Consider the following 144,179-nt stretch of genomic DNA (forward strand, 5'->3'; position numbering starts at 1 on the left):
AACTTTGGACAGGTTTCATATAAGTGTCCCCCAATGCAACAGTGGACCTACTGGGACATACACAAGTTTTTGAAAAATGACAAGTTTTGTAGTTTTACCTCTGTGCACCACCGTGATGCATTCCAAATCAAATGTATAGGATTGAAGCGCAGACTTTCAGCTTTAATTCAAGGCATTTAATAAGTAACCATACTTTCTTGCATAGTCCCCCATTTTTATAGGCTCAAAGGGAATTGGACATATAATTGACAAACAGGCCAGGTGAAGCCTGCTCCCCATTATTTCAGATAAAAGATCTGTGAAGTCAATCAACTGAAAATGAGTTTTGTGCTTTTGCTTGATTTTATTGTGTAAATCTGTCCCACGAGGTTGAAATCTGGTGAATTAACATAGCTTATCTATGCCAAAGTATTTAAATAAGCCTAAATGCATGTGGAGTCAACTTGATCTTTCTAATTGATTTTCTACACAAATCTATATTTTATTGTAACAAAATTCAAAGGTATTGTGTACTAAGTACACAAATACAATGATAAAAGATCTGTCGGTGATTCCAAGTGCTGAACTTGTATTTGGTATCAATATGAGACCCAAGGAGATGCCATCATTAGGCTGAAAAACCGAAATAAAATCAGGTAGCAAGAACTTTAGTTACATAATTAAAAAAAAGGAATGCACTGACCAGCTTACCAAAAGGTCTGAAAGACCACAGAATAAAACTAAAGCAAATGATAATAATATTACATCCATGGTTAAGAGAAAAACAAATTCATATCATCCAAACCATGTCCAGAACACACTGCAGGAGGCATGTCGCTGTCTACAACCAAGAGATGGCTTCAGGAACTGAAATCTGGAGTGTGCACAGTTCAGTCTTAGAAACACAAATACAAAATCGGAGGCAGAGACTCATCATCATCATCATCATCATCGTTTATTTGTATAGCACTTTAAGAACACACCAGGCAGACCAAAGTGCTGAACAACACAGATCAAAAACAACTAGCGAAATTAAAAATACAATAAAAATATTAAAAATACAATAAAATTAATAAGAAATGTGTCAGTTTCCTACAGAGTTTAAAGCCAGGGAATAAAAATAGGTTTTCAATCTGGACTTAAAGACCTGCACTGATGACGCTTGTCTAATATGGAGGGGAAGGTCTAGAGGACTCAAACCAAACAAGCAACTACTGAAGCTTCAGTAAAGGCCTGACAGAGCATCTCAAGACAGGAAACAGCATTTGGTGATGAAGGTAATAGCAAAAAAAAAAAGAAAAAAGAAAAAGTCACTGTTCAAAAATGAACTAGAAATGACAGAGAACCATAATGAGCCAGACATTTTTCCTCTATTGCAAAATGGAAACGTACAGTTTGTAGGTTAAATCTCATTTAATAACAACGGTAGACTCTTCTTACAGTCTGTTCTACAGTGGCACCAGCAGGCTCTCTTTTTTTCCTCACCTCTGTTTTATTTGTCAGCTAACTAAGCCCAGAAATCCTTGTACTTTGGTTTGACAGATTCCTTCGGCATCCAGCACCATGTTATTGGGTTGTCAGACACGAACGCTGGCAGCAACTTTGACTCAGAGCAACTCCAGCCCTGGTGGGAGTTTGACTCCAGAAAGAGAGCCGTGCTTAGACGTAGTCTTAACTATATCCAGTTGGTAATGCTCGGCTCTCTAAACACACCACCTGCTGCTATAGTAATAAGGAGTTTGAACACCCCAAAATATAAATAAATAAAAAAAATATTAAGTTAATACAGTGTCTATCTTGCAAGAAGCAATACACCCGAGCTGTCCACTAGTACATATTCAGTGGCTACTACTCGTTACCTCTTTGGTTGAGCTCGCACATTTATAGACACTGTTCAGTAGAGACTAATTTACATGTAATCAGCATTCAGAAAGAAACAAAACACACACACAAAACAAAAATGTGTTTCTTCAATTATCCATGACAAAAAACGTGATCCAGGAAGTGCAGTTTGGGTAACAGTTCCATTAGTGTGAAGGCTTATTAAACACCAAAACACTTCAGAGTGCTTTATAATAACACAAGGATGGATCCCCCCCCACCACCTCTCCTTCCTAACTCTGGAAAGGAGCAGAGCGGCTGTTGCTGCTCCACTGACATGCTGCTCACACTACACCTTCTGTGTAGCCAATCTGTCAATCTGGACATAGTCTGAGGCAAATTAGACCCATGGGTGCGAGCCCGGACACCAGTCATTTGAGTGCTAGCTCCACATCCAAGTGTCTCCTAATGCCTCCGGTCTGGGTGGCGCTCCTCCTTCGCGAAGTATTTATTAACGCAGTGACTCATTAAATCTCACTCGATCAACAGTCCAATGTGTTTTATTAACATTTTCATTTCAAATTTAAGACAAAAACAACAAAAGGTACAGCAGATCGCAGCGTGCTGCACGGCTTATGCGAAACCCTCAAACACATGACCTCATCGGGGCGGCGGGTGTGCAGGAGATGTGCTGCGCTGTGAAACAGAATGTGTGTAAAATAACAGAAACAAAACAAGGACAGTATGTGGCATGTACTGTGCAGAATATGTTGTCTCATGAGACATATGGCTGCGCCAGCTGGAGTCCTTATATCGTTGCTGTGATAAGTGGCTTTATCCTCAGTTTGCTTCCTTTTGTTTCTGCGTTTTATTGGACGGCTTCCTCGTTTCCCCTCTTCAGCGTGTTTATTTCTGCCATTTTCACTTTATTGTTACCAAGAAATTCCACTCGTGTTGTGTTCACACTCAGACAAAGATGCAATCGTTAACTGAAGCCATAAAGGGGATAAATCGCAATTCATCAAACTCAAATTCATGGACAATGACTGTGTTACAGGCACTGCAAACATTACAGCTTCCCTGCACATGGCACACCACACACTGCAGTTCTTCTGTAAAGCTGGTGCACAGGAAAACGTAAGAGAGAGCAAATACATAATTTCGCAATTGAAATTCAGATAGAGTCCTAAACTAATATTATACTGTATGACACTGTTCCTTTCATTCGCGCCTGCTCCGTTTCTCCTGGGTGACAGGCTGATAGGTGACACAAATTTTTAAATTACCCTTATCCATGATTTTTCCATCTATTACATCTAAAATGACTGCGCACGGTTACTCCTTCAGTGTTTCAGCGTCAGTCAAGCTTAGTGATCCTGCTGACAGTGGAAACGCACAAATACGCCCCGTGTGATTACCCTGCACCGCCTCCTGAATTCCAACCTTTAAAAATCTTGTGAGGGGAAAAACAAATCTGAATTACAAACTGAACTAAGCAGGATTCAGCGACTGCTTTGACACCGGCTCAGATTGGCTCGGACAGGCTGGAACTACAACTGCTTCTTTTCTCTTGTATAGGGCCCCTAGAGAAAGGAACAAACTTACAGGAAGTGCGTTTCCAACATCCAGTATTTTTTTTTTTTTAAAGAACGCTCTAAATACAAATATAAGTGATTTTTATGGATCATTTTCATGATGACTAGAAAAAAAATGGTTTCCTCGAGACTTTATTGATGAAATATTCATTGTACAAATAGGCGCACCAAACTGCTTTTCAATGAAAGATGGAGACATTCTATCAAAGCAGGTGCTCATCCACCACAAAAACAGCACTCGCTGATCTATTCATACAACAGAGCTGCTGAAACATACCGGGACAATCAAAACAATTTATGAATATTGTATGAGGCGAGGGGAAAAGTGAAGTATATAGGGGGAGTCAAAATAAAACTTAAGCTCATCTCGAATTTTTACACGAGCGTGTGAGATGGTGTGCAGTTCTGTCAGACTGTGGTCTGTCGGCTGAAGAGGTCGAGGGTCACGGCGGAGAGGAACGCTGGGATGCTCTTCTGGTGATGCAGATGAAGAGCCACCATCTCTCCCAGAGTTTTGGAGAACTCTGTTTCCATAAGCTGCATGCTTCCGTTGGAGCCCTGAACCAAAACACAACACACAATAACAAGCAATCAGACCCACTGCATTTGTTTCCACACACACAAAAAAACTTTCAAAGTGAAGCAAGCTCACTTAAAAGTTGTTATTCTCTACTAGGAATTAGTGCGTGTGTGTGCATTCACAGCAGGGTGAAGGTGTCTAAATCTGTGTGGATTAATTAAAAGGAATGAGGAGCAGCTCGGGGCGATGAAGTGAAGGAGAAAGGGATGAGTGAAACAAGGGATAAAGTAATTAAAGCATCGCAGGGAGGGGGAAAGCAGTGAGCAGCAGAGTCCCATGACATACAGAGAAGATATTGAGACATCTTAGAAATGCCCCGTGTCAATGTGTGTCAGACACACAAATCTCTGATTTGACAAGTGTCACGAGAAGGCTCATAAAACGAAGGGCAAAGGGAAAATACTGAAGAGTGGCATTTAATCAGAAACATAAGTCCAGGAGTCGAGAAAAGAATAAATCAAAGAGTATTAACAGACAAAGATTTAATCCCGCGCTAAATCATTTCCAACAGGAACACTTTTATTGAAGGAGCAGCTCTGTAAATGTCCTCTCACTGTGTGAGACCTGGAGTTAAAAAAACATTAGGAAAAAAACAGATAATTAATGATTTGACAAACGGATCCTGTTTGAGCATCATTATTTCTAAGACTGAACAAAACAGCTGGAAATTGCAAGGTAGTGCATGACTGTGTTGTAAAAAGTATTATTTGATAAACTAATTAGTGCGCTTCCTCTCACACAACAACCTGAAGTGAACTGTTCATTTCTGTGTGAAGAGTCACAAATCTCTAATGGCTGAGAGGAGTGGATACCTGAACTAATGGCATTTGCTAGCTGACTGCACAATGCCTAAGTGAGGCTAAACGCAGTATGGAGCGTGCTCAGGAAACGCAGATATACTGACCTGCTGTTTCAATGTCATTCTTTGGAAATATGAATGAAAAGTTTATTAGAGCCGCAAAGTCTATTAGAGACGTTCTGCTTCAAAAGACAAGCCAAACTAAATCAAGTCATAGGTGTGTTTCTGTTTTTTCAAAGACACTTGCAACATATATGTAATAAGTCCAATTCTAATGTAAGAGTAATTTTATTCCCACCATGTCATTAGGATTGGGTGGTGGTGGTGTAACTTTTATTTTGTTTAATTTTTTTGGTGATTTAGTCTCTGTACAGCACCAGAGTGGATATTAAATCAAACAGTCACAAAGTGCAGATTGCATCAATTGTTTAAAAATTACAGCCAATTATATATGTATGTATGTATGTATGTATGTATGTATGTATGTATGTATGTGTGTGGGCCATTGGCAGGTCGTTTGAAACTAAGATGAGTATTGCTATCATTCATTTGACGAGAAGGAGGGGTAGGATGCTTATACTCCTTAATTCTTTTCAAACATAAAATCGGAATTTCTTACATGCAGATGATTGATTTTTGGGGTATTTTGTTTTTTTAAATGTCGATGTATATCAGTTGTAATTTATTCTTTGAAATATTTGAAGTAAACTTATCTATAACCATCTTGTGCTAAATGCCTGCAGAGCCTGTGCTGATACTGAGTGATGTCATTTTTCTGGTACATCTGCACTAATCTGCCATTTCAAGTGAAATTGAGCTAATTGCTACTAAATAACAATTTTACTTCCACTTTCACTAAAATACAGGACGGAGAAAGGATGCTTCAGGAATGATTAGGACTCTACTTGAACTGACTCAATAGGATGTAGACGGGAATGAAAGAAAAGGAAAGGTGACATGAAACAAGAGCCTCCTGTCAGATGTTGTGCTAATATAAGCACATCATGGCAGCCAGACCACTGGGACATCTTTACTGTGGGATTTTTCAAGATGTCCTGTCTTTGTGTTATACAAACATATATCAAACATAAAACATTTTTTTTGTTAAGATGACAAATTGTTTCATCTTAGTTATGTGTATGAATATATATAGCTAAGATTTCATTGATACCTTTGCCATTACTGATTCTCTTTGTAGTGTTGAATTTTTACCAACTGTCTTATTAATTATCTAAAAAAAAAGCATGCTTCCACAGATTTGCAGCATCAATACAACTGTTTTTATTTTTTTATTTTCGAGTCTCAGTGTAGACACCGAGTACAGTTTAGACTTAGCACACCTGAGCCACATGCAAAACTCCACAGTCATGAGTCTGACTCAATGCTTTGCAATGCACAACTGTCAGGAAGTCACTGCAAGGAAGGAAATGTTAAGCTTAAAGGAATCTCGAGTTTATAATTGGGAACCAGTTCTCAAATGGAAGCAGTTCTCACTTTCTAGTCACAGTTAGTTACAGACGATGGAACAACTTCGCCTAAATATTCACCCCAGCAGGGTTGAATCACAGGACACCCCATGACACGATATCAATCCACTCAGGAAAAGATATTCAATGATTTTTTGTTTTTTTTTTACACTATCATTTTTTTAAGACAAAAATGATCCAAAAATGCCCTCAAAGTTTTAACCATTTTAACCAATAAGATAAAGTTGTGTCTCTCTATTGCTTTTTGCTTCAAAGAGAGACTGTCACCAAAACCCGACACAAATCTTGCCATAAGAGAGTCTGCCTGCAATCAGTCTGCAACTGAATGGAGTCAAGTTGGCAATTACATGTAATCTGTTTTGGATAACACAGAAATTAAGTGTGATTAAAAAAATGACATATCTGTTGCTGACAGAACAAAAAAATTGAAAATTCTGTCAGACACTGCTAGCACGGGGCGCCCACAGAAACGCAACGGGTAAGGTAAGCGACCGACGGGTAAGGTAAGCGACCCATGTAGTAGGTGACGTCAGACGCCGGAGATTTGGCGGAAAAAGAACGAATGGTAGTGTAGAATTTAACAAAGTTTCTTTAGCTTCACTATTACCAAATATACTAATCAAATTGTCTTGAGGTTTGGAGTCTTCCTACACCCCCGTTCTCTGCGGCCTGCTGGAGCAGGGGGGCTAGGAGGAGGAGTTGGCCGTCCGACTGGGGTCTGGTGTATGGGGCCTCCCTGCTGCTGCTGAGTCGGGGCGGTCTGCTTCTCCCCACCGCAGGGAAAAGGGTTACACCACCTGAGTCTGGGTGCAGTTTCCCCCTCCAGGGGCAAAGGTACCTAGACTCGGGGCTTAGAGTACGCTTGGGGAGTGTGATTGTGTGTACAGCGTCTCTCTATGTCTGTCTCCACGTTGGGTGAGTGTTGAGCAATTGTATATGAGAGCATGAGGGTGGGAATAGATGTTTGTATCTGTGTGTGCCTGTTTGTCTGTGTCTATATGTCAGGTTGGGTATCAGACGCCACCTCTCTGAGGACATCTCAGGCCCTCCAAGGTTTGGAGGCCCATCTCCCCCCACCACTTCCCCTGCCGGTGGCGGACGCCCTCAGACATCGGTGCGTTGGTGGTTCTCTGTCTCCGGGGGTGGGCGCCCAGGTACCCACCGGCTCACTCCTTGGCGGCTGCTTATTGGGGCCTGGAGCCTGGGGCTCGCTCGGGCCACTTTGGGGATGGGGTGCCCTCGGCCTCACGGCCCGGGGCTCGGCCACTCAGGCACAGCTGGCTGCCGGCGGAGCTCACGGGCACGTCACTGCAACCCCCCCTGGCTTCTGCTCCGCGGCTGCTGAGTGACCCCTCATCTGGGACTCTCCTCAGCTCTTTCTGGGATAGTGGCGCGGCTGCCCCTCTGTTGGTCTTCCTTGGTCTCTTGTGTTCTGGGGGCCTCTGGATGTCTGGAGTCTTGATCTCCTCCATACCTGCTTCATGCCCTGGAGGTCGGGGCAGTGGCCCCCCACACCCTCTAGCAGATCATTACATGAAGGAACCTTTTAAAAACAAGCGCGTTCATGCTCACAGGTGTACACACGGGTGATCACACACACAAATTACACCCTTTTTGGCTCCTACCTCAAAGCACACTGTGCGCTGTCGATCTCACGTGCTGCACAATAATGTTTAATATTTAGTATTTACTGTCATATTCTCATATATCATTGTGATCTTGTTTATTACTCTCGTTTTCTTCTGCTTGCTTTCTTTTTTCTTTCTCAACAGGTGATCCAGGTGATCGATATATGTATTTTTTGTCTGCTTATTCTGTTGGTTTTTGTTTTTTGCCCTTTTTCCCCGTCCCTCTTCTCAGGTTTTTTTCTTTCCCTCTTTCTTTCTCCACATTCTCTCCTCCAGTCAAGTCTGTCCCGTATTCAGCAAGTGAAAAAAAAAAAAAAAAAAAAAAAAAAAAAAAAAAAAAAAATCAAATTGTCATATAACTAACCACTTCTGTCCTATCATCTCTAACACCCTGGAGGACAACGGGGAGAGTTTAGACGCTCTCCAAGATTACATCGACCGCTGTTTCCAAGATATAGTAATGAAGAAGGCCCAGAGTGCATCTTCCCCGGCCAAAAGTGAGACGCCGTCATCGAAGAGATGTCGCCCGGCAGACTCCCCCGGAACAACATCGCCTGCCGGCAAAGACATTGCAGACATCCTGGAGTCAATCGACAGGCGATTGTCCAGTTTCGATGCGAGGCTGTCCCTGGTGGAGATTTTACACCGGGAATTTAAATCTCTGAGAGAATCCCTGGAATTCAGCCAGCAGCAGGTGGAAACGCTTGCCGCTGAAAATGCCACGCTACGGGAGTCGGTCAAATCTCTCACTGATAACGTGACCCAGCTAAACATAGAAAACAAAAAAATAAAAGAATCCGTTATCGATCTACAAGCCCGTAGCATGAGAGATAATCTTGTGTTTTCTGGTATTCCAGAATCTCCCGGAGAGGACGCGGAGGCAACGGTGAAAAGCTTCATTAAAATCCACCTGAAGCTGCCGGAGGACACCGTAAAAAACATCGACTTCGATAGAGTGCATCGCTTGGGGGGCGTGAGGTCGCGGACCGGGAGACCACGTCCCATTGTGGCCAAATTCGGCCAATTCAAACAGAAGGAGCAGGTGAAGAGTCGCGGCAGGGAGCTGAAAGGAACGGACTTCAGCGTGAACGACCAGTTCCCCAAAGAGATCCTGGAATGACGCAGGGTCCTGTTCCCAGTCCGACGTAGTTTTATTCAGAAAGGCTCCCGGGCTGTCATCGCCGTGGACTGGCTCTACGTGGACGGACAGCTCTACCGCGACCCCAGCACCACTCCGTGGTTATATTGACTGCACTCCAGATAAGAACCCGCTACACTCTTTTCTTATTCACTCACACGCTCTCCTTTGACATGTGTTTGACCTAGTAATATCAATATGATGTCATAGCAGATATAACACCGTCACCCTCCGTTATTGTGTTAATTAGAATGTTTCCGTTTCTTTTCTTTTTTTTGTTGTCACTCACAGTTAATGTGGTTTCTTTCTTTCTCTTTTCTTCCTCTGCTGTGATCACCTACCTCCCCACTCACCTACAAACAACACCCTCTATTTCTGCATATTCACACACCACGAACGGCAGCACATCTACAACAACCTCACACAGCGCACAGACTTACAGGACACATAAGCAAGCCACGGGTCTTCATATTAGTGAATATTCACACACATAGTCAGACTTATGGATTCTCTCACCACAATTTTTTCCTCTCTTTCTATTCACAAACAAGTGATGTTTCCACATTCTCTTCACCTGTCTAAAGGAAACACCCAGCATATATCGTTAGACATACACACACAATTATGGGCACACTGAGGTTTGTCACATGGAATATAAATGGAGCCGGCACCAGAGGAAAGAGGTTAAAGATATTTAACCAGCTTAAAAAACTACAGGCAGATGTTGTTTTATTACAAGAAACTCACAGACCTGTCACAGGTTTAAATGAACTTAAAACACCTGAGTTTCCTACTGTGTTAGCAGCCTGTTATAACTCTAGACAAAGGGGAGTAGCAATTTTAATACATAAAAATGTTAATTTTACAGTACTCGATACAGTTATAGATCCAGAGGGTAGATTTCTAATTATTAAACTATCAATATTGAACAAAAAGCTATGCATTGTAAGTATATACGGTCCAAATGTTGATGATCCCTCATTCTTCCACGGTTTTTTTAGTGCACTCTCTGAACACCTTGATTGCACACTCATTCTTGGGGGAGACCTCAACCTGGGACTAAATGAAGAAATGGATAGGCTCAACACAACAGGAACTCAGCGTAATTGGCAGTCCACAAATATAATCAAACAGTATATGAGCGACTATGGCCTTTGCGATGCATGGCGCTCCCTCCACCCCAACAGTAAGGAATATTCTTTCTTCTCACATGTTCATCACTCCTATTCTTGTCTGGATTATTTTTTGGTCAGCAGCTCACTGCTGAGTGACATTTCAGACACTGAGATTCACCCTATAGCTGTCAGCGATCATGCTCCTGTATCTTTAACATTGATGCACAAGAATAATACTACACCAAGTAAAAACTGGAGATTTAACACATCACTGCTCAAAGATGAAGACTTTATTAAATATTTTAAAGAAGAATGGACTTCATATTTAGACTTTAACGACACTCCCGGAACATCTGCTTCTGTTCTATGGGAAGCAGGGAAAGCTGTGATGAGAGGTAAAATAATTTCTTTCTCATCACATAAAAAGAAAGAAGAAAACAAAAATATTCAGGAATTAGAAAAAAACATCAAATCCTTAGAAGAAGCCTACGCGTCCCACCAAGATCGAGAAATAATGAACAAAATATGCAAAACAAAACTAGAATTAAATGAAATTATTAATAAAAAAACAGAATTCCTAGTACAAAGACTCCGCTTGCAGAATTTTGAACACAGTACAGGGCTCTAGAGTGCGACCAATTTGGTCGCAAATGCGACCAAATTTTTCCGTGGTGCGACTAAAAAAAAACATTTGGTCGCACCGGTGCGACCAACTGTTACCAACATTTGGTCGCACCTGTTTGGGTAACAAAAAAAAATCTCTGCAACTCTCCATGTGGTCAACAACAGACACACATTATGCCCCTATCGTGGACTAAACCAATCAGAGATAGTCAGGGGCGGGACCTCTCTGATTGGCCGTGGTCCAGTGGAAAGTGCAGGTAGAAGAGGGAGGTGAGTAGCTTTAATAAGGCGATATCAATTCATTAACGGATTCCACACAAAGACGTAAACACAGAGCGACCCGACGCATCAGAATCAGCTTTCTCTTTCTCGGCTTTCTCACCGGACGGCCCGCAGACGGACACGCTGTCGGAGCTTAGCGATTCTGATGCGTCGGGTCCGCGCTGTGTTTCCGTCTTTTTGCGCTGATTCTGAGCTGCAGGTTTTGTCTCTCCAACCAAAATTCGCCGAGCCAAAAAGAAGCAGCAAACTGCACTTCACATTTGATCAATGTCGTCATGAATTCCCTCTGACTTTTGCTGTTTTGCTTCCACCACGATAAAAATTACACTTCCTACACAGCTCCCTGTGTGTACTTCAAGAACAGTTTCCCGTCTCAAATCTCTGTTTTCTGGATTATTCATTCGCTTATTACCCACCAGTCTGCCGTTGTTTACAGCGCTGTCTTTTCTTTTTTCATGTAAATGACGTCCGACAAGAAAGCCTAATTTCTGCTGTTCAATACTGAAGAAATTTAAACTCCTTAAAATTATGCAAAATTGCAGAATATTGCAGAATATTTTTAAGGTTATCTGCTATAAAAAACCAGACCAGGAAAATCTCCTTCATGTTTTTCTGTGTTTTATTCTCAGTTACTATGACACAAAGGCATCTGCTGTGATGTTCACAATTCTGATGAAGTCTCACAAGTGTCAGTACTGATAAATGATCAGAATTATAATATTTCTGACTGTCTGAGGCTAAACTGAATCGAATCAGGACTTTGAGAACCGGAATCGAATGGATTATAGAAATCAGTGATGATATCCAGCCCTAGTGAGCAGCCTAGGCCTGAGAGAAGTGGATGTAGGTGTGGGTAATAAGAAAAGATCAAAAGAACTGTTGATAACTTTTGTGTTAAGGCCTGATCCGTCTGAAATTCATAGCCAGCTCTGACATGGTGCCATCAATCTTTGAATGCTGAAAAAGCAGCAGTGTATCCAGAAAACACACTTTATGCTGCAATAAATGCACTGCCCAAGTGTCCCCTCTCCCCACTGCCTTTCAGCAGCATGCAACAGCAAACAGGTCGTCAGAGGAGCCAAGATGATGATTAAGTTTAACATTTTCTACAATATTGACAAAGCACTTTAAGCACACGATTGTTAGTTAATAATTTAGAAATGAATATTGTCTGTATGGACTTCCCCCCAAAGAAGGTGCACATGTAAAACTGCGGTGTTAAGCGAAGCGGTTGAAAAATTTGAGTGCGCCTAACTTTTGTGCCGGTACGCCTAACCTTTGTGCCGGTACGCCTAAATTTTTTAAGTTAGGCGTACCGGTGCGCCCATGTCAAAAAGTTAGTCTAGAGCCCTGCAGTAACAAATCCGGTCGATTTCTAGCTAACCAGTTAAAAATAAATAAAGAAAAAACAACTATATGTGCTGTTAAAGATCTATCGGGGAACACAATATATGACCCTGGAAGAATAAACAACATTTTTAGGGATTTCTATGAAACTTTATATTCACCACAAATAAACCCATCTAATAATGAAATTGATCAGTTTCTTGACAACGTAAATCTTCCGAAATTACTAGACAGTCAAGCAATGGCACTGGATTCGCCACTGACGCCAGGTGAACTCCAGGAAGCCCTGATAAGTATGCCCAATAATAAGGCTCCAGGTCCCGACGGCTTTCCTGCAGAATTCTACAAAGAATTCTGGACAATTTTGGCACCAGTATTCCGCGGAATGTTGCAGGAAATCAAGGAAAATGGCAGACTTCCATCAAATATGAATTCTGCCAACATTAGTCTCCTACTAAAACCAGGCAAGGACCCTTTATTTCCCTCAAGCTATCGTCCAATATCTCTTATAAATGTAGACCTCAAAATAATCTGCAAAGCTCTCTCAAAGAGACTAGAGAAAATAACCCCCCTTTTAATTCATCCTGACCAAACTGGTTTCATAAAAGGTAGACACTCATCAACAAACACTCGTAGATTACTTAATTTAATAGACTACTCATGCAGTAAAAACATTGAAACCATAATATTATCTCTAGATGCAGAAAAAGCGTTTGACAGAGTAAACTGGAAATTTCTATTTGCAACTTTACACAAATTTGGTTTTGGAACCTCTTTCATAAACTGGATAAGAATATTATACAATTCTCCAACAGCTTGTATCAGGACAAATGACCAGACATCCTCCAGCTTCTGTCTCCTGAGGGGCACCAGGCAGGGATGCCCACTCTCCCCTTCACTGTTTGCAATTTTTATCGAACCACTAGCGGCAGCATTTAGACAGGCCACAACAATTAAGGGCATAAAATGTAAGAACGTAGAACATAAAATCAGTCTCTATGCAGATGATGTGTTGCTTTTTCTGCAAAACTCACAAACCAACCTTTCTGAGGTAATTACTCTAATAAACTGGTTTTCAAGAGTTTCAGATTATTCAATTAACTGGTCAAAATCTACAGTTCTTCCCATTAACTGCTCCTTCCATAAGTCTTCTTCTGCCCCACTACAATCTGGAAACATTAAATATTTGGGTATTAATGTTTCTCCTAAGCTTTCAGACTTAACTAAATTAAACCACATCCCACTTCTTAAGAAAGTAGAAGGTGATCTGACTAGATGGAAATCTTTACCCATATCACTCATGGGAAGGGTCGCCACTATAAAAATGATGATCTTGCCAAAAATAAATTACTTATTTTTAATGATCCCTAACAAACCATCACAAGATTGGTTCAGATCTCTGGATTCATATATTTCTAAATTCCTTTGGAAAGAGAAAACCCCCGCGTATCAGCTTAAAAACGCTACAAAGAACTAAGGATAAAGGAGGATTAGATCTGCCTAATTTTCAACAATACTTTTTAGCCAACAGGCTTCAGTTCATTTCAGAATGGTTAAAACATACCCTCTTAGATGAGCCCTGGCTAGATGTTGAACAGGCACTATGCAATGATCTAGAGATTTCAGACCTACCATTTATCAGCTCAAACATCAAAAGATATGAATGCTTCAAAAGTGTTAACATCAGCTCTTCTCTGACAGCATGGTGGGAGTTTCTAAAAATAACGGAGTCTTCATTAATCCCATGCAAACGTACACCTATCTGGAATAACCCTGACATATTACAAAACAATAATATGATTAATTTTCCAGAATGGAGTTGTAAAGGAATTAAATACTTAGAACATATATTAGAGGGAACAGAATTTATTTCATTTGACAGACTAGTTGCACAATATGGGATCAACAAGAAAAGGTTTTTAGAATATCAACAAATTAAATCCATAGTAAAAAAGAAATTTTACCCCAGTCAAGCTGAATTACAAACACCACCAAGTGTGGTACATTTTCTTACTCTTAAATCCCCCAAATTATTATCTAAAATATACAGAACACTTTCTAAAATAGATGAATCAGTATCCCTTCCTATTGCAAAGTGGGAAGCAGATTTATCAGTAAGCTTAGACCAAAACTTCTGGTCTCAGGTATGCTTAAAAACCTTTAAATTGATTAAAAATCCCAGTCTGCAATTAATACAATACAAAATACTACATAGAGTGCACTATACTGGTCATCGGATGTTCAAGATGGGCTTTACATCTTCCAACAACTGCTCACACTGTCAAGGCAATACACCAGACAATTACATCCACGCTCTTTGGTTCTGTTCACCAGTTCAGAAGTTTTGGCGTGAGATATGTGAAGACTTATCAAAGTGTCTGAAATGTAAAATTCCAGCCTCCCCTTTAGTGTGCTTGTTGGGAAAATTGGATGATGTCACTACAGAAACTAATACAGTCCACATGGTTTTTACTGCCCTATGCATCGCCAAGAAAACGATCCTCATGAACTGGAAAAATAAAAATAATCTTAATTCTAGCCAATATAGAAACCATCTAATAGATCACATTAGTCTTGATACAGCCTCTGCCACCACATTAGATCAATCCCTCTGGGCTCCTTTGATCGGCTCCGTCACCTAGAGGGGGTGGGGGGTCGTGGTTTGGTCCCGTCTTAGCTATTGTGGTTGATGTGGAGGTTGGAACGGGCTTAGGGCGCCTGGAGGACCCCTAGAGACGTTATCCCGGGAGGGCTCAACCTGGGGGGCTGTGGTCATAACCTGGTCAGTGGCTCTGGTCGCTCTTAGAGGGTGTTCTCCTCGTGGCTGCGTGCAGCGGGGGTTGGGGGATGGTCTGTGCTGGCGGACGTAGGTTACTGGCCTGGTGGCCTGGCTGCCCCTGAGTGGATCCGGGGCAGGCGAGGGGGCTTGGGGTTCGGGGGTGCTTCGTCTCCGTGATGGGGCTCTGGCTGGGCCTTGGGGCTTCGGTCCTAGTCGGTGTGTCGCCGAGGTTGTGGGCGGGTGGGTGCACGGGGGCTCAGCCCTGGCGCAGGGGGCCTCTGGTGCATCGGCCTAACTGGGGGGCTCTTTAACTGGCGGGGAGGTTGTTCCATCCTTGCAGAAGTCCACTCTGCAGGTGGGGGAGAGACATAGGAGAGGTGGAGAACAAACCTAACCTGGGTGTCTGTTGTCTTGTGTAGTCTGGGAGATGATTGAATGTTAGGGTGGGTACAGTTTCCTCTGCGGTGGGGTAGGGTGGGCTTCCCTGGGTCCTGTGGGGCTTGGCGGTGCTGCTGCCGTAGGCCCCGGTCTGGATGGGCCTGGACTCCCTTGCCTTGGTGGGTGCCAGAGGACGGGGGTGCCTACTGGGGTCAGCGGGGGAGCTGGCCCTAGGGAGGAGCATCTTGCCCCTCCTTTCTTTTCCTCCCCATCCCCGGCTGCCTCCCTCTTCCCGCTCCACCACACCCACCCACACAGGTAGGGCCTTGGGGTGTGGGTGTGTCACCAGGGTGCAGGGGAGACATCCCCCCCCTCTGTCCCCTTCTGGCCACCTGTGCCTCAATTTTATTCCACAACTTAGACATCCACATTATTCACACTGTCATAACACACACATATATATATAGGGCCTTGAGGGTGACCACGCCAACGGCGTCCAGTGAATGGTCTGAGTATTCAACCCTACCTCTGGCGCCGGTGCCCACCTCTCAATTTTAAATCCATGTAGACATTGAGGGTTCTCGGGAGGGGCCGTCCTAACACCTGCTGCTCTCCGGCAGCAGCACCATGCCCTCCCCTGTTTTAAATGCACTTTAGAACAACACGCAGCAACACTATACATGAGCTGGAGGAGGGAGGTATGGGGTCTTCACACACCCCCGTTCTCTGCCAGCCATCGGGGCGGGGGGCTGGGAGGAGGTGTTGGCTGACAGATTGGCCTCCCTGCTTCCGCGAGGCCTCGGGCGGTCTGCTTGCCTCCACCCCGGGGGGAAAGGGTCACATCTCTTGGGTCTGGGTGCCGTTTCCCCCTCTGGGGGCGAGGGTACCTGGACCCGGGGTATAGAGTATGTTTGGGGAGTGCGATTGTGTGTACATGTGCATATATGTCTATTCCTACGTTGGATGAGTGCTGAGTGTTTGTATATGTGTGCATGAGGGTGGGAATGCATGTTTGTGTCTGTGTGTGCCTGTTTGTCTGTGTTTATATGTCAGGTCAGGTCTTAGACTCCACCTCCCTGGGAACACCCAGGCCCTCCAAAGTGTGGAGGCCTATCTCCCCTCACCACACTCCCTGCCGGTAACTGATGCACTCAGGGGTCGGTGCATTGGTGGTTCTTGGTGTCCGGGGCTGGGCGCTCAGGTATACACCAGCTCACTCCCGGTGGCTACTTGGCGGGGCCTGGTGCCTGTCGCTCGGTCAGGCCTCTTCCGGGGCAAAGGGGGCCCTCGAACCTCCGGCCTCGGGGCCTGCAGCTCGGTTCACTCTGGCACAGCTGGCTGCCGGCAGAGCCGGCGGGCGCGCCAGTGCAGCCCCCTCTGGCTTCTGCTCCGTGGCTACTGGGTGACCCCTCGTCTGGGGATCTCCTCAGCCCTTCCCAGGAGGGTGGCACGGATGCCCCTCCGGTGGTACTCCTTGGGCTCTCGCACTCTGGGGTCCCTGGATGTCTGGAGCCTGGATCTCCTCCATGCCTGCTTCATGCCCTGGGGGACGGGGCTATGGCCCTCCACACCCTCTAGCAGACCGTTACATGGGGAAACCTTCTGTATACAAGCGCGCTGATCCACACGGGTGTGCACATGGGTGTTCACTGTTCGTAGACATAAACTACACCTTTCTTAGCTGCTACTTCAAAGCACATTGTGCGCTGTCTGTGCTGCACAACAACATTCAATATTTAGTATTTATTGCTGTTTACACTTAGCTAGATTAACATGATGGTGTTGTGTTTAGTATGTTGCTTTGTTTTTTTTTTGCTTGTTTTCTATTCTTTTTCTCTCAACAGGTGATCCAGGAGATTTTTTTTTTCTCTTTGTCTTTGTAAGTGCCCTTTCTCACTGTCCCTCTTCCCTTCTGTTTTTCTTTTCCTTCCTCTCTTTCTTTCTCCCTTTCCTATCCCCCAATCATGTCTGTCTCATCTGTAACTACTGAAAATAAAATAAATAATAACAACAAAAGTTGATCAAATGGACCAATACGGCAATGCCATGATGATCCATTTGGCAAAATAAATCCATTTGGTATCCTTGTTGGTCTTCAGACAACAATTCTGACGGCTAAAGAACCAAATGGGACAGACAAAAAAAAAAAGAAAAAAAAAAAAAAGAAAAAAAAAGAAATTCACATTTAACTATTACTTTTATACTCAGCAACCTTCCTGTTCTATAGAAAAACACTATAGACACTATAGAATACAACCTGCTGGCAGCCAGGTGAGTCAGGTCCCCTCGATGCTCATTGAGACTCATTGAGACTCATTCAGACTGATGGCAACATGTTGGCTATCTGTCTGTGTTTATAAATTACACAGCAATTATTTGTAAACCTTCTCAACAACTTCTCCATTCCAACTTCCATTAGACTGGATGTAGACTGGTGTGTTGGTATACAGCTTTAGAAAACATGACTATTAGATACGACATAACTGTCTCAGACCATATATCTTTTGGTTTTACTGTGAATGTGGAACAAATGCCAGCAATAACTGGAAATAATATTGCTAATATTGCTACCAGTGTAAAATTAGACTGGTCAGCATTTATTGAAGATGACTTCTTAGCTTATTATAGTAATACTGATAAACATCTGAACAACGTTTTTTTGCCCAAAGAAGATATTTTTTTTTATGCAAGGATGTCAACTGTAAGAACGTTGAGCATAAAAATAAACTCTACTCCATGTATGACGATATAGTGACTGCTCTGTATGAAAGTGGTACACTGCTTGATAAACAATATAAGCATAAGAAGCCTAACATCAGACCCGGCTGGAAAGAACATGTCGCCATGTACCACCATGAAGCTCATGTAGCTTATCAATGTTGGGCCATGGCTGGAAGACCATAAGCAATAATTGTAAACCATCTCTACCATTAACTGTTGAAGCTGTTTCTGGGGCAGATAACATTGCAGCATTTTGAAGACCGCATTACAGTGCATAGTTTAACTGTATAAAAAGTGAACCATATGAGGATGATTCTGACATGAGTGATGAAACAATAGTTGTAAGAACACATATAGTATATAAAGCCATTCATAGGTTATCTGATAGTAAAGCTTGTGGTTTGGATCACATCACTGCAGAACATTTAAAACATGCCAGTTTAAGGCTAGCTCCTCTTCTAGTGCTCTGCTTTACTGGGCTTATGATTCATGGCATACTACCAGACTCAGTGCTGTGTATTTCACTTGTACCAGTTATGAAGGATAAAGCTGCAGGTGAGCTGTCTGGATAATTATAGGCCGATTGAACTAGCCAGTATTTTATCTAAGGTGCTATAAAGAATCTTGTTTGACAGAGTTAGCGTGGTCATTTCTTCCCTGGATAATCGGTTTAGCTTCAAACGAAAGCACGGCATTGACATATGCATATATGCACTCAGGGAAATTGTCAGTTTGTATAGGGCCAAAAATTCATCTGTCCTCATGTGTTTCATTGATGCCTCTAAAGCTTTTGATCGAGTGAACCACAGAAAACTTTTTGATAAATTGAAGCAATGCAGACTTCCTGGATACACTGTGAGGATTCTCTCTTACTCGCTCATCAGAAGATGCAGGTTAAATGGGGAAGCAGCATTTTGCCCCCGTTGGTGTTAGCAATGGTGTCAAACAGGGTGGGATTTTGTCTCCAATTTAATTTAATTTATATGTTGATGATTTGTCCATACAGCTGAGAGTCTGTAACACTGGGTATATATTAGGTAAAACATTGATAAATCATCTCATGTATGAGGTTGACCTGGTTGTTTTTAGTCCAAGCAGCGCTGGATTACAGGAGCTTCCTAATGTTGTGTAATACAATATAAAGTACAATGCTGTTAAAAGTGCAATCTTGATATGTAGAATCAAGCAGGATGAACAGCTAAATTTTAAATTTTGTTTAAACTGTCCCAAAATACTCTTGAGGTTCATAAAAAGGTGAAATACCTCGAGCACGTTATTACTGATCAAATAAACGATGATGACGACATATACAGACAACGATGTAAGCTCTATGTGCAGGCAAATACTATTGCATGCAAATTCAGCTTTTGTTCACTTCCAGTTACAGTGGCTTTATTTAAAGTGTATCGCACAGTGCTATACACTGCCCCCTTGTGGTCATCTTACAAATAATGTAGCACGCAGAAGCTGCATGTTGCATATAATGATGCAATGAGAATCCTTCATAGGATACCTATGCCCAGTCAGATGTTTGTAGCTGTGGGTGTTTAAACTTTTAAAGCACTTTTAAGAAAGTACTCACTGATCCGACAGTGAGTGTTCCCGTTACTCATCCAGTCTGAGGAAGCACTGGCTGAAGTGTTTGTGTATTCATTGATTTCTTCTAAGTAATTTTGTATTTTATGTATATTATGGTTTTATATTTCTACAAATATTTAACATTTTTTATTGAGGTTTATATGTTGTGTTTTGTCTTGTTTCTTTTTTGTTCATTGAATACAATATGGCCATGCAAAGATATTTTGATACTACGCTGCACTGATCCTCTCTTCCCACTCTATTAAATAGCGATGCCAGCAGGATATACTACTTTACAAGTAGTGAACAAATTTAACTCTGAAAACCAGCTTAGCTGATCCTGATCATAGTTGTGTGTAATTAGGACACCTGAAAGAAATGTGGCTTTGGTCAATTCTTCAAAAAAATCTTCACATGTAGCCTTGATTTCCCTCTAAAAGAATCTGTGCATCACTGCCCCGGACACCGCAGTACAGCAGTTTAAAGGCTTTTGTAATCGCACCATCTTTTCTCTGACTACTTCCCATCACTTCATCTAACTGCCTGACAATCCCTGGTGAGATTTTTTTTTCCCTCTGCGCTGCCGTCTCAAAGCTACACCATATCCTCAAGCTGCGACTCAAATCACAGGCACGCACATACAAACACGTGTGCACGCACACGGTTTTAAAAAACGCTGTGGCTTGGAGAACATGGAACGCATAGGTCTAAGAGAAAACACTGGGACTAGTTACCATGGAGATCTGCGTGTTTGTCTTTGGCAGTCTGTGTGTGAGAGACACGTAAGAGTGGGCGTTAGAGACACAGAGTGGACAAGCTGATGGAGGCCTCTGGGGTCCGAGGACTGCGAGGACTCACAGTCGATACCAGCCTCAACGTGAGGCGAAAAAGTACAGCACTGAACAAAACAATTGTGTTTTAAGTGGCCAAATGTGGAATCAGACACACACACACACCTGAACAAAGGTTACAGAGATTTACAAAGATTACTAAAGGTTATAGATAAAAAAACTGGAGCAGCAGTGCTCTGGGACTGAGACAGAGCAACATGGAGACACGATAAGAGGGCACAATGAATAAGGCGGTGAAGAGCCAGACTCCAGTAATGTTTGCACACAAACTGCCTTGCTTCAGCACTGCTCCCATTATGTAATTTATAACTTTACAATCTGAAAACTTTCAACTGTACAGTTCATTTTTGAGGCTACATTAAGCTCACCATTTTTGATTTCAGTTCGGCCATTTGCAGACTTTAAAGTCCGCACCCATGCTACAAGCTCTGTGAGGCTGCACAGTGGTGGTGCCTGGAGCCGACTGCTGACATCGCCCTGCTAACATGCTCACACTGACAATGTCGCGACACTACCTCTGTAACACTAACATTTGCTAATTAGGGCTAAACACACAGTACAGCTCAGGCTGATGTGAGGGTCATTAGTTAAGCAAATATTTAACCATAAACCAAATTACCGGACGACCTGCACTTACGTCCAGATGATTGAGCCCCCAGACGTGTAACTATTTCAGCAAGGTCGTCAGGGGTCGTCTTTTAAGACCCCAAATTTCTGTCCATATATTCGTTAAAGATAGATATGGCAGTACTACGTCACTGGCTAAATTTTGACTAGGAATTGTAGGGCTCGCCGAAGATATTCACATCAATCCTCTGGGCATGTTGGACACTGGAATGTTCTGAGCGATCTACACAGATTTTGCTCTGCAATAGTGATGGTTTTAGTCTTCAAGTTGGTAACTTTCAATTTGTTTTTTTAAATAGTCCTGTGTATTTTGTTGTGTTACTTAACAAGATGTACATTTTCTCTGTATTCAGTTATCACCTTTTCACACTGATGTTGACCATCAACTTTCCAGGTATGTTTCACGCCACCTCTCAAGTGCCCATACTTCTAACAGTAAATGGAGCTGTCATAACCTTGTTGCGTTTATGTTTCTAGTAGAAAGAAAAATATCACCTGAAGTAAAAAGACTGAATGCTGCTATTTGTCAGGTTTACAGTCCCTCCAGTGGTCCGTATAAGGATCCTTGACATGACATGAACTCTTGTTTTCAGGGGAAACTAATCTTAACGCACTAATAGACATCGTTTAATTGATATGATTGTGAATCAGATCAAGGGTTTATTCATGATGTTTGTTATGATGTTCTTTGTGTATTTACTCTCCAGCTGCTACACCCAGCTAGTTATGCATTAGTGGCCGTCAAGCAAGGGATGTTGGAGCAAGCTGAAAGAATATTTCTCCTGCCAAAACAGTGAGAGGACTGACCCTCAGCCAATTATTCATAAAAAGAAATGCAGTGACACAAAAATGGCCCATCAAAAACAGCTTTTCCCACTCAATCACAGCTAAATGTGCTGCATTTGTGTAACAGTGCATGATAGTGTATTAGCTTTTAAGTTTTTGAGGGAAACTGAAGGTTTAAAAAAAAAGGGGGGGGGGGGGGGGGGGGCTGAAGTGAAAGTGAACTGTGGCTCAAACTCTGCACATAATCTGATGACATAAAACTCTGATAAAGGCTGAAAAAGATCAAAGTGCTGTTAAACAAACTGTTACTATATGAAGAGCTGTTTAAATTAATAAATGAATGAAAGGCGCTTTTTGGTTGTTTTAATGTCCAAGAAGGTCACATATCTGCCTGAGTAAATCAACAGGTCTCCAAACTGTACCTATACTGAGTAGTTGGCAAACTGATATCGGATGCACTCAAACAAGTCTGTTTAAGTACAGATGAAGGGGAGGAGTCATTTTTGCTTGTTAACACAGGCTAACCACTAATAATTAGAGATTTTAATTACATGTCAAAGCTGTACTATAAAATTAATTTTTTTAAACGGCTAAAAGAGACGCATATTTTAAATGAACATGAACCAACGGGCCATAGGCTTAGTGCCACTTGTTACATTTATTTTCACATTTCTCTTTCCATGTGCAGGGAAAATTCAAACCAAGTTAATCAAAGGTCAGGGGAGATTTTTTCCTTTAAATCAGCTTTATTCAAATACTGACCTTATCAATCCCTATTTGCATATTCACGCATCGCTAAGAAGTGTTTTTAACTATATCTGACCTTTATGAAAACAACAAGGTTCTGTTTACGTTTGAAAACGTGTAGGAAACAACCAAGGTGACATTAACGTGCCGTAAACACAAATATCACAGGTTCCTCCAACAAGGTGACTTCGACCTCACCCAGCATGAAAGCAGGCAGAAATGAAGGAAAACTTCTGTTTGTTTCCTCAAGATCAGGGCTAAGAATCTAAAAAGACAAACTTGTGCACAAAAACTAAGGACAACTCAACAATGGAGAGGAAAAGTGCTATCCCATTCATCTTTTCATTTGTCTATCCAATTAAAGGAAATCGATGCTTCCTGGCTTGAGATGCAGGGTGGGGCTTTATAGTGACCTCATCCAAGCAAGGAGCTGCATACTTCCTGAATGACAATAATGCTCCTCTCTGAATGCAGAATGGGTCAGAGTAAAAGGTTTACACCTACGCCATCAGACACATGAAAGACAACAAGGCAAAGACAAAACCCTGGGCCCTCTGTTGTCATGCCAATAAAAAGATAAGCAGCACAATAATCCACGCTATTAATTTTCTGTCCTTGAAAAGATTTCTCTCGATAGAGAGTGGGATTTTGCAAACATTTCCAACCCCAACTTCAAAAAACTTGGGAAAGTGTAAAATGTAAAGAAAACAGAATGCAATAATTTGAAAATCTCAAATTCATATTTAATTCAAAATGACTTTGGTGTCAGCAAAATGTCTCAAAAATTGGGATGGGATAACAAAAAGCTGGAAAATTAAGTGGAGGAACATTTTACAGCCAGCTAGGTTAGCAACATGACTTGATATAAAAAGTGCATTCACAAATTGTTGAAAATTTTCACAATAATGTTCCTCAATGTCAAATTGCAAAGACTTCAAATATCTCCTGATCTAGTAAACATATCATAATGAAAGGGTCCTGATAATTTGGAGAAATTTGTGTATAATCAAGAAGGCTGAAAATCAGTATTGGCTGCTTGTGATCGTGCTTTTTTCTTTTCGTGCCACATCTTTGTGAAACAACCTCCCGCAAGATATTAGGCAGGCCTGCTCTGTGGGGGCTTTCAAAGCCAAGTTAAAGACCCACTTGTTCATCCTATCTTGCGTGTCTTAGCTCTGTGCCTAGAGTTTTTACTTATTCTTATTGCTATTTCCTTTAATTTATCTGTTTTTTAAAAATTTGTTTTTATTCATTTATCCTTTTTACCTTCAAATGGCTGTTCAGCACTTTTTTTGAAATAATAAATACTACTAATAATACTTTTTTACATAATAAAGTTATTATCATCATCATCTTTGATCCAGAAATGGCCGTCTACTCTTAACCCAAGCTTCAAAAGCTGCACAATAGTAAACATGGCTCTGTCCCAACATTTTTGAACATCAAATTTAAAAATGTCCTTATTTTCTCTTAAAATTTTACAGATTTCCATATTTTCTATTTCTTATTGTGAATAAAATATGGATTTATGGGATTTTGGGATTGTGTTTTTATTTACATTTTACACTGTGACACAATTTTTTGCACCGTTGTACATGATGCCGTCTATCTGATGAGCAAGAAAATACTGGAAAATGTAAGCAGTTAAATGTAAGAGCTTAATTTAAGGTGATATAAGCAAGTCAGATGGAAACAATTGTATAAAATTGATTTTCTGTGTGGCCAAAGCCTAAAAATAACTCATTTGTCTCCAGGTTACAACCACTCGTAATTGTAATGCCCCCTTCGACAATTTAAAGTTTTCTTATCTGTTGTATTGTGACATGACGTGAGGGTGAATCTGGGTGAAAATGGTTCTTTTAATGATTTTAAAAAGTATTGAGAAAATAAGCTCTCTCTTTACAACCAGAAAGAAAACAAAAAACAAAAAAACTCAATTGCAGAGGTTTATTTTTTTAGTCATATTGGAAACTTTCTGAATGAAGCCCATTAAATGACTTTATTAAAGTATTCACGGGGTAATATTAATGTTGCATGTAATTGTTACCATTTCCAAGTTCTCATTTAGTGCAGCTATCACCAATATCATTAGGTGGCTTATTGTGCTACAAAAATAAAAAACATGGCAACTCCACGTGCTTAAATTCACCTTTAAAAAAGGCAACACTTGGGATTTTGGAATCACCGTTTCACGCCACAACACAAATGTTATTTCTTTAGCAGAAGTGAAGCTCTCTGGCTTCTCATTTCCATTTGATGAGCTGTTTGTGTTATTACAACTGATTGGCACAGCTGTTTGGAAGTTTAGATTGTGGAGGGGAAAGATGATGATTAATCAGTGCTCTTCAGCAAATCATTTTCCACTTCCCTAAATCAGTAACGCCTGAAATACTTACAGAAAATGTCACTGTTCTTGGACAAGGCATGTCGCTTTGCACTGGTCTTTTTCAACTGCACGTTAAACACCGAGTCCTGAATCTGGCTGCACATGTGTGGATGTGATAGATGGCTCTATATTGAGGTGGTGACATGCAGTTCACAAATCAGCTGACCTCTGCCTCTACTCTCCACCGCTAATGAGTAGACTTTTCTTCTCTATCCTTCTGTGTAGTTCTTTCCTCCCTCTGTTTCACTGCATCTTTGTCACCGCGATTAGATCATTCGAATAGAAATCAGTGCATTTGAAAACATTTCATTATCATTTATACCTTTGCCTCTTTACACACACACACACACACACACACACACACACACACACACACACACAGCAGCACCAATGAGAAATTCCACAGGATGTCATAGCTGTTGATTGGTGGGGGTGAAAAACAGAAGGCAAATTAATTGAATAATCAGAAATATGCAGATTAATAGCTTGCAATTTAAATGCAGATTTTGGCATTTTTCCAGAGTCGGGAAGAGGATGAAAAGGAGAGAGGGAAAGAAACGTGTGGAGTTCCCACCAAAACTGAATCAGCAACAATTCAATACATATTTATATTCTAATCAGCTTTTTGTTTACACATTTAAAAAAAAAAAAAAACGCTACTAATGTGACTGAGCGCTGAACAAACTAATGGCAACATACATCTGACGAAATGATTTAGTGAGTGCTATGATAAAGGCCTCAGCTTAATAAATGTGATTAACCTGATTCTCAGTAGCACAAATACATAAAACATGGAGTCAGTTACAGCTGTTAGTAGAAGACACCTAAGATGAACATTCATAAGGACAGGCGTGTTTGTTTGTATTTGTCATTTTAGATTTCTCTCATCGTTGCCTTTGCTCGCGTCAATCTGTAATCAGAGATACAAAACACCGCTCTGCCTTGGTCACCTGCTTTAATGTGGCCACTAATCACCAACTTAGAGTTCTAATGATTCATGACTTAAATATATAAACAGAAAGAAAGTATGAAGTGGCCAGTTGTTTTTACCATTAAAATACCAAGCAATGAATGCCAAGTGAGGAAGAGGAAGGGTATTTATATGCAGTGACAATGAGCTAATTCCAATGCAAAACATTATATGCAGCAAGCATTCCCGATAAGACGCAAAGAAAACAAACTGGGTAAACAAGATTTTGCTGTTGGAATTCTGAGTAGTTCCGCAATTGGTGCATTTCTCTACATTATAATATACGAACTGGCAGTGATGCTGGGTTTGTCACGTGGATACATTTACGGCTGGGTGGACACTGTACTAATGCCGCTTGTTGGAATCGTTAAAGCGTCTCTCTTTGCCTCACATGCAGACAGGGTTAACTGCCCAGACGTTATCTGGCCATTTACTCGTGAATTTTATGTAAAACATGAACCTTGTATTTGTGTATACAGACATTGTATCAACTCCAAAATGTCAATCCAGGTTCAGTAACACCGTCTCGATGTAAAATCAGTTAAGAGTAGAGTGATGTATGCTGTGTATAAAATGTAGTAATTTATTTTGAAAATGAAATTTGACAGTGCAATTTTTTAAATCGTGATAGAACAATAAAAACAGATTACATTATTAGAAATGTCTTAATATGACTGCATTATTGGGAACACTCATCATCTACTTTTTAATCATTTTTTAAATTCAGGCTTGCAGAGTGGGCGGAGACTATCCTAGCACTCATTATAAGCAAACAGTGGGGCACACCCTGGACAGGTTACCAGTTTGACTGGCCAATTCAGAATCACCAGATAATCTAACATACATGTTTTTGGAATGTGTGAGGAAGATGGAGTACCAGGAACGTGCAAACCCCACACAGAAAGACTCGAGCCAGCAGGTTTAAAGCATGAACTTTGTTGAATGGTGCTCACCACTGCACCAGCTTGCTGACCATATTCAGACAAAATCTGTTTATAGTATACTATACTAGCTCACAAAATTAATGCCAATAAAGCATCAGACACACGAGGTGTGTAGGACAGCAGTACCCTCAGTGACCATTTTTGATTGCAAGGCGATTCTGTCTCCAAAGACCTGCGGCATGACACCAATCACTCTCAGACAGACTGGCAAAGTTTACAAATAATTATAGTCTAATTTACAAATGGAGAGAGATTGCCAACACACTGCAATCAGTTGAAGTCAGTCTGTGACCAGTTGCAAACTCATAACACCACTACTGCTAACAAAACAAATTGGATTCAGAGTGTAAGATTTTACATGGCACTATTTCCACAAAATATTTAGTAAATATTAGTACTGAATGTTAAAAACAGACCTTTTCAATTCAATTCAATTTTATTTATATAGCGCCAAATCACAACAGCAGTCGCCTCAAGGCGCTTAATATTGTACAGTAGATCGTACAATAATAGATACAGAGAAAAACCCAACAATCATATGACCCCCTATGAGCAAGCACTTTGGCGATAGTGGGAAGGAAAAACTCCCTTTTAACAGGAATAAACCTCCGGCAGAACCAGGCTCAGGGAGGGGCGGCCATCTGCTGCGACCGGTTGGGGTGAGAGAAGGAAAATAGGATGAAAGACATGCTGTGTAAGAGAGACAGAGATTAATAACAGGTATGATTCAAGGCAGAGAGGTCTATTAACACATAGTGAATGAGAAAGGTGACTGGAAAGGAAAAATTCAATGCATCATGGGAATCCCCCGGCAGCCTACGTCTATTGCAGCATAACTAAGGGAGGATTCAGGGTCACCTGCTCCAGCCCTAACTATATGCTTTAGCAAAAAGGAAAGTTTTAAGCCTAATCTTAAAAGTAGAGATAGTGTCTGTCTCCCGAATCCAAACTGGAAGCTGGTTCCACAGAAGAGGAGCCTGGAAACTGAAGGCTCTCCCTCCCATTCTACTTTTAAATACTCTAGGAACAACAAGTAAGCCTGCAATGCTCTAATAGGGTGATATGGTACTACAAGGTCATTAAGATAAGATGGGGCCCGATTATTTAAGACCTTGTATGTGAGGAGCAGGATTTTGAATTCAATTCTGGATTTAACAGGGAGCCAGTGAAGGGAAGCCAAAACTGGAAAAATCTGCTCTCTTTTTCTAGCCCCTGTCAGTACTCTTGCTGCATCATTTTGGATTAACTGAAGGCTTTTCAGGCACCTTTTAGGACATCCTGATAATAATGAATTACAGTAGTCCAGCCTGGAAGTAATAAATGCATGAACTAGTTTTTCAGCATCACTCTGAGACAGGATATTTCTAATTTTAGAGATGTTGCGCAAATGGAAGAAAGCGGTCTTACATATTTGTTTAATATGTGCATTGAAGGACATGTCTTGGTCAAAGATGACTCCAAGGTTCCTCACAGTGTTACTGGAGGCCAAGGTAATGCCATCCAGAGTAAGAATCTGGTTAGATACCATATTTCTAAGATTTTCAGGGCCGAGTAAAATAACCTCAGTTTTTATCTGAATTAAGAAGCAGAAAGTTAGCGGCCATCCAGGTCTTTATGTCTTTAAGACATTCCTCCAGTTTAACTAATTGGTGTGTGTTATCTGGCTTCATGGACAGATAGAGCTGCGTGTCATCAGCATAGCAGTGAAAATGTATACTATGTCTTCTAATGATGCTGCCTAGGGGAAGCATGTATAATGTAAACAGAAATGGTCCTAGCACTGAACCCTGTGGAAGAGGACTCTCCATTTACATGCACAAATTGGAGTTTATTAGATAGATATGATACAAACCACTGCAGCGCAGTACCTGACATACCTACAGCGTGCTCTAATAGAATAATAGACCTGATGATCAGAATTCCCTATGAAGGTGAGATTTACAGCCTATTTCAACTTAATTTGCTGTAATGCACCAAAGTTGCTGTGTGTTACATTCCACAGTTAGAAAGCTAATATTATGAAATATTATGTGCAGGGTTTGTTGGCTTTGCATCTGATTCTCAGTAGAAGAGTTTCACAGTTTACATGTAATTAAACTTTTCTCTAACTGAACCCTTGTTCTTAAATATGCAGAGATCTATTAGTCATTTCTTAACATTTATACATTTTCCGTAAATTCATTTAGCCCTGAAACACAGGTTCCCATAGGACTCCTCAGCCTCAGGGATTTGTGATGTGGAATCTCAAGATTGTTAGCATAACGAACATGCTTCTCCTGATTTAATTTGCAAATAAGGATAGAAAAAAATAAGAAAATTTGGAGATAAGAAAAGCATGGCTTATAAACTGACTTGGCAATAAAAACAATTCTAGATTGAGCCTCTAAATTACAATTACAGACATTCGATAAAGCTGTCTGTCTCTTAAGTGGATTTCTTTTCTGTGTAGGTGGCTAATTACAGGTTCTATAAAGCAAAAATAGTAAGAGTCACAGATACATAAGAGAAAGCAGAAAAGATAGGTAACCTTTTATTGCCAAACAGCAGCATGGAGAATATTTACAGCACAAACCTCAAAGCTTACATTAGTCTACATTTCTCACATTGCAACTGGACTGATGATAGCTCAGTCAGAAATTCTGGAGTGCTCTGCTAGCAGTGGCTAATTCAGCAGCTGTACAATATGATGTGTGACCGACTAAGTCCTGTAAGCTACACCATAACTGCAAACGGACATATCAATGGGGCCGATGTGTACATAGCTTTCTCAATCCATGAGTCTCTGCACACACGTAAACTACTTCTGAGACTCAGCAGCCCTATTGATCAGAAGTAGATAAATAATTGATGTTATTTTTTTCAAAAAAAAAAAAAATTATTAGTACAAATGTGATTAACTGATGACCACTTAGCACCGGCATTAATGTGTCATCTTTCCTTGAGTCCGTGGCAGAGATGAAGCAGCCTTCTCCGGCTCGGGAATATTCATGACCTCAGGTGGACTTATGTGTGGCTGTGATGTATCATGTTACCATGGAGACAGCAGACATATGTTCCGAACATCGACCAGAGGAGGTAGTGACGCCGACAAGAGCAGGCACGCAAAAGTGCACGCACGACACACACGCGCCCGCATATTCACATACACACCCCGAGGGCAAGCAGGACAGGAAACTGTCAGGAGAAATCAGAGTCAACATTCTCCTCTTTCTCTGGGATTTTTCACTCCGAGACCGCTCTCTGAAGGCTTAAGTACATACAGTCCTATCCACTGAAGAAGTACTTAATTTATTCTCTCTTGTATTCCCACCAGCCTTTGTGTTTACTGTTTATTAGTGCTTTGCTCATGTTTATCTTTATTGCTATCAGCGATACATCATTGAGTGTTTTGTTTCAGTCAGTGAGCAAAGTGAAATTCAGTCCCAGTAAGCCTTCTTTTCCCAGAATATTTCAAACACCCACTCATCTCTTTTTCACTTTCATATTCATTTTTATGGCTCTCAACTCCATCTTGTACACATGAGCAAGAGACTCATGTGTGTACATGCGCTTGGAGATTTTAATGAAAAAAAAAAAAATAGAGTGGAATAAAACACACAATGTGCTGTTATTCCACTGTACAAAGGGAATTATCTGACTGTACAGTACACACAAACAGTGGCTCAACAATATCCTGAAAGACTGTTTTTAATAACTACATTAGCGGTTTGAAAAAAAAATGACCTTGTTTGATCAGATTCAGCTAAAAATAGATATGCTACAATGTTATAGCAGCTACAGATGGATGAGTACTGATGACGAAGTGTTCACTGAACAAATCGGACAACCTAAATGTGGCAAATTAAATTTGCAATAAGTTGAACATAACTGCTGGAATTTAGGCAGGACATTTATTGAAGTTGTACTGCAGTCCCATTCTTCCAACTTTTCAGTATTTTTCGTAAGGCTGAATGGGTTTAAGCTGAATATTAATTAATATTAATAACCCAAAGAGCAAGTTCCACACAGCTTCAAATTAAAGGTATCAGTCTTTTAGGGTTTTGATTTAATTATGCATTGAATTATAAAACATTAATGTACTTTAGATTACTCTAACATCAATGTGGAAATGGCATTAATTGCTATGTACAGCACACTGTATATTATATTATTCCTCCATTTTTTCATGGAACCAGGACTTTCCCTTTCTGGAAAGTGAGAGGATTGAGACTTGCAACCTGATTGTTTTACAAAAATCAATGCGTTAAGCATCATTGGTTTGCTAGATAGCAAACTAGAGGCATTGTACATTCGACTTAAAACTAAAATTGGAAGCCACTGAGAAAATAAATAAATGTTACCAAACAAACAGCATATTGTAACCTCCTGAGGGTCTGTTAGTACTACTACCTGTAGAACGATCCATAATCATAATGAACTAAAAAAAACAAATTAAAACAAGTTTAAAAAAAGTTTAAAGTTTAAAGTGTACTGCCAACTTCACTGACAAATGCAAGAAAGTCACAAACCACAACTAAAGAAAAACTACATCCATGTGACTTTAAATCTCCGCTGAATGACTCACCTGGCCTGCTTCACCCACATGTCAACTCAATCACTCCAGACAAGTCATGTCAGCCAAGCTGTCCATGTCTCCAAACATACTTCATTTTTAAGGCCTAATAAATACTTAATCCCTTATTGTCATGGAGGTATACATATTAACTTGATTTACAACAAAGAAAAAAAAGGTGTCAGGTCAATAATCAACACCACAGTGGACTTCAGATTAAACAATCAACATGTGATTAAAGTGCAAACCTTCAGTGTCAATTCAAAGAAGTTTGTAGTACTAGGGCTGTCATGAAACTAGAATTTCAAACTTTATACTGATACCTGGGAAAAGGCTCAATGGCATTTTTAATACTGCAGAGGAAAAATAATAAGAAAGTAAAAATAAGTAAATAAGCCTACATTTCCCAAATAATAATAAAGATTTGAGCAAAAACACAGACTTTAGGTAAATTATAAATGGACTGGTTCTTTCATTGGGGTTAGTAACTTGCCGACTGTAGACTGGAGCAGCCAGGGATCGAACCACCAACCTTCCAATTAGCAGATGACCTGCTCACCTCCTGAGCAACAGCCACGATGTTCTTTCTATGAAATGTTTTGTCAGATGTAATCAGACCCAAACCTTCTAAAAAGCTTTACTTTTGATTCATCGGTCCACAGAATCATGTCCCAAATGTTTTGGCAATCATTAAGATGTTTTTGGCAAACATGAGACGAGCCTTTGTGTTATTCTAGGTCAGCAGTCGTTTCTCCTTGAACTCTCCCATGGATGCCATTTTTGTATCTTTCTTATTGTTTAATCATGAACTCTGACCTTAACTGAGGCAAGTGAGTCTGCAGTTCTTTAGAGGTTTCTGGATTCTTTTATGACCTGCTGTCTCTTGGTTGTAAACTTTGAGAATGACAAGCCTGACTCTTCGAAAAGGTTCTCTATTTGGTTAATTGTTGTAGAGGATTCTTAACCATGGAAATGATTTTGTGATCTTCCAATTTAGTTTCCTTCTGTGGATCTTCAGGCCTTTTTATATCGCTGCATTCATTGTTGATATTTAATCTCATATTTAGTTCTAGTGAGCAGCTACTTGAACACCGCCTCCAGATCTTTTATCAACTTAATTTGTCATAAAGTAACAAAGAAGCAGGCTTCGCCTGGCCATTAATCTGCTTATCAGTCAATTGTCCAATTAATTTTGATCCTCTGAAAACAGAGGGATGCGTATAGAAATGCCTTTCATTCCTAAATAGTTAACGCTATAGTGTTAAATCACTTGAATTAAAAGCTGACAGTCAGCATTTCAATAAAAACGTGATTTCATGTAAAATTCACTGTGGTGATGTACAGAGGTAAAATTACAAAAGACAATCACCGTCCAAAAACGTGGAACGGCAAAGAACTGATACAGGAAAGGGACTAATGTAAGCATACATTATAAATAAGACTGTTCTATAACTGTCCTCCTTTTTAACATCAGCTGTGTCGATATTTTTACACCCCACTGGGTGCTGTCAATAGCACTGTAGTAGAGGATGAATACATAAAACCTCCTTTCCCTTTAAAATAAGCTCACTGTATTTATTGTCTAATAAATACAAATGGTCAAAAAGGAAAATGCAATATCTTGGGCCATTATCATTTTAAGTCTATAACAGGCGTATCACTGGGAAGGAGGCGATGTTGACACCAGTAACCTTTCGAGCCGCTGGCCCAGCTGGGCCCCACTGCACGAGCTCCTTACAGCTGTTGCAACCAGCTTCCCTGGCAGTCAAGCTCTGCTTTAAGTTATTTTAAAATTAAGCTATAACAGACAAATGAATAAACTATTCAAGCTGTGATGGCTTACAATCCGTCTTACACACCCTCACAGGCAAACACACATTTGTGTGGCGTTAATCATTCCCCGGTGGCTGATAAAACAGAGACAGGTCATTAAGTCTCGACAGTGTTCATAAACTGTACTTTATTAACTGTCCTCTTCTTTCGCCCACTGACACACACAGACACAAATTATTTTGCTTTTTCAAAAGGCACTTTTTCATTGCTTCTACTCTGTCTGCGTATCACCTATCCTCAACCGTTCCCTCATACGTTTTTCTTCCGCTCCATCTCTCTTTTGTGAGAGGGCTGACAGTTAATTGGGAGTGTGTTTTAATGAGCTGGCCCTGAGATTTTATCTTCTCCTTTCATTAGGAAGGGAAGACAGGGGAGAGCGTGTCAAGGAAGTGAAGGAAGAGGGAGAGAGAGTAAAGGAGGCAAGGAACGAAACGAGAGAAAAAAAAGTCAGTGAATAGAGAACATCGAGAAGTTTTTAGTAAGTGCTGTGGAGAGCTCTGTGCGTGTTTGTTTATTTGTTAATGAGCTAATCAATAGCAGAGGTGTGTAAGCCCAGCAGTGGGTCTGCTTTGGGAGATTACTTACAAAGACGCACAACTTGGAAGACTTGTTTATCTACAATGTTCTTCTCTTATTTTTAAACTGGCCTGACTAGACTAAAGTTGCTCATCTCAGGTTTCTCAGGCACAAGTCAGGACAATATAAACCTCAATCTCAATGTGAATCACAAGAATTTGTGTCAAATCTATCATTTTATTTAAGCAACTGCACAGTTTGATTGTATAAAACAAAAATAAATAACTGTTTAAAAATAAAATTCTATTTCTAATACCACAGAGGAAATGAATACAGAAAAATCTACAGCAAGATTTGCAGCAAGGTGAAAAGTGTTTATGCATAAATAAACAACCTTTTCCAGTCATTTTTCAATATATTTGTGTTTTTTTGTTTTTTTTTTAACTTATAGGCTTATGTGAACTCTTAAATTCGCAAATGTTAATATAACACTCATTCGGCATCTTCTCCTTGAAGCTTCATGAAGAAAAATGCTAAAATAAGTCAATCACTCACACTCCTAAGGTGTTTATCTCTCTGATTAGCAGAGCCTCATAAATATCTAATCACTGATGGTAATCAGATTGCTCACCTAGGGGTGAGCTAAAAATATAAAGCACATGCACAAGCTACACTAAGCCCCCCCCAAAAAAAGACCCCTAAAAAACGACCCTTCCCCTAGGTAAATAATGGCTTTAAAAAATCTAATGTAACATTAATCCATTATTGATCAACCAACAACAGTTCTGCATAAACTCTGGGCAATGAGGATGATTTTTCACTGTTTCTGGTTGGTGGCACTAAAAGAATCACACAGTTACAGTCAGTTCTGATGCCTGCAGCTTTGATCTCCTTCCACTTTAAGGCTGGTTGTTAAAAGAATTACACAGTCAGGCTTCAGACTATTTGGTAAAACTGATCAAAAACAGCAGCATTTTGGTGCCAACATAATGACATTCCCTTTGACTTTGAAGTATATCGTGCAAACATATCAAAACAATTGACATCAAATGCTGTACAGGTCTATAACTATTATAGATGATAATATAACAATTGTACCACAGCACATCAAACCTATCATTTTCTTAATGCAGACCTTTACCATGAAAACCACACAAGTAATTTCCTAATCTCAAAGTAGACTCCAAGTCGATAAACCTTTTATTTTTTGTTTTTTAGGTAAATTGTAAAGTTCAGCTGGTTATGGCTGGATAATTAGATTTATAGTCAATTTTTACATTTTGGTTTAAATGAAGTTTGTAAATTATTAAAGCAGACCCTATAAAACGTTTTTATATCAGATGATTTTATGTCAATCTTGGTCACCACCACAGACACGTAGTGGACCAAACTTATTAATATTACTCTTTTCATTCCCCCGTGTTTCTTTTTGGGGGGGATAAATATCATGATCAGCACAGACACATATTTATATTCCTTGGTCAACTGGATAAAATGAAGGCTCTGCTCTGTATTTACCTGTTGCCATGGTGAAATGTGGTGAAACTAAGATAGAACATGCTCAAAGTTGATTGAACTTACTCTGATCAGGAAACTCAGAGTTGTGTTTGTTGAACATGCCTTCTGGAATAGGATCCAGGTCTTATTTGGGATCAAAGTGAGAGTCATTAGGCTGTTAACTGCTGTCATTTAGAGCCACAGTAGTTTCTCAGATTTCCTTCTCACACATAAGTAGGGAGCTTACAGGAGACAGCTTAAGTGAAACAATGTTTAATCAGACAGACAACAACACATTATGTTACAGTAGCTGTGTAACACTGGGCCAACGTCCCACCTTCTTTGAAAAGGTCTCCGATGGAACATAAAGGAAGTGGAAGTAAACAAACGAGCGAAAGAAAGCACCATCATCCCTGGATCATTTCACTCATGACAACTCACTTTTTCCCCAGTTTGCACTTAAACAAACATAACATAAACATACAAACAGGAGCTGTCAGTGTAGCAGTGGGAAATGCTTCTAAACTGCCCTCCCTCTGCTGTGAGCTACCTCCATGTTACATTAGCTCTACCGTTAGCTGCTGATGCTGTCCCGTGGCCAAGTAAACACAGAACATAAAATGAACTGGACTGAACTGGCTCATTGTCACCGATATTCAATCTGGCTATTCAATCCACTGACCATTTTGGGTCAGTATTGGACTGATATCCAGTCCAAATATTGGCTCGGTGAATCCCTACCATAAGTGGCTAAAAAAACACACAAAAAAACAAAACAATAAAAAGATGTTTCTCAGTGTTTATCAACTATTATTTCTTGAAATTACACACTCTTGACCTGACTCGATGGCAGATGAATACAAACCCTACAGCCGTGCAACTTGGATGGCATTCATCCTGAATCCTATGAGGAAATAATGGCTAAATATTCAATGTCATGATGAAGCAGTTAATTTAAATAATTAAAAAGGACTTTTTTGCTATGCTAATCAGTTTTACTGCAAAATAATAGCCGTGATAATACAGAGGAAATCAGGGAATAGGCACATAGATAGATCTCTGGGGGTGTACTGTGGTATCTGGCACCAGGACACTGGTAGCAAATCCTTTTGGGTGCTGTGAATTTCATTTTATGGTTTTAGTTCTTATGTTAATGCATTTCCATGTTGTAAGTAAAATGAGTCCAAAGAAGCTTGATCTGAACAACAGTATATATGTTGTCCCTGTATCATCAAATCATTTTTCTGCTCCACATGATAGCCATACATCAGACATCAACCACAAACTAGAGCAAATATCTGAACTGCTGTGTTTAAAAGATTCAACTGACAAAATTCTTTTAGGGAAATCCAGAAAAAATACGTTTTGAATATCAAAAACATGTAAGCATATTCTAGTAGAACCAAAACATAAAACTGTGACCCTGTAAATGAGCAACATGTAGCCTCATTAACCATTTAAAACACCAAACTACAGTAAGGTTACAGGGCTGACAAACAATGAAAATACATTTTAATGTGACATACAGTAATGAATGCATGAGACAAGAGCGAGGGCAGGGGAACGTGACTACTGCAGGTTAAACAGCTTACGCTATAGGAGGGGGATTTGGGTGCCTCTTCTAGAGGGGGATATTAGCAGGATTATCTGGCAACCCTGTTGCTGAGGTGAATAACATTAGAATCCTATTTGTAAAGACTTCTATGCTTCCTGTCCCAAATCCCCCCATTTTATCTCCCTTCTCTCTTGCTTCATAGTACAATTAGTCCACTTTACATTCTCACACCCCAGATTAAACTCACACGCATGCTTAAAAAGCTGAATATATACACAAACTGTATTTATGTGTCCTAGTGTGTATCCTCTTTAAAACATGAATGTCACTGTGTGTTTATGTGTGTATGCGCGGGTTTTGATTTTTGTATTCCAATAATAGTACAGGCCTTTCTGCTCCCATAAGCCACTAAGTGTTTGTCATACACACTCGCAATGGTGCATACTTTGAATACTAATACAGAGGGTGTTAGCATTCGTTTTGGGTATGCATGTGTGGCTTTGTACATCTGTATGCACGTGCAGCCAGCAGTGGGAGGGTGAGGTGGTAGCAAGTGCTGTGCGGTGTGACAGAGTGTTGAGATTGGAACGAGTATGTGTGCATTTGAGTGTGACAGTGCGCGCCATGAGGGCATTATGACTGTGTGTGAGTCTGTATATGTGTGTGTTTTATGGACACACTCTGAGGTTAATAAATATTGACAGTGAATTATCTCTTCTGGCAGAGTCGCAGGTGGTTTCGATGGAGCAGACCGGACAGAAATCAAAAGAAAAAACAAAAAAAAGTGCATGTGCACGTTTACACACCGCTCCTATTTTTCCTTTTTCAGCTATTCTTAATTTCAGCAGAATTCTCGAGAGTCCTTGAGCAAGGCACTGATGACCAGTCGCAATAAACTAGCATGTGACAGCAATAATTACCTGCCAAGATAATAAAGCCGCCCCTCTGCCACCTTGCCATTACGGATTCTCCAGGGTTTCTGCTCTAGCTAGGGGCCACCATCAGAACACGACAGCCGCAGCGACATGGAAATTAGCTAATGCTACACAATTGGGCTACAGAGAGAAAGAGAGACAGACTGAGCATTAAGCAGAGGTAAAAACAAAACTCCAGGATGGAAAGATGAGAGGAAAGTAAAAAAGTTAAAAAAAAAAAAAAAAAAAGCTGTGAAGAGAGCACAACTCTGGATTTTTCTCTGTAAAGCTTAAAAAAAGTGCTTTCTAAAAAGCCAAGGGATAATGACAAATTCAGCTTTTATTTAGCCCACTCAATAAGCAAGTGGTGATCGATTAATGTAAAACCCACCCTGTGACACTGCCCAGTCATCACTCTCTTCTTCTCTTCCACACAGACGCTGCCAGTCTCCCACACATACAAATTTAAACCACAAAGCAAAGAGTCTCTGTTGGCATAGTGCTCGTCTCACTGCATCGCTAAGCCGATGCACAATGTGGCAAAGTGATGCGGCACCTTGCAAGGTCAAATCTAAACTTCCCGAGGCGCTTTTTTTTTTAAGAGCTCCCTGGGACAGATATCAACACTTACACAGATGCCATAGCCTGTAGGAGTTTTGCTGACAGTGTGCCCATTTTAACTTCACGCTGCTGTTTAATGATGCACACTATCTGTGGCTAAAAGCTACATGTTTCCATATCTGATCAGTTTAGGTCTGTATATAAAGCAGGATGTAAAATAACACAAACCCCCCCCAAAAAACTTGTTACTTGTACGCAAGGCTAGATTATGAGTGTATGTATAAATTTCAGGTCTTGTTTCAGCTTCTAATTATTGTTCTTATTTATTCAAATTTAAAATATTGTGACATTTGATGGCATCCCCAACCTTAGATGAACTCTTCATACCTTTTTGAAGAGCAAGGAGTCATCCATGTGCTCCGCGTAGACAGACGTGAGCCGGTATTGGTTCTCAGTGGTTATATCGATCTGGTAGCCAGTCAGGACGTAGCACACTGTGCGAAACTCCTGTATTTTTCTCTGAAACACCTCTTTAAGTCTCTGGTTCCTCAGCTCTGAACTCTCCATTTGTTTACGCAAATCTGCAACACACAATTCAGTTATATAGCACAGTTATTTTGATAGCATAGTTATATGCTATCAATATGTAGAGTTTCTGGGATAACTCCAGCAACTTAAATTAGCATCTCAAAGACTTGGTATTATTAAATAGCAAAGCCATAAAAATAAAGATTTAGTCAATTTAAATAAACCTGGATTCTGAACGCACAAGCAAAGAAAAAGACTACAAGTGGGAGACAAAAGCTCGAGCCAGGGTGGAGAATCAGATAAAGAGTCCAGTGGAGAGTCTAGCATGGAAGTACTTAACATTTGAGGGCGATGACCAGGGGGTGATAACTGATTCCCAAAAGGCAATATTTAAATCATTTCCATTTTTGCTTTTCAGACCAAGAGAGGAAGACCTGCAATTAGATCTGTGAATGCCTTTCAATTTAACATCCATCAACATTCAGAGTATCAGAGTATTATCCTTCTTATGGTTTGGAGTACAAATACATTACTATTTAGTTTGAGACGGCTGGAATGAAATCATCGATGAACCATAGGCTAAAATATTAGCAATGCCTAATGTTGCATAAATATTTAATGTTACAGCACGTAGTTACATTAATCATCCAAACACTGCTGCCTGTCTCCAGTCAATGATATATAATTTTACCATTTTAAAGTTTCCCAGTTAGTTAAAATAACTTTTTATTAAAGAGTTTATGGCGTTTATGTTTAGGAACATAAACTGGTATCAAACTGGGTATAGAGAATCATGTACTCATCTACTGTTTTTGGTACCAACTACTAAATATCGTGGCACCCCTAGATACCAGCATCAAAAAGTTGTGAATGATATCAATCTCTACCCCACAGCAATCCATCTGCTCACTCAGGGTCTACATACTACTATAAAGCAGAGCACGGTGGCGTCTGAAGCAGTCAGCTGCATCTCCTAGCTGGGAGCAGAGATAATCATGAAGGGGAGAAACAGAATGGGGCTTGACTTTAATTTGTTGAAAATCAATTTGGGATAATTACTTTAATTTGGAGACTTGATTTGAGAAGTCAGAGAAATTAGTTTGTCTGAGGAAAAAAATGAGTCGTTATGGAGGTAATTATTTACAATGTGATCACCACCGAAGAGAAAGTTAAAAAGGATATAGATGCAAATGTGGAGCCATGAATATTTTGTAAGTACACAAGTGGTAAAAGGAGAGCTGGGAAAGGAACAACCACAAAGAGGCAAATATTTACTTTTTGTAGATATTTGTGCCAATCTTCTCAACACTGTGATGTATGCAAATCTGAGAAAATGTTAAAAAAAAAAAAAAAAGACAACAAAAAAACAAGTGCAGGCAGGAGCACCGTAAAGACTATTAACCAAAAAAACAAAAACACATGGATGGGGGAGATGATGTAACCAGGCAAATAAAATGCTTACCTAACGCCTCTGAAAAGCTTGGTGTTTGCTACTGATTTTTTTAAAGGTTAAAAGCATTTCTGCTGCTCAAATGTGAACCTACATTGTTCAGGGTTATACCTTACTTAACAACCAGTCATTTTCACTTTTTTCCTCTCTGTCTACAGTCAGCATCAATCAGTCAAAACTCTTACACCATAATGCGTCGTTTCAAGAGCAGTCAGGGAGTTTTTATTCCCATAACTTCTAACCCTGCTGCGACTGATAATTATTTCTACTCATCATTCTCCTCTTCATAGCGTATAGCTTGGCCGATTACATTTTTATCTGTCATTATTAAACAAGTGAATGACTAGAAAGTATAAACTTAAGAGTCTGGGACTGAGCCTGCCAGTGTGTGTCTACGTGCCTGTCTGTCTCCTGGGTGACTGGGCTCCTCTCAAGTGTCAGTCACCGCGGTTAAATACTGTTTCAAGACTTCAGAAATGTGACAAAACTGTCACTTTATGACAGCCATCAAAATGCCCTGAAAATGGTTGGGAATTCTCAGGCTGCAGCAACCAACACATTTCCTTCTCCGTGCAGACAAGTGGACACACAGGAATGTGGACATGTCGTTATCTGTGCAATCGCAAAGACAAACACGTACAAGTGGGCACACAAATGTGTCAACGTACGTGTTGAGTTACTAAATTCGAGTATTAGTTAGAATACTTTTCACACAAACTTTTACAGTTTTGGTGACTTCTGTATTTCAGTCTTGATTGGTGTCTACAGGTCTGTGTACATAATGGCTCAAAAGCTGTCAGCTGCACAGGGAGCGTCTTATTTATATATTTTCTTCTCTCATTTTCAGTCTAAAATGCCGCTAAAATTTGCACTGGTATCAGAAGCAAAAACAAACAAACAAACAAAAACTAAACTAGTGTCCTAAAACATCTGGAAAAGTATTGAGCCACCCCTCACATCATTATATAAGGGAAATGGGAAATAGGAGCAGCGATTTACTGAAAAGTGCAAACATGCATAATCAATATTTAGTAAGACCATTTTTATTCTTACTCTTCAACACAGCCTGAACTCTCTTAGTCAAGCTTTCTTGTCATTTCTTTAAGTAGTCTTCAGGAATATTTCCCCAGGCTTCTTGAAGGACTGTTTCTGCTTTTTGTTCTGTACTCTGTCAGGATGATCCCACACTGCTTCAGTAATGTAGAGGTCTGGCCTCTGGGGAGGCCAATACATGACTGATAATGTTCCACTGTGTGTTTTTCCATTCAGGATCATCATCATGCTGAAAGGTTGTCCAGTTGCCCACTTGTATAATTTGCCATACGTCAGCCTTTACTACCCATTTACTACCTTTTGTAAAGACATGGCTTTCAGATAATGATACTTTTATGCCTGCCACTTCTTCTGGCCTCCACTTGTTTTTTGCTGAGATAAGTTTTCAGCTAATAATTTTTGAGAATCATAAAAAATTATATTTTACACCTCTCAGACTGTAATATTTAAAGTTTTCATAGATTTGAAATAAAATGTGAAAAAATCTCTGCACACGTGAACCAAGAGAAAGGTTCCACAACAATTTAAATGCAACTCGTGCATACTGTCTCGATAACCACTACGACACTTATTAAATCACAATGTTTCAGTCTGACTGACTTGATAAAGGTACCTGATGAAGCTAAGTGAGACAGTGTGCAGAGGTTATATTTAAACTGTTATAGATTTTCATTAAGAAATGGGTACAAATAATGTGTTTTGTGACAGGCTGCTAATAACAAAGTAAATTTAAAACTGCTTCTTTGCAAAGTTATCTGATTTACCCCTCGAGTTAGGTGCCTTTTTAATGCTTTAATGATTCACAGTTAGTGTTAAGTGGCTTAAGAAACCAAAAAGAAACAAACTAAAAAAACATTCATCTGAAATTGTACCAGGACTGGACTGAAACTGAAAGTTTTTCCGAAGTCCAAAGAAAAACTTTGAAAAACCTATAAAGACCTAGAACTACTGCTCAAGACAACTTAAAAAAAAGATGATGATGATTATCATCATCATCATCAAAGTTTATTTCCCAGCTAACATGTATTTAATGAAATAATAATTTATAACAGCAGAGTAAAGAGTAAAAAGTTAAAGAAAAAGCCCTGATTTTTTTCTAATTTTAAACTTACTTTTAAATTTTGTCATCACAATTGTCCAGTATTAATGTGGGAAAAATGCGAAAATGTGGAAACTAATCATCAACACCCACGGCAGAACTAATAACCGCTGGTGTATAAAACTGGACAGTAAATTTTACTAATTAAATGTAATTAAAAATGGAAAACAGAATTTTCTACCTGCTGCTAATTGCTACATGAAGTATTGTTCCTGTAATGTTGCTTAGGTAATTTCTTAACTGAACACACAAAGCTTATAGTGAAGTTGAACCACTACTGACAGCAGGGTAAAGACACACACTACATGGGGTAAAATGTCGTTAAATAATTTTATAGACATTAAAACGTTTCTATTGATCTCTGATAAGTTTGTAGACTTTCTATTGCACTGACCCAGGTTTTAATAACGCTTATCTATACAGAGTTTAAATTGAACTTACTTTTTACAAACTCAATTTTCATATCATAAGAAATTAAAAGGCAGAGAAGACTAACATCTCAGGAACAGGAGAAGATGACAGAAAAGACAAGAGTTAAAGATGAGAAAAAAATAAGAAGGCTGGGAGTTGGAAAAAAGAAGTGCCAGGAAAATCGAGACCGTGAGCAAGCAGCAGACAGACAGAGAGAGCACAGAGCACTGTGCACAAATTGGCCAACAGACTTTTACCAGTGAACTGTCCTGAGCTCCAAATGCATATTTAACCCTGTCATAACTGCACGTCCTCCCTCTAACAGTCTGTCATATAGACACTTAAGAGGACAGAGACTTTCTGAGCCAAAATATCAATGAAGCAGTTCCCAAGAGCAACATGTTCCCTTAGAAAGCAGCAACTATTGGGTATGGCTTTTCTCTTTTTTTGCCATTTCATTTTTTTTTTGGATCACTCTACATGTAAAGAGGACCTTTAACAACCTTTAAAATCTGTACTTTTTATGTTGTCTAAATATCCAGTTCCCCTCTAATGTTAACTATAACATTATATAACAATATAATTAAAAAGACAAAATCTAGTCATCGGATCAGAAAAGCTTCATCCATGGATCAAACCCTCCCTTGGTCCCTTATCCATTCATCTAAAATCAGCTATCCGAAACCTGAATCTGCATTTTGACTCTAATTTCACCTTAAAATATATAAACAAGGTCACCCAGTCCTCCTCCTACCACCAATGTTCCCTCTAAGCTGCGCACGTGCGCAATTGCGCACTGCTGGCATGGTCTCTGCGCACAGAAAATCTGTGTTGCGCACAAAAAAAAATCTAACCTGATTTGAAATTAAAATTAATACTTTAACAATTCTGTTTTGCAGTGTTAGTCAGTAAGTGACTGGCTGCTCCCGTATGGGATTAGAACGATTCCACCTTATCCCATAGTCCAGCCAATGATGCGATTTACATTCGTATATACGCAGCTAATCAACGTTGTTGACAGGCTATGACAGCGTACTTATGTGCCGACACCGGTGTTTTAGCGAGCAAAGCGGCGTGGCTGATGTGGAGTGACGCCAAATTAATGAAACGTGTACAACCATTGGAGATGTGAGCAGGACAGACGGAACAATTACGGAAAAAGTGTGGACTTTATACCAGTTTTTAAATTGTTTTGATAGGCCACGTAAAACCAGAGTTATGATAAAAATATATGCAATGTTTGGTTTTCTTCCTGAATACTATTGTTGTTTATATTTACTGCGGGAAGAAACGGTAAAACGGCGTTTTAGAAGGAAAAAGGGTCGAAAGCCTGTGAGCAAAAACAAACTCCACCCACCTTTCCTATTCGTCCAAAAAAGTACCATGTCGACCAATCAAAAAATGATATGACAACGTGACATCTAGTTGTTACAAAACTGGGAGAAGTTTTAGGAGTGATGGCGGTGCTTTGAGATGTGAGTGATTTGAGAAGTTTAGCGCAAATCTTGTGTAGTTAGTGTGTAGTGTAGTCAACAGTTTTGTTGTGTGTGTCAGAACAATGAGACAACTGCTGAATGTTACAGGTGTTACAGGAGTGATACATCTGCTGTTGTCAGGCCTGCAGGTATCAGGCTGCTGTTCTACTTTATCTAATAGTGGACAGAAATTATTTTTGGAGTGGCACAAATAATTTGTGTGGCATCAGATTTGATGCAGAACAGCTGATTGTTCTGTAAATAGTTTGAAATGTTTATTTAAAAACGCCTTGGCTGCATTTAAAAAAAAATAGCTGCAAAAAACTTTGTTGTTTGCCAAACTGAGTTACTTTTTTAAAGAACTATATAATTAATTGCCCAGCATTGGTCATTATATACTGTATTTTGCAGACAGAGAGCTACAGACTCTCTCCCAGACCACAGACTCATAATGCAAGTCAGAGCTTTTTTTAAAAAGAAAGAAAGTTGTGTTTTCAAAATTGGAGTTCAAGTTATTTTTACTTCCAATAGTGTTAACATACTACACAGGTCATGAACAAGATTTTTTTTTTACATTTTCATTGTAAGTGGGCTAAAGCAGTTAATTAAAAGTAGTCTAACATAAATGTAAATGCTGTAATTTGATTATCTTAATAAACCATGTAACTTGGATGGATTCAATGCTGGCGTGACCACATTGCACACGTCTGATGTCGCTCACAGTGGTCCAAGGGATCGCTCAGGGAGTTTGTGTGTTCGCTCAGACACGTGAAAAATTAGAGGGAACATTGCCTACCACCTAAGGAATATTGTGAGGATATGAATAATACTGACTTCTAGTGACACCCAAACTATCAGTCATGCTCTTATTTCCTCTCAGATTACTGTAATTGTCTTTTAACAGCCATCAATCATATTATTCCACTCTTAATGACGGTATACTGGCTGCCTTTGACTTCTAGAGATTACCTATTACTTTTTTAAGCCCTGTTTGCTGTTGAATGACATTGTAGCTCACTCTTATTCTGATGTCACACTTCTGTGTCATCTTACCCAACACTTCCTTTGAAGGAGCCAAACTAAGGCTGAAGCTGGGGTTGTGCGTGTCATCCTGGGAATGCCCCACAGCACCTCCACTCTGCAAAGAGCGTACAAGATCCCTGAGCCGTGTCACTTCTTCCCGGAGAGCCTCCACTTCCTGCTGGCGCTCTTGTTTGGCAATGGCGGTGGGGTTCACTTTGAGGTGGAGAACACGGGTTTTGACTGGATCGTAGTCTCCCTGAGACACAGAGACATAGATCAAACAGCCATCAGTTATAGAGCAGAACATTTTTTATGCACCATCTCATCTTGGCATCCAGGGCGCCTCACATTCCTCTCACTCACAGCAGTGATCATCACGCTTCAGTTCACCTCGCTGTTGCCAACTCAACAACTCTGTCAGATTTAGTGACTTTTCATATTCTTTTACAGACCGCTTTTCCCCTGAAAAATAAGAATGCCTTGTGACAAATGCAGCAGTGTAATGACCAAAGAGTGGAAAGTTGTATTCCCCTGCCTGAACCGCTTCTCTGTTCGATGAGTGCCCTAGATGAGCAGGCAGCAGCACCCATGAAAAATACGATTCCTTAAAAATGACTGCCTTTAAGGAACCCGGTGTACTTCCACAGTCGTGATCAGCTTTGTAGCTTTGACAAACGAAAACTGGCAGCAATAGCTCTTTTAATGCCAAAGATTTACCACACCAAATATTGACTTAATTTAGATGAGCCACAATATCAATGATTTCTATCATTAACTTCTTTGTGATAACAAAAATACTGACAGCAACAAGTAAATAACAATAAGAACTTAAAATAAACGGACAGAATACAAAATATAACCAGCAAGTTGCAAAAGAGGCCAAACAAAACAGAAGACGAAAAGTCCGAAATATTTAATATACAATAATGATCCTACCGTAGTTTTAAATACTGATCATATGAAAACTGCATTAATTAAAAGACTTTTACTCGGCTCTCATCTTGGGATGTCAGATCAGGTCATTACAGTTTTACACTCACTGTAATTATAATGTTCCACACATGTTCTAACACGCGGAAACACCCAAAAACATTATGAAGCCAAAAGTCTTTGAACGTCAAAGTCTTTCAAAGTCTTTAAACACTATACTGACACCGTCATGTGATTTGAAAATGTCTTGTTATAAAAGGTTACTGCTAATGAACGTTTCTCAAGTTCCTGGCTAAAATGAGCCTTTCAGATGGGGTTGCTACTCAATTAAGCACAATTTATCCATGTATAATTAAGGTAGTGAGGCTGTGTTATGTTGCTTACCATTGCCAAATATATGTATTTAATGCTTGAGTGAAACACACAAATCCTAACTGAACAAGTTAAAAACATTTTACTATACAATCCTGGTAATGTTCCTTTGGCGTGAGACCAACATATGCAGGAAAAACCCTGCAAACCTTTTATAACCAATTTCAGTTGCTATACATGGAGAGAAATGATTACAACTGATCTCACATTACAGATTGGGAGAGGAGGTTAGCATAACAAAAAAAAAAAAAATACTCGACAGTGTGATCGAAAGCTCTTGACGCTCACGTGAGCTTTCCCTATGAGGAAATAATGTTTTCAGTTATATCAAACAGACACATTAAAGAGAAAGTATTCTTTCCCAGTGTTTTCTTCTCACTCTGCAAGGTCTGGCTAAATAAGAGTCGCTTAATGCCAATATAAGGAGAGACACACAAACAGGAACACTCACAACATGTACACACCCCTATCTGAGCTCTTGATTACGGGCTAAATTAGATTTTATATGCCTCCAAGCGACGGTTGCCAAATAAACTACAGAGTAAAAGACAGAAAAGAAGAAAGAGTATATGAGGAAGAGAAACGGTGAAGGACAAATAAAAGAACATGTTAAAAAACAAACGGTGTCCGGGTACCACTGCCTTCAGCGTAGAGAAAGACCAGAGTGGATGAAGCGTACAGAAAAGCTCATAAATAACTCTTTCATGTACTTTATAAGAAACGATTAAATTTCTCGAACTGAGTAACAGTAGATGTGTGTACTTAACATCAAGTATTTTTCCACAGCACACACACACACAGTCACAGCCAAACAAAGTGCCCTTTCATTTTCTTCAACTTCAGTCTTTTGAAGTTCTACATCTGTTTACAGAGAGTTTATTTAAAGCTGCATCTGTATGTGCCTTATGATAACCAGAGAGAGAAAATGGAAGGAAGAGACAGATATGTAGATTAGAGTTCGAAAAATGCAGTCAAAAGCTACATGCTGTCAAAAAGCAAAAAGAAGAAAAAAAAAATCTTGGTCTTTAAAAATTTAGGTCAAGCTAAAGTAAATTAGAAAGATTTTGCTGTGGATTCATATTTAACTTTCAGGATGTCTGGACTGAGCTGAAGGGCAAAGTTCTCATTTACTGCTCAACAGAATAAAAAAACCCCAAACTAAACAAAAAACAAAAGGAAAGTTACTTCTCTTTGCCTTTCAAGAACAGTGCTTTCAAAGTAAGCCAAATGGCATAATTATTTTTAATTGGGTTGACTCTCCTCCTATATTGAACTGAAAGTAAAAAAAAAAAAATGGAAAAGTCTTTAAAAAGGCATCCATTTGCTTGTCTGAATCCATTTGCCATTTTCACATTTCATAACAAAGGTAATACAGTGAATAAGTGTGATCCACTGATCTACAAAAAACAATAACAAAAAAAAAAAAAAAACCACACCTAAAAAAAAAGGACAATCATCTCCAAAATGAGCAAAGGTAATATTACACTTTATTCTGCATTCAGTAGGAAAAAAAGTGGTGCACCATTTCATTAAAAATTATAATTACGTTTATTGCTGCAAAAACAGAAAACAGCCAAATTGCCTGAGTTTTCAAAGCGAGCTTCTTAATATTACAGTTCTTCAGATGGCCTATTTTGTAAGTTGGTGTGTGTGTGTGTGTGTGTGTGTGTGTGTGTGCAGACGTATTTACATGCATATTATAGAGCCTGTTCTTCCACACAGAATTTACAGAGCAGCAAGGTGGAATGCCATTCTAAGTGCTCGAGGCTACATATCTCTTATTCATAGAACAACAATAACAACACATCTAATACCAGAGTGCAGTCTGTTAAAAAAAAGAAAAAGAAAAAAAAGAGCAAAAGGCAGGGAGAGAGGGAGCATCGGAGCAAGATCAAATGTATGAGGAAGAAAGAATGAATAAGAGAACAAGACAAGAATATGAGTTTTGGGAGGGAGGTTGAAGTCCAAAGAACAGTCTCTGTTCTTTAACACATGCAGAACAAATTGCGCTGAAACATCCACTTATATACTCAACACAGCACCAACCACAGGGGACACATGAGTCACTGATGGAACAGGTGACACATTGATGGTGAGTGTGCATGAATTTGAGAGTGGAGGGTACTATCAACCTTAAACCACATGAACCGATAAAGTGAGGTTGAATGGAGAGACAGCAGAGATGCTGGCGAGGCGGGCTTCTTCCACTGAGTGACATTATCAGAAAATAGATTGAAGCTTCTGTCTAGATATTGGCAGGCTAAAGGCTCTGTCCTTTAAAAAAAAAATCTGTCCAGAAGATCAGATGCATTTTAAGGACCAGATCAAATTGAACTGTGATGTACACTCACCCCATCCGCCAAGAGTGGAACAAGACTTTATTTGAAATAATTTTAACATTTTTTGAACAAAAATGGAACAGTTTTCACTTATCCATTTCTATTCTTTTTACTTTTATTTTAGTGTGATTTTAGTGAGAGGAAAATGTTAACACTCATTACCCACCATTCACACATAGAAGCTGCCTGGTACCATCCACTCTCACACCTGCTTGCCAATGAACAAGCACCAGTACACACGACTACTACCCACCCAGGATAGTTTGGAGATTTGACACAAGAATTGGTAACTTGTGTGTCCCATGTTTGCCTCTTTAATTCTTCAGTGTACACTGTTGGGACAATCACTATTAAAAGATGCAAGTCACTTTGTCTGATAGCTGACATCTCAAAATTCCATCCATCCATCCCTCCCTCCCTGCCTCCTGGGGGCAGGAGTCTTAGCAGAGATCTCTAACCACTTCCAAGAAGCTCTCAAGAGATCTCTTTAGTGTGTGTGTGCACAGTGACCTCCTCCCAGTGGGAGATGCCCTGAACATCTCCTGGTCAGATGCCGAAACTACCTCAACCAGCCTCTTTCACGGTGCGAGTAATGACTCAACTCAGACACGTCAGCATTCTCATTTTTCCAGTCACTACCAAGAGCTTGTGACCACAGATGAGGGTAGGAAAGTAGACTGAACGGTCAACCAACAGCTTATCAGCCCATGTGGCTCATTCAGTCACATGGGCCACCACAAACTGAATTTCATTAACACTGCACTGACCTATGCCTAACGTGTGGACAGCTTTTGTTTTAAGTAAAACAAAGTGCACAAGCACGTAACTTGAGAATAAACAAAATAGGCTTGCTGCTTCTATGGGACAACAGTGTGATGTCAACTGGAAAACAAACACAGCAAGCAGAAACCCTAGTGTAGCCTCCTGTGATACAGGCACGCTATGATAAACTCAGAGCAGTTGCTGAATAGGTACTATATCCCTGTCTCAAAGGCAATGAGGGAACTAGGGCTGTATCTATGTGGAGGTTCCACTCCAATGGTTATTCCTGAATGGGTGAAATTTGTGGATGACGAGCTATCTGCAGCACAGATGTCCTGATAGTGACTTGAAATTGGCTCCCTGTTGGAAAGCAGACATGAAGTGGAGCCTGAAAGCTTAAGACAGAGTTAGGAGAAGTAAAGTCACAATCTCCGCTAAGAATGTTTTGACTGGTAATGGGCTTACCAGTGTAAGGCTTGGACAATCTGGTATTCTTTGATAAAATCCTATCTAAGTTACGGTTAGACACATGAAAAGAACAAACAGCAGATTCTACGTCGTTCTGAAGAGCCAGGAAGCTGCAGATGAAGGGCTCCAAGAACCACAGGTGTCCATGAGGTAACCACCGACAGTGTAGGATATGAAAGTAAATACTGTGACGTCACCCATTGCTTTCTAAAGTCCTGTTCTGAAGCCCCAAGATGAGCGTTTACACAGTCCTATCTTGGTTGCAAAATAACACAGGTTTAAGGCACTTACATGTCCTCTCTCCCCATCAGGGCCCTACATCCATATTTTATACTGATTCAGATTCCTTGGTTCCTGTGTCATAACATATCAAGTGTGTATCCTTGAGATCACCCTCACATCTATATCTTCAGCTGGCTTTGAGCAGGTCTAAAAAAAAAACCCACCAGAAAATACAAATAGGTCTGTGCACAGGCCCACAGCAGTTTTCTATGTAATACTAATATAGGAATGACTGTCAGGCAATGCCATAGGGACCCAGGCCTTAGGGATTCATGGATGAGCAAGAGGAGATGAGGGCCATGCCTACAAAGCATGAAGGTCTGTAGAGCTGTACCATGTCACATGGAAGACCAAGCTTTACCGGCTCCTCCTTAGTATCAAACCTCCCACATGTAGACTAGATCGGTAGAAATGATGCTGTCAGGAATAACTAGAATGCACAATGTCATCTTCTCTTCTGCCACATGTATAAACCAAGTCTTTGCATGACCACTCTTGTGTCTTGCAGCTCGTATTTATTTTGTTACTTAAAAAACTGAACATTGATAACTTTTCTTGAATTTCCTCTTCAAATCTATTTAAGTTATTGATAACAGGAAATGGCTATAATTCATTTATGTAGCACTTTTCTCATCTTAGTGACCACTCAAAGCACTTTAGACTATAAGAACACACTTAACCATACATTCTAACAGTCTATATATCCTAAATACTATTTATATCACATCAGTGTCCAGTAAAGAATCACAATCTCAACAATGTCTTTGGACTACGGGAAGAAGCTGAAGCAGTTGGATGAAACCCATCTGGGCATAGGGAAAACAGGGAAATGCAACAGAACAGATCCAAGCTGAGGTTTGAACCCAGAAACAACTTTTTATGAGATGAAAGTGTAGGCAAGACTGATGTTATATGTGGGAATAATCTGGTGCCAGAACCTTTTTTTTTTTTTTTTTAGCACCAGGTTATTGGTGCTTATATCATCAATGTGACCTTTAGTAGGGTTTGTAACAGCAAAGCTTAAACTGTTTTAGTAAATTCACGAAGAATATCAAGAAAATTAGTTGTGAAAGTCTTACAAATGTGCCAAAGGCATTTCTAAATAGATTTCCTGTCCATCTGTCAAAAATTATGAAAACATCACTGTGAGACCCTATATTCAGTTTAAATTAATAAATAAAAAGGCATTGTTAATGAAGCACCTCAAAAATCCAACCCCCCCCCCCCCCCCCCCCACACACACACACACCAAAAAAACCAAACAAACAAAAAAAAAATCAAAACAACACAATACAACTAAACATCATGTTTCTGTGGCTGTGTATTGTACAACTACACTCGCAGATGTAAGCATATGCACAACAGAGAGACTATGTTGATGCAACCTCATGCAATAGCAACAATTATTTCTGTTTAGACACTAGCATGAGAGCAAAGCATAAAGTACAACCCTTCAAATCTACCATTACAACTGCCATGATCTACAATGTATCAATTAAAAAAAAGAAAAGAAAAAAAAGAAAAAGAGAGAGAAGAACAAATATTAGCGGACAAACAAGTGAGGGAAACTAAGGAACAGATTCATATTACAGACCACAGATCTTTTTGTTGTTGTCGTTACCTAAATTAAAATTACATGGTAATAAACATCATTTTTCCCCATTAAGAATAAAGACCTGAAACCACAAAAGGGCCAACTCGAGATAAGACAGAACACACAGGGTGAAAAAGTCCTTCATGGACTCTAAAAGCTTCTCTGGAAAAACAATGTTAAAAATAAAACTGTACTGAACACTGAAGGTTCTTGGAGATGGTTTGTTAGAACATTTCAGAGCTACTACTGTTACTAAAATAAGGCTTAAGAAAGTCAATGAAATAATAACCAGCACATTCTTTTTAAATCTATACTGAAATATAAAATAGTAAACAAGTTTATGTTTTGCCCCTCTCCATTTCCAAATCAGATGGTTATCTAAAAATCATACAGCCTCTACAGTCACTGTTATGAACGATCCAGCATGTTTGGGGGAAAAACTGGTGCACATAACGTAATCAGTTTATATTTTTGCCGTCATCAATAATGAATGCAGTTCAAAAATAAAGAGATGAAAGCATAGCAGTTCTGATTCTCCCAGTGCGTTCTCTTAAAGGTGGCTCTTTTATCAGTGAGAGAAATCATTAGTTAGCAAGACCAGCAACCACAGAAGGCTGACGTCAGCCAAATTACACAAGAACTGACCTGAATGCAGAAAAGTACTGTCAGGTTTTGATAAAGCAAATTAATTGCAAATTAATCACTGCACCCATTTCCAATTTTTCCAAGCAAAATATGAAAAGAATTAAGGGTACCTGAAAACCTTCACACAGCACTGTACTTAAGCAACCTCCGCCAAAGCACAATACTTGCAAAATATGCACAAAAACAAACAAACAAAAAAAAAAAAACCCAAACTGTTTTTGCTAAAAGGTATAAACAACACATTTTACTTAAGTCAAAATGCATGTCAAGTACAACCAGGCTGTGATCGCACACCAGGAAGAGATATTAGCACCTGGGGATGTGTGATCCAAATGTAAACAAATGACTCAACTAACCATCGCTGAAGCATTTGCTAGTTGCACTCCATATGACAGAAACAGCAAACAGTGGGTGGAGGTTACTAATGCATTTTACATTGTTTAGTCAATGATACGATGACAGTCCAAACTGTGGAAAAGAAGGGCTTTACACAACTAATTAAAAAGCTCATCCCAAAATGCAACATCCCAGCTAGCAATTATTTTCTAATTTAAAGTTAATTCTGTAACAATATAGTGCAGCTCCCAAAAAGTTACAAGGTTAAGCCGTGTTATGCAGTTCTGTTACACTTTTACTTCGTTTTCAGAGAAAACATTACCTTGGCTACTTCTGTGGCTACATTTGACTGATGCTGTGTCACTGGATACAATACTGTGTCACTACTATTGTACAATAATGCTGCTGCTCCTGGCACCTTGTGGCAATAGATTCACACTTTGAAGTATGTAGTCTGTCATCAGTGACAGCAGCTCATTGGAAAAGAAGGATGGAAAATACCCTTCATTTTGTTTGCACTAATAAATGCTGCTGCCTGCAAGCTGCAATCACTGATAAAATGTTGCTCGGGACTTTTAGCTATATTGTCATAGATATCATTATTGCAAATATTCTTGAAATATTATGGTTTAATTCAGAGGCTATAACATCCACCCTCATTGCCAAGTATGTATGTGTCCCTACAGAATACAAGGTGCTCGAGTTTGTTGAAAATATGCCAAAAAATAAATACATAAATAAATAAACACAATGTGATATCAGCAATTTTTCCTTTATTCAGGCACACAAAACAAACAGATTTCCATAACATTTGTTCTCTGTTGTTTAAACAATTATGTAATTCTGCCTGACTCTGCTCTCTGCCACCAAAGATGCTGCAGAGTGCCCTCTGGTGGACAAACTATGCAACATCAAGTCTGTGTAGCTCCTCAGTCATCCAGGTCATGGTAATCTTAGTAGGGGGAAGAAGAAAAAAAAAAATCGACTGGACTTCTTTAAGTTCCTATGCAACATCAACACTCCTGACATTCGCCGAAAAGTGTTTCTCCTATCTCGTTAACTGTTTTAATTTTCATTTATCGGCCATTATAAATACCAGCATCAGCAAATGGCTAATCTTGGCCGTTATACTGAAAAAGTTATTAAAACCTAAATTATATGGAATGTACTACAGTCCTTGCAAAAACTGGATTTTGAGGGCCAATTACAGCTGCGCCATTGGGTGATGATCCTGCAAATTGATGTTAACAAGTAAACAACAAGTAACTGATCAATCAAAAGTTTTTTAGCTTGTGCTCTCATAAATGCATGAAATCAATATTGTTTTTATTATAAAAATCTGTTCCACTTTAGATTGCTGTTGAGCATTTAACCAGTACTTGTGCAAGTACATGCACACCCTTCTGTACTTTTCTTTAAGTCCATCAATCAGCATGTCTAAAGAGAGAAAACAGAAGTGTTTTTAAGTGTTACACTTTAACTTTAGGTTTAATGAAAATGGGCTGGATGTATGTGTCATTTAAAGTCTCTGCTGTGTCCAGAGAGGACAGAACTTGATTCTATTTGCCTATCGATATCAGATTTGATACTGACCAATATTTATCAACTCTCATCGATGCTTCTGTATTTTTGGTGTAATATAAAGCTTTAACTGGATGCAACACTCGATCATGCTCCCTGATGTTTGAATGCAAGTCTTCCAGTTTGTGCAAGTCCTCTGTCGCTAGGGCCTCTTCTCTGATCTGTGTGCAGCTTGGAGTGTTTGCCTAGCAACACTGACTTCACAGTCAAAAACACCCTCTAGTCTGAGCCCAGCTGCCAACCACACAACACTGTGTCAAACACTTCCACCTGATTTCTTCCCCATTTATTTACCTCTACAAAAAAGATTATTTGGTTTTTTCTTCTCCAGTTTGCATCATGTTTCTAAATTTAATAAGTAACTACGTTAAATAACTCTGATCTCAATCCTGACTGAAATAACCCAGTATCATTTCATCTTGATTATCAAAATAAAGAAAAAAAATACATGTTAAAAAAATAAGTACATAAATATGGTAGAGGGACCCTACAATAATACACAGAAAACCCCAACATTCAAACAACCTCCTATGAGCAAGCACTTGGTGACAGTGAGAAGGATAGTGACTATAATAACTCTGTCGATAGCACTTCTAAAATCAGAATCTCTTTGTATGGCGTTTTTAGAAGGATTATATCTGCTCATACATTGTCATGTGATTCCTAGCTTAAAAAGTTGTTGCTTAGTTTTTAACGAACTGTAAGATAAAAAATTACATTCATTCTGTTTTAACTTCTACTGATCTATTCAGAGTTAATTTTAGGTGTTCAATGATCACTAAGCTGGTTTCAAGATTTTAAAGGTACAACCACTAGTTTTATAGCTAAATTGCTCAGTCCACAAAAGCAATCTCACTGCACTAGTCATCAAAGTGATCGACACCTGTGTATGTCAGTACGATTTAAATATAAAGGCACTAATAATGGGACTGGCTACGAAAATCTTATATGGAAGTTGATATAATACTAATAAAAAAATGCAATGTCAGTTTATTTGAGCAATCAATTCTGTTAACTCATCCTTATTCAGCTATTCACTTCTTCTTTCAAATAGTTCTCCATTCAGTCACTCATCTCCTCAGTCAGTCTGATGTAGAGGTCTCTTGGTGTGCATTAGACCATGAAAGAGTCATAAAAATTAGTTCCTAAGAACTGACCTGATCCATTGACTGTGTAACCTTGAAACCCACACACACACACACACACATACGTCAATTGCCTTAAAGGTGGTGGTCATGCTTGAAAAAACATGGATTTCATTCAACCCACTGCTAAATGGAACCAACACGCTTGCCCACACACGTTTCATTAAAGTGCCCCGTTGGCTTAGTTTGGCACAGTATGAGTCAGGGGAGTTAGAGAAGCTGACTGAGATGAAACACACAAACGCGCGCACACACACACAATTTTAAAACAAAAAACAGGAGAAGAGAGTTAAATAACTTTGGAAGATGAAAGCAGCTGGATTAGATGCACACAGTCAAATGTGTGTGTGTGTGTGTGTGTGTGTGCGCGTGTGTGTGTCTGTGTTTATGTTTAACAAATGTTGTCTACCAATTTAATTTTAGCCAGTGTCATTCGCAGCTAACACTAGGGAGGTCCACGAAATGCTCTGTGTATTGTAATCCTTTCCACCAACAAAGGAAGGATTTCAAATCAGCCACAGGTTGTGCGATTTTTCCATTGGATGCTGCTCAAGTCACACCTGGGTCCAATTATGTTTGAAAAACTGTCAGATATGTGAAACGTTTGTGTGAATCAATCTGTAGTGTCATGCGGGCTCATCTGCTGCCCTTGGGGTTATTAAATTGGTTCCTTTGTGCCAGACGAGTAAATCCATCACAGAAAACAGTTGGAGGGAACTTTAAGCGCCTACCTGTAGGTTGTGTCTCTCCAGTCTCATCTCCAGAATGTTATTCTGCTCCTCCAAACGTTGCCGCTCTCTCTCTAAATCTTCAATTTTCTGTCTGAGAAAAAAAATGCATGCACATACACTGTTTAATAACGCCTAACATGTAAAAGATGTGACCATGTATGTCACTAAGTGAACAGGTTAATCTTAGGCGTATAGCTCTGCTCAGGCATGCATGTGAGGCATTAGTGATTTAATCCTTTATATGTATAGTCATGAATTTTTCATTGCAACAAGTTGAGGTCAACCCACCTGAGAATGGTGACCTCTTCTTTGGTCAGTAAAGAGTTGCTGTCAGTAGCAGAGGCCTGCTGCTTCTTTAAAGACTCCAGCTCCAGCTCCGCCTGGGACACAAAGAAAATGATCCTGGTGTACTATCATCAGACCACCTTTGGCCGTGTGCCTGGCAGAAACCTTCTGCCTGCAGATAAATCCTGAAGACTGTATTATAGTGGGCTGCTATCTTTTTGACACAGACATCAAGACAAACAGATATATCCTTTACACACCATTAGCCCACTAACTTATTTTCTGTTTCACAACGTCCTGATCTTTTTACCTCTTACTCGTTTCTATTCCATCTGTCTCATAGTTGTTTTTTTCCCCTCTGATCTTGCTCTCGTCTGTAAAATTATCCCTCATTTCCATTTGCACACCAATTTTCCTCCTTCTCTGACAGCATCTGCCTGTCTCTCGGTGCATCCCCACTCCCAGTCTTCCCAAGACAGATAAGTAATTACTGCTATACCAGACAGGTAGATTTCACGCGTCAATACTCATTGCTATGGCTATGTTGATGTCACCTCGGTAACAAGGAGCCAAGAAAAGAAGGAAGATCATAGAATGAGTAAAGAGTCGTAGGGTGCGTTTCAAGGTTTCAGGTCACACCTGCCAACTCGCTACGTTATCTGGGACTATATTTAAAAGCAGAATACTTCTGTCTGTAAGAGTTTTCTGTCACTTCTAAAATCTTCAATTGAGAAAAATGTACATGCCAAGATTGACAGATAAACCCATTAAATGTACTGACACACTCAGGACTGAAAAAAGAACATGTGCTAAATGGACTAAGTTTACATCTGTTTTCATTTTTTTACACCGTCATTAAAAGATTACTATGTATAGATAGATGTATAGATTCTTTTGCATCCATATTTCATTTTCTTCTTATATTTAGCTGGTTGGGTGGTTATATTCATCAATTTTCTACCACTTACATGAATCTGGGCTGTTTGAACAAGAGTCTAAACAAAGATAACAGGATTTCTCTCTCTCCCCAGCCATCTCCTCCAGCTCTTCCAGGGGCACAGTGAGGCAAGCCAGACATAAGACATTATCTCTCCAGTGTGCCCCTGGGTGTCCTCCTGGTAGGACATGCCTTAAACACCTCACCTAAGAAGTATCCAGGAGGAGTCCTAGTCAGGATGTATAGACAGACTATTGTGAGCCTCTACTGAATGACTGAGCCCCTGACCTCATCTTTAAGTGGGATCCCAGAAAACCTTTGGATGAAGCTCATTTCCACCTGTACAGTGGCTTGCAAAAGTATTCGGCCCCCTTGAACTTTCCCACATTTTGTCACATTACAGCCACAAACATGAATCAATTTTATTGGAATTCCACGTGAAAGACCAATACAAAGTGGTGTACACGTGAGAAGTGGAACGAAAATCATACATGATTCCAAACATTTTTTACAAATAAATAACTGCAAAGTGGGGTGTGCGTAATTATTCAGCCCCCTTTGGTCTGAGTGCAGTCAGTTGCCCATAGACATTGCCTGATGAGTGCTAATGACTAAATAGAGTGCACCTGTGTGTAATCTAATGTCAGTACAAATACAGCTGCTCTGTGACGGCCTCAGAGGTTGTCTAAGAGAATATTGGGAGCAACAACACCATGAAGTCCAAAGAACACACCAGACAGGTCAGGGATAAAGTTATTGAGAAATTTAAAGCAGGCTTAGGCTACAAAAAGATTTCCCAAGCCTTGAACATCCCACGGAGCACTGTTCAAGCGATCATTCAGAAATGGAAGGAGTATGGCACAACTGTAAACCTACCAAGACAAGGCCGTCCACCTAAACTCACAGGCCGAACAAGGAGAGCGCTGATCAGAAATGCAGCCAAGAGGCCCATGGTGACTCTGGACGAGCTGCAGAGATCTACAGCTCAGGTGGGGGAATCTGTCCATAGGACAACTATTAGTCGTGCGCTGCACAAAGTTGGCCTTTATGGAAGAGTGGCAAGAAGAAAGCCATTGTTAACAGAAAACCATAAGAAGTCCCGTTTGCAGTTTGCCACAAGCCATGTGGGGGACACAGCAAACATGTGGAAGAAGGTGCTCTGGTCAGATGAGACCAAAATGGAACTTTTTGGCCAAAATGCAAAACGCTATGTGTGGCGGAAAACTAACACTGCACATCACTCTGAACACACCATCCCCACTGTCAAATATGGTGGTGGCAGCATCATGCTCTGGGGGTGCTTCTCTTCAGCAGGGACAGGGAAGCTGGTCAGAGTTGATGGGAAGATGGATGGAGCCAAATACAGGGCAATCTTGGAAGAAAACCTCTTGGAGTCTGCAAAAGACTTGAGACTGGGGCGGAGGTTCACCTTCCAGCAGGACAACGACCCTAAACATAAAGCCAGGGCAACAATGGAATGGTTTAAAAGAAAACATATCCATGTGTTAGAATGGCCCAGTCAAAGTCCAGATCTAAATCCAATCGAGAATCTGTGGCAAGATCTGAAAACTGCTGTTCACAAACGCTGTCCATCTAATCTGACTGAGCTGGAGCTGTTTAGCAAAGAAGAATGGGCAAAGATTTCAGTCTCTAGATGTGCAAAGCTGGTAGAGACATACCCTAAAAGACTGGCAGCAGTAATTGCAGCAAAAGGTGGTTCTACAAAGTATTGACTCAGGGGGCTGAATAATTATGCACACCCCACTTTTCAGTTATTTATTTGTAAAAAATGTTTGGAATCATGTATAATTTTCATTCCACTTCTCACATGTACACCAATTTGTATTGGTCTTTCACGTGGAATTCCAATAAAATTGATTCATGTTTGTGACTGTAATGTGACAAAATGTGGGAAAGTTCAAGGGGGCCGAATACTTTTGCAAGCCACTGTATCTGAGATTTTATTCTTTCAGTCACTGCCCAAATCTTGGGGTATTCAGTGATGGCAGAAAGGTAAATCAACCAGTAAATCGATGGCTACACACTGACGCTCAGCTGTCTCTTCACTGCAACAGACTGGAACAGAGTCACAAAGTCCTTTAATTAATTAAATGGAGTTATATATGCATGTTGTGTAGGTAACTTCAACAGATTGTACATAAAGATGCATGATTCCCACCTCCTGCTACTGAAGTCTGCCTTCCCTCTTGTTCTAATTATATCAGTTATTAACCTGGAGCCTCCAGGACAGTGGGCACATGATACTGGTGGGCACCCAAAGGTGCACACATGCTACTTTCCTTTAATTTCACATAGTCTACATGGCACAATCATAGATGCTGGTTATGCTCTTATCATCTTTTTATAACTGCTATATGTGAAATTAGCTAGCTACATCTCAAACGCTTTTTGCAAAAATAGACTGGTTGTGCTCTTGGATCCATGTCTCCAAACTGGTTGATACTGCTTATACTTTGGCTGTTAATTACTTGACTGGTGAAAAATGCCTGTGCCTTTTATAGAAACGGCATGTTGCAACAACAACAACAAAAAAAACCAACCCAAAAAATGGGATTGCAGGTGTACTTACTGTTTGTAGCTGCAGTTTTAGTGTCCCTGTCTCCTCCTGCGCTTTGGTCAGCTGAGCCTGAATTAACAGGACAAAAGAAATATAATGTAGAAGCAAAAAGAAAAATGACCCTAACCTACTGATATGCAGTAATAGCCCTCCAAAAAACAAAGGAAAGAAGCCAGTTAGTACTTCAAAATAACATCCCTGTTGAGAAATGAGTTGCTATCAACCAAAATACTAGGTCTTTCATGGGTTATGATTTTGTATTGTAGTGTCCTAAGGCAGTGTGTTGTGGATCTTGTAGGATCGCAATAGCAAAGCTTTGTGTCATAATGAAGCTTTTGTGTTTGTTCCATTTTCTTACAGATCAAGCTGCATTTTATTAACCTTCACGTTAGATTAGCCAAGCTGTGACACTACGAGTGCAGGGGGTGCTAGGTTAGTGCTGATTCCCGTTTCAGCACAGCAACTGCCAAATTCACAGTGATTGTTGGCTGATTATTAAAATAAAAGGTTTTGTAGAGAAATTCAAGGTATTTCGCCCATCTCTTTCAGAAGTGAGTCACAGTGTAAACAGCATAATTTAGTAACTTTTAAAGGGCAAAACTGGAGAGAATCAAACTGGGGTTCTGCACTTAAACATGGCAATTCTGTCAAACTGAGGGAATTAAAAGAAAAGGGTGAAAATCTCTGCAACGTAAGTCCAGTATTATCCATTTTCACTGTAGATGTGTTTCAGTCTGTCCGCTAAACAAGAGTATTGAGGATGTAAACAACAAGCAGCTGAAGCTAAGTAGCATGCAATTACTGTGCCCTCAGCTACGAGCCATGTGTCAAACAGCTACATGCATAATAATCTGGTCGGCAGCTTAGTGGAAGTCAGTACTTTCAAATTCAACTTTGAAAAACAAAACAAAGAGCAGAAGACAAAAAAAGTATATTTATGCACGCCTGCAGACACACCTCCATCTCTGCATTATGGCTCTGTGTCTTCTGCAGTATGTCCTCGGCCTCCCTAAGTCGTTTGCTCAGTTGAGGAGAGTACTCAGTAGGCACCAGCTCGCTGTCATAGGACTCTAATATGGCACGCATTCCATCCCGCTCCTGCAACATAAAACGTTACACATTAACAGCACTATGACATGGTACATCTGCTGATTAATAAACAAATTTCACCGCATCCAATAAAGTAAAAGAAAAAGTTGTGGGAATTTTAACATTTTGTGGCATCACATAGTTAATGTCTATCTGTATCTGCATGAAAAAACAAAATAAGAAAGCATCTTTCTTATTTTTTTTCTCTAATTGTTACTATGTTTCTTTTTGTTTGCTGTGTTCAGGTGACCATCAAACGCATGTATAAGTCAGTAACACAGTATGAGGCAGCTACAGCTTTCTTATCCAAGCTGTGATAAGAGAAGCTTAGGGTTGTGCCCATGCTCATCTGTATTTCTAAAACTGAAATTATCAAATCAAAGAAAAATGACTTTCTAGACAAAGAATACCAGAATAAATAAAGAGCACGTGTTGCCTATCTTATGCTTCCTCATCATCTCATCTTTAATGTGCTGAATAGTAAAAGTTTTGTCCTCTGTACAAATGGAGTCAGAGGCATACCCGCTTCTCTTCAACAGGAAAAATATTTCTTTTAAAGCGTCAACAGGACTGACATACAGTTTCCAAATAGCTATCAAAGTTTTCAGTCTGTGTGCTTCATGTCTAAGTGGTTCATTTTATATTTCACATGCTGTCACAGGAATCTCATGGAGTCCAAAAAAAGAAAAATCCATATAAAGAGAGATTTTTACATTTACTGTTCATAAAAGAAATTGAAGTCATAAGCAAAGAGAAAATAAACTGCAATGGCCTGTTGTGGTGTGTGAATGGAACCTAATAAATGCACGATCATTGTATAGAGGATCAAAAAGGCAATAATAATAGGATTAGATATAAATGAAATCACTCAAAAACAGGTATTAAATGTTCAAAATTATAACAGTATAATATATAGATACAATAATATAATATATAATATAAATTGTAAAAGACTATTGACTGTCCCATAGTTTAGAGAAGAAAAAAAGGTTAACGTTGTTAATTTATAGTAATTTAATACAGAAGCTAATCTAAATAACACTTCATAATAATTGGTAATCATCGTCTACATTTTTGTGAGACCTGTAACCACTCTAGTCAAGAATACTTGTGAGAGAAGGGAAAAGCACAACGCTCTGAGGTCAGCTGTCAGTTCACTTTGCTATCTTAGAAGTGAACTGTCAGTCAGCACTGTTCATATGATGCAACTCCTCCCCTCCTGACTCTGTCAGTGTACACTGTGCACTATAAAGAAAGCAGGTGGCATTTTATGATAATCAAGTTAAGAACCAAACATTACGTAGCAAAATTTCTGTGAGAAGTCACTAATGGCTGACTCTGTGAATCATGAGGTGCAAATACATGACATCTGTTCTAGAGTGGCCACTGACACTGCAGCAGAAATTACATATTAAAAGGCAGAGACAGAATCCTGAACTCTGTGACCTTTGTGTGGGCCACTTCATACCAGGAACATCCCATAAGACCAGCCATTATGGTGATGCTTTGACCCAGTCAAACTGACTTTACACTTGTGTAATACATTTCATCACTTGAAAGCTGCTAATGTAACAAGGCAATAAATGTCACAAGTTTTAAAGTACACTGTGTAATGTAATCAAACTGTTTACCAGAAGGAAAGTGTGATTTTTTTTTAGCCGAAGATTAGCTGGCATAATGCTAGCTTATAACCAGCTGTCGATTAGCTGACTTGTTGTCAGCTGTCCAGAGACAAGATGGTCGCATGTCAAATCTGCTGACAATGAGCACTGTGACAATATCGAGAATAAATGAGTGTGTTTATGGACGTGACTGACTCCAGTCCAGTTGAGAAGAAGAGGAAGAGAATGAGGTGGGGAAAAAAAACATTTCTCAACTTCCAGACGGCGGCTGAAGCAACTACAACTAAGAGTGAAGAATACCGTTGATTGGCATATGACCTGCTACGTAACACATTAGAGGGTCACCTAGGGAACCAGCTTCAAAGCGACGTGCTTCTAGTGTGGACGCATCTTAACTCTCGCCCGTGACCATAACCCTAATGCTAACCCTCAATTTTGCCCAAATCCCATCAGTGGGCAGCAATAATCCTTTTACAATAGCATACTGGTTACTACCTGCAAACAAACCATGGCAAAACTAACCAGTCAGATCAAAATCAAGATAGTCTGCTAAGAAATGAGTCCGTCAAATGCATTTTCAAACATTACAGCAGTTTAGTTTGCTAAGCATCGACACACAACCATTGACTTCATACATCCTACAAGATTCTCTTTAGAGGAGAAAAGAAGATAAATGGGAAGACAGAATGAACAGAAGTAAATACAAAAAAGGCACACATGAGTACGTTTAGAGGTCAGTGTGCATGTGTTCACTCCCAGTACTAACCAGCAGGCCCTTTGGCTGTTTACTCTCCATTAATGTGCCAAGAAATTCACTCAATCTTAATCAAAAATCTGTCACCTCTTCTCTGATAAAAACTCTCAATTTAAAAACACACAAACAAACAGGGAATGGGTGGACAGAATGATAAAACTATCATTATTGTTTTCATCATCTTTTTTTTTTTTTGGAAATTGCTTTTATGTCAACTGTTTTATCCAGTGCGTGAAGCTCTGGCCATGCCTCTAATGGGTCACGGAGTCTGTCCCACAAAAGTATGTGAAGGTAAAAGAAGTAACCAGACCCATGGTGGCTTAAAGGAGATGCAGCCTTGTGGCAAAGACAAAATGCTGCATTTCATAGGAAAGAGTAGAAGAACCTCAAGGGTTTGTGGGGCAATTAGTTAATTAACTAGTTCTCTTCTCTTCTCCAAAGAATTCTTTAAAGGTCAAACATTTACTTGATGAACTGGTTAGCTGATCAATATAGAAACTACTGATGACAATCAAAACCAAATAACAATTTAGTTATTTTGTCAGTCACTTTGTTGGTTCCACATACACAAATAGGAGGACCTGCTGCTTCTCTTGAGTTTTATTTCTTAGTTGGGCTGGGTGACATTTCAAATCCATCTAAGACACCTGGAGGAAAGTTCAAAAATGGATAAACATGCTCTGATTAATCTTTTTTTTTTTTTCCCCTTTACAAAAACTTAAAAACAACTGCTCAGATATTCTTCATATTCCTCAGATAGCTTGTATTCTTCCCTGAATCCACACTCAATGAGCTATCATTTTTCATTTTAAAAGTATTGAATACATAAATGAAAGACCATTCACATTGTTTTTGCAATGCAGACTTCAGGCTATATGACGCATACCCTAATTTTAGGTGAGCAAAAAGATCCTTTCAATTTTCAGTATAGTTCAAAAACTAAAAACCACAACACATTTGAGTAAAAAAGGCATTTTCAATTGTTTGTCATTAAAGTATATAAAATGCCTTAAACCTTAAAATTAAGCTTAAAAAAGGAGAAAGAAAGAAGGAAACTGAGTAACATCAGTGGTAGCTGGCTACATTACAAGCCATAAAAATAAGCTGTATTGGATAATTCGCTACCATACTTAATCCATTATCACAGCTCAGTTTTCCTAAAATTATTAAAAAATAAAAAAAAAAACATAAAAAAAGAAAAAATTATGAATAAAAATAAACTTGGGCAGTTGAAGATATGGTTGGAGTCAGGGTCATTAATATACTTCACTACAATCATTAAGGTAATTCGAGTGTTCGGCATATTTGCATTGTTGGAAACAAATTGTTCTGCGCCTGTGCCTGAATAAATAAACAGCTCAAACATTTTAAAAGCTCAGAACTTAACACCAACTATAATGGATTTTTTTTTCTAAATAGGCTGTGACTGGATGGGAAATAACAATTACTTATTTCACTTTTGTGAAAACTTGATGCAAAAAAATTCTTTCACCGAGCTATAATGTTAGCATCCCTTTAATCCTGCCTAGTTATGGTGGTGGTGTGTGCATGTGTGTGATTTGTGTGGTGAGAGACTGAGCATGATAACCTCGGGAATTACACACATCAAGAAATCAATATTACAGGGAGGTCTTCTCAAGAACTGCAGAGCAAGGGAGGGGGGGGAGCAAGACAGACAGATGGAGGAGTCACGTGACACCCAGTGGCCAATTAGCAGGACAGAGGCGTAAAGGCGAGATCAAGAATTCAATGCTGGCCTTGCAAGTCTACCTGGCTACTGTGTTCACTGAGTGTTTAGAGTCAAATTACTGCATTGGGTGATGTTTGAAAGGTCATGTTTGAAGGCATGAATACTTCTCTGTGTTTGAGAGTGCGTGGCTGATCGCCAGGTACCTTGGTTAACAGCAGCACCCGCTTCTGCAGTCGACGGACAAGAGCGTCCTGTGCCTCTCTCTTCTTTTGCTCCTCCAGAGTCTTGCTGTGCTGCTGGGTCAGCTCTGCACGAAGCTCAGACTGTGAACGCTCCACACTCCTCACACTGACAGAGCAGAATAAATGAATTGGTGGGAAGCAATTTTTATGTGTGCGCGTGTGTACGTATGTGTGTGTTTGTTAATAACAGGGGAGAGAGAGAGGGTAGAGAAAGAAGGAAAGAGGTTGATTAGAGCACAACAGTCTGACAATTTGAGAAAGGCAATTTATAGTCAATTTATAATAAGACTCACAGACGACTTACCTGACTGACACCAAAAAATCCCAGACAAGAGTCCAGAAATTATTTTCAGCAGAGATTTGTGCCAGGTCTGATCAATAGGACAATAATTATGCCGAAGGGCAATAATTACACCGCAAGCTCCCATCACCATCCCCTCCCACACCCACGACTCTCCCATTCTGCTGTTTCTAATACTTCATAATGAGCCCAATACGCTCAGCAGAAGAGGAACGCTTGTTAGCTAATGAAAGCTTTCTTAGCTGGACTGAGTTGCAGCACGAATATACCAGAGCACGCGTGTGCAGCCCTCCCTATAGACATCACCTCTGTCTAAACAGGACAAGTTTAATTAGTGAATTCCCTCTCTCGCACTCACAATCTCTCACACGTACACACACTCACACACCAGTGGTTACTGTCAGGAGTGCTATCAGAATCAGGACCACTTTAATTAACTTTGTGACAATTAAGGACTTCTCAGAGATATGCTCTAATAGATACATGAGGGGAAGAGAGGCATGCAAGCAGACAGAATGAGAGAAATAGGTCTGAAGGGAGAGAAAGGGATTTTGTGTGCGAGCGAGTGCGTGTGTGTATTACCGGCTGTTGAGTGTGTAGTTCTGCTCTTTCAGAGCAATTTCTCTCTGCTGGATCTGAATCACCTCCCTGGACAGATCCTCGGGTTTCCTACAGACAAGACACAGCACAGAACAGTTAGCATACAGATGTGTACACACACTTACTCCCGCAATGAAAAATTGATACGACTGAGAAAGCAGAAATGACAGAATAGATGAAAACGACGGCATTTCCATAGTCTTTTGTTTGCCGGTCAGTAGGGAGCTCGGAAATAAAAGGACACGAGGAGCAGGGGGGGAGATAAGAGGAGGACAGTGGGATAAATACTGGTCACTGCTCTACAAAACAAACTCACTCGACGGAAGAGACTGACAGGTTACAAAAGAGACGGTGGAAAGGCAGCAATACATGTGGCACATATGTGTTTAAAAGCCAACATCTCACCTCTTGTGAAATGGGCATAAGATTGGGCAATTTAGCTCCGCAGCACTTTTAGTGCAAAACTAGAGACTTTAAGAGGATGTAGCTTACTCTTCAGAGCAACTGAAGATTACCAGGTTAAGCAATTCAACCAACAAACCTGGAAATATCAACAGATGGAGGCTAGTTGCTTTTCCTCGATAAAATCAATCTGCTTTACATGTTTCACATACTAGCACCAAGAGACCTGACCTGGGCTTGTGTGCCATGATTAGGCAATCTACTGACAAATTAGGGATATGAACAGAAAAGGCTGAGAAGGCAGATTAAGGGTGTACTCACACAATTGCTTTGTACCATGCCCAAGCTTGACTGTCCGCCCTCTCCCCTCGCCTGCTGGCCTGCGCTAACACTTAACGATCCGGGGCCAGAGTACACTTCAGTTTGTCTCAGCATCTTATCCCCTGCTTACTCTCTCTCCCTCTTTCAGGCAGACACTTGCTTTTGAAACGCATTCTTACACAACAAATGAGGTTCATGATTTTATGTGCTTTAGTTGTAACCATTTTTTTTTTTTTTAAGCAATGACACGCTGTCCTCACGTACCTTATAGATTTGTTAATTAGTTAGCACGGTGATTTTCACTGTGTTAGTGAGGAAGTGTTACACGGTTAGTGATTACACTACAACGTGTACCCTGTATGAGTCCAACTGAACCATGCCTGGGCTCACCTCCTAAAAAGTGGGCCAGGGCTTGATGTGCTTAACTGAAACGGTCACACTAGTTAAACATAATGGACTTTGGGGGTCAAATGTGCTTTGGCGCACTACGGATTCCCTACTGTGAGTACACACCAACTTCAAGGCTGGCAGACAAGAGTATTCCATGTGAAAACTGGATGGTGAGGATTTATTACAAACAGCATTTCAAGCCCAAAAAACTTCAGACAAATATAAAATGTACATCAAAACTGGAGGCAATGACATTGATCATTTAGAGCCTATAATGTCTTAAATGTAAGTATGATGAAAATAATACAAAGGCTACCTGCATACAAAAGTTATATTACATTCACATACATATGTACACACGCATATCCATTTTCTTCCGCTTATCCATGTTAGGGTCCCGGCTGTTGAGGGACAGGACTCGTGTGCACCCTGGGCATGTTGCCACTCTGTCACAGGACTAGCACAGAGAGACAGTCAACCATTCACAACTATGCTCAATTTAGAATCACCAATTAACCTAACATGCACGTCTTTGGACTATGGGAGGAAGCCAGAGCCCAGAGGGGAAGGCACAGGGAGAACATGCACGCTGCACACAGAAGGGCCCCAGCTGGCCGAAGGGGATCTGAATCCAAGATCTCTTTGCTGTGAGGCAACATTGCTCACCACCACACCAAATTTATACTCATGTGTTCATATTGACTTCAGCAACATTACAGGTGCTGGAACAGGAGCCAGAGAAAGAATTACATTTTTTTTTCTTTTTTTCAAGGTCATGATGTGAACACAAATAAGTCACAGCCTCGAGCAGTCATCTCGCCTCTCATCCAAAGGTACTGTGTGTGTTGTTTTATATATTTTACATATGAAGCTGGTGCTGGATTATCCACTCAGTGCCTGATTCATACTACTGCATTAAATCCATTTAAGAAGAAGAAAAAAAAAAACATATACGGTAGCGTGCTAAAGTTGCCTCTGTTACTGCAGTTGTGAGATTTAGGTGGCCTATGCCAGAACTTGTTTCTGGCATAGGCCAGAATTATCATTACTTACTGTTGGAGAGATGTTAAGAAAAACCTTCCTTTGCAAACTACCCATGTCTGAAGACAAATACTGTCAATTCTGGGAGATCTAATAAACTGACATCACCTCCCATCTAAGTTTTTAGTTTTTAGGTTCTTACTCTTTTAATCTCATGGAGCAGCGTTAACTGATATTACACTGTGTAATGATGGTTAGTAATAAATGCATAGATTTGTACCAATTGAAGCAACACTGACTCTTGAAGATGGGATGCGAGCCTTTTCATTCTGAGGGTTTCAGAGTACAGCTGCTTCTCCTCTACATTAAAAGGAGCCAGGTGATGTGGTTGATAAGGACGCCTCCTGGGCGCCTTCCAGGTGAAGTATTTTGGGAATGTCCTGCAAAGAGGATGCAGACCCAGGACATATTGGAGAGATGATATCTCTCACCTGGCTTGGGTAACACCAGAGAAGAGCTGGAAGTGGGCAGGGAGAAGGAGGTCTGGGCATGTTTGCTTGGACTGCTGACCTCACAACTCAGACATGGTTAAGCAGTGCAAAATGAATGAATGGCGTTTTTGACAACCACTGTAAGTGATCGGTGATTACTGCATCCCCAAACGCTAGCTATAGAGCTTATTATATGAATAAACTAGCTGCTTTATTCAGACCATGGTAAACTCATTTTCCATGGTCTGAACTCAAATCTGAAATTCTTTTGCAAATGCTGAATGCCTTCAGGCCAAAGAGGAGATACAGTATCTTCCTTGTTATCAGCACACAATTCAAAAGCAAGCGTCCATGATGGAATGCATTATTGTACAAGGCATGCGAAACTGTCTCATCCCAAGGGACCTTTAATGCTGAGCACATTTTCAGTGCAGCACATTTTCACAATTGAACTGTTATAACTCAATGTAACTCCTGCACATTGTCTACCTTAAAACATAAATTACAATGTTTGAGTCTAATCAACCTTTATCAGGTACAAAAGTAATGTCCACACACACACGCACACACACACACACACACACACACAATTTTAATCATTCATTTGATGTCTTTTTTTGTCATTTTTCTGCTATATTAATTCATATCATTTATGGGATATGTTAATCATCCCTTTTGGTATTGCAGCTATAGTTAACAATTTTTGAAGTGATATCCATGCAAGTTCACAGGTTGCATGGATATCACTTCATGGTTATCACAACTATTACACATGTACATGCGAGTATGTATACATACATAGACGTTGCCTTTGCACCTGATGAAAGGCAGTCGGACTGAAACTTTATCATCTCGCTTACAGATAAACGCATTATCTGTAAGCGAGACACTGTGTGAGGTTATGTTCAGCTGTTATGTGGAACTTTTCTAGGAAAGTGGGTTGTACCACTTAACATTTATCTAGGCGTGACTTCAGGTATGGAAATAAACTCATGACTAAAATATGAGTTTGTGAATTATAAGCTGGAATGGCCTTGGTATCCCAAGTAGATAATTCAACATTGCCCTGAGCACAGAGGGATGAGCCTTTTCCTGAACTCATACAAGCAGCTATTTTTCTGTCCTCTGCCTTTTTTGTTTGTTTTGTTTTGCAGGTCATGAGCCAGTCATCTTGGATGCTGTTGCAAATAACGTGATGGTTGCATATTATTGGGTGAAATATTGTGAACAACTATGGGGTGTAACCTTGTCTACAAAATGAACTGTCAGATTAGCGCGTCTTGCTTACAAAATGCACATAAGTGAATCGGGAAACGTGGCCAAGAGTAAAATTTAGTCCAAAGCCCAGATATCAAACATAACTATAGTAGCAAATAGTCCAATTTGTCCCACTGGATAGATGCAAATGAGCCTTAGTGATTTTATTCACCATAACAATTGAAAAGCAAATGGGTAAGTAAGAACTGGGAGTAAGAAATGCTAAAATCATAATAAATATAAATAACTGAGAACACTGTGACTTTCTGTGTTTGGCTTTATTATGGTAAGACCTACAGTTGGACATTACTTTATGACCACAACGTGCGGTTTTTGAGCAATATACTACTCAACTCGATACATGGAAATAACACTGGAAGCAGAGTTACTAGAGTAACTAATGCGAGATCAGCTATTACATATACATCCAGCATCCAGATACCCATTTTATGCACCCCAAAAGGCCAGGTTATTTGTAAGATACACATGTTCTTGATGTAATTTTTGTGGAGTTGTAAGAAAAAAAACCTAATTATTAGTATATTAGCTGTGTGAAAATTTTTTACGCCAAATATGTAGCATGGTCTTAATGCATTCACAAGATTTTTAGGAAACTTGACCTCTGACCTCGACAAAATTCACTCCAGAACTTATACAAGATTTGTAGTAAATGCACCCATGGTATTAATTTGAAAATCTTACGTTGTGTCATTCTTGAGTTATATAAAGTCGGTCACCCTCTTTGCTGGGTGATGACAATCTCCAAACCTTTCATGTATGAAATTTAGCATGTTGGCACATAGAGTGGTATCACCGTGCTAATTTTAACTCCTCCATAACCAGCACAGGTGGAATCAACTGGTCAATTATGGTGTACTTGATGAACTTCTCTCTCTTTCAGTATGATTATGTATTCCTGAAATGGATCTGTACACATTTTTAGCCCATCTAAACCAATGTATCCAACAACAATGTAAAGTGAAACCGTGTCCAGGAGTCGTACTGTAATTTCTCCAGAAATTGCACAGTCTTGTTATCAAAGTTAACAAAACTCTTATTGGTTTTATTTAATTGGGAGTAACATTTAGCATAAAAATCCAGCAATTTCTGAACACTGGGTAGCATTCCAACTAAACTTTTTTCACTAGTGGATCATGGACACATGAGAGCTAAAATAAAGTCTTAATCCACAGGGAACAGCATCAAGTTTGTATGGCCTTCAATGTGGCATCAAGATTCAGCATACACACAAACACTACCATGAAGTAGTTAATTCAATTTAATACACCATCTATCACACGAAAACCAGTCTCTGACTTACATGCACAAAATAGCTGCAGTTCTTTCTGTAGCTTGTGAAAGTTTCAATAATAAGGGGGAAAAAAAAAAACATTTTCTGGAAGACCTTTCAATATATTTTAATCATTCAGCTGTCCTTCAATGGCAAGACCAGAAGTATTTCCAGCAACCAGTCAAGTTGCACGAATTCAGTATCCAACTAGATATGACTAGACGATCACAATGTCCTGTTGAATTGTTGTCAGAAAAGTGATTTTGTGGAACATTATGATCTCACAGCGAAAAGAACGTGTGACCTTTTGGTGTAAAAATGTCATTATCTGATCATTTTTATCGTATTTGTCATTTTCCAAATATTTAGAGATTCTTGAATTAGGGCCAAATCAAGTCTTGAACTTTAAACACACAAAATCCTAATCACTTCATCCTGCAGTCAAAGTGAAACTTTCGAGCGATATCATGTAAAGAAAGCGACGGACAAATCCAAAACTTAAATGCCTCCAGCCCCAGCTGTCGCCAGCGTGGAGGCACAAAGATATTTTCATCTTCTATTTCTTCCAATTTTATTTTCAATTGTCATCCCCACTGGCACGCACATAACCAAGCACAATGTTATCATCTCACATAACAGAAGGAAAGAAAATAACTTCTAGCAACCAGCCAGCTGCTGGCAAATCCAGGCTGCAGCTTTAAGGCTTGCATCTACTTCTCAACACAGTCACATTTATTGTTCTTAGGAGTTTTCTCTTTTCCCTTTAAGTTATTTCTTCCTGGCAAAAGACCAACATTGTTGGTAAGAATTAAATCTCAGGATGATGGAGGTCAACTCTTCAAGTACAGTAAATTACATTTATTCCATCCTCAGTCGCAACTCAGCTACATACTCTTCATATCCTGATATATCTTGTGAGAGAAAATGTTTATTATGTATAAATATAAATTATATTTAGCTTTAAGTAACGCAAGATGACACAAAAAAAAACATAGAAAAATCAACAATGAAAATCCAAACTTAAGTGTCAAAGCACAGCAGTCCTTATGAGCCATTTCATATTTAATGACAGAACAACAACCGCCCTAAACAAGCAGCTTCGACTTCATGTCAGCATTAATTCAGGCACTGTTACATTACTGACGGCCCTGAGATATTATCATTATTCTGTCACTGCAGTGCCATCAATTCTCCTTTCTTCTGAAAGCTCCTGATCATTCTTAACCGCAAAAAGAATATGACATATATCCAATTCACTTTCACTTACTTTGTGATTCTTAAACTTCTTCATAAAAACTTTGACAATTATACACCTGACAAGACTCCAAGCAGTAAAATGCTGAAATAATGACTGTTTAATAGCCTACAAGGCAATCACAATATCCCACTTATGCACAAATCCACATCAATAGTAATTTTCGCACAGCACTGATGCACCGAGTGCAATAAAGGTGAACAAATTGCTGAATGAAACACACTTACTTCCACTTGCCTCTACGTCGCACACACTGTGACAAAAAAAAATAACATCTTGACCACCTTGACATTTTATTTTGGGCTTTTATTAAACACCAGAATAACGGCTTTAAAGAGTTTCTAAAGGTGACTGTGATGCCATTTTCATCATCAGGAGCTAAACATATGCGTGCAACATTAATATTTTGCACTTTTACATCAGCATCACACATGAAGCCAATAACAGAACTATGAGATTCTCCTTATCCAGTGGATTTTGAGAAATAAATTACAACAATTTACTTTAAATATCTCAATTTTTAAGGATTCAAAATGTTACATAACACATTACATATGACTAAAATTGAGCCTTACAGAAATATTGATTTCACTTAAGTTCATAGTTTATTAGACGGCAGTTTTTACTTTTTCCTCCCATTTTCACCCCATACACTTTAAAAAAAACAAAAAAACCACACACATCCTCACACACTTTTCATTAAGCCCTGTGTTTACCTCACAGTCAACGTTAATCACAAAAGAAAGAAAAACACGGTGCGCATGTGTGCGTGCATGCATGCCATCGGCAGGTCTGCAGTGTTTATAATGTGTCAGATCAGCTTCACTGCTCACGAGGAAACATGCAATCATTCTCTCATTACCAGCTTTGAGTGAATGCATTGAGACTCATTTGGTGCACTCACAAGCAGGTACCAAACAGACATCTATACACAATGGTGGAATCAATCCACAATGATGAGGCACATTTGTATGGAGTGACCACAGCGCCACCTAGTGGCACTTTATACATGATTAAAAACAGGAAAAAATAAAAAGAAATAGAAAGAAATACACAAATGTCTATTTAAATATTTTTCTTTGTGATTCAAACGTACACACTTTGAAATAGTGTCTGACCTTATGTTGAGTCCAGTAGATTGCCCAAGGTTCTCCCAGGCGTGGAGCTTCTCAGTGAGCCTCTAAGTTTTAATGACACCAAAGCAAATAACTGTTTTTGAGTACAGGAAAAGTTGATGCTGATATAATACAGTCAACAGCAGAAGAAAAAGAATACTTTCATGCAGTATGAAGCCTTGCAAATATGGCATCTTTACATTCCACAGCAGTATAAATACATTATTTTCTTCTCATATTATTGTACATATTTTATAATACACCAATTATCTCTGACAATAGCTCTTTAAAAAGTAATGACTGAAATGTTTACTCAAGTTGCATACACACAGGAAATGAGTCTTTTGTCAAGCATCACCTTGAAGCTGACGCTGAATGCTAGTGGACATTCCCATATTTGCTACCAGCTTATATGTTAATCAACTGTATTCTTCGCTCTCATTGGTGGCCACCTCAGTTGCTCACCTGAAGCTGAGAATAGTTTATCGCAAGTCCCGCCCACTTCAGCAGCACTTTTTTCACCTGTAGTTGCTTTCTATGGTCTGTTGCCACCATATCACTACGAACTGCTTCCAGTGTGTATAGGGCTTTTTGGAGGATATTCTAAGCTTAGATTATTAATTAAAAAAATATTTGATAGTAAATTCTAAAAGTTAAACTTCAAAGTTTGCAAAAACAAACATGGAGGACAGGGAGTCATAAAAACCTTCACGAGGATGCAGCCAGAGTCATTAATCTATCTAAAAATGTCTCATTGAAGCTTTGCTTATTACTTAATTCTCTTAATATCTATATTTCTAACTGCCCACACTTTTACCTCTTTTTCCAGTTCCATGTTGATCAGCTCTTCTTTGGTTTTCTCCATCCTCTCCAGCTTCTTCCGCAGACCCTCCACCTCCTCTTTCAACAGGCTGCAATTTTCTCTGCTCTCCCTGGATAGAACAGAGACAAAAAAGTAAATTAAACTGATAGCTCAGTGTCTAATACAAGACATGGAGGAACTTTCAATCCCTGGCTACAGTCACACTCGGATGCAATTTTGAAACCCGTTTTCAAATATATTAAGATTACAGTGACTGACGACAAATGCACGTAACAATGTACCAACTGTGCATTATAGCTATAATACATTGCTCTCACTAGTTGTCAAGTTTTCTTTACTTTAGTCACACTTGTTGGATTAGGGTGACTTTTCTGTGAACTCTACTTGAGAAACTTCTGATATGTTTTGGCCATGTTATTACCCACTTCAATCAACAACACTATTTTTGCCCAGCTCACATTGTTTACACCAGGGAGCTGATTATGCTGACACAAGCCGGTAGAAATTAGGGGGGGGAAAAATGCAAAGGTTGCAGAGGAGGAAAGAATAAGGGAAAAGAGCTCGGTCCAGACAACAGAGACTGATTAGGAGATAAAAGAAGAATCTTCCTTCTATTGTTTCAGACAATGTGAAACAAGATTCTCCCCACAGTTTGAGGACTGCCCTACCATCGGAGACCAGACAATGGACTCGCCTTGGAAGATCAGAGCAAATCCTGATTGATCCACCTGGTCTTTCTTTTCAGTCACATTTCCCAGACTAAACCTGCAATACTTGCTCCTCTTGCTATCCAGCACCAGAAATACTCAGTAATATGAACAAGTACTTATTGCCAGTCAACTGTTGGCCCTGAGATGTTAAGCAAGATTTCTCAGTAAATGGCAGCCCCTCTCTGTCAGTCACCCTCTCTGTCTCAGAACATGTAAACTAGTAAGACGGGTGATAGTCCTAACCAGTGCAGCTCTGCAGTATTCCATTTAAGTCTTGCCAGAGTAATCTTAGTGTGATGATCCATTCCATTATGCAAATCCCTTCCTTGTTTTCCTTACTGATTTTTTATGAGAGATGAGGAGAGTGTGAGGAGCATGTCCCCCACCACACACCCTCCCCACACTACTGATAAAACATTCCACTTTAAAAAAAACAAAAACAAAAACAAATAAAAATTATTTAAAAAAATAAAAAAATTGGCTAATTAGCTTTGTTCCTGTTTAGGACAGTTACACACACACAAACACTCGACCAGAAAATACTGCTTTCTGCATAAGTGTGTGAAGGTTTATCTGCAAGGACAGATAGCTGCAAAACACTGGCACACTTTGCAAGCTAATGTGCATGTGTATGCACAGCACAAAGTGTCACAAATTTCAGCAGCATTTAAAATGCAACTTGATTGTCTGAGTACTTTTAGACAGGTCAGTCTTTTTTTTTCCCCTCCCATTTAATCGACTTATGAATAAGGAACATTCCTAGTTACAGTTATGGTATCTTCAGCAAAATTCTTAATCTGTTATCTTGAGAAAGTATGAAGAGTTTCATGCTTTAAATTGAGATTTCTGTAATACAACAGAAAGGATAAGTGGATAAACACACCAACTGCTGAATTTCTCCACTTAGTCTGACAAGCTGTTTGGCTGTTACTTGACAAATGGATCTTCTGTTATCCGACTTAATCTTTCAAAGTGCTTGCATGCTCATTAATGCCCGATAACATCCAAACTACGTGGTACAAACAGAACCAACCTAAACATATAGTGTAAGGTTTTAGAGATGACACAGGCACAATCACATATTACAAATACCAAAAACATTTGTTAAAGAAAAGAGAGCTTGTGGTATATGTATGTGAAACTTGTGGATTGAAAGGTCCCTCCACTACAGTGTAAAGAGTTTACATGTTAAGGAAACTTCAAAAATGTATTTAACCTGAGGTAGGCATTATCATCTCTGAGGCGCTTCAGCTCCTTTTCCAGATCTGGAACTCTGGCCACCTCTGACTTTACAGTCTTCACAATGGCAAAGTCCTGCTCCTGGAACACAAGCCGCCTTTCCAGCTCCTGCCAAATTAGAAAGTGAGAAATTCACCAGTAATACAGTTTTCAGATTGATAACACACTTTATGGAAACAAATACCTGTAACAAACACACACACACACACACACACCTGTATTAATGTAAATATCTAATCAGCCAATCATGTGGCAACAACTCAGCAATCTTTTATTGCCCAAAATTGGACAACAGAAGATTAGTAAAAAATGTTGCCTGATCGACGTCAAGCTGATCCGAGTGGGTACTAATGGAAAAAGGGCTTTAGTACCAACTAAGCATCATTTAAACCTACACCCTACCTGAGGACTGTAGCTGACCATGTCCATCTCTTTATGAACACAGTGTACCCAACTTCTGATGGCTGCTTCCAGCAAGATCATGTGACATGTCACAAGACTCCAAATCATCTCAAACTGGTTTCTTGAACATGACAGTGAACTCACTGTACTCCACAGTCCCCAGATCTCAGTCCAACAGACAGACAAATCTGCAGCAACTGTGTGATGCCATCATGTCAATATGAACCAAAATCTGTGAGGCATGTTTCCAACACCTTGTTGAATCTATGCTCTGAAAAATTACGGCTGTTCTGAAGGCAAAATGGTATGTTCGATAAGTGTATGTTATGAGGGGAAAAAATACATTTAAACTCATTATGCAATTTGAAGGAGAAAGGTAGTTTGAACAAAAAAGCTGATATGTAGAAAACTGAACTGATATACTGCACATGATCTTGCCTGCATTGGTTTTACGTCTAAATCGTAATCATATTTAGTAGGTTTACATTCGCCGTAGAGTGAGCTACATACAACCACACCGTCTACATCAGTGCAAAGATGTACAAACTGCTATTTTTAACTATTTCAACTAGTTCCTCTCCATGAACTGTGGACACTGGAATGTTCTGAACTACAGACAAATCCGTACACCATTTAAACTCTGAAGCGAAACCATAAGGAGCCCAATAGAAGCGACAGCATTTCGTACCTTAATCTTGATTATGTGATCAGAGCATGAGGACTGCGCAGCTTGGAGACTTTGGCAAAGTTGAGAGACTTCCTGATACTTCCTGATCATAACAGCAATCAAAGAAAACTGCATGGTCAGCATTTATATTAAGCAGTACAGCTCAGTATTTATTAGCATGAAAAAGAGCAAAGAAGTGTCAGTCCCTGTTTGTGTGTGTGTGTGTGTACCTTTGTTGCAAATCTAGCTTTTCCTGTAACTCCTGGTTTTCGAGCGTTTGAGCAGAAATTTTTGAGTCTTGGTTTTGAATCTTCTGCCTGAGCTCTCTGATCTCATCTTTCAAAGAGCTGATGGTCTGCGAACAGATAACAGAGGTAATCCAGCATAAGATAAGAGGCACTACCAGACTGGCAAAATAACTGTGCGTGCAAATCTACAAGCATGCGTGCACCTGGTTAGCTGCGCCAAGCTTATCATCTCGTTCCTCCAGTGTCTTGTTCAGACCCTCCAGGTTCTTCTGGAGAGCATCATTTGCTTCCTTCTGCTCTGTTAGCTTCTTATTCGCCTCCTCCGCTCTCTCCTCAAGCTTCTTTATTTGTCCCAAAAGCTCCTGGTTCCGATCTACCTCATGCTGCAATATAACAAGGTGGTGAGCTATCTGATGCTTTGTTCATGTGGTATTAAAGGAGTATATGTGGCATGTACCTCCAATTCTCGTGCGCTGTCTGAGGCTGCCTTCTCCAGTTCAAAACGAGCCCGTTTGTGACTCAGCTCCATCTGTTTCTTTTCCTGGTCCAACTGCAGGTAGCGATTCTTGGAGTGAACCCTCTCTGCTGCTTCTAAAAGCTAAAAGAAGGATATGCTAGTAAGTGCGGAGGCTGAATGCTGATGCTATTTTTGTTCAGCTTTTTTGCCCCCCTGTTGATGCAAACAGTTTCTGTATGTACCTCCATGCTGCGCTTGTACTGACTCTGCAGGATTCCACTCCCTGCTGAGTGCTCTGACAGCCGCTGTGGATGTTCGGGGCGGCTGATGAAGGAATTGAAGGACTTCAGGGTTGTTAAAATGGTCGTGTCGTCTTCTAAATCCATTCTGGAAGATGCAGCACACAAACGAAAGGCTCAAAGTACGAGTAAAAAAAAAAAAAAAACTACACTACGGCCATGTAAAGTTTAGCTAAGCAATTCTAAAGTGCACCATTTTCATGCTTTATAACTTTACGATAAAAGTGTTAACACGTTAAAGTTATATGCAGACAGGTGCCTAGCATTAACTACGTAAAAGTGCGAAGTAGGATAAAAGTGGCATTAGCTTCTTTGCTCAGCTGCACAAACACGAAAACAACTTTAGTAGCTTAGCCAAAAGCTAATGTTTACGTTAGTTGCCATATTTGGCAATTATCAAGAATTATCTCAAGAAGGTATTCACTGGTTTATTAAGAACAGTTTAAACTCCTTCACTCCTGTATCACCACAGGCTAGACAAGAGTTCAGTTTACCATGACTGTTTTCTACAGCTATTCTCTCTACGCTACGTTTAAGTAGCTAACAAATGGGTGTCGCTTGTAAGAATACATCCTCACCTCTGAGCCGGCTTGGTTTCTTTTTTTTAAGGAGCGAGTTATTTGCAAATAGGTTATCTCAGTGTTGCTAACGTGTTAGCTACTCGCTAAATACTACAGAAATCCCTCCAGTTTAGCTCGAATGGGATGCACGTAGTATCGCGAGATTTGGTAACATATCGCGAGTATCAAAACGAATAAATCGTGCACTGTTATCAGTTTGATTTAATCCCCGTGTTTCTTTGTTAGTTTGTTTGTCCCCTCTGATTTCTGGTTTTCTAATAATAAATACAATGATGCTTGGAAAAGCCTGGTAACTCCGGCACTATTCAGGTAGAGCTGTTTTCTTACAGTTGCTATTAGATAGATAGCACTCCTACCCTTAGAGGTCAACCACCTCCACTTTACCATATTTGTAAACCCAGATTTAATAATAATCTTAGTGCAAATTGCATTAATAAATATGTACACTATACACTGTGTAATATGTTTGGGACTAGCCTGTTCATCTATCACATAAACAAAAGTTAGTTTGCCGTTTTACAGAGATCGGTAGGAATAATTTCCTGAAGCATTCTTATCTGGCGGCAGGGTTTTGGATCCGTCTGATCAGTCTGTTACAAATTCTTGAATGCCTCCAGATTCTCAGGTGGCGTGAAAATAATAGTAGTTTAATTTAAACTGTGTTCCATGTACTCCCAGTTCATTTTATTCCATTAAATTATTATTATTTAAGAATTTAGTGTGAATAACCACTTTGCTGTTTTGCTCACTACCGGCGTCCCAAATCCTGTGGTGATTTCCTGCATTAATTCAGTTCAGTTCAATTCACTTCAAGAAATACAGCTAAAGTGGTGACTGATTGATTGATTTCTTTGAACCATACCACGATGATGTATGTTAAAGTTGTTCTTTTTTTTTACTTTAACAACTCCCAAATTCTTTTCTGTTTTGTTTTTATCCAGTTTCATAACCCATCAAAAAAAGCCAAAACTGTACATGGCCAGCCAACGTTCATATCTAGACATTTTAAAACATTACTGAAATAAAGGCACGCATCCGAGCATATCTCCACAAAGCTGATTCTGAAAAAGGACTCAATAAATCTGACACTCACTGTTTACAAAGATCCACTTTGACCCATCATCAGTGAGGAAAGAGGATCTTGCAAAATGAGCATAAGTAATTCAGATGTAATCATTTTATTTACTTCAACAACTTACTTCAAACCAATAAAAATAGTTAGAAATATGTAAAAGGGTAAGTCATACAGTTGCTTCTGAAAATATTTCACTTTGATAAAGTTATTAAAAAATGTTTTGTAATGTGCATAAATCTGTGTTTTCATCCTTCCTGCTGAAACTTGTTTGTCTTGACTGTAAAAACACCTCCTTTTTCAGTGTCAGGCTGCTCCCTCTGGTTGCTGAAGAGGGTGCTGCTGTGGGCAGGTCACAGTCTGTGGATATGTGCTTTTTTCAGTGGTCTGCTGTGCCATACATCTTCCAGGGATAATTAATTAGTTGATATCCACGCGCATCTTTTCCAGGAGTGCTGTGGTCCTGGAAGCTAAGAGACAGCTTTGCAGCCAGGTGACAAAAAATGATGACAAGAAGAAAAAAGCGATGGGATGAGATTCAAATTTCAAATGCTGGTCAAAAATACTGCCCAATATATATATAATATTAAAATAAATAGTATGCATTATTACTCAGATGACTCTGTACCAGAACACATGATGTGTTACTGGTGACAGCATGTGGCATGAAAGAGTTCCTAAATCTTTTCTTGGCAGCAGGGTTGAATCAGCCTTCTAGAGAAGGTCCTTTGCTACCTGTCCAGTAAGAGGTGCACAGGGTGCATGCATTATTAATGAACAGTTTGTTTAGTGACCTCCTCACCACCACAGCTTCAAAAGTGTCCGTTTTGCAGCCAATCACAGAGCTATCCTCCCTTAAATCATCCTGCCCCAGAGCAGGCTGCACAGCTCTCGACTTCAGATGGAAGTGAACACTTTATGACCTGTTCTGATTTGGACACTAAAGCTTCCTTCAAAGATCTATGCTCTGTGAATTTATTCTTAGTCACTTTAATGATATTTATTTCTCGAATCTCACTCATGTTGTTGGACCTAATTAATGTTTTTGTTCTATGCAGTGACATCACAGACTTTAAAATCTGTCATTTAGAATTAAAAAAAAAATCACCTCATTTTTGGACATTTTCTGGCTGTGAAGTCAAAATGAACCGCTTCAGGCTCTCTCGATAGTCACTTTTTAAAAGGCAATAATCCTCCTCATCCTTATCATCAGACCAGAAAATACCTGATAAATATTCTATGTGTTACTCTTTTACATTTACCTAATTAATCAGTGGGTAAAAACAGACCTGAAACAATGAATCAGTGCAACTCATGTTATTTCATGAGTCAAAAATAAAGCACAGCATTGCATTATGGGGGTTTTGTAGATTCAGCCTAATTTATAGACTAAAGAATTTGGCTAGAATGAGCAAAACATTGACCAGTTCACCAGGTTTATAAATATGCTTGTAATGATCTACATGGCACTACTGCACTTTTGTTAGAAATGACCAAAAAATGATATAGTGTATTTACTTTTGTATCCCATTAGCCCAGCACCTGTATGTCCTTGGATTTGTGGGGCCTTACTGGCATAGTTGTTCCAACAGAGGGCAGCACTGCTATATTTTTCAGTTTATATTTTACAAAGCATGGTCTTTCGGTGGACACAGAGGTCTGCCTTGACCTAAAGCCTCGTCTTTGTACAAATAATAAGCTGTGATTGGCTTTACATTACTAGAACTCACACAAATGTGGGTAGATCTTGATATTGTACTTACATAGCACACTGATATAGACATGATGCTTTTTTTTTCTCTAGCATAAGGCGTATCACTCACAGGGAGGCACTAATGGCACAGCTTTACAGATGGCAGCAGTGCCACGGACGATGTGAATTACAACCATTTGTGCCACAATGTCACGGCCAAAAGCATTTTAATTCATGTTTAATTAAATCACCATAAGTCGCCTTGAACGGTCCTCCTGATCCAAACAACGGTGATGCTCATTCTTGTGCATCCGGTTTGCATCTTCATTAATATTTCATTTATTCCCATGTGGAAAAAACCTCTGCACTTGACAGTCACGGCAAAGCAGCTGAGAATCAACTCCAGTTCTCCTTGTGCCGTCTGAGGTCACGGCCAAGGAATTCTTTAGGACTGTCCTGCATTCATGCCCTTCATGAGTGAAGTAAAGGAAGTGAGACCTTGGGGCATTTATGTAAGAATATCTACAGCAAAACACAAGCAAGACCTTGAGAGTGCTGATCTCTGTAGTTTCAGAATACATGGATGAAAACGACGCAGACAAGCAGCTCACAGATGGTTGGAACAAGCTGCAACGGAAGCACAAGAGAATAATGACTTTTATATCTTTACATTCGCCTATGCTGTCATCTACTGACAAAAGAATAAGCTGTAATTACAAAATCACCTCTCCATCACAAGGCTGAGAGCAGAGTAGGAGCACAAGAGGTGAGGCCCGGTGCCCAGTCGATATTTATGTGAGAAAAGAGCTGGAAAACATGAAATAAAAGAGAGGAGGGTCCACGGAGGGATTTTTTTGATTTTCTTTTTTTTTGTATGCGGGTGAGATTCAAGAGGGATTGAATGAAAGGGTGTGAATTTGTCTGAAAAGGTCAAACAGAAGACAATTCCTCTTCAGAGTGACATAAGAGCTCCCCTTTCTCTCTGTCACTGTCTCTTTCCTTTTCATCCTTTCACCCCCAAGAGAATTCAGCCTGTTTTGGTCCACTGTCTCTCCCAGCTCCCTCCTTCTCTTCCTCCCTCATCCCTTCCTTTCATGGTCCTACAATCTCCCCTCTCTCACCAGGTGAGAACACCTTTTTTTTCTCCCCCTCCCCTCCCTGCTCACTGTCTTTTTTTATCTGTCATACTCTGACTCAGTCCCTCCCCGTCTCTCTTGGGTATTCGGTCGCCGTCCTCAGCATCTCCACCTGCCTCTGTCCTCCCGCAGTCGACCCGTGGATGCAGTCTTCCCTGCGAGATGACGCAAATGCACAAATTCAGACTCGTGCACGTGCGCACGGACACACACACACGGCGTACGATGTAAATCAGCAGAAGTGCCCGCAGATGTGCCCTTCGTTGCCATCTGTTGTGAGAAATGTGATAGGAGTTCACAGGAAGCTGTTTCACATTCAGTGGGGTGTTTTTTCCACCCACAGCTGTAAACATCAAAACATACACGAATAGTTCAATGCCATGCAAACCGCAAAAGGTTAGGAAGCTGACACCGAGAAAAATCTCTTTCTTGCGTTGTTACCCAATTGGCAGCAATGTCAGCTTTTACAGCTTTGCAGTTAATGACAATGAAAGATATGAACGAGTGTAATTCAAAGAGCCATAAAGAAGGCTTTCAGTGTCCATTAAACACATTATTTAAGACATCACTGTAACCATCATCATCGTCCTTTTGAATTAATACACATTGAAAACATTGCTGTATTTAGTCACACCACAGTAGGCAAAAAGAGGTCACCTCAAGGTCATCCAGACATAGTGTGTTACCTCAGTATCTATTGTGGTTTTTATGAGTGGGTGAAAGATAAGGTGAAATAGCTCACAAAGACCAGGCATGAGGAAATGCAGAAAGAAATTTGTGGTCATGGCAGGTTCATAAAGTGCAAAGGGGGAAAAAAGGTAGACAGGCATGGGAGGTGAAATGAGGAAAACTACAGAGAAAAGGCTCAGAGGGGGACAGAAAACGACGTTACAGATCAGATGAGAGAAAGGTTAATGAGAAGAATCAATAAGATAGTGATTTCATACCCTTCTAATGAAGGAGGACAGAGCCAATAGCTGATTCAGGCTTTCAGTGCTCTGGAGCCCCGGGGAATATTTGAACAATATTAGTTTACAGGCGTGCATGCTTGTGCACACAAGGGGAGGAGGGGGGACAAAGAAGATGCAGAGGCACCCAGTTATGCATAAAGAAGCCACAATCAGAGGAGAAATTAAAAATAAATTGTGCTTACTAATTAATGAAATAAGCAGTCTCTGTGGGATAAGCCTGATGGGGAGGAGATGCGTGTGTCACATCATTTTCTGAATTCTCTCCCCCGAGGTTTCAAAACATTCAAAACAGTCTGCAGGGCAGAGAGCAGCAATATCATCAGCACAGAAAAAACTAAGTTATTAATGTGGAACCCAAAATAGATGCTAACTGTGCGTATAATACATCGTCATGTCACAAAAGTGAGGTGACTGTTTGAATATAATCCATCCGTGCATTCATTTTCTTCACTACTTGCTCAGGGTTGCTGGAGCCTATCACACTAGACCAGGGGTGGGCAATCTCAGTCCACGAGGGCCGGTGTCCCTGCAGGTTTTAGATCTCACCTTGGGTCAACACACCTGAATCACATGATTAGTTCGTTACCAGGCCTCTGGAGAACTTCAGGACATGTTGAGGAGCTAATTTAGCCATTTAAATCAGCTGTGTTGGTTCGAGGACACATCTAAAACCTGCAGGGACACCGGCCCTCGTGGACTGAGATTGCCCACCCCTGCACTAGACACAGAGTAAGAGTTGGGATACACCCCACACACAATGGACGCATGCAGGAAATATATTTTTAAAAAGTCTAGTTCACATGTCTTCAATCCATAAAGCACCACAGTATTCCACTGAGTCGTACTTGCTGTGATATGAAAGAGGGATTTGTGTGTGTGTGTGTGTGTGTGTGTGTGTGTGTGTGTGTGTGTGTGTGTGTGTGTGTGTGTGTGTGTGTGTGTGTGTGTGTGTGTGTGTGTGTGTGTGTCCATGGAGCTGTCTGCCCACTTATGTGAGGCATCAGGTAGGATATGATCAGTTGCACAGAGGCATTCTATCCACAGGGTGGTTTGATTGACACACAAACATAAAGCATCAAGAAACTGCTTTGGGAGATCCAAGTGAATAGACAGGGAGTAGGAATAAAAACAAAAAACAAAATGAAACACGCTCTGTGGGAGGAGGGAGAGAAAGCGTGACGGTGATTTCAGGCAGGTGGGATGGAGGGAGAGGAAGGGAACAAATAAAAGGTGGAGAATCTCAGAGGACTGTGGAAACAAAGAAAGAGGCCATAAGTATTGTTGCTGTGTATCTGGATATTAATGTGGTTGTTTATTGTCTCAGTGTGTTCAGTCCCAGAACAGCAGATATCTATGTAACATTAATGAATAAAAGTGTAACAAATTAGTTGCTATAATAAATGTATTACTGCAATCTGTCCATGCTAAGTGAATGCTTTTCCCCCTGTTATTATCACAAAGAACTAAAGCAGACACTTTTGGATTTAATTATTCTTTATTTTAGGAGCAAAGAGATTACCAGTTGTCAGGGTCTTTGGAACCAGCTCGCCATTGTGGAAACTAAGGCTCACCTATCGTTTACCTGCCTGCCCATGAACACACCTCAAGTCTCCTGGAAGTCTGCCTGCCCACCTGTAACTCTTCAAACTCTGTCATCATCCAGTCTAGCAAGTAAGGCCTCAGAGGCTTTTCACTATTCTCCTTCACAAATTGCCACAATCAGCCAGCTCTCATCTGCCTCCCTGTCTGCAGAGCCCTCCTGAGTTTAGCTGATGGAAAAGGGCTCAGCGCCATAGCCTGCCTGCCCTTTGTTAATTCCCTGAATTCTATAAATAAACCTTTTGAAACCCTTAGCCACGGTCTGAGTCTGCTCTTTGGGTCTGGTCACTGCAAAAACATGACAGCAGTGCTATTCAGGATCTTACACCATTTATTTCTGTTCCATAAAGATGAGTGAATGTCCTGTTTATATACTGCTCAAAAAACACTTCAGTAACAATTGGGGGAAAAAATCATGCTAGGAATTAAAAGACACCCTGAAAATCAAAGAGAAAAAATGATGTTACAGGCTAGTACATTTTGAGGAGTTTTATTGGATTTAGTTCAGGGAAAAATGGGGGTCAATGGTATCAGCTCCTTCATCCTCCAGGAATTGACAAGGATATTCTTGCCACATAAAGCCGGGCACTGTACCACACCAGGAGGAACCCAGGACCCAAAGGCACCGGTGTACGGTCTTACAGTGGGTCCAAGAATTTCATCTTGATACGTAATGGCAGTCGGGCTGCTGTTCCTCACTCTGTAGAGGTCTGTGTGTCCTGCCATGGATATGACTCCCATCACTGACCCACCACCAAACCAGTCATGCTGATCGATGTTACAGGCAGCATAACTTCCTCCACGGCTTCTCCAGACCCTTTCACACCTGTCACATGTGCTCAGGGCGAACCTGTTCTCATCTGTGAAAAGCACAGGGTGTCGGTGATGAACCTGCCAGTTCTGGTATTCTATGGCAAATGTCAATTGAGCTCTACAGTGTCAGGTTGTGATTAAAGTGTCCACTAGAGAATGTCGGGCCCTCAGACCACCCTCATGAAGTCTGTTTCTGATTTTTTTGTTTCTAGACATTCACACCAGTGTCCTGCTGGAGGTCATTTTGTAGCTCTGGCAGTGCTCATCCTGTTCCTCCTTGAACAAAGGAGCAGATACTGGGCCTGGTGATGTCCAGAGCTCCTAAAGCAACCGCGTGTCTCTTGCAATCTCCTCCCTGCTCTTGAGACTGTGCAGGAGACACAGCAAACATTCTGGAAATGGCACGTATCAAATGCAAAATTAGTAAAACAAAAATAAAATAAAAAAGAACAGTCAGAAAAGATGAAAAAACAATTCCTGTTTTGGTGCTTGTCTCATTGTTGCCCCTCTTATGCCCTTGTTGTTAATTTCTTTAACAACAAAGCAGCTGAAACTGATTAACAACTCCTACTGCTACTTAACTAAGCACATCAATATCCCAGAAGTGTAAATGACTTGAAGCTGTACTCTCATTAAAAAGTCTTCCTTTAATCTGTCCACAGCCAAAACCTGGGTTGGCTTGTTTCTTTGATCTGTCTGTCATGGTTTTGAGTTTGTTTTAAATCATTCTATTTTTATTTTGTAATCCCCACTCAGTCTCTACCCCATTCTCCTGTAATAATCTACGCTGCTCTCATTAGGATTCGCTTGTATTCAATCACTTGTGTTCAATTATCCAATCAGATCTTTCTCCAGTGTGGGTATATAAATATTCTCGTTTCCTTCTGTCACTTCCTGGATTCTCTTTACACAAGTCGGTCTTCCAGGCATTTCCAAGTGTTCTACGTTTATTTCTCCTCATTTTCTTCTCTTAGTTTCTCCTCATTTTTCTTGATAGTTGACCTTTTCCTGCATGACTTTTGGACTCGTCTATGTGTTCAGCCGTTTGCCAGCTCCTTCGCTGCTTTGTCTGCCTGGTTGACTGCCTACTCGTGCATGCTTTTGGCCTGGATGAACTTTTACACTGTCTCCTGTGTTTTACTTTCCTCCTTTGAACATTACAGATTTCCTCCTCATCCACTGCAAGTGACCTAAGGAGGTCATGAGCATCAAACTATCCCACATCACCTGCATGTCATCACTGCCCTCCACAGCACATTACCCACCTAACCCAGCGGTGCAAGTGTAACAGCTGCTGCCAGTCAGGGGGAAGACATACAAGCCTTCAACTTTACCATTTGAGTTTTTCCTTTTTCACCCCGGCCTTCAGGCCTGGCTTATTTTTAAACCTGACATACATTAATACATGTGTGCCATCATTTCAGACATATTTATTTATTAATTATTGTTGTTACTATTTGTTCTGTGGCAGTTGTTTGAAAACAGTCTATAAATCAGTTTGTTTAACCATGTGTACAGTTCTCATAATTTAAATTTGTCTTCTGTTTTTATAGCTGTAGATTCATATTTTGATTTTTTAAAATGGTTTAAGACACTTCTAATCACAAATATTGCAAATCAGCTTGATGGACAAGACCGATTGATTCTGAAATAAAAAATGTAAAAAAAAGCTGGATTCACTCTGAGTGTAGCCACTTTGTAAGCACGGATCTATCCATTGAAAGTGATCCTGACAGAAATCAACTCCTATTCTTTCAATATTAGACTAACAAGACTTGCTTGGCACTGCGAGTATGTTTCAGAGCTGAATTTGGTTTTTGCTTGTCACTTTGAAGACTCCTATATCAGAGCTCTTGTCTCTCAGGAGACTGCATGTAACCTGAGAGCCTCCAGCAGAGAAACTGCATCTAAAAGTGCAACTAAATCAACACCACAAACCACTTGGGAAAATCAAATGAAATAAGTTATTGACCTCTTGTACAAGACACACGCTTACCAGAGATCCTTTGCTGATTTTATTTAATAGTTATTGATCCCCTTATATTCTCTTTAAATTCTTCCCTGTGGGAGTGTTATGTTGTCTAAAATCATTTTATACTAAATTGGTTTTATATCTTTTATGGTGGTTCATTTTCTACTTGCTGTTAAAGGGTCTGAGTGTCTTGTTCCTTGCGTGAAGCACTTCAAAATTTAAGTGCTTTATAAACTGAGACCAGATTTTTTTTAGGTAATAAAAAATGTGAGGCTCAAAGTTGAGATTACTTGAGACTTTGTCCTTGTAGTTTCTATTCGAGTGATGAATAACTACAAACGGTGGTGCAGTGGTTAGCAACATCGGCTCACAGCAAGATGTTTCTGGGTTTGAAACATCCCCAGAAACAACATTTGTTTGTTTTTTATAGAGGAACAAATGTTAACTCTACCTGCATTGGTACTCTGCATGGCTTCCTCCCATAGTCTGCAAACATGCACGCTAAGCTAACTGATTGTAGGCATGAATAGTTGTCTATCTCTGTGTTACCCTGTAATAGACTGGGGACCTGTACAGGATGTACCCTGCGTCTCACTCTATGACAGCTGGGATAGGTTTTAGCCTTAAGTGGAAGAAAATCGATGGATGGATGAGACTGCTGTATGCAGTCTCATCCATCTAAAGCATATTGGCCTTTTTTCAATCAAAAACCATACACACTCATCTTTACTAAAAAAAAGAAAAAGAAAAGAAAAAAAGAACTTGTTTTGGGTTATTTTACATAATCACAAACATTTAATTAAAACTACAACGGAGATGTCTGGTACTGTCCCACTTCTACATCTAAAAATATCAAACATCAAGATTATTTTCTATTTTTTCTATTTTCTATCAAACTATACATACTTAGGGATGCAAAGAAACCTCTGCACTCACACAAACCTATTGCTCTGTTCTTCAAGATGCCTGCATCAGCTAGATTGTAATAGAGACAGTGCAGGAGGTGAGGGGGGGCATTTTAGTGTGTGTGTGTGTAGAAGGAGATGGGTAGGTGGGTGGGAATACTGCAGAGTTGGCAGCTGGAGCCAATAAAAGACCGCCCTGTGGAAATTGGATGTAAAGGATTTGTGGCAACTTCTACAGTCACACTGTTAAGACACTGGAGGCATCCGAGACTTGAACTTATCACATGCTATGAAGGCTCCTTCAGAGGTAACCAAACAGTGCAGTTCTATCATGAATTACATCCTCAGTCCACCACATCCATCTGCAGTAAAATAAGTCTCTAAGTCCTCAGAAAAATAATAATAAGGACTACTGCAGTTTTTAGTCCTTATGTTCCCTGTAATATGTCACACGAGCATATTTGTTATTGTGTAAAATGAGGTCTGCATATAAATTAGACCAGAATTATTGTTCCCTGTTCACTCAGCTCAAATGGAAAGAATGTTGTTTTCAGAGACTGTAGACAAAGATGCATAACATTTGTTCCCTGGAGTCCCACAGAGGTTTCCTGTGGGGAGCCTTATCTGCCGTGTTCTGCCCTAAGTAATTTTGGGGGAAATGTACATTCAACACAAACTGTTGACATGATACAAGAATTTGAGAATCAGCAGAGCAATCTCCAGAAAAAATGGCAAACACATTTGATAAATATTCAGTGAGCTTATTTGTAATCCCTTTTCGGGCTTTGTTTGCGTTCAGTCACCTTGACTGGACAGCTTCGGCTGGGATGGAACAAGCTAAGTACAACCGGCTGGATGGAGGAAGAGACTGAAAAAAAACCCTGCAACGGTAAAATAAATCTGGCAAGCTTTAGCGGAGGTTGTTTTTACAACTGTGATTATAAACAGCACAATTAAGCTTCATGCACGTAGATCATGTTAAGATCTTTGATTTGTGAGTATACACTGGTATGTGTGCGGACATGTATATTGAAAAAGGGAAAAAAAAAGGATAACTAGTCTGAAAATGATGGCGAATACAGCCATCAAGCAGCCAAAGAGAAGTACGCTAAAGGAATACTCTCTGAGGGTATTGCAGTGTTTTACATCCACTCACAGAGACAACCAGAAGTTGAGCTCCGTTTTAATGAAACAAATCCTGCTTTTAAACACAGCACATCTACATGGCCTAAGGTCACGTTTGGTTTAATGTTATTTCCCAGATGTTGATGTTCATATGTAGCGTGTACGTGACAGGAAATTCAATTGCTCTCCACGTGCAGAGTACTCACAGTTTGCAGACCGTATGTTGGCTGGATCATTGTCAATTTGTAGCCTTTACTTTTTCACAGTATTCCCCCCAGTATGTTTGTTCCAACACTAGTGGTGAACACTTTAGTATGACACATAAAGATGTGTCAGTGCTTATCTGCAGCAATCTAAATAGCATTAAAAACCATTCCTCAGTGCTTTAGTGTGATCCTGCAGTGGTCTAGAACATATGGTGAACTAGACAAGCAAGTTTACTCAATGGATGTTGCTTTGTGACGCCTCCAAAGTTTCTTCCATTGCGCTCCATGATCTGTGTATGTAGAGAAGGACTCTTTCATCCATGAACTTCGCAGATTCAATGCCTTTGGCTGAATTTGGTGTACGGAAGATAGAGGCTGAAGAGCAATGTGCTCTTACTCGTAGACATGTCAGAGCACAACACAATGAGGTGTAAGGGAATGTTGAAGGACCAACTTCAAATACAGTTCACTGAAAAGACTTTTACGCTACTCATTCTCTGCTTAAAATGTATTCTTCTTCACCAACGAAGGCCTTCGTTGCATTGCTTAAATGTTTATATGTGAGTGTTGCATGCAGATGAAACAGTAGCTATAAAGCTACAAAGCTACAAAGGCAATGAATAACCTTGAATGAATAATGGTGATGATGTTAGATCACCGAGCATTTTGGAGTTAGTTGCACATTAAATGTGGGACCAAAATGAAAATAAATGGTTATCGTCTAGGAAAAATCACAGCATGCAGATGAAAACAGGCAATTTAATTAAAAAGTGATAATCTAATATTCACTAAATGCATGTAATTAATTTGTATATATTTAGGTCCTAACTTTCTTCTAGATATTTAATATAAATTCAGTCTGGCCAATAACAAAAAAAGGTTCAAATTACATCTGATGTATTTTTAGGTAACCATATAGGAATTTCATCTTGTCAGAAATAACTGTAAATATCTCTATTTATCTTTCTGTTCTTTAACCACCCTCTCTTAATCAATTCATTCACTTCTCATTTGTACACGGGGATCTGCCCTGCCCGGGAGCCACCACCAGTCCCCTCAGCGGCCTTCAGCAAACCGCAGCCTCAATTCATGCCCAAGCTATCTGCCATATCTACTAGAAATGCTGTCAAACCTAAATGAGGATGTGGTCCCAGCTAATGAATTTGTTATTTTAGTAGCTAGAGCAGCTGCTAATATCTAATGTTATCATTTTTGACTTTGCCATGCTATCCAGAAAGTGAACATTATTAAATGCCGGTCAATGTATCACCCAGCTGCTGAAAATAGTGCCGATCAGAGTGGTGAAAGTGAATCAAAACATCAATGTTGTATGTAGTGAATTCAATCAGCTGAAATATGCTGACAGGCTCTGCACATCTGAGGACATTCTGTCATTTCTTGCATTGCTTTCTTTTGCAGTACACTCGCTCACATTTTACAATCTTTTCAAGTGCTGCTCACACATTTTCTATGTGGCTAACCTTTTGTCTCCATGTATGTAGCTTTGGTTTTCAGTAATGCACCACTTTTACTAGTCAGCAGTGGGTCCATTCATCATCACTCCACTCCAGCGCAGAGCAGTGCTGCAAGCTTCAGTGGAGGACATTTTTCCTTCACACTGATTCTCTCTCTCTCTCTCTCTCTCACACACACACACACACACACACACACACACACACACACACACACACACACACACACACACACACACACACACACACACACACACACACACAGAGAGAGAGAGAGAAGGAACAGCAGACTGAATGAAATGTCCTTTGACTGTCTGAAGACTGTCCTCACCAGTTTTGCATAATCACAAAATCTAATATGAGGCTGACTTTTAGAAATAGCTGTGCTCTTAAGTTAAAATAGGGCCGCTCTATATGTCTAATGCAGTCCCATGTTTTCATGGTCTCACATGAAGTTGATTCTGAGTGTTGCACTCATGTCACTGAAAGCATGTGGCCAAAGAAAGGCCGAATACAAGTTAAAAGTTTATCATTAATTATAATACGCCTACCTAAAATGGAGCGTTCATCACAAGTTGCAAACCACTGAGCAGTTTCAATAACAGCAGTTTTTCTTTTAAACTGAGTCCAGCTCTTTAAGCACAACCTGTACCACACTGATTGGAAGAAAATGTTTCTAAATGACTCATATGAGGCATTCAATATCATCTGATGAAGCTGTAAAGCACAGGAATGCGTGGTTTCACAGGGCATTGCTGGTGTTCATTTATGATACGACAAAATACAGAACATGAAGTGGAGCATGGAGTGTGTAGAGCTCTCTGTTCATTGTGCGGCACTTCAATACCCACATGAACCCGGACCCAAAACATTCTGAGGAAAGCCAGCCTGGAGTTTTTGAAGGAAAAGGCTTGAAATATGCCAAGTCAGCTGTGACTTCATCTTAACTCAATCAGGCTGTAATTTAATTGCTATATATAAAACGAAATGATCCACAAACAAACAACAAGCAAAGGCAGCTGTAGAAAACACATGGCACAAAACAAAAGAAGAAATGCTTCGTTGGTTTTTGGTTCCAGACTTTGGGCAGCCATTGCCTTCAAAGGATTTACTAATAATTTAGGTTTTATTCACGGTTATGTGCACATAAGGCCTATAGAACAGGGCAAAGTGTAATTGTTCACAGATTATATTAGATTAAATATTATATTGAATCATATTTCACCTCATCGGATTAAAGCAGTCCACTGTACCAATGTGCATAACCTTCCAGATCTTCCTGTTCTTTATTCATGTGTGAAAAGTTGGCTAAGATAATCTATAAATTTCAAAGCTAAACCAGTCCATTTATCATATTTATTCTTCTTGAAATGATCGCACAGCACAGCCATATTTGTTATAATCATGCTCTTATTTTACAGTCATTTAGTCACTTTTCAAAAGGGATTTGCTATAGATCAAACACAAGATCCATCTTCTCCAGTAAATGCTAGTGGGGATAAAAAGACTTAATAATGTTTGTTCATGTTTTAAGTCCGGCATTGATTTCTTTGTTCTTTCATCCTTTCTGCCCTTTTTTTTTACTTCTCTGTCCGCCTCCAGCATAATGAATGCATACACAGTAGCCATGTCTGATGAGAATTAATTATTACTATCAGAACATCACAATACAACTGCACATCATGGAAGTCAGTGGCCTGTGACTGCACATTCAAGTGTGATACGAAATGGGTTTTAGTAATAATAAGATCATATATTACAGAATTCATAACAAAACCAATGCAAAGAATTATATAGAAAAACATAATGGAAATTTATATATATATAGTGCAGCAAGTGTATTGTGCTGTGCATGACACACCTTGGAAATGGTTGTGATTACATATTTATACCACAATTTCTAACTAACTGTGGATGACAACAGATTTATTTGCTTCTATATTTGCAACTCGTGTTTCTATTGTATTGCTATATTTACTCCATAAGACTGGAAATACATTGCATCAGTAGTCTAACATCAAACTGTTTGCTGATGTTTTGTGTTGCTATAAATTCTCCCAGCATGTCTCTGAGAGTCAAAGAAAAGAACAAAATAAATCAGAGTAATATAAAATGCCTTGCATTGCAGATTGGACTATCTTGCATAGCACAGCCGTGTGTGCGTTTGATTGTTTGTGTGTAAAAGAGTGTTTCGCAAATGAGGATTTTATCTCTTGCAAATGTCTCGATTAAAATTGTATAAGCACATTTTTATCAAACAAGGACGGTTTCATACCTGAGCCCGTAGTTTCAGTTCTCTGAAGCTGAAAGGCTGTTTATCATTTTCTCGCTGATTAGTTCTATCTGCCAGCTTTGAATATGTGACCTCTCTGTGCCTGTCATCAGAGGCATCAAAAAGGATCTGCTCAAAGCAGGATGGTCAAACACACAAAACCCTCTGATTGAGGTGTGAAAGACGAGCTGTAACCTCATCTTTCACATTTTTTTCTGTAAAGGGAGTCATTTTTGATATGATATGTATGTAATATTTTTGGGGAGAGTCGTTCAGAACTATCTTTAAGCTATTTATTGAGACTACCAGGCCTGGGAGCTTGAGGATTCCTGTGCAGTATCTTTGTGGTTCCTAAGACTTCTGGACAGTGTGTCCTGGTTCTTAAACACCTGACCGGACCTTGTTAATCTGAGCAAGGCTTCATTAGCACAGCTATATTGGGGACCCTTCCTGGATAGGAGCCGAACCCCCGACCTGAAGTCAGGCATGTAGTGTTACCACTATACTATGCATATATAGCATCTAGATGCACAGCATAGTATATATACTATTTTGTTTAAAAGAAACAGTTTAAAGAAACTTTATGATTATTCTTCTGCTTCAGATTCCAGCTTTAATAAATCTGCTTTAAATAAAAGACTCGTTCTGCTTTGCTCTGCTTTCTGATTCTTTTACTCATATATGCAAATCTCTATACATGGATGGCGGAAACCCTGTTCATTTACTGCGATCAACAGCAGATTTTGGCATTTAACACTTAATAAATATGGGAAAATGAAAAAACGGCTCGTGTTTTACAGCATCATGCACCGCAGGTTCTAACTGTAAACGATGTGTATTCAGTGGATGATATTCAGTTAGGGATTATCTTTTCACTCAGTGTTTCTGTTCCTCATCACAGCACTATCACTTGCAAAGGCAACACACAGGCTCTGATATACCCTTCATAGCAAGGCTATGATCTCACTTTTGTAGGGAATTCTGATGTAGACCATCAGGCATGTGGCTGACACTCGGGAATATTGCTAGGACTTTTGTGAGCCGCTTTTAAAATCTGAATCCTTTTGATTTCTCTTTTATTTAATTAGTGGTAGTTTTCACATGGAAACAACAGTGATATAATGGTGGCATAATGTAATATTGAAATGGAAGATCCTCACATACCTACATCTATCATTTCTACTGTCACAAGATCACAAGCGTTAGAGAGAGTGGGATAAACTTTGATCCGCACCGGGCATAAAAAAATAATTTGCCAATACCACTTGGCAAATTGCACCTTGTATGCAATTTAAGGAATCACATCCTCCAACATGTGCCATGTTGTCTGTATGTTACTGTGTTTTTTTGACCAACAGAGAATAACACAAATGTGTAAGAAAAGAAATTACACAGCATTGTCAGGTGAATTACACTGTCAGACTGAAGGTCAGTGACAGCACTGAAACATGTGCTCTGTTATACTTAAACAAGAAAATCCATTTTGAAAGGTAAAGGCTGTACATCTCCTAATTGTTTCCAGCTTGCTTTTGTCATATTCACCTGAACTTAAAAGCAATGCCTCCAAGTAATTCTAGTGCAATGATCACGATGAATAAATGTGGTTGATGCCCTTATTTCCTGTTATTTGCCTATGAACTTCCATCTGGGCTTTGTTTAATTGTAGATTCATCTTCATCTTTGTCAGTGTGATGATATTACTTGTAAAAATAACAACAAGTTCTTGTCTCTGTAGTGATAAATAGTCAATAGTATGGCTACACTGGTACTAACTGGTGTCACGTGAATAACTGTGTTTCTGCTGTGCTAAAACAAAGGCAATAACCATTATTAGCACCTTGTTGCACGCACACCAAAGCAATACTTATATTTGAGGTTTTTTTTTTTATTCCATATAATTTTAAATAGAAACCAGTGATTTTGGTTCATTACAGTTGGTGAGCACATTAACAAATTCTGGGGAAATGTAAAAAGAACAGCTGGACACTAAATACTACATTTCTCTAGAGGGCTCGTGGGAAATGCAGACCTCATTCAAGATGAAGAGTCCACTCTTCTATGTTGTGCAAACTGGCAACCAAACACATTATAAATAACTGGATATTTCCAGAAACCAGCTTCTCCATGCTTCTCCCCTGCTTATAAGATTTGACAAACTAATCCACCCAGTGTCAGCTCCAGTGATTCTTCAGGATGTTTTAAATTGCAGCGTACAGCACAATCGATCTAGCCTTGTAGAGTAATCGTCTGCATGGTGTAACAGCACAGTACACATCAATAAATATATATTTAATTGTACTGGAGAATTAAATAAAAAATAACAGCTTTGCTCCATTTCTGTGTCATATTTCTTGCAACATTTTCAAAGATGAGGTTTCCAAAACAACTCTGCGAAAAATTATACTGAACCTGCAACAGGCTCAAACTCACCAGAACGTCTTGTTCATGAGTCAAAATGAGGTTTTGCGTTAATGAACAAGTAACTGCCACCAAAACGACAAATTCCTTTGACATTTCAAAAACCGAGTTGGTCAAAGTGTTCAGATGTTTTTTCAGAATGGCGCTGGACTTTCCTTACATTCTTGTAGTAGTTGTTCGCACTGACCTTTAGTGCCTGCTGTACCAGACTGCTGATTTTCTGTGGATGCCTGAATGCTATTATGAGTCAAAGTATTTCCCACATACTGATTCCAAGAGCACAAGGTCCTACTTTATAAAGAAAAAATAGCAGTTATATTTGCATGCCTTGTGTGAGGAAATGTGTTTTTCTTCCACAATATAGTAAGATATGTAGTGCTACTATGTGCAATAGTAAGTTGCTGTAATGCAGTAATGAATGAACTGCTTGGAATTAGTGGAAAACATGTTGCTTCTGTCCCCTATTGCTCACAGATTTTTATTAGTCTTTAGTTATTATTTAACACTGAGTGTGTTTGCTATCATTGGCAAGCTATTGTAAGATCATCAAACTGTGAAAAATCAGGATGTTTCAGGTAGGATGGATCGCTAATCTCTTCATTGGTTAACAGTCACACAGGCACAAAAATTGCCCAGTAACCTCCTGGCAACTACTGGCTGCTATGAAAAAAATGGAGTTGCTGGGGGTTATTGGCAGTCACTAAGTGAAACTGGCTAGAAAAAGGTGCTTTGTGTGGTTGCAATCTTTGATGGCAGATTGCTATCTAGTCTGCAACTAGTCTGCAAACACTTGCCAACTACTCACAGAGTGGTAGTGAAAATGAAAAGTATTGCCTTTAAACTAAAAGTTGCACCTGTTGGAATGGTATTAAGGATGATGGTCAAGTAGTTGATGAGTGTTTGCAGGTAAGTCTTTGTCTTCTGTGCAAACTACAGGCAATCAAAGCAATCTGCTAGTGAAAGAAAACAATCACAAGGAGGTTTTTACTACAGCACTTTCTCTGAGATTGATTTTGCCATTCATCTAGGCATACATATTTTTCACTAGTGATCCAAGTTTGTCATGATAAAGACAATTCAAGTGATAACCTGATGTTCTTATAACAGGAAAACTAAATAATTCCATTTAAGGTTGCTTAAAATAAGTACAGCGTTTAATTTGGATCAAAGGGGCCAGTGCATTATTATAGACACTGCTGCCTCTTAATCTTAATTGTCATTTACCTCACCAGCAGAGTGACTTCAGCAGACATTATTCACCAAAAGCTGTTAAAATGTTTACTCTTTTTCTTGGTAATTGTGTCAGCATTACAGCTAATCAGCGTGGAAACAAATCTTATTTAGCAGCACACAGCCTTCTTTCATTCCTGGAAATAAATACAAATTAGAGCAAGAAACAGAAGCTTCAGATAACATAATGCATATTGTTATAGCTCATTTGACAGAACCTGTGCAATAAATTAGGTCTGTCCTTCTAAGCATTAAGGCACATAAAATCAAAGTCGTGCTTAACCACCCTGAGGTTGAAACAATGCTGAGACCAGGGGTGGTACATATAAAAATAAATAACATCAACAGGACTAAAGTTTCTTAGCAGACTGCAGCACTGTAATGCAGTTTTTCTCTGTTTATCTTTGTACACTTTTTTCTTTTTCTCTGGCTCAACCTTGAATGACAGATAAAGTTTCTGAAACAACATGTGAAAACATTTTGTTCCTACCTCTCACCAGAAAGAGCGTTCCCCAGTCTTCGTTAGCGTTTGCAAATGCTCTGTGACATTTAGGGAAGTGACTAAGAACACAGATGTCTCCAATTTGTCTCTGTGATCAAAACAGATAATGTTTTTAACAGCTGAATAACTTTCTCTCTGCCATTATTTTTACTGTGTAAGTCATGCTTGTCGAAATAGTAGCATTGTAAAGCATACATTAGAGAGATTGTGCACAGAGAGTTGCAACCATTTGTGAAAATGAAGAAAAATGAAAAGAAAAACACTTTACAGGTCATCAGCCTGTCTATGGAAGAGGAGTAAAGACGTGTGGAGGTGTTACAAGAAAAAAACAGAATATGCAGAAGAGCATAGAAAATAGATATGAACACGTCCTCCTCCCCCATCAGGATGAAAGGGAGACCATTAGGTGTGAGATCAAAGCGAACCAATGTGGACCAGTGATTCTGTTACTATAGTATAGTAATGCACATATTTTGTTTCCACAGTATTTTTTGGTACTTATAGTCGTGTTTTTTTTTTTACATGTTTTTCATCTTTGCAGTGCTGTGTAGAAGTTCTTTTTCCCTCTGTTGCTGTAAATGTGGTTGAGTTTGTTGTGGGAGCATAGGAGAATTTTTTTCACTTACGCACATACAAATGAGTCTCATTTTCTTTATGGAAATATAATGAAAGAGCTTGTGCTTTTCAACTCAGCATCTGAAAAGCATTCACGATGATGAACTATAGCAGTCAGGAATGGTAACAGTCTGGTCCAGCAGGCTGTAACAGCTGCCAGCGATTGCTGGGGTCCCAGCCAGAATTTAGTGTCTATGAACACAGTCAGGACAAGCATTTTAGGAAACTAGAAGAAGATAAATGCTCTTTTATACTGTATTGTCAATGTGATACAAACTCCAAACATTTTCACTTCTGTTGTTTACGCAATATCAAAGAAACATCTGATTTTAGTAGTGATGACTTTATTATTGACAGAGAAAACTTCATTTTGGATGGATGGATTAAAGTTTTTGAGCTGCTAAGTATAGTGGGTGCTACAGCACCATTTGTCAGAAATGTGTCAAACAAACTGCAGAAACCACTTGTAAGCCTTTTAAATGTTGTGACTGATCAGAAAATCTGGAAATGAAACTGTTGGATGACCGCTGATTAAAAGGCTAATCTGATGTTTGCTTTAATAAATGAAGTAACAAATTAACAAATATATGATTCTCAGAACGTTGAAAAACTGAGTACCAGAGATGGGCAGTTATCGGATTACAGTAACGCGTTACTGTAATCCAATTACTTTTTCAAGTAACGAGTAAAGTAAGGGATTACTATTGCAAAAAAGGTAATTAGATTACTCTTACTTTCCCGTAAGCACGCTGCGTTACTGCGTTACTAAAACCGTGATTTTTTTGCGAGAGTGTCTCATGACAATGACGTAAGCGAGTGTGACAACAGCTGTGTGCAGATCAAAAATGGATAATATAACGAGTGCAGGAGAGAGTATGAGCATGCAGCGTTTAAAGCGTGGAAGTATTGACCTTACTTTGAGTTTGATTCCATAAAATGCGCCAAAAACATTAGCGTCCGCTGCTCACTGCATGGGAAGAAAACTTCTTTTTACAGCGAAAAAACCCCCCCTAAACATCCGAGCAAGCACCGACAGTACGCTTTCAAGTAATTTGACCAACACTGCTAAGTACACCCTATGATTCAGTAATTCTTGGATCTTTAGCAGCAATAGTTTTTGTATCACCTCATCATCTCCCACATTGCTGTAAAAGACTTTTGGCCCACCTTACAGTGTTGCTTCAGTTCACTAAAGTTTGCAGCCAATCATTTATGTACAGCTCTCTTAAGGTCCCGTTACAGCACTTCAGTCAGGTTCAGGTCTGGACTTTGACTGGATCATTGCAGCACTTTTTGCAATGACTGAAATTTTTGCAATTCTTTCCTTTTCCAGGATTTCTGCTGACGATTTGCTGCTGTACCTGGGATCATTACCTTGCTGCAATACCCATTTAGCCTTTGGATAAATGACCTCACATCTGACTTTGGTACAGAGGAGTTCATGGTGAAGTCAGTGACCAGGGGCTGTGACTGCAAAGCAAGACCAAATCTTCACCACCCTGCCACTGTGCTTGATAGTATGAGGTGTCTGTGCTGATATGCTGTGTTTGGTTTTTTCAAAGCGTCCTGTTGTGCAGTTTGGCCAGACATCGCCACTTTGCTCACATCTGTCAAAGGACATTGTTCCAGAAGTTTTGTGGTTTGTGCAGATGTAAATTTGCTAACCTAAGCCGTGGTGCCATGCTATTTTTGGAGAAAAGAGGTTTTCTCCTGGCAACCTTTCCAAATGAGCCATACTTGTTTAATCTTTTTCTAATTGAATTGTCATAAACTTGCTAAGTGAGGTCTGTGGAGCCTGAGATGAAGCTCCTGGCATTTTTACAGTTTGTTTGAGGTTTGCATGATTTGAACTGGAGGAATATTTTCTTCTACACTCCTGAAAAGGAATAAGTCTGAATTATTTTAATTAACATGTTATATAATTCCATTTTAATAGGATGAATAATTGTTCAGTTCAGCTTTTGCTGTATACATACATATATATATATATATATATATATATATATATACATATATATATATATATATATATATATATATATATATATATATATATATAGGTCCCTCAACCCCTTCCGCCAGGGTTACTTGCGTAGTAGCATTCCATTCCAGCTGCTAGTTAACGAGAGACACCCGGAATGGTTAACCGAAGGTCGGACGGTCCTGATCCCCAAGGACCCCAAGAAGGGACCGGTCCCATCCAACTACCGACCAATAACCTGCCTCAGTACTACATGGAAGCTCCTGTCAGGCATCATATCGGCTAAGATGAACAGGCACATGGGTCAATACATGAGCGGGGCACAGAAAGGGATTGGCAAGAATACCAGAGGCGCAAAACACCAGCTACTGGTAGACAGAACAGTCAGCCGAGACTGCAAGACCAGACTGACCAACCTGTGCACTGCCTGGATTGATTACAAGAAGGCCTATGACTCAATGCCCCACAGCTGGATACTGGAATGCCTAGAATTGTACAAGATCAACAGGACCCTAAGAGCCTTCATCAGGAACTCAATGGGGATGTGGCGTACAACACTAGAGGCCAACTCCAAGCCCATAGCACAAGTCACCATCAAGTGCGGGATCTACCAAGGAGATGCTCTGTCCCCACTGCTGTTCTGCATATGCCTGAACCCCCTCAGTGAGATCATTAACAAGACTGGCTACGGATACCGACTACGGAACGGAGCGGTTGTCAGCCACCTCCTGTACATGGATGACATCAAGCTGTATGCCAAGAGTGAACGAGACATCGATTCACTGATACACACTACCAGGCTATACAGCAATGACATTGGAATGTCGTTCGGACTGGAGAAGTGTAGTCGGATGGTAACAAAGAGAGGGAAGGTAGTCAGAACTGAGGGGACTGAACTACCAGAAGGCAACATTGCAGACATAGAGGACAGTTACAAGTACCTGGGGATCCCGCAGGCGAATGGGAACCATGAAGAGGCAGCTAGGAAAGCTGCAACCACCAAGTACCTGCAGAGGGTCAGGCAAGTCCTTAGGAGTCAGCTGAACAGTAAGAACAAGATCCGGGCCATCAACACCTACGCCCTGCCCGTGATCAGGTACCCAGCTGGGGTAATAGGCTGGCCAAAGGAGGAGATAGAAGCCACTGACATAAAGACAAGAAAGCTCCTGACCATGCATGGAGGGTTTCACTCCAAGTCCAGCACCCTGAGGCTGTACGCTAAGCGGAAGGAAGGAAGCCGGGGACTGGTGAGTGTCAGCACCACAGTCCAGGATGAGACAAGAAACATCCATGAATACATCACGAAGATGGCCCCAACTGACAGCGTGCTCAGTGAATATCTCAGGCAGCAGAAACCCAAGAAAGAGGAGGAAGGCGAGGAACCATCATGGAAGGACAGGCCCCTGCACGGTATGTACCACCGGCAGATAGAGGAGGTGGCTGATATCCAGAAATCCTACCAGTGGCTGTACAAAGTTGGACTGAAAGACAGCACGGAGGCACTAATCATGGCAGCACAGGAACAAGCACTGAGCACAAGATCCATAGAGGCTGGGGTCTATCACATCAGGCAAGACTCCAGGTGCAGGCTGTGTAAAGATGCCCCTGAGACAATCCAGCACATAACAGCAGGGTGCAAGATGGTAGCAGGCAGGGCATACATGGAGCGCCATAACCAAGTGGCCGGCATAGTATACAGAAACATCTGTGCCGAGTATGGCCTGGAAGTTCCGAGGTCAAAATGGGAGAGGCCCCCAAGGGTGGTGGAGAATGACCGGGCTAAGATCCTGTGGGACTTCCAGATACAGACGGACAAAATGGTGGTGGCTAACCAACCGGACATAGTGGTGGTAGACAAACAGAAGAAGACAGCCGTAGTGATCGATGTAGCGGTTCCCAATGACAGCAACATCAGAAAGAAGGAACACGAGAAGCTGGAGAAATACCAAGGGCTCAGAGAAGAGCTCAAGAGGATGTGGAGGGTGAAGGTAACGGTGGTCCCCGTGGTAATCGGAGCACTAGGTGCGGTGACTCCCAAGCTAGGCGAGTGGCTCCAGCAGATCCCGGGAACAACATCCGAGATCTCTGTCCAGAAGAGCGCAGTCCTGGGAACAGCTAAGATACTGCCAGTGTTGGGGAGTAACGGAATACATGTACCGCCGTTACGTATTTAGAATACAAAATATGAGTAACTGTATTCCGTTACAGTTACCGTTTAAAAAGGTGGTATTCAGAATGCAGTTACTTTGGTGAAATAAATGGATTACACGGCGGTACTTTCCTGTTTCATATTGTCGCGGGTCAGGACTGTTTGGGTTTGTTTGACAGCTACGTTCTGTTGTTCCAGGCGGCAGCGTTACGGTTGCCATGGTTACAGGGTGACGCGCTCTCTCGCTGCGTGTTTCCTGGGTGAGAGAGCGCTTTTTTGTTGTTGTTGTTGTTGTGCTAAGCTAAAAGGCAGAATGCTACAGGCATGGCCCTAAAGAATGTAGCCTCATGGGCAGTGTAGTCCGTGCTGCAGCGAGAATGGACTGCCATACACGTTATGTGTCTGTGAGCGAGGGAGGGAGAGAAAGGAAAAGTCCGAGCTGTCACGGAGCAAAAACGGGAGCTGGAAGCATGTAAATATAATAATAACCACCGCAGCCAAGAAGAGTGCCTGGCGAGCCCAGCTGTAAGTAAGCTATTAAGACTCAACTGTACACTGTGTTCGTGTTTTCCTCCGGAAAAAATAAGTTCCGTTGGAGCAGCCTTTCAACGCCTCTCTCTGTCTCTCGCTAGCAAAGTTGACCCAGACAACAAAGTAAAGCTAGTTTTCGGCTACGAGCCCGACACGGAACCCACCGTCTTAGCCAGAAGTCCCTTTACTACGGTTCGGAGCCGCGGACTTTCAGTAACAGTAATAAATCACAGCAATAGTACATTCACGTAGTTGTAAACAGCATGATAATATATTAAGTAATCCAAAGTATTCAGAATACGTTACCCTCATTGAGTAACGTAACGGAATACGTTACAGAATACATTTTGGGGCATGTATTCAGTATTCTGTAATGGAATACATTTTAAAAGTAACCTTCCCAACACTGGATACTGCGCAGGACCCTCATATATATATATGTATATATATATATATATATATATATATATATATATATATATATATATATATATATATATATATACATATATATACCGGGTTAACCTGCACTCATTCAGCTCTTTAATTATTACTGAAGTAAACCCAGATCAAAGCTTTCATTGTAATTCAAAGTAACCTTGAAACTGAGTGAGACTACAGTTGTTGGGTATAACGGTGTGTGTGTGTGGGGGTGGGGGGGGGGATTGCAGCTAATTACAGCTTTCATTTGTATCCATTCTCCATCCACACTGCCACAGTACACTCTATTAATAACAGCATCCTTTCACTTTTAGTCTCTGTCTGTGGATAGCTACATGTTGAAGTCATTTTCCAGAGCCACATCAAGCACATAGTTGAAACCAGTTTTTATCATTTATGAAAGATTACAGCAGTGAGGAGCTTGTCAGGCCAGATGAAGCGATCCTTACCTTAGGACAATGCTGGTGCAGCAATGCTGGTGGCGATTTATATTCTCCCACTAATTCATTTATTTCTGTCAGGATCACTGATTAGCTTTATACATTACCAAAACTATTTCACAGAAGCTACAACCGCTTCTTCACTACCAGCAGTCAGTTAAAATCTGCTTATCTGCTGTTGGATCCCTAATAGTCTTTTATTCATCAAGATTTTCACATGAGCAGTAATACTTCTTTTGTTTCTTATCATCAAACTCTTGCATTCATTCCAAACCCTCACCTTGTCAGCCAATTTAATCAATCCCATCCAGAAATGAAAAGTGTTTCATTTACTTTATGATAATAAATAGTGGCCTTTTAAAGTGAGGTTCCTCTGAAAGCCAATTTTTGTTCCCCCTAATTCACCTTATTAGTTTCACCTGAGTTCGAGTACTGCGTCAGACCCCCTTTTGCCTTCAGAACTGCCTTATTTCTTCAGCAAGGTTCTCGAAACATTTCTCAAATATTTCAGTCCATACTGACATGATAGCAGTCCTCGCTGCAGATTTGCTTGCTGCACATTTGCTTGCTGCACATTCATGATGTGAATCTCTTGTTCTGCCACATTCCTCTATTGCTCTTAGATCTGGTGACTGTGGAGGCCATTTGAGTACAGTAAACCCATCATCATGTTAAAGAAACCAGTTAAAGATGATATGAGTTTTGTGACATGGTGCGTTATCCTGCTGGACACGACCAACAGAAGATGTGTACATTGTGGTCAGGTGTACCTAAAAGAGTGGACAATTAACATACACGTTACGACAGGTTAAAGTGAGATTCAGCCTATGTTCTGGTGTAGCGGGGCAGCGTGGGTAATGAGTCATTTTGAAATAAGTCACATCAGTTACAGTAGATCTTCTGTGTCCAGACTGTGATGAGCTAATTTGTGCTGATTCTGAGGTTTTCTGCTCTTTTTAGCTTTTGTTAATTACATTATGCAGTATATATATATATATATATATATATATATATATATATATATATATATGCAGATATTACATGAGCCATCATGGCCACTGTCCAACCACTAACCAATATAAAGTTAGTATCAAGATGGAATTTGGCAAGTGTTACTAAAGAACCTCATCAGCTTTAATTTAAAGTTGCGAGTCTTTCTACAGGAAAGTCCTGTTACTCAGCAGCCATGGTGCCAGCATCTTGGCACCAATCCTATTTTGAAGCATTGTTCGAACTAACTTTTATTTCAATAATCAGCAGGCCAGAAAAACTGCATGTACAGGATGTATAATCAAATCTGACTACAATAACTTAAAGGTTTGCTGATTTTACTCACAAATGAGGATTAAAAAAAAAACAACTTTTACCGCTCAGATTTTACTGAATTCCACTGAATTCTTCCAGTGTTCTTTTCAGTCTCTCTTCTGTCTAACCTTGTAGTGACTATGGATCTCAGATTCAGCCCTGCATCGGTACAACATAGTCCATCACTGTACCACAGTATTACAAACTGCCCAGTTCAGCTAACACCTGGTAAAATAATGACAAATGACACAGCTACAACCACAAGACTAATGATCTGGGCTTGTTTTGCAGCCACCTTGAGGCCAGCTGTCTGACAGCTAAAGCTTGGCTGAAACTGGTTGATGCACAAGGACAATGACCCGAAGCACAGCAGCAAATCTACAACAGAAGGGGTGAAAAAGAAAAACATCAATGTGTTGCAGTGTCAGTCTTAGAAATTGAGGCTATTGATGCTGCTATGATGTCTACTAACAAATCAAAAGAAATACAGCATTCTTTATCATGCAAACAGGGGTGGCTCCTTTAGAAACAAAATAAAGTCTTACTTTATAGACGCTGATGGCAAAACTACATCCACCATCTTGACGGAGCCTTTCTGTTTGGAGTTTGCATGCTTTACCCATGTCTTCGTGGGTTAACTCCCCTTCTAGTTAGTTCAGATATTTTACTGATATTTTGTCAGAGCTGCTGTTTTTCCTCCTCGAGTTAAACTTGGCACAAATGTGTTGATCTGAAAATGCTGTTGGAGCACCAGCACCTGTTCAACCTGCCTGTTGTATTAAACCAGACACAGCAGGAAATGATGTCCCCATGTGTATAAGTTGAGTAAGTTATCTCAGAGTACTGAAAGCAGAGGCAGGGGCACCATGGTCTGCTTTCTGTTGATCTTGTTTTAAATGACCTGTGTGGTGTCTGTTGGATTTCTCCAGGTAACCTGTTTGCCCTGATTAAACATATATAGGACTATTATTTGTTTTCAGAATATATGTTTCTTGCTATTGTTAATATTATTATTAGTAGTAGCAGTATCTTTTTATTTAAAGAATTGGGTGTCCATCAATCCACAATAACAAGTAGTAGACGAAGTGAGGATCACACCAGCATCACAACCTGAAGGAGGTGGGGGAAAAAAAACATGCAAAGGTGACAATACAACACCTGCAAAATTCTCCACAACTTGCAAAAATGTGTGTTAATGTGAAAAACACCAAATAAGAGATCTCAGGTTTGGAACAGACCCGTTTGATGTTCTGCAGCACTTCCAAGACAAAGTGTTGGGGTGTCGACAGACTTTCAATCAAAATGCGCGGCACTTTCTTTGGAGATAAAAGAAAAAAGGCTGCGAACGTCAAAATGTACCTCATCCCAGCTCCAAAACAGGGGGAGAAGCATCATGATATGCAACAACCCGTAGCACCAGATGCTCTGGGAGCACCTGAAGAGGGCTATTCCATCTAAGACATCCAAGAAATATAGATGACCTGAAAAAGGATTTCAAAGCAGAAAGGGTCCCAAATTCATCATCATCACTGCATCTGATATGACTCATACGTGGGAGGGAAGAAGTCTGATGGGATTTGTTGCTGTTAATGGAGGTTTTATGAGATGCTAATTTCAAGACGCCACTATTTTCCAGCTTGCCAGCTAGCTATGATATGAAGACTATAACTGCTTTATTGTGTCTGCATGTGTATAACTGAAATGAAAATCAAAACGTGACTTCACCAGCACCACGACAAGTGCAAAAACCTCACAAAGTGGTGGAGACCAAAATGTATGAACATTTGATCATTCAAAATTATATCATTTAAGGGATTTACAGATTCAGTCCATTTGTATCAATGAGAGAAAAAAGTTATAAATGAATAAATAGATTGTTGAGGATGAGTTCAGTGGAGTAAAGAAGTGGTGCTCTGTTATATTAATACACCTGCTTTATCGATGTGTGTCCTTACCCTATTTTTTCCGCTTAAATTAGCAACCACCTAGAAAATTTTGTTGACCCTGGGCAGTTCTCTGTGCACACTGAAAGATTGATTTCCTGATATGAATGGGCGTCATTGTTTGCTATCCAAGTGAACTCAGACTCAGCAGGATTCTTCTCACATCTGCTGTGAATACCGGCAGTCGCGGGTCCTCCGGAGGCCGGGTCGACCCAAGAGCTGACAGTTTATTGAGGATCTCAAAGCGAGCATAAAATGCATCAAAGCTTATTTAGCAAAGTGCCCTCACACACAGAGGGGGGAGCGCCTGCTTTCCAGCTGAATCGCCTACCACATGTCCACAGAGCTGTGTGTGATGAAATCTCTCTTTGCTGATGTCTTTGCTTTTCCTCCTTAATGCCAGCGTTCAGTCATCCTCTCTGTTTCTCAAGTCTTTTTAGCTGGTAAATGATTTCATTAGATTTGTGATTATAACATCATTAATGCATTTGATGATGGATAATGCCCAAGATTTATGTGTTTGTAATAGAGTTGCATCTCTGAACATGTTTTAGTCTGGGCACTTGAAACAGATGCTTTAACACTTTAAAAAATAAAATACAATAGACTCGAAAACTGATATTTTGATGTTTTTGCAGTTATGGCTTGAAAGGAAATTAATAGATTTCTCTTGCAAATATGGAATATGTACAGGATTATTGTGTGGCGTTTGAAAGACTAGTGGAAGCACCGGCAGCAGCCGCAGCATTGGTTTCCAAAGAGTAGCGTGCCCACTCATGCACACGTGTCATGCATGAGCAGAGGCCACTGATGGTCCAAATGCTATAATTAAAAGGATGTGTTGCAGTGAGTGGTCGGTGCAGACTTGAGTTTGGGTGCTTTGAATGATTTATTTACTGTCGATATTGTTGAAGCTTTAACATTAAGTAATAATTCAGGGCTCTCCTCATTCAGTATTATGTTATGGGAAGCAAATTGGCAGCGGATTTGCATTTAATGCAATTTCCGCGGCCAAGTGACGCACAGCAAACTGGGCACTTGGCCGGGTTGGTAGTTCAGCCTTGTCAAACAGCATTGAGTACTGCAATAAAAGCCTTTGTCAGAAGTCACACAGGTCAACAGTCTTTATGAGTTTGGGGTTTTGGTGTTGTTAGAAGCTTGTGCAAGAAACAGCAAACTTATTTATAGGAAATCCTCAGATGGAAAGGTTCAGATTTCCTTATATGGGTCTAGATAGTCAGCTATTCCTCACCTCCTACCCCTGAGCTTTCAGTTTTTCCAGGCCTCAAGCCCCCAAAGAAGGCAGGGAAGTTAAGCACGCTACATCATCTTATCTCGTGCAAGGCTCAAGAGGGGATGGGCAGCATGGGCTGTTCTTTCTCACGGTAACTCAGTGGTGATGGTTTTCTGTAGTTTATTTTATTTATTTATTTTTGTATGGAGCAAAAGCAGAATTGGGAACTTTTGAATGCTTTTCCATTCAGAGCGTCATAAACTGTGGCCTGAAACGGCACTTTTTCTTTAAGGGTTTGAAACTATTACAGTTACTGGCAGTTGTACACAAGTTTCTGTGTCAACTAGCAAAAAGGTAACACAGAAATTACACAGAAAAGTACATCCAGTGGAGTAAAAAATTACTAGGACTGAAAAACACACAATGGAAAACTGTCAGTCATGGATTGGCCTCCCCAGAGTCCGGACCTCAACGTATTTGAAGCAGTGTGGGATCATCTTCACAGAGAACCAAACAAAAGGCAGAAACATCCAAAGGAGAGCTTTGAATGTCCTTAAAGAAGCCTGGTGATCTATTCCTGAAGACTAAAAGCTTTCCTAAGAGAGTTCAGGCTGTGTTGAAGAATAAAGGTTGTCGTATCAAATATTGACTTTCAAGCTTGTTAGAACTATAGAAACTCTGTTTTTGCCTCATATATTCTTCCATTTATGTCTGCATGTTTCAATCACTGCACCTATTTCTCTTTTTCCCAGCAAAGTATAAAAGTTGGGTGGTGACTCAAGACTTCTGCACAGTATTGCCGTACACACATACGCCAGGTATTACATAAAGTGAGGTTTTCAGAAGTCCTTTAAAGAAATACGACCGGCTGCAGATGCAAGCTGTATGTAATATAGGGAATTTACAAAGCTGCCCACCAGATCAAGCCTGCAGCAAGGTACACAATTTTATTTAACAGACAGAAGGCAGTCACAGCAGGATTTAGCCTCGTAATTCAGATGTGTCTTGTGGTAAAATTCCTGAGCAGTTTCTTAAATTAGATATAAGCTAAACAAAAAGGCCACATCAGCAGGCAGCGGAAGCACCGTGATCGCGATAATCTTCATGGTCTTATGCAAACACCCTCTCTGTGAATTTTTGGATCAACATTTTTCTAGAAATAAACCACTCACGGAGAAAAAACGCTATGTTGGCAGCATTAGGTCTGATGCATAAACTGGTCTCTGTTTTACTTCAGTTGGCCAGCGCAGAAGTAAAGGTTCAGCATCAAGCTTTTGGATTAACACTCCATCAAATGACAACATGTAATGTTAAAGGAGGTGTTGGCACTGACAAACCTACAGAGATTCCTAATCCAACAATGCAGTTACTTCAGCTGGAACAGTTTTGCTTCTTTGAACTTATTCTCATAGGTATGAAACCAGCAGCTGCTTTGGCTCAGTGTCAGCGCTCCCATCAGTGTCTTCTTTCAGGGTTAACAGGCGGTTCAGTAAACAAGCTCTAAGAAACAATCCTTGTACGCCTCATACCCGGGATCAACAAGCTAAGTTAGGCTGCAGTTGATTAGACATAGTGATCCATGTGGGCTTTAAAAAAAGATAACATTGCGCTTAAAATCAAACAGCTGGCCAGATGCAAAACTCCCTTTTGGATGTATAAAAGGCATTTGTTTGGTAGCACATTAGCCATGTCCACTTTATCAGAGGCTAAAATGTCAGCGTTTATGTGCTGTCAGTATTATTAGCTGCTTACTGATGACTTGTTTGTAATATTCCAGTAAATGATTTATTAGACTTGTAATAAATTAAAACTGATATTTTATTATGTTTGATCATTAGCAGAAGGCGTATTTAAAAATGCTTTGGGTTTTGAACAACTGATGTACTCAGTGTAGTTCAACCTTTAACCTTGTGTTTTCCTGACATATTCCTTTCTAATTATGGGCCTGTTGACAAGCTTTGGAAGATTGGCTTAAAAGAAAACCAATTTAGTCTAAAACAACCTCAGAAAACCAGTGATCACATGGTCATTCTTTAAATTACCTCTTACCTTAGGGTTCCCTTTGCTTAGTGCTGTTTTTGCTCTCCCTCTTTCTCACACTAATCACTGTGCACTGTTACTTCAAAGGCTGTTAAATATACAAAAAAGGGGAGAAAAACATTAAAAACATGGAAGAAATTGCAATTGCCAACAGATGGAATGATTAATACAGATGCCCACCATAGTGTGAAATTAACTCTGTTATTTATTTAAAATGCAAATAAAAACACAAAAAAAATGTTGATTAGCTTGTCTACAAAACTACAGCTTTACTCATGCATGTTTCTTTCCTTATTCGCTATTGTTTAGAACAACCTGGTGAGTCTATGAGTGAGGGATTGCACCGTGTGTTCTTGGTTTCCAAAGCTGAAAGTTTAATTATTTCCCACTCTTACAGCGGTGGTGCTTATCTGGCCTTGGGCGCTCACTTTGCTCTTTGTAATAAGGTAAGCTGGCACAATGCTCTTGGATTTAAACAGTCACGCTAAAAGAAAAGTACACCCTCCTTAAATTCTAAGGTTTTGTGTATCCTTAGAATTTCTAATGCATGACATAACACACTGCCACTATTTAAGGAACAAAAACTAAGATAAAAATGTAGACGCACTTTGTGAAAAACTACTTTATTAGTTGTAAGTACCTTTGTACCACTTACTTGACTAACTTGCTGCTTCTGTAAGAATAGAGAAGATAGGGTCAGGCGCTGCTGTTCAAATGCACTTGTTTAACTGATCGTCAGCACTTGCAAGCACCTCTATAAAACCAGAAGTTTTGGCAGTTTGCTGGTTTGGAGCAGTCACACAGTGCCAGGAAATACAGACATCAGCAATGATCTTAGAGAAGCAATTGTAGCTGTCCATCAATCTAGGGAGTGTTACAGTGAGAAAGCTAATGCACAAGTGACAAAGGTTTAAGAAAGCTGTCAATCTTCTCATGACTGGATGTCCCAAATTCACCCCAAGGTGCAATTCACACCAAGCAATGCTAAGAGAAACAGCAACAAACCCAAGAGCTACATCTTAGACTCTACAGGCCTCAGTTAGCATATTAAATGTTCAAGTAAATGACAGTAAAATTAGGAAAACTTTAGTTTTTGTAAGAAAAAAAAAAATCACTATCACAATAATATGTTATGTGTATGACAGGATGGTATATAATTACTCAGCAATTTCAAAAATATATATGATAATAAAGCTACATAGATTTTAATTTATTAGCTTTAAAAGGAGTCCTTTGACTTCTTAGTTTTAAAATTTTAGTTTAAAAATATACGCTAAAGATTATTTAACTGATAACTACTTCTGGTGAAGAGAATTGAAATTGAAATCTCCACTGCCTCTCATGGACTCCTTTACTCATCCCTGTGATATCTTTTTCTTATCTGCTAGAAGACATAACGTAATAAGCCTCCAAGGCTGTGACAGTTTATATGCAAATACACAGCAAATAGGCAGCCTCAGGGTTTCACGAGTAAAAAGGAACTAATTTGTAACTAACTTACATAACTTGTCAAAACTGGAAATCCGGAACAAGGCGAACATCTAACATTAGCAACGCATTATTGCCTGTTTGATAACTGACATGAGTTGTGCACTGTCCATTAATACTGGATTCAATTTAGCTTGATGAGTGCTTGAGAGTTTATTCTCAGTGTATGTGTGAGTGTGTGTGTGTGTGTGCGTGTGTGTGTGTGCGTGCGTGTGTGTGTGTGCGTGTGTGTGTGTGTGTGTGTGTGTGCGTGTGTGTGTGTGCGTGTGTGTGTGTGTGTGTGTGTGTGTGTGTGTGTGTGTGTGTGTGTGTGTGTGTGTTGACTCTTTCTCTCCCTCTAGCCTCTCTCCGAACAGCACTTGCTGTTCCTGCTGTTTCAGGAACTCCTAATTTCTAAATCGAGTACTGGGTTTGTCTTCACATTCCTGAGAAAACACACATCAGTAGCTTTGCTTGTGTGTGTGAGGCATGTTTCTACAGTATAACTGCAGTGGTGATCACTTCAAAGTGCTGTTTGGTTTGGTTGTTAGCTTTCCTGTCAGCTCTGTGCGCATGTTGAAACACTAAAAGACAGCTGTATGGGTATGTCCTCATTAGGATAGGGATTTATATGTGAGCCTGTGGGACTGTAGGTAAAACACGTGTTATATTTAAATAATATGTCTTAAATAAAAAGTAGCAAGGAAAGTGTAACACGTTACTTTTGAGCAATGGCCACAACACTGGTCAACTTGCCATTATGTACATAATTACATATGTCCAGTTGTTCGTGGTAGCTGCAGCTTTGAATAAATAAACATACATCAAACACTTTAAATAACCTTTTATATATCATCATGTAGCCTAACATAAAATGATGAAACACATACATATGCAGCAGGTGTTTCTATGCTGAAGTGGTTGCAGGCATCCCTCATGATTCATTAAAACTACAACAGAAAGACAGGGTTTAAAATCTAAAGTGGTGTCGCTTCAAAGGGAAGTGAAATTAGCCCTCTCCTTTTGTATGCTTCCTCCAGGTGAAGAATTTGCATAAATGTGCTGTCATGTCCAAGTAAAGCACATTAACATAAAAGTCACGCATGTCTGAAAGAGAAACAGGACTTTAGATGACCGATCTCAGGTCACGACCTTAAGTATGGAGCCAGGTGACAAGTACATGAGCTTAGCAAAAAGGGACCGCAGGCAAAGGACCAGGCAAAAATAGCTCGCCTGGTAATCTTACGATTACCATTTGAGAGATATATGATCTGTCCAAACAGATCATATACTTCAGGCAGGCAGTCTACTCCAACATATTTCCCATTTCATCTACTTCTCAGTGTGGCTGGCCAGCTGGGGAGAAAGGGCCAAGCATTGTGCTTTCCATTGTAATTGTACATTTTCATTTGTTAAAAAGCTATTTGTGAGCAAAAGTGGCTTGTCATGATAGATTACTAAACAGGCCTACTGGGCACAGGCACAGGTCTTTGGCTCAGTGCATCCTAGTCCAGACAATCTGTTTGAAATGTCAACCCGTCTTATTGGCCAATCTAACAGCAGCAGTCACAGGTGTCAACAAAAAGAATCAAAAAGACCAGAAAGAGATGGAAAGCAGTTAAAAGCAGATTCAAAATAAAGCATAGACAACAGCAACACAATGAACACAATTAAATGCACACAGAGATACTGAAGCAAAATGCAAACCGACAGCAAGGGGACGCAAAAAGGACAAATAGGTTAAAACACTTGCAAACAGAAATAGACAACATGAACAAGGAACCTTGAACTACCCCTCATTTATTTTATTAGGAAAACCGGACATAGCTCCAGCGATTTATTGAAACATATGGAAACATAAATGGAAATACAGTATATAGTATATACAGTAAATATATATATATATTTCTTCTTCAACACAACCAGAAATTCCAAGGCATATTTTCTTGGAATTTCTCTCAGTAGTCTTCAGGAATAGTTCCCTAGGCTTCTTGAAGGACATTCAAAGCTCTTCTCTGAATGTTGGTTGACTTTTGTTCTGTTCTTTGTCAATTGGGTCTGACACTGCTTAAGAAAATGTTGAGGTCCAGGCTCTGGAGAGGCCAGTAGTTCCATTGTGTGTTTTTCTATCCACATATGCATTTACTGGACTGGCAGTCTTATTGGGATCATTGGTACCAAATGGTAATGCATTGTGGATCAAATTCAGCCAACTTCCATCCCCAACATCATTATCTAAAACAGCCTCTACTATTTGTTGCAGATGGCTGTAGACACCCACTGTGTCTCTCTTCTGACCTCCTCCATACATATTCCATAATTAACACATGAATGGTGACTTTCACCAATAAAACCAAATTTATGTAGTGCTAGACTGCGAGAGTTCACTGCGTCACATTATCACATCTATGCATGTTATTTTATCACATGCATGAAGGTTGAATAAACTCATGGAAAAAATCTTGGAAACAAGCTTGAGTAAAGCACCACAGTAATGCCAACTGCATCAGGCTGATAATGAAACATACTGACTGACTTGTGTTACTGACTGTTAAGGCTGATTAAGCTAATTGCTGCACATAGACTTAAATGCAAAACCAATAAATACAACAGATTAGGACAACAGAGGTCAGGAAAGATGAGGTTTAATCTGGGATACATGATAAATTCTCAGAGAAGCAGGGAGTTTTAAATGTGCAACAGAAGGAGTGATGACTGATTCAGTTTCGTGAGAGCCGATGTACCGGGGCGCTGGTGAAGCCCATGGTAGATTGCCCAGTACACTGCTACATTGTTTTGCCTGTCTCATTGCCTGCAAGGAGATTTGCAGTTTCAGTGGCGCTGAGTAGTTTTTCACAAGCTCAGATATGAGCAGACCTAGAAAATATATACCTGTTGGAGAGAATTACAGTCTTTCCATTAGGAGGAGGTAGGCTAGTGACAAAATTGAGTGCAATATGGGACCAAGGTCTGTCAAGGATTGAAAGGGACTGTAAACCAGAGGACCAGATGGGGGCTGAGACCTGCTTTTACTGTGGGCTGAAATATATCCCCTTACATTTTTTTCTAAAGTTAACTACCAAAAATAACGTTTTAGAAATGTAATTATTCTACTTATGCTGGGGTGATAGAACCCAGATGAATCTGTCCTTCAGCAGCTCAAATACCAGGTTTGCTTCTGTCGAGCAAACAAAAGGGATGTTCAAAGAGATTAACTACTCCCGGCTGCAGTTCCTGATGAAATGCTGGAAGAATCTGTGGAGGCACTTAGGCTGTTTGGTTAATGTTGGCCATTCTGGGATGGCTTTGATCATCTTGGGCTCAGTCTTCACCTGCATGCTCTCCAACGCAAAACCCTGAAATGTTACCGAAGGCATGTGAAACTCTGCTTTTACCTTTTCTAGCAGCCTCTGTAAGTCTCGTGGACATGCTCTTCATCATGCTCTTATCCAACACTAGAGTTGGATGTCTCGAGACAGGTCTCGAGAACACTTTTACATGGTCTCGGTCTTGTCTTGGTCTCGACGGACTTTGGTCTTGGTCTTGTCTTGGTCTCGGATTCCTCGGTCTTGTCTTGGTCTCGCTGTCTCAGATCGACATAGTGGTTGGGAGATTTGGAGTCAACAGTATCCACGACACACAACGTAACGTTCGATAATGTGTCATGCGCAAAAGCATCAGCTCTAAGAGCCGTGCTTAGAGAGTGCTTTGTAGTGAATCAGAAGAGTCGACTCCCATTGAGCGAGAGCCGACTCCTCACTTAATTTCCTTTCGCTGCTCAGCTCTCACACAGTGGCTCAGCTATGCTCCTATCCCTCCGTGTTGTGGCCAATCACATGCTAGGATATAGGATAATATCATTATGTGAAAAACAGAGAGGGTGAGAGACACGACAGTCAAGTGGAGCGTGCGTCTGTCCTCTCAGTAAGTGAGTGAGACAGTAGACAGCGGTGAGGAGGGCTGTGTGAGTGCATCGCAAAAACACATAAATATGCCTGACACCCGTAAACGAAGCAGCATCTGGCTGCAGTTTAAATACTTTTTTGCCTCGGTCTCGGTCTTGGTCTCGTCTCGACTTTGTCTTGGTCTTGACTCGGTCTGTCTTGGTCTTGGTCTTGTCTTGGTCTCGATACCCTCTGGTCTTGGTATTGTCTTGGTCTTGGTTTAGGCGGTCTTGACTACAAGTCTATCCAACACTTCAGTAAGCTGCGGGCTGGGAGCTGGAATTGCAGACACCATTCTGTGAGCCTCTGGAGGCCATGTTTTCTGTGGAGGAAACAGAGGAAATGGTTGCATGAAACTGACATATCCTCAAACCGCTGATGGGTAATCTGTTATTGTAGGGTTACAGCATGTTCCCTGGGAATTGCCCCCTGCTTGGAGATTGCGATCTTTAATGGGTCAGAGTCCATGTTTAGGCCATATATTTCCTTCTAGACTGTTTAAGCCCAATGATCCGTGTGGATGAATATGACAATCCTCCACCACTGTGATTAAGTTTTACAGTCTTTATTTAAAAACAAGGAATGGTTGAGCAGTCGCAGGTGTACAAGAAGATCACAGATGAACATTCCAGGTCTCAGCGGAGATCACTAGCTCAACAGGAATGGGTTGGATATGGCTTTGGACAAGTGACGCACTCTATACCCTACATCGAGGCATACACTTAGGAGCCAGATGTTCTGATAGAGACTGAACACAGATCCTGGAACTCCAGCTCAAAACAGGTGGAGAATGTCTTCTCAGCCATCCTGCACTGGTGGAGAATTTAAAACCAAAAACAAACCATTGCCAGACTACGACACAAAGGGTTTTTTATAATGCTGATACGGCACATCTTACATGCCCACCAGCAGTAACAAACAGCCAAATAAATGGGGAAATAATTGAAAGCATTATTGTAAGTGCTTATAAGATCTAACCAATAAAAAGCATCCACATTAAAAGCGAGGTGAATTGCTCTAACAGATGAGGAGGAATATTAGAAGGCAAGGACAATGAAAAAGTGAAGTGTGCAGAAAGCATTATGGAGAGAATAAAATGTCTTTGGGAAACAGACTAGTCAGGAACACTGTGCAAAGGTTAACATGACACAGTCTTACACAGTCACAGGCTATATTGGGAAGAAGCGCCGAGTACCGGCCACCCAAACAAGCTCCATCAACAGTCATCTGCTAGGCCACATATTCCCAGCTCTCATTTCCTGTCTCGTGAATATGAAATAAAATAAAGGAAACAGTTATTAGGACTGTATTCAGACCAACATTAGCAAACTGCTGTCTGGAGAAAACAAGTGAACTGGCCTTACAGTGCAGTAGCAGGTTTAAGATTTCATTTAACCATTAAAATAAATAGAATAGAAATAGAAAAAAATAAATACTGTGAAATAAATAAAAAAGCCATTTAAAGGGTTAAAAAAACACATGCTTCCACTGAATCTCATCTTTGCTGCCTCTCCTCAAGCTGCTTAAACAGTGACATCACAGCCTGTTTATACCTTATTGATTGGCTGGAGTCTTCTCCTTTATTATACATGGCCGTTAAAATAAACACACCCCATCTATAGAGTTTTATTACATTTCTTTTCCAAAGTATTCTGCAGAAAGTCACATTAGTTTCAGTAATATCCAGCCATGAGCAATGTGTCATCTGGGAATCCTACGCTCCTGCACTGATGAATTGTAGAAACAAACCTACAACCAGACTTGTATCTCCAGCTCATCCATTTTGCATATGCTTTCAGGCAAATGGCAGAAAAAAGAACTCAATTTTTTTTTATTCACATATTTATATGAATGTATTTAATTTATTCACTTTTGGTAGGGGAACAGAGTAAATGTGAAATTATTTTTGATTATTTTCCTCTCACTCTTATCCTAATGCATAGTATGTATGTGTGTGATGTGAAGCTGGGATGAAACAAACAAACTGAGACAGTAGGGCTATAACATTACCAAAAACTGATGGTAAATAATATTAAAAAAGGTTCAAAAAATGCCCATTAGTAAATAATAAACCTTTTGTGTACCACACTGTTCATTCATATATCTTCAACTGTTTTAACTTTACTTGAAGCAGTTTTGCTTTATTTTTATTGATAGAATAAAGTAGAATAGAATAGAATAAAACAGGAGCATCCCCTTTATAAAATTAAATAATGATAAATTGGAGTTGTTTGTTTACAAGTCACGCTCACACTGAAAAATCTGCGGTTGTTTGTACCTACCGATTGCACAGGCAGCCTGTCTAAGGGTAGCATTTATTTTATGCTCCCAAAAAAACAAACAAAAACAACAGAGGATGACAGTCACAGAGTCACAGACTGGAACAGAGAGAGATGCTTTGGTCATGGGTCATAGCCGTTTGTAAAGACGTGGATTTCTTTGCAACACTTGGTTGAGAGAGCTTCAGAGTAAAACAAACGTCTCCTTGCGGCACGCGTCCATTTCAGTGTTGATACTAAGGTCCAACCATGCGCTGTCCACTCTCTCAATGAAAGAATGCCACAGGAGAGCTTGAACTGCTGCTTTTTTTTAAAGAAGGAGATTGTTCCTCTTCAGATTTATGTGCCGTGTGTAGCAGTCCTTCATGTAGCAGTACATGCTTCACATGTCGGGCTGCGTCACGTGTTGTGCCTGACTTCATTCAGCAGCACAGCAGTGATTTCTTGTTGTTGTTCTTCCATCATGTGACCACATTTATTTTAAGGTTCATGTACTGTAAGATTTAACATCCTCTGTTTGGAGGTCAGCAGAGTGGAAGTTAAAAAAGAAATGCTGCTGCACACCTCACCCAACAAACTGATCTCTGATACAGCCTTCTTTCTGCTGCATCCATTAAAGTGGATATGATGCTATAGTCACACCAGGGAACGCAGTGGTTGGAGACTGTGGCACTACCAATAACTTTCACAGCGTGCGATGAACTAGCCCTCTCGTTGCCCTTTGAATTGGTTGCTTTGAAGACACGAATGACTCCTGTGACGCGTTGCAGTCTTCAAAGCGACTTGGTTGCCTCAAGATGGCAACAATACAGCAAGAAGACAGAGTCAGTCTGGCAGCAGTCTGAGATTGAATGGGGTCAAGTTAGTCAGTACATTATCATAAACAGATTTCCTAACTATGGTATGTATAATCCCAAATCTGTTGTCATCTAGATAAATGGAAATTCACATAAACTACTTAAATTCAGAGTCCAGCCATAACCTCCCTGATTTAAAACTAAAACTTTCAAAACTAAAAATAATGACACGATTGCTCTAAGAGGGCAATTTAACTGTAAAGTGATATAGGCCCTCTGTCACCTTTTATTTATATTTATTTATTTTTTAATATATTTTTGTTGCGTAAGGCCAAAAAAAAAAAATAATTCAGCACAGTGCAGTGAGACAGCCAGCAATTTGCCATCCTATTTTTACTCTAAGATGACTGAGCCATACAACACTCCATGTATGGAGTCAGTTGGGCTTCTTTCACTGGTGCATCCATGTTCCAGACATCGTCTGTAATGTCATAAACAATATTATTAGCCCTTCAAAGTTCTCACTCCAGAACAGCAGATTTCATCATTTCATTCATGCTGAGTACAGCGTGTGATGCGAAAACACCCTGAGTCCTTAGGACTGCTTATTTTCAATTTTCAGGTCATAGCATGAGCTGTGACAGCAGCAGAGCATCTTGGGTAGCTCATGAAATCTACTCCTCTGTGATCATAGAAATGGACTGAATGGCTTCTTTCAGGCTTTGTGTCCATGTTTTTCTTAGCTTAACATTGGCACATTACTCAGTTATGACAGTAGTGGATACTTGCAGAGTGTTTCCTAACCATTATTGTTTTATTCACTGATGCATCTTGATACGTCTTTAATGGGGAGTAGCGGTTTAAAGGTTTCTTTCAGAGTCCTTGGGCTTTGTTGGAGTTTTTCCTCACACTAGGTGAGGAAAAAAAATCCCCATTTCTTGCCACATTTTTCTTAAGTTACCACTGGGTCAGTGTCTGGCACACACTGGAGTACTTTACCCTCCAAGCTTTTTCCCGGGCAGCTTGTCTGAGATGTGGTTAATGTTGTTCAAAAGCTCTATTTTAACCCAAGCTGTGATCTTTCACAAACCTAGTCAGGTAGTTTAGATGCACACACCAAACCAAGCTGAAAGTAGTACCAAATGAAACAAAGCTTTTTAGAGAAAAAGCCCTGAAGGCAGCACTATCCTGCACAAAAAGAATGGAGGATGGTCAGGCTTTTTAACTACTATAACATTAGCCTATGCTGCTTAGGAAAAGAAATACAAATTTTAGAAGTGAACACAGTACAACACAGTTATACTAGTGAAATGACCAACTGAGGATTTTTTAAATATTACTGTTTCAGTGTTTTTAAAGGTTTATTTCTTGCCTGCTTGCAGAGAACAACATCAGCTAAATAATTAATCTTAATGTAACCTGTAACTGAACCCGCTAGGCAGTTTTTGACTTTACAGCAATTTCCTGTAGTTCATCATTTTATTTACAATCTAAGCAAAGTTTAAATCCTTAATAAAGGGTTAACCCAATGACCAGATCGACAGGAAGTTCCTTATGAAGAGGCCGGGTCACAGACATTGTTTGTGGACACACACACACAGTGTGCTCATTCAGGAGCTGAAAGTTTTTGTGAGTCTAATGCTTAGACATATTACTAAAGCCAGAATTGCAGAATCAAATCAAGCAGCTATTTAAAGCAGAAGTAAAAAACAGTATTTTTACCAGTCTGATTGTTTACCAAAAGCTTCCAGTCAGATGGCATTTTGCCTGCAATGATGTTCACAAGCAAGCAGGTTAACAAAGGTTAACCAGCTAGCTGTAACTTATCTACACTCCATGAATCCAGCCATGGTTTGTCTGATTTACAATCAGATCAGCTCCAGGGTTTGATGAATCGGATAACCACGTCCATTAGACGGCTCAAAATAATATTAATAACAGTAATCAAGTTTGTTTTTATAGCACTTACAAAAGGCAGTGTTACAGTGCTTTCCAAAGCCACACAATACACCAAATAAAATGCAACGATAAAAAAAAAAAACTAACTGAAAAACAAAACTGCAAATTGAATGTCCTGTCAGGCAAAACTGAAGGACGTCAAGAGTAAAATGCAATGTGTCTCTGTTAGCTAAGAATAAATGTAATCAACCTAAAAGTGTTTTCAGCTGTGTGATGAGTCTCGTACTCCTTTATGATTTCGACACTCATGGCCGGTTCATTAGGTACACCTGTTCAAACGTTCATTAACACACATATCTTAACAACCAATCACATGGCAGCAAGTCAATGGATTTAGGGATGTAGACACGGTTGAAGTTCAAAGCGAGCATCAGAATGAGAAAGAAAGATGATTTAAGTGCCTTTGAACGTGGCTTTGCTGTTGGTGCCAGACGCGCTGGTGTAAGTAAGAAACTGCTGATCTACTGGGATTTTATCACACGGACATCTCTGCAGCTTACAGAGAACAGTGTGAAAAAGAGAGTTTTTATTTCTGCTTCGACATTCAGATGGTAGGGTCAAAATCTGGTGTAAACAAAGTGAAAGCATGGATCCATCCTGTGTCGTATCAGTGGTTCAGTCAGTGGTGAGCATTATTTAAACCCCACACCCAACTCAGTGCCCCTCAGTTCACTGCCCACACCTGAAATAAAAAACACAAAAAGTGCAGTTTTGTTTCAACATGTGAATGTAATGAAAAAAAAAAATTCTACAAATGACTGCAAATCTTCTCTTTCTTGTCTTTACAGTTTTAAAAGATAGTTGGCTTCTTCTTCATCAAAGGTTTTTATCTCAGCATCTCCACACAAACTCACTAGAAAGAGATTTGGTGTGAGGTGGCTCGTCTGTGTTTGTGTGTGTTATAGTAGCTCACTGCTTTTGCTCTCCTCCAGGAAAAGGTCAATTATATCTTCAGCACATATGTGAGATGGAATCTGATTTTCCTGCTGAAGTCTAAGGAACTCCATCATCATTGCAATCTAAAAATAACAGGATGCATTTCATTTATGGGATATTTTATATCAGTTTTTGCTTGGATGGATAATGGGGCTTACAGCTGTGAAAATGCCCGTAGATCCACACAATCTTAGAAATAAGAAGTTCCTCATTGTTAGTTAACCTGATTCTCACTTTGTTAGCTTTTAAAATATGTCAAATCCTTGAAACTGTTTAAATTCAGCAAAAAAAACAAAAGCTCTCACATAGCCCGATGGGTTTGTAGATTCCTCCACTTCCTCTGCTTCCTTCCATTGAAATGTTGTTGCTGCATATCACAACAGGGAACAAAAAAATAGACTCCAAAAATTGCGTAATTTAAAATATAGACAGGAAAATACTCCAGACTCCATTGTTTCTCCTGCACAAATGAACTGTTTGTGATGTCTGAGGGTGAATTATAACTGCCGGGGTCAAAGAATTCAAGGTTCTACAATGAACTCTCTGTTTCAGCAGGTCACCATGCAAAAGCTTTATTTATTTTTGCATTTATTACACTATGCTGTCTTTATTTTATGAATAAATAAAGTGAAGACTGTATTTCCGTATTCTAATTGTAGGTGTAGTATAACAAGATTTTTTTTTTTTAAAACACTGGGCCATGTGCTGTGGGGGCAAATAAAAGCTAAAGCCCCCACAGCACACATGCATAATAACTATATCACAGATTTATACAGCCAGTGTCTGCAGCTATATAACTTCAGGATAATAAATAACAATGTAAAATATTTTTAAAGCAGCAAAGTAAAAACAGAATAGAGAAATAGCAGAGTACAGTCAGTACTCGATCACATTAAAGTGACTCAGTATGACAGTGTCATGATTGGTGCTGTGTAATAAAGTAGCTTAGTGTGAGTCAATATCATGCTGAAAGAAAATGAACATGAAAGAACAGATTCTCTGTGCAATGTAGAGAGTTACTGCACAAGTTATGAAGGATTTTCTTATCGGTCGTTTTGGCAGCAGAGCTCAGTCAGCCTGTGGAGAAAGAGTTGCACTGATGGTGCAACAAGCAGTGCAGAGGTCAGGTTCATCCACAGTAGATAGCAGTGAGGGGTGGTGGAGACCTCCTCTCCCCCACAGCTTCAACTATGAACTGAAATACAACTGAAATAATTTTTTTTTTTACCAAACTCATATTTCAAGTTATTGGCAAATTATGAAAATAGTTTTCAAAGGTATTAGGACGGTTATTTAGGAAGCTTTTAGATTTATATTATATAGAGTCAGTTCACAACAATAGCTACCTCAAGGCAATAAAATAAAACTCTTGGCAACAGTGGGGAGGAAGAACCCTCTTTTAACAGGAAGTAACCTCCAGTGGAACCAGGCTCAGGGAAGGATTTTAAATCCTATAAGATGAGACGTTACCCAAAAGTTTAGTGTTTCTTTAATGTTACTTTAACATTAAAGACTGTGCTGTCTTTATTTTGAATTGAATGTTTCTTTATCCTTGTTTTGAGAATAATTTAATTGATCTTTGTTTTTGTTCAAGACAATCAGTTTCAGAGTTTTGAGGAGTTTTTCAAAGAAACTCTTTACTTTCATCTTCTTTATCCTGGTCTTAAGGTCTTCAAAGTACTCTGTAATATTGATAAGTGGTTCAAGTGGAGGGTTAAGAGGAGCTGGTGAAGATAAATTCACAGCAGTGTCGTGTACTGTGATGGCCTTGGGATCATTATAAAGGCTGTGCTTTTGATTTATAGCCACAGTGTTTTAATCTCAATAAAGGAAGCACTTTGGGTACGAGCTTTCACATGATCTGATGAAGGTGACATTATATCAGAGTGACTCTCTGGAGTGCTTGTTGGCTGCTCTGTGAGTGGTTCCCTGGTGGGTCACTCTTCCAGTTAGACATTATAGTTCAGTGGCCTGAACCTCTATTGCAGCAAGTGTATGATACACGTGTTTCTCACAACACACTGGGAATGGATGTGACTGTGCTGTGATCTATCCTTTGGTTCCAAGAAAACAACTTAGTATCGCAAACATATTTTCTGCAACTGTATGTGGAAAACTCGATGATTCAGAAGACGACCCTTTGTGTGGAGACACACACATATACTCATACACACATCCACTGTATCACACGCTGTGTCAGAATTGAGGTCTTATGGTAAAAATGAACAGATATAACCACTTGGAGGGCCTGGTTTGAATTATGTGCATGTAACTACCAACCTTTTTTTTTTTTTTAAATGAATTAAAACACTTCATCATTTTACTCTCAGAGGACACATAAGACCTGAGCAGTAATGGGTTGGACACCTTTTTGTCTTCAGAACTGCCTTAATTTCTTGAGGCAAAGATTTAATAAGGTGCTGGAAACATTAAACACATTATTTCTGGAGTGATGTTTAAAAGATTACATTTTTAAATCATGAAATGCCACAGATGTAGAAGGCACGATGGATCCATGCTTTCATGTTGTTCGTGCCAGATTCCCACCATGCAGTCCAAATGTTACAGCCATAATCATCTGTTGTGTAATTTCGCCGAGCGATCGTGAATTGTAGCCTCAGTTTCTTGTTCTTAGCTGACAGAAGTGTACTCGTGGTCCTCTGCTGCTGCAGCTCACCTGCCTAATGGTTCGAAATGATGTTGTAACGTGTCGTTGGTTGTAACGTTTGATTATGTGAGTTACTGTTTCCTTTCTATCAGCCTGAAGGTTGAAGCGGTCTGTCCATTCTCCTAATACTGCTGACATCATCAAGGTACTTTCACCCAGAGAACTTCCACTCACTGGATATTTTCTCCTTTTTCGCACCTTTCTACAGATGCTTGTGTGAGTAAATCCCAGTAGATCAGCAGTTTCTGAAATAGTCAGACTAGCCCGTCTAGCACCAAGTCCCTTAAATCACCTTTGTTGCACCTTTTTATGCTCAGTTTGAACTTCATCACAATCATGTCTACATGCCTAAATGCAGTGAGTTGCTGCCGTCTGATTGGCTGATTAGATATTTGGATTAACAAACAGTTGAACAGGCGGTGAGTGTAATTTTGCACAGTACCACTGAATCATAGCAAAACCTCTGGAGAGATAGTGTGCAACATAATTGCTTACAGTAAATCAGCCCATTAAGTAAAGAGCATTATAGGGAATCAGTTAGACTTCTATTATTTCCCCATTTTTTTGGACCTTATTATCATTTAACAAACTGCAAAACAACACATATTCATAGTTCCCCTTTCCCCCTTGTGTTTTATAGCAGTAACTATGAATTAAATATATATTTGTAAGATTGCATACAACATGTATTATTTAACATAACATCATATTTTAAGATGTGATTTCTACCTGCAGTTTCAGGTACGTGTCATACAAGGATGTTTCTGGTTGTTTTTCTCACAGCAGTAACTATGAATTATAGATTTGTAAGTTTGCACACAACAGTTATTGTATAACATTAGACTATAATTTAGATGTGATTTCTACTTGCTGTTTTAGCCAATCTCAATATAACACAAAACCTTTTTCACAGAGTGGAAAGGTTGTCAATCACTTTAATGTGTAGAAACATGGTAGCTAGAGAAAATTCACATCACTTTAATATACTATAAAGACCTGAATGGTTTAACTTCTCACTGAACTGAATATATGACTACAGCAACACAACAGACCGTGCACTGGTAAATGCAGCTTATACCATGTTCGACCTCATAGTTCTTTCCCTGAATATAAACAATGTATGAGTCACACTTAGCACTAAAACCACCGCAGTGTTTGCATTTAACGTTTCATCTTCTCAGTTGAAAGGCAAACAAAAATTGCTTCACAGAGCTCGTTTCTGGCCAATGAACATCAAAGGTTATTTTCTTACAAGTAATGGGGCGCCTGCTTGAGATTTTCATGATCAGGCTGATCCCGTCGTGGAAAATGTATGCATAAATCGCATAGTTGTGCCTTCCTTTGACATCCACCCTTCATTCATCAAACGTATGTTTCTTGTCGTAATGTGCAAGTGAGCTCCATTTACTGAACGAGACAGCACAAATGAAAACATCACCCTGCAGTATACCTCTTGGTAATGTATGCTAATCTAAGGCACCATTTTCTTTCTTAAATCTGATTTCGAAGGATTTTTACAAGGAAAGCAAAGCCACCAAATTACCCCTGTGGGAAAATATTCATTACTCACTTTGCAGTTGAAAAACAGGAAATGGCTATTTCTGGAGCTCATTACTCTCCATTAACCTATTATGGGAATTGACCATATCGCCATTACAGAGCAAGCCTTACCAGGTTGTCTTCTTTATTTTGGTGCCAAGGCGCACAGTCTTGTGGTTCCTGCTTTACTTAATTTGGATACTGCGCAGTGGAAATCGATGATCAAGGCGACACACGCCAGTGTGCCGACAGAGCCTCATCTGGGGACGGCCTCTCTTCACTTCATGCAACAATGAGTCCAACAAGGAAACCCTTTAAAAAGAGAGAAAATTAGAGCTTAGACCTTGATAGAAACAAGCATAAACATAACGTGCAGAGACACACATGCGAATGCACACTTGTAGCATTTGGGGAAGATGAGAAAAGCATATCTACAGCTTGAGAATAACAAGAAGTGAATTTTAAGCTTCATTTCTGACCGGGTGAATCTGTGCATGTATGTGTGCGTGACGGTGAGGTTTTCTTCACTGACCACTCTTACTGACACACTCTTTACACAAGCTTGTTTAGTACACTGTCTGTAGTCATTTCACACTTGAAAAGCCCACTCAGGGATCAGGTGTGCTCGTCCTGGCAATAAATAAGGGACAGCAAAAACAGTGTAAATGTTGACTGCGGCCTCTGTTACAGTGTGAAGCACATCTCAGCTTTGGATGAAGGGAATGAAAGTGAAAATGAAGTCATGAATATTTAGCCTCAGGTGCTCTGTGTGTGTGTGTGTGTGTGTGTGTGTGTGTGTGGGTGGGTGTGCATTTCAGTGACAAAGCAGTTAGTATGTCAGAGCTTGCATGTGCGTGAAGCAGAGATGATAATTACAGTGCAGATTTACCTGTCACTACAGTTGTAAACATAGAGATGTCACAGTCAGGATGACTTATTTTTAGATTGCGGTGACTCCACTTTGTGAGGCTTCAAAGATCAAAGTAGCAGTTTACACTCACTGCAAAGGTCCTGTCTCCATTCATCAGCTGCACAAAAACAAAATACACCTTTCATTCAGAGTGCCATATTATGTAAGTAATAGCACTGTCAGTGAGTGTGGGAGTAGGTCAGCCTCCGGGGAAGCTGAAACAACCAAGGACTCGTTTGGTTTTAGAGGAAACACAAAAGGCTGAAATCCAATTCGAATGGTTGAAGAAATTTCCCTGCACTTCTGTCTCCGACAGAATGTGATTACAGCGGTGCGATGTAGGTAAGCAGAAGGCAAGGCAAATTATTACAAATTATTGTGGTGTGTTACAAATTATTATTGCTGGGAGAGGGGAACGCTCCACCAGCCTCTGTTTGTTTTCTGTTGTTCTCTTGGTACAGTGGCGGAAATAATGATTTGATCCTCATCCTGTTGTTTAGTTTGCTCACTTAGAAAGAAATGAACAGTTATTTTTATGGTATTTTAATTTTAATGGAAAGGGACAGAATGTCCACCAGAAAAAAACACTTTACATAAAAGTGATAAACTGCTTTGCATTTCATTGAGTGAAATAACTATTTGATCCCAAGCAACCCAGCTAGAATTCTGCCTCCCACAGACTGACTGTGTGACCATGTGGTACACAGATTGTAATCAATCATTTACATATACACCTGATCGCAACTCGTTATATGTGTGAAGCACATATGTCCACAGAATCAATTTCTTCAATTTCAATGTCTCCACCACTATGGCCAAGACCTGAACAAGGGGGGACGGGCTCCAGGTCACCAACAGTAAGGTTAGCAAGAAGATGACGAGTGCTGATGTGATGATTCTGAAATGGAAGAAATATAAAATGACCATCAATCGCCATTGGTCTGGAGCTCCATGCAAAATGTTGTCTCGCATGGTGAGGATGGTCATAAAAAAGCTGGTGGATCATGTTCATGCATAGCTAGCTACTCTCCAGACCTCAAAAGTTTGTGCAGGGAGCTGAATCTTCAAGAAACCTACAGGATTTAGAAAGTTTCTGTAAAGAGGAGAAGGCTAGGATCCCTCCTGAGATGTGTGCAAACCCAACAAGGGTTTCTCCATCAAGTCATGTTTGGCTTGAACGTCAAGTACTTGTGTCAATCAATGGCATGCACATCAATCCAAACCAGAGCCTGAATGCCCACCAACAACTAACTGTCAGATTCAAAATGCTGCTTAATGAGTGAATTACTTCCTGTGTGAATGCAGATTTAATATTCCATTAAGTAACAAGGAATATACATTTTAAAGGGATTTGTTTGTTTGTGGTATGATATGAGCATGTACTTGTGTTATTTTTGTGGTTAAGTGGAGCGATGTTGACAGGTTTCTTTGATTAACTTTAGCAGCATTTCACTAATTACAGCAGTCGACTGACTGAACGTGGACATGTTGATGTGTAACACTGAAATTGTTTTTATTTCTCCTAAGGCATCTCAGGCTTTTAATCATGAGATTCATAAATGAATGGTTCAGTTCAGCAGTGTACTCAGATCCCAACACCTTAAGTGAGTCTGACACCACAATCCGTCTAATTTTAGAGTCTCTCTGCCTGCCAATCCAAAGTCACCACAACAAGCTGCAACAGAGGGAACCACTTTCCTTATTTACATTGTTTTGTATTTACTGCCTTAATGACTGGCCTGTGTCATTAAGAGAGAAAACCCCACGCACACACACATAGACACATGCAAGACTTTATAATAGGAAATAATTCTCATTTAAATTCTGCCAGACATACATTAGCATCCTACATTTAGCAGCCTAATTTGTCTGTTTGTTTGGCTGAATTACATTTGGCAGAACAATGACCACCTGCTGGTCTGGTCGGATTTCTAGTTGTGCCTGATTAACACTGTTTTTTTGTTTGTTTGTTTTGCCAATGATTTGGATGATGGAAGCCAGAACTGGATTTTATGGGACTTTTTATATTTATTTGTTGACAAAGTATTAAATTGTGTTTCCCAGTTTGTTCTTGCCTCCTGAGACCTCTGCACCATCCTGTCAGGATTATCGCCCAGCTGAGTCACTCAAGGTTTGATGAAGTTCCCTTTAAATCTGGTGCCTCGGCCGTCTCCCTCGGTATCTGTGCTTCTGTTTCAGAGTTGCTTTTTCCAGAGCAGCAAATCAATATCACAACAACGTCTGCCCTTGTGTGAGAGTGAATCTGGAGATTTTTTGTTTTCTTAGCACACAAAAACAACTTAAATCAACGAAAGCAACACAGCCAATATATGATTGACAGTAGTCCATATCTACTAACCCTGGGCAACTGAGTGTGCACTGCTGCTGAGCCTTGAATAACAAAGCCCAGCACTAAAATGTGTGCGTTTAGAATAGAAGAAGAGAATAGAAATGTCCTTTATTGTTCCTCATTGGGGAAATTCAAGTGTTCCAGAAGCAAAGTGGCAGCGGGATGGAGCATGCATATTCACAGAAAAGTAAAGAATATAAAATTAAAAAAATATATATTTTCAGGGTTACAAAAAAAGCAAGGCTGGAACTTCATGAGTGAAAAGGAAGTGGTTTGGAGACATGAAAGTGAGAAAAGATGACAGAGCTGAAGATGTTAAAGACTTAATTGGGAGTGATGAGGATGGATAGGATTAGATATGATTACATCAGAGGGACAACTCAGGCTGAGAGGTTTGGAGACGAAGTCAGAGAGGCAAGGCTGAGATGGTTTGGACATATGCAGAGGAGGGAGAGTGGATATATTGGATAAAGGATGTTAAAGATGGAGCTGCCAGGCAGGAGGAAACGAGGAAGACCGCAGAGAAGGTTCATGGTTTATAACGGAGGAGGTCATACGGTGGGTTGGTGTGACTGAGGATGAGTAGGTGACTAGGAAGAGGGTGAGATGGAGGCAGATGATCCACTGTGGTGCTCTAAAAAGATCAGCTGAAAAAGAAGAAACTGCTGCAGTTCTACAAAATGAAAAGGAGGTGAATTACCATGAAACTTCATAAAATGGTTTTTGTTTTGTTTTTTTATGCTATATTACTGAAATCTTTCCTGTTTACTTTACTTGAGTGCACTGAAGAAAACTGGAGGGGTCTATTTTTCTCATACTTGGTTTGTTGGTCATGATTATTAAAGCTATTTAATGATGGCTCATTGAAATGTTGTGTGTTGCTACCTTTGTTTGAATTCTAACAAAAATACGAGCTGTTGCCTCGCACGTGTTACTCCATATTAGTATTTTTTGAGTCTGGCTGGCAGCTTTAGAGCACAATGGAACTAATACCAAATTTAAAACTGCTACTGAGTGTAATAAAAGGTAAGATTTCAGGGGTTGGTGTAAGTATGGCCTGTTTGCTGCCTTTAAAATGATTTACGACCTGGGAGCCAGCATGTTGGTCTCCATTGTCCTTGAACTTCCTTTCTCCTCTTCCTGCTCTGTGTTGTTGTCCTGTGATCACATGACACAGCCGTGCTGAGCAGACACATGTTGAGGTATTTTATGGTTATAAATGAAAATGATGCATGTAGGAATGGAATCCACTGTGGCAACACCACCAGTTTATAAAAAAGAGATGAAAAATAGGCCCTTTTTTGTTTTTTCTCAGTACGAGTAGCACAAGAAACGAAGTGATGAGGGAAGGAAGTCCCTGAGAGATTCAGCTCCTCGGCACAGAGACAGAGCAATGAATATGCAGGCAGCTCATGTAGTGGGGAAACCAATTTTTCAGTCATGACTCATGACAAATTACAGCATTTGTTAATGTTAATTTCAAATTTTATTGGTCTTCATAGTTGTTTCTGATTACCTATAGACTGTAGATACTCAAACAATGTTTTCAGTTATCGTATTGCACCTTAAATAAACATACCTCAAACATGAACTATGAAAATGTCTGAATATGTCTTAAATTCCAGGTCTCAATAAAAAAACAACAACAACAACAAAAACAGAAAGGTGTGTGTTTGTTGTGTTACCTAATTAACAGTAAAAAAGCAATATTTCCAGTCATTTTGTTTTCATGGACATGCACACAGATTAAGATTCAGATCATGTCACACTGCTCTCCCCTAGTATCAATACTTGGGATTGGATCGACACCAACTTTCGCAGCACCACACACGTCTCCATGATGATCCAGGTCCCAGAAGGGGAGAAGACTAAGTCAACATGACTATCAAACTGGCCCTTCACTCCACATTATACAACACACATGTATTTAATTTAACCCCGTAAGACCCAACCCATCAAAAAATAGCCAGAAAATTCTGATTTTTTGGAAATGAGATGTTTATTAACCCTAATAACAAAATCCCAAAAATTATTTTTGCTATATCATGTTGTGTTTCATATATTTTTATTATATATATAATATATACTTTTTGTATCGCATTTGATACATTGGGCTTTTTTGGCAACTTTTTGTTAACAACAATGTTATTTTTAGACAAAAAAAAAAAAGTTCTGTCCATAACATTTTGAAATTATGGCAAGTTTTGATCATGTTGATGAGATAGAGGTCTCAGAAACTCATGTATCAAATATGATACAAAGGCCATTAAACTAAAGCTGGACACTTTATAAGAGTTTCATCATTTGTTAAAGTCATGGTTCTATCTTGTGAATCAAAGCCTACTTTTTTATGAAATCATTTTCCTTATGAATTACATTTTTTGGTGCAAACATTTATTCAGTCATTTTACACCCCACTGATTAAAACGGGCACCTTTTCTGAACAGTTTTTGATAGCAGAGGGGCATGCTTTGAAATTTATTACTTATATTTCACGACCTTGCTCTCTCTCTACTCTTATTTCTGCAGAATGTCTGAAGATGTTGATGTCCACTAGGCACCTTTTTTTTCTGGGAGTGTGTCTTATAGGGCAGTTTGTTGTCTCAGTGGCATTTTAAATTATGTTCAGCAAACCAGAGCAAAAAAGTGGTGCTCAAAACAGGAAGGAGTGAAGAGCGCAGAGTAGCTATAACATCTGGACTTAGGATTCGAGCAGTACTGTCAATAACTTTGCTTGCTGCAAGGGCTGAAAGATAGGGAGAGTAGTTTGTGGTTTTGTTAAGCACTGAAACATTGTCACCACTTATCTTCATGTCACTTTGGCAAGGCTAAATCTGTGTCTGCCTCAGCGGAAGACGATGTGAGGTCATAAAATAAGTTTAAATAAATGTTTCTCAAAAGATCAAAAGATGTGAGAGAAAGAGAAAGTGAGGCCCTGTGTTTGCTGTGGTACAACATGGGGATAGGGGTCCAAAAAAGTACCAGCCCCGGGGCCCATCACAGAGTTGTTACGCCTGTGTTATTACGGCTGAACGTCTAGTAGCGTCCTTTGAGTCTTGCCAGAACATTCTGTTTATTTTTTTGTGAGCTTAATGTGTCACAAGGAACAAACAGGTCAAGAGGACAACTTAATGCATCCTTGACTTTGAACAGCTTGACTCATGCGTAGCTGTAACACTGAACTCTGCGTCAGCCATGTGATGCAGGCTGTTCTGGAGCTTTGGTCAACCTGCTCTTCTAGACAGGTTTTATTATTATTCGTTGTTTGACTTTACAAGATAATAATGAATTGTTATAATAACTGTTGAACTGTGTTTAGCTGATTTAAGATCATGGTATTGTTCAGTGCTGGCTAACTGTCATGTTGTTACCATTAATGCTGTTTCGGTCACTTTTTCCTACTATGGCAAGTCAGAGTATCTACTGCCTCACTTTTAATGCATCCACTATGATTTCATGAACTAAGAGACTGTTTTTGCAAATTGCATGCTAAGCATCAGCTGGGAGGGCTATGTTTTCACTAATTAGATGCAATATAGGAAGGAATATGTTTTATATATGCAGCTGGTTAAGTTATACCTTACGAACACAACCGAAGCACAAACTGTGGCTGGCATTGTTGCCAGAAAACACGTGTTCGGTTGTTTATGTTGGGTCCCAATCTGCTGCCAAGCACTGTTTTACACTGCCAGGATTGCAGCTGCTAGAACACAGATCAGACATTTGATCAGTTAGATTTATATATTTCACAAAGAAAACCTAGTAGTAAACAAAATGAATTTCACTTTGATCTGATGACAAATTAAAGCGACTACACCTCCTTTATTAGGCTGAGTGTCACACTTGAACACACTGAGTAATCCTTAAAATTTAAGTGTATACAATTTAGAGTTTCAGAGCTCTAATGTGCAGCTGTAATGTTAGGAATACACATCAGCACCACGAGTGCACGGAGTAATATCGTATTAACTTGAGTTATTATAGTTCTTGGCATGCTATATGCACTTCTGATGAGGAAGTAATAATAGTTTTCTGGTTTTCTACAGCATTTTGCTGTTATATCTTTAAAGTTCTTTATGGTGATTTAGTGGTTTACACATTTAGCAAACGTGCAGCAACCGTGTCCTGTTGTCAAATCTGCATTCTGTGTATATATATTCCTTTGTTTCCTCCAGTCTGCCTTATATTTATGCTTCATGTGTTGTCAGATGCCTTGTATTTCTTTTACTCCAGTTTCTGGATTTTTACTTTTATTTCTTTCACGGTCCCAGCAGTATCCTTGCTCTCCCTCCTACTTTCTTGATGCTCTCGGGTGGGCGAGTCCATGTTTCCCTGAGTTTGCCCGAGGGCAGCTCTCTCAAAAAGCCCCTGGCTGAGTCTCCTGCCTGATATTTAAGAACCAGCTCATCCACTCTTTCTTTGCCAGGCTGTAGAGCTACTCAGTAGTGACGTGAAGCTTAAGTTAAGAAAGATTGTTGTCTGCTGAATGTGCATTTACTCATCTTGTTGTGTCCTCTCCTTGTTTTCCCTCTGTGTGCTCTTGAACTTCTTCGGCTTGTTTGGCTTGTTCACAGACTTTAGATTTTGAGTTTGTTTTTTAAGTGAAACCTGTGAATGATGACAATTTCACACTTGGACTTTGCGAAGCTTGCTTTTTATTAAAAAATTCAGTCTACTGTGTCCTGAATTGCTCTTTCATCACAGTCTTGAAATTGCATCTGTGCAAGCCAATTTGCAACCCATTCCCCACCCCCGTCTCTAACTCTAAGTCAAGTCTGCTGCCACTGAGGCCTTCTCTGTTCTGTACAGGGGTCTTACTACTGCCATTCCTGCCTTTGTGTATATACCAGAACAGATGGAAACAATAATCTTCCTCCAAATAAAAAGGATTGCAGAGCACATCTGTGCAGGAAATTCTTCAGCCTGCAACCCTGTAGTCGGACAGATGGACAGATGCGTGCAACCTTATAAAACGTTCTTTAAGAATTAACTGAAGCAACGATTTTATTGCTCTAGCAAAGTTTAATTTTCCCCTAATGGCTGTAAAGGTTTTTCGATAATTTAGCAGTTGGATGTAGTCTTTGTAAACAAGCTCATCAATGAAAAAAGAGGGAAATTTGGGGCTATGCAATTTATAAGCTGTTTTTAACAAGAGCCTCGCCATTATGCTTATTATTTCACAGCAGTTGGAGTTTACTATTCCTGTGTCTTTCGTGTGCAGCACATCCCTCCGGCTATGTTGTGTTAAATGGCCCTTCTCTTACTGCCAAAAAAGGGAATATGAGGATGGTGATGAAGGAGGAAAAATAAAGAGAAGCAGGCTATTGTTAGTATGACTTCTAACACTGATACAGCAATGACGCAAGGAGAAAGGAAGTAACAAGAACACAAGGTGAGGAAGAAAGGTAGGAAGAGGCAGAAAAAAGTCAAAGAGAAAACATAAACAAGAGAGCGGAGGTGGAGAAGAGATCTGAGAGGACCGAACAGGGCAGACAACTGAAAAAAAATAAAAATGAAGCAATCATGAGCTGAAGTGCCTCATTGTGAGTCCTCAGGATGTCTGAAAATGTCGAATCAAACTGAGTGTGTAAGTGCCCATCACATCCTCGTGAGCTTTAGGAATCAGATGACGATTCACAAGGGAGAGACCTGCCATGAAACTGAGGACCCCACAATTCTATCTGGGATTTTGCATACAAGTATTTTGGCTGTTAAGTATGCGCATATTTTATGGACACTATGAGAAATATAGCACCATAATAATTTGGAGGGAAGTGCACAGCATGTTTACTGAAATTGTGTGATGGAGCAAATGGTTGAAAATTAGTGTGTAATTGGTATTTAAGCCAGTACTTTAGGACTGGTGATGGCAAAATATGTTTCCTGATTTATGGAAATCGCTCTCAAACTTTATAAACTTCTGGAGCAGCTTCAGGGCTCCTGGCCATGTATTTTTCACGTTTCAGGTCTCTGAAAAGCTGTTTGAGGGAAAAAAAAGAGAATTAATCCAAAATAAATTCTTGTATTTGCTGTTTTGACGATAGAGAGCACACACTATGCCTTTTCATGTCTACATAATTTCCTTAGGGATTAATAAAGTATTCTGATTCTGATTATTTGATGCCTGTAAAAAACATGGCCTGTGACTTGCATCGGTTTGAATCCAGATGTATTTACATAGTACCATTTCACAACATCAGTTGTCTCAATGTATTTTATATTGTAAGGCTAAAGGCCCTAAAATATTAGAGCGAATGACATGATCCCTTATGAACAATCACTTGGCAACAGTGGGAAAGAAGACACCCCCCCCCCCCTCCCCCTTTAAACAGGAAGAGACTTCCAATGGAATCAGCTCAGGGAGGGATAGCCTTCTAATGTGACTGGATGAGCAGAGAGGAGGAGATAGAAGAGAAAAGAATTAGAGCACAGATGTAAATGACATGAAATAGCAGCCAGTAAATGTTTCAAGAGTGAAAACAGGAGAATAGAGAAGAACAGCCAGTGCATTCTCCCTCAGATCCAGGTCACTTGGTCCAGAAATAATTATAAACTTCAACGAAAAGGAAAGTTTGAAGCCTGATCTTAAATATAGAGAGGATTTCTGTCTCCTGAACCCAAACTGGCAGCTGGTTTCACAGATGAGGGGCCTGATCAGATGTGCTGCTTGCCAACAGGCAAGACAGGAAACTGCTTGAGCCCCCAAAGGCTGACAAACTTTAAATTACAGTCGTAGCAATATCCAAAGTTTGCATTGGTGTTAGGGAGGGTCCTGAGCTTCCTATGATGGGCCCAGTCGCTCACTTCTATTTCAAGTGGTGAGCAAAACTCTATTTAAACCTACCTAAACAACAACAGCGAGAGTCCTTCAGTGAAAATGAACGGGAGGTATTTGGGTTTTTTGTACTACTTTTGGAAAAGGACCACAAGTAAGCCTTCACAAAGCTCTATATTGGGATAACATGGTACTATAAGGAACTTGTTACATTAGATTTACATTACTGAGCAACATATCCTGAAATGCACTGTCACATAATTACAGGTCAACACCTAAGGCTACAGTCCTACACATGACCACAAATCCCATGAGGACACAGAGTCTTTGTTCTAGTGTTTAAGAGACTTCAGAGTGATTCTACTGCAGAAACAGGTGCAGGTAATGACTGCTCCTCCTCAGTTAGCTGCTCAAGATCAGGCTCTGGCTCCTGGGTGGTGTTTAGAGTCAGTCTGGTCTTCCTGGTCCTGCATTTTACACTTTACTATCACACTCTTGGTCCTTTTGTGCAATAAAAACCTCAGTTAATAACTCATGAGGTGTATAACTTGTTAAAGATGCACTGGAGTTTTTCACCACTCATAGTATTACGGAGCAATATGTGGCTGAGTGTCACCGTACCTTGTTTGTGTTTCAGTTTATAGTTGCAGAAGTTAAAGCTGGAACTTAACAGATGGAGTTAGCAGACAGCAGCAAAGCTACTTTAACATAAAACATTCACCAAAGTGGTTTAAGGGTAAAAAAAATTGTATAAAGAACTTTTCTGGGTGCGATTGACAAGTAAAATTAGGGGTGTTCATCTTGTTCTGCTATCAGTCATCAATTGTGCAGCGGAGCGCATTTACATTTATGATGAGACTGTCCCTGAATAGCTCCTTCCCTCAACATCTTTGTCATTCATTTGATAAAAGAACAAGTCCTTCTGATAGTTTGAAATGCATTAAGAATTAATCAAGCCTGACGGGACGAGAGAACACTGAAGAGAGATCCTGGAACTTTTATCTGTGTATTTAACCCCCTCGCCCACCCACACACTTACCCACACACACACTTATCATGTCCCTGTTAGCTGAAGATAGTTTAAACAATCCTCAAACTAAAGTTGTTCTGAGTGCTGCAGTTCTTTGAAGTATGTGCAACCATGTGTCTCGCTTACAGGTGACCATGCACAAACTCTTTTGCTTCCTTTTTTTCTTTTAAATGAAAGACTAAACGCACGTAGTTTACTATACATGCCCTCCATTAACAGAGAGAGAGTGAGAGAGGTAGATGAAAGCAAAGAGAGAGGGGGAGATGAAAGACACTGTCACAGCATAATGGCATTAAGATTTTCTAAGGTACACGCAACCTAAGCTGAAGACATAAATAGGACGGTTTCAATGCAGTCTGATGCCTTGAGTGTTCTACCACTTCGCCTTCGCTGTGAGGACAAGAGTGTGATTAGCAGCTTGATGTCACAGGAGTTCATGCTATTCACCACCTCTGTCTTACACACAACTAGAAGCAGCCTTGGGGTAGATTTGATTTTGCTGTGTGCTTCTGTGCACGTTTCTGTTTCCTGAACTTTTAAAGCTTTTTTGGAACTTGTTTCTTTATTCAACAAGGCACGCACTGCTTAAACATGCAGTTAGGGTATAAAACTAATGATTCTTGTTACAATAACAAGAATCATTTTCTTAAGTGACAGCTCACCACAATTGCAAACACATTTTTGGTCTGTTTTTAAGAGAGAAATAGAAGTGATCTCTAAATATGCAGTTAGTTTTGGTTTAGTTAATCTATATTTTAAAATACCTGCCACGACTCAATTTTGTTTTTTAAATGGAGTTTTTTTCCCCACCTCATTTAAAAAACTGTAAAAATGCTGACTGTAGGCCTGTTCGGTGCTAAAGCAAAACTGATCTACTCAGGGCTATCTGTGCAGACTTCCTGAATTAACCCACAATAATCCTCATGCTTAGAAAGAAAATAAATTATTAGTTTTGTGAATCAGATGAACTTACCCTTTAACATTGTGGAATTTTGGAATATCAGATGAAGTCTAAGAAGCTTGAAAAGAAAAGCATCTGGACTTCTTTAAGTTTCCTTGAAGACGTTTCACCTCTTGTCTGAGAAGCTTCTTCAGTTCTAAGAGCAATTGGTGGAGACTCCCAGATTTTAAGCCCTATGGGAGTGACCTCAAGAGGGTCATGGACCCCCTATTGATCCTCTACCTAATCACACAAGACAAAGTGTGAAAATGCGTGCGGATCACAATGAGTCAAGGTTTCGGGAAGAAGCTAAAGAAGCTTCTCGGATGAGAGGTGAAACATCTTCAAGGAAACTTAAAGAAGTCCAGATGCTTTTCCTTCCAAGCTCTTTAGACTACGATGACCTGGATGACTGAGAACCTTCACAGAAATATCAAATGAACCTGAAGAGTTACAAGAGGATTAAATCTTTCACTCTATTTTGAGGTTTTCATTTTCTGCTCTATGCACAGCGTATCTCATGTTCCCTGGAAATCTTCGGCGTAGCTTCATGCATGAAAAACTGCAGAAACTGTGTCTCAGCTGTAGAAGGAGACTGGCTGCTTTTAACAAAATTACACAATCGATAAAAATGGAGCGATCCCAAAACTAGATGGTGGCATTTTAAATGTTGAATAATGCTAAACTCCAACTATTTCTTCTGATTCCCCTTTTAAAATTCAGACACCCATTCTAATCTCAGTAGCCACTTCTGGCCGTAGGGTGGCATTTTTATTCTACCGTTTGAAATTCACTGAAAAATAAATATGCAGGGCCTGATGAACAACAAACTTCCACGTCTGAGCAATTAAAATGCTTTTTGCATACCGTTAATATTCTCAGCACCAATCTAATTTTACTTCAGCAGCACTAATACTTGTTAGTGATATTCTGCTCCCCCTGGAAATATTTTTATTCATTGAACCTTTTTTTTTTTACCACAGAGGCTAAAAGTGAGAGGGAAGCATGTGGGAGAAAGAATCACTTAAAAATAAATGATGTTAATAATGTGTGTTGTTAGCTCCAGTAGATTTGTTTTCTTTGTGTACAGGCTGTGCTGCTCTCAGCCTCACTGCTCTTTGTGGATTCGGGAATTTAAAAAAGTAATAAGCAGATGAGGGATCACAGCTGATTTCCAACATAGACGGGATCAAGGCAGAATTTGGTGAATGAACCTAAACAGCGTCATCAGCTTAAATTGATGCCAACTTCCTCTGTAGACATCAATTTTTCTTTTTTTTTTAAGTCATTAAAGATGTATGCTGAACAAGTATTTCTCCTTGGAAAAAGAAAAGTTCAAAGAAATTATTAAAAGCTGAACATTACCGTGACATTCATGTCTGTGATGAATGTGAATGACGACAACTGTATCAATGGTTCAGGCTGCTGTTATTATAAGGCTTTAGGAGATTTTCGTGGCCCACGTTGGGCCCTTTAGTACCAACTGAGCCTGTTTAAGCACCATTGCTTGTATTGTGTGATGGCTACCATGTCCATCCCTTCACTGTAGGACCACAGTGTACCCATCTTCTGATGGCTGCTTCCAGCAGGATAACGTGTCGTGTCACAAAGCTCACATCATTTCAAACTGATTTCCTGAACATGAGAGTGACTGCACTGAACTCAAACAGCCTCCACAGTCACCAGATTTCAATCCAATAGAACCCCACTGGGATGTGATGGAATAGGAGGTTCTCATCGTGGATGTGCAGCTGACAAATCTGCAGCAACTGTGTGACGCTATCATGCCATCATGGACCAAAATCTCTGAGGAATGTTTTCCGGAGCTTATTGAATATTAGGCAGCTCTGATAAAAGTACCAACATGGTACCAGAGCAGTGTACCTAACAAAGTGGACGTCGAATGTAAACCCGGTCCTGGCAAATATTCACTTTTGTGCAAATGACATTAATCATCCAATAGAGCGCATAGCTTCATCTTGCTCAAAGCTTAAACTTGTTTTTGACGCTACCTTTACACAACTGAAAAGCTTAACAAAGTTATTTATTTAAAAGTAGTGAATAATTTAGCTGTTGTTACAAATCTGGGCTACTGAGAATTCTTCCTTTTACACAACCTTAGTAGTTCTCTATTTTTTACTTCTTTATTGTTACTTTATTGTTCAGCTCACAAGAAAACAAAATTAAGTAGTTTTTTTGTTTTTTGTTTTGTTTTGTTTTTTACTAGTGACTGCCTCCTTACTTTCCTTAACGGTGGGAATTTACTGTATACAGATTCACCTTCTCAGTCTACATTCTTTAAAAAGAGCTCTATTGTTCAGTACACATGTAGGTTCACGGGCATAATTTTTTTCTTGCACTTTCCGGTCAGTCAGTCCTTTTAAGGCTCTAGAAAATGAAGAGCTGTTTTATTCAGTGTTATATTACATTTATATTATATTCACATAAAAGCCGTTCTTTGGTTACAGCCAACTTAGTTATGTAAATGCATGAAGCAAAAACGTGTGCAGAGCAATGCCCTTTGCAAAAGTTCATGTTTAATAATACTTCCCAAGATTCACGCTGAATTAGATAAAAAGAGCTTTAATGTATGTGGCTCCTCCTTCCTGAAATCTTTCTCGACTTGATTTAACATTGCAAAACAGACATTAATGGTAACATTATTCAGTGAAGACCTGTCAGAAACTCTCGCAGACAGTCTGTGTATAATACAGTTTGCTCCCACATGACCCGTGAGCACAAAATACAATCAAAGCCATTAGCAAAAACAATGAAAAACAAAGAAAAGCAGCGACACATGACACTTTACCTCCTGCTGCGTTATTGTCTTAGGCAAATGATAGAAGCTGTTGTAACTATGATATCACTTGCATGTAATGGCACGCTCCATAATTTATCCTTCTTAATGATAACTAGTTTTCTCACCCCGGGCTAAATAAATCTCTGGCTGTTGCCTTACGTTGATCAGTCCATTGCTCCTGTCTCCACATGCTTTAAAAAAATAAAAGAACTTATTGTTTCAAATTCAACTCTTGGGTCTCATGTGCTACAGATGACACGGAGAGGCTTCTACACATGAAAAGAAGAAGAGAGTACAGAGCAGGTCACTTTATCCTAAAAGCAACCACTGACTCTTACCATGGATTATTCTACAATGTCAACTGCAAACCTTAACTCGGGAGCGGTGTGCGTGTTTATACTGCCTGCAGGAGAAAAGGAGGCAATTCCTCCCGGCTGATACATCAGATAAACTGCAGTTTTCATAGGCTGGTCATATCCGTTATTTCATCCTCCGTGTCCCCAACCAGAGAGTAGGTTTGTGGTGTTTTGCTCCTGTGCTGCCCAGCATAACAGAAAGCAGCTTTGCCCAAAGTAATGATGTCTCTCTTATCAGCTGACAGACTATACACTCTATCCCCCGAATGCCTCCTCGGAGGTAGCACGTCTATTTCCACAGGACTGATTCCTAAAGGTAACGGTCCAGCTTTCTCATTTAGAGAGTGTCTCCGTGTCGGCAGGAAGTCTGCTTTTTGTATGGTGTGCTGGAGGCCGTGGAGCTGGCAGGGTAACAAGGAGCTGTCGCACACGCTGGGACTGGACCGACACCAGTCTGAGATGCTGTGGTCGGAGCCCGCTCGGCTGTCTGAACTGTCTCTGACCTTCTGCCCCAGGCCCTGGACTCTTGCCAAGTTCAAGAGCCTCGGTATTGTAACCATGGACGCAGACGCCGCCACGGCAGCAGCGATAGGGCGGCGCTCAGCAGATGACACTTTGCTGTCTGTTATCCCTGATGCAGGAGGCACCACTGTAACTGAGCTGGAGAATGACGAGGAGTTGAAAAGAGCGGCAACCTTTTGGTAGTATCGTGTCCGTATGACCTTTGCTGAGCGGTACAGGTCTCCGATGAAACAGTAGCAGATCGGGTTAAGGCTGGAGTTTGTCAGGCCTAGCCACTGGGCAAACGGTCTTGTCTGCAGGAGCCAAGACGATGGCCTTTGCTCGCAGTCAATCCAAAGGTCAGCCAAGTAGAGCGGCAGCCAGGACACTGCAAATAGAAGCACTAGACACACCACCATCTTGGCAATCTTCTGACGCATCTTAAGGCGTGAGGTGTGAAGAGCTTGGCTTCGAGGATCGAGATCAGCGAAAGTGGATTTCTTTCCTCCCCAAAGCCGCCTGCCCGTGAGGAATCCTATGGTGAGGTTAAAGGTCACTGGCAAACAGTAGAGCATCACAAACAGCAGCACGTTGTATCTGCAGAAGAAGCGAAGTGAAGAAGTGAAAACATTAACAATAAGATGGTAATTTCAATCTTTTCTGAAACCCTAAAATACGTAGCAGCAGTTTTATGTGCAGTTTATGTGGTGGAATTCTAACATTCACATTTTGTGTCACATTGGTACCCTCCAAATGGAGCTATTGAGAAAGATATATTTTTATTGCAGCAACATTTCAAAGTTATATCTATTGCAGCGCAAGTATAGATATCAGGGAAACAGAGGATTGTTCTCGAAACTGTTCAACTTATTCCTGTTTTCACAGACGTAATACAAGGATAAATATTGCAGGATTACAACCAGCATTATTGTCTTAGAACTGAAAACTGAGTGTTAATTGTATTGGTAGATAATCATCACCTCTGCTAAATGGATTCACAGACAATGTCGCCACGATGGCCA

The 144,179-nt window shown here is 39.9% G+C and overlaps 2 protein-coding genes across 2 annotated transcripts in view; both read right to left on the reverse strand.

Moving 5' to 3' along the window:
- Positions 1 to 2,344: 2,344 nt before the first annotated feature.
- Positions 2,345 to 79,955, reverse strand: mad1l1 (mitotic arrest deficient 1 like 1). Its single transcript, XM_063475880.1, has 18 exons — positions 79,839 to 79,955; positions 79,204 to 79,348; positions 78,962 to 79,102; positions 78,708 to 78,887; positions 78,487 to 78,611; positions 78,278 to 78,359; positions 77,165 to 77,295; positions 75,233 to 75,347; positions 74,419 to 74,480; positions 66,895 to 66,981; positions 65,973 to 66,117; positions 61,572 to 61,712; positions 60,627 to 60,683; positions 57,103 to 57,194; positions 56,815 to 56,905; positions 45,660 to 45,885; positions 38,978 to 39,171; positions 2,345 to 3,953 (listed from the first exon to the last, which is right to left on the reverse strand). The coding sequence occupies exons 2-18, from the start codon at positions 79,345 to 79,347 to the stop codon at positions 3,804 to 3,806; spliced, it is 2,163 nt and encodes a 720-aa protein (XP_063331950.1). The 5' UTR covers position 79,348; positions 79,839 to 79,955; the 3' UTR covers positions 2,345 to 3,803.
- A 62,017-nt stretch (positions 79,956 to 141,972) lies between these two features.
- The window catches only part of LOC134629007 (neuropeptide FF receptor 2-like), a 3,533-nt gene continuing 1,326 nt past the window's right edge, over positions 141,973 to 144,179 (reverse strand). The window contains exon 2 of the mRNA XM_063475882.1: positions 141,973 to 143,754. Coding sequence (XP_063331952.1) covers positions 142,761 to 143,754 — 994 coding nt within the window. The 3' untranslated portion in view covers positions 141,973 to 142,760. The remainder of the gene's footprint in view (positions 143,755 to 144,179) is intronic.

The sequence above is a fragment of the Pelmatolapia mariae genome, linkage group LG6, assembly GCF_036321145.2.
Source record: "Pelmatolapia mariae isolate MD_Pm_ZW linkage group LG6, Pm_UMD_F_2, whole genome shotgun sequence".
NCBI classification, from domain to species: domain Eukaryota; kingdom Metazoa; phylum Chordata; class Actinopteri; order Cichliformes; family Cichlidae; genus Pelmatolapia; species Pelmatolapia mariae.

Coding starts and splice junctions, on each gene's coding strand:
- mad1l1 (XM_063475880.1), bottom strand. CDS start 79,347: ATGGATTTAGAAGACGACACGACCATTTTAACAACCCTGAAGTCCTTC. Junction 78,360..78,486: donor AAGCTAGATTTGCAACAAAG/GTACACACACAC, acceptor TGTTATGATCAG/GAAGTATCAGGAAGTCTCTC. Junction 77,296..78,277: donor ATCACATAATCAAGATTAAG/GTACGAAATGCT, acceptor CTAATTTGGCAG/GAGCTGGAAAGGCGGCTTGT.